The sequence below is a fragment of the Bos indicus x Bos taurus genome, chromosome 1 (assembly GCF_003369695.1).
Source record: "Bos indicus x Bos taurus breed Angus x Brahman F1 hybrid chromosome 1, Bos_hybrid_MaternalHap_v2.0, whole genome shotgun sequence".
Taxonomy (NCBI): Eukaryota; Metazoa; Chordata; class Mammalia; order Artiodactyla; family Bovidae; genus Bos; species Bos indicus x Bos taurus.
Genome location: NC_040076.1, coordinates 2,496,368 through 2,602,081, shown reverse-complemented (window position 1 = coordinate 2,602,081; position 105,714 = coordinate 2,496,368). Strand labels below are relative to the sequence as shown.

Below are 105,714 nucleotides of genomic sequence, written 5' to 3'. Positions count from 1 at the left end.
AGAGCTTACCGACCCTCCCCTGGGGTGCCGGGGAGGGACTCTGAGGAAAAACTTCGGGGGCTTGCCCCAATAGGGTGTCAGGACCACCCCCCGCCTCCCGCACCGGCCTAACGGGCTCGGGGTTAGGCCTGGGGACGGCAGCACGCCGGCCAAGCGGGCAGCGCCTGAAGAGCTGTCCATGGTGTCTCACGGCGTCTGGGTAGGTAGCAGGAGAAGAGCTGGTTGCCCGCTTTGGAACAGCTGTTTGCTGCAGTTTTCTTGTGTGTTCTGGAGCTCTCAGGAGCACCGTAAAAGAGTTGTCTGCTGTCTGAAATCACAAGCCAGGATCTCGAGACTTCCACACGGCCGTACTGAGGCCCAGGCAGTAGCTCTGGGTCGTCACCCGATGGCGAATAGCTCTCGCCAACCGTGTAATTTCACAGCTCAGGGCATCTTATCATTTCACCCTATCCTCATTTTTCAACAAAGCATGCTTCCTGGATAACATCAGTTTGCCCTATGGACTTCTCAGTCCATTTCCACTTAATAGACCTAAACTTGGGAATGAAGTCAAAACCCACAGGGTCAAAAGGAATTGGAATAAACTCAAAAGAACTCCGCACCTCGGGAAATCATTTCCTCTTGCTTTCCTCTTTCTTTGCCCCTTCCTCTTCTTGTTTTTATTAACAACAAAAGCAGAATTTAAATTTAGTGTATTGCACAAGATCACTTTCTCCTCCAGGCCCTGTCATGTGACTTAACATTTTTTCATCCATTTTAAAGAAGCTGAAACCATCCAGGTTTCAGGATACCAAAGTAGCTATAAATCATAAGCAAAGAAACCACTTCTTTTATGGAAGGAAATATGCAAAGACACTTGGGTTTAGTTTGAGGACCGGAGGGGATTTCTCTCATTTAGTACCATCTCCTTAGAAAAACTGTTTTTGCTCTTTGTAGTGCTTTCTAACTGGAGAAGGCAATGGCACCCCACTCCAGTACTCTTGCCTGGAAAATCCCATGGACGGAGGAGCCTGGTAGGCTGCAGTCCATGGGGTCACTAAGAGTCGGACACGACTGAGCGACTTCCCTTTCACTTTTCACTGTCATGCATTGGAGAAGGAAATGGCAACCCACTCCAGTGTTCTTGCCTGGAGAATCCCAGGGAAGAGGGAGCCTGGTGGGCTGCTGTCTATGGGGTCATACAGAGTCGGACACGACTGAAGCGACTTAGCAGCAGCAGCAGCAGCAGCAGCAGCAGTGCTTTCTAACAGTAGCCTCAGAACTAAACTCATTAAGACACTCTACTGGTCCATGGTTGCTTTTTTTTCCCTCTCCAGAAGAATCTATTTCTTTTATGGCCACACCCTGTGGCATGCAGGATCTTAGTTCCCTGAGATCAGGGAGTGAACTGAATGTGGCTGTTAAAACCGCAGCCAGTTTTAACCACTGAACCACCGGGGAAGTAACCAGAAGAATCCATTTCGATTGGAGGTTGCACTGGACAGAGAAAAATGAAATAGGAGTGAGTGAGAGTGGACTTTTTTCTTTTTTGCCTTTCTAGGTATATTACTCAGAGAAGGTAATGGCACCCCACTCCAGTACTCTTGCCTGGAAAATCCCTTGGATGGAGGAGCCTGGTAGGCTGCAATCCATGGGGCTGCTAAGAGTCAGACATGACTGAGTGACTTCACTTTCACTTTTCACTTTTATGCACTGGAGAAGGAAATGGCAACCCACTCCAGTGTTCTTGCCTGGAGAATCCCAGGGACGGGGGAGCCTGGTGGGCTGCTGTCTATGGGGTCGCACAGAGTCAGACATGACTGAAGCGACTTAGCAGCAGCAGCAGGTATATTACTTGTATAGCCCCAAAGGAATAGCAGATAGATAGGCACCAGAAAAACTTATGGAAGGTTATGCCTTCAGGAAATGTGTTGATGTAGTTGAGTATGATGCTGGCAAGTTGTTCTTTTTCTTTATGACAGCTGAGACCCAGAAAAGTTAACTTGTTAAAAATTACTCAGTGTGATGATAAAATTTTTTTAAAAAATTAAAAGAACAAACAAAAAAATTACTCACTTTGAAGTAGGGCTGGGACCACCAACCAAACTTGCCCACTCCATATCAGTGCTAGGTTCTTTTCAATGATCTGCCTATTCCTGATTCCTTTGGATTTCAACTAAGGACATTTAGGTCAACATTTCTTGGTTCTGGGTCTGATTTGCTGCTTTTTTCTTTAAATTAGACTGGACTCTTTTTCAAGAGTTGTCAGAAGGCCACAGCTTTACCAAATCCTTTCAAAACAGATCATTGTAGTCATGAAATAAGCACATGCTCAGGGTTTAAAAACATACTTATGTTAGTCGCTCAGTCATGTCTGACTCTGCTACTTCACGGTCTGTCCATAGAATTCTCCAGGCAAGAATACTGGAGTGGGTAGCCATTCTCCAGATCTTCCCAACCCAGGGATGGAACCCAGGTCTGCCTACATTGCAGGCAGATTCTTTAAAAACATAAGTGCCATTTTATCAGTGACTTTTTAAAACCGTCACTCCTTGTTTATCTTGTCTTTTATTTGTACTTCTATATTACAACACTTGAAAGTAGCTGGCCAAATTGTCACCAAATTTGAAGTTTGGAATGGGCTGACTTTAAAATACAGGTTAAATGGCATATACAAACTTCTCAGTGAAGTCCTAAGGGCCTAGGGAGATGGGCTGACAAAATCTTGACCCTTGAAAATGAACAGCGAGGCCTGTGGTTGAATGAAAAATACTACCTCCTAAAGATATCCACATCCCCCAGAACATATGAATATTAATTTATGGGGAAAACAAGTCTCTGTAGATATGTTTGTGTTAAGGATTTTGAAGTTACTTTGGATTATCTGGGTATTCCCTAAGTGCAATCACAAATGTCCTTATAAGACAGCAGAGGGAGACTTTACACACATACATGCACACACTTACACACACAGAGACAGTATGAAGACAGAGGTAGCAACTACAGCAATGTGGCCACTAGCCAAGGGATGTCAGCGGCCACCAGAAGGCAGGGAAGATTCTTCCCTGGAGTCTTAGAAGGGAGCACGGTTCTGCAAATATCTTCATTTCAAGCCTCTGGATGCCAGAACTGTGAGGAAATGAATTTCTGCTGTTTTAAACTACACTGTTTGTGGTAATTTGTTACAGCAGCCACAGACAGCTATATAAGACAATGTAACTTTCCATCAGGAGAGAAACTGAGATCAGTAAAACAACCCAATAGATGTTTAAGACAGCTCCCATAGCTTCGATGAATTGAAGGCAAACACTATGATTTTTAGGGATTTCCCTGGTGGTCCAGTGGTTAAGAATCTGCATTTCCAGTGCAGGGGGCATGGGTTCCATCCCTTGTCAGGGCACTAAGATCCCACATGCCAAAAAAAAAAAAAAAAACCCAACGTGATTTTTAAATGTTGGGTTTTGACCAAATTATTCTCCCATGGACAATTCCCTATATCAGGTTGAAATATACATTTGTTGTTTCTTTAGAAATGATTGATTACCCCAATAACATAAAAAATATACCATATGCTACAAGCTATTAATTTTGACATATCTACCACGTATATTAATAGTAGCCTACTTTTCCTGGATTTCCTTATCAAAAATGCTAGAAAGCATTTGGTAAATTTGCGGAATGTTAACAACCCGATTCTGTTATCTTTAATAGCTTCTTTCAGGTTACAGAGACAGATACAGATCTTCATATCAAGATCTGCAAAGATCCATTAGAAAGGCATGGATGACTCCTTGTAAAAGAGAAAACAACGGTCTTGAAGAGCAACACAATGGTAAGTTACAAATAGCATTAGCTATTTGCTTTGAACAAGTTCATAGTAATCAGTGAAGGATAAGATTTTAAATTGGAAAAACAGAAATTTTGTCAGTTAAAAATATATAAGTTTGAGAGCAGAATCATTGAGAATAAAATCAAAAACATCAAAGACTGAAAAACTGTTCACACATACCAGAGTTAAGGATATTGCAACTGGAGCATACAGGGAACTTGTATGTGACAAACAGGCAACTTGTGACACTTGTTTTCATTCGTAAAAAAGAGACCCACACAAGGGAGCTCAGTGGTTTGTGTTAATGATATACAAGGATTCTTGTGGAAATCAAAGGACCAGAGCCATAACAGGACTTGGCCTTCCCAAGATCAGAGTGGTAGGATGTTCATTGTTCAGTCTGGCTCTTGGTCCCTACACAGCAAGCACTGTGGAATTTCAACATCTAAAGGTACAGGTAAAAGGTAAGCTTTCATGGTCAAACTGCTTTTGTGAAGTAGCTTAAAATGGTTTCTACAGGATTTGTCAAATCTTTTATCCTTTATCATGTATTTTGAATTATCAAGCATGGGGAATAAGGTACATTTTCCTAAATATCTTTTTAAAATTTACTTTATTAAGTTGATCTACAATGTTGTATTAATTTCTGCTGTACAGCAAAGTGATTCAGTTATATGTACATTTTTTACATATTTTTTCCATTATGGTTTATCATATCATATTGAATATATTAATAGTTTCCTGTGCTATATAGTCGGAGAAGGCAATGGCACCCCACTCCAGTAGTCTTGCCTGGAAAATCCCATGGACAGAGGAGCCTGGTAGGCTGCAGTCCACGGGGTCGCTAAGAGTCGGACACGACTGAGCGACTTCACTTTCACTTTTCACTTTCATGCATTGGAGAAGGAAATGGCAACCCACTCTAGTGTTCTTGCCTGGAGAATCCCAGGGATGGGGGAGCCTGGTGGGCTGCCGTCTATGGGGTCGCACGGAGTCGGACACGACTAAAGCGACTTAGCAGCAGCAGTGCTATATAGTAGGACCTTTTCTTTATCCATTCTGTGTGTTAAGTTGCTTCAGTCATGTCCAACTCTTTGCAACCCCATGGACTATATGTAGCTCACCAGGCTGAGCGAGTCCATGGGATGGATTCTCCAGGCATGAGTACTGGAGTGGGTTGCCATGCCCTACTGCAGGGGAGCTTTCCTGACCCAGGAATTGAATCCACATCTCTCTAAGTCTCCTGCATTGGCAGGCAGGGTCTTTACCACTAGTGTCACCTGGGAAGCCAATATATATAGCAGGACCTTGTTCTTTATCCATTATAAAGAATGGATTTTTACAACTGCTAATCCTAAACTCTCAACCCAACCCCACCAAACCATGGGACCACAGGTCTGTTCTCTGTGACTCTGTTTCTGTTTCATAGCTAAGTTCATTTGTGCCATATTTCAGATTCCACGTATAAGTGATATCATTTGGTCAGTATTTGTCTTTCTTTCTGACTTTGTTGTTGTTCAGTCACTAAGTCATGTCTGACTCTATGAACTACAGCACACCAGGCTGTCCTTCACTATCTCCTAGAGTTTGCTCAAACTTAAGTCCACTGAGTCAGTAATGCCATGCAACCATCTCATCCTCTGTTGCCCTCTTCTCCATTTGCCTTCAATTTTTCCCAGCATCAAGGTCTTTTCCAAAGAGTCTGCTCTTCACATCAGGTGGCCAAAGTATTAGAACTTCAGCTTCAGCATCAGTTCTTCCAATGAATATTCAGGGTTGATTTCCTTTAGGATTGACTAGTTTGATCTCCTTGCAGTCCAAGGGACTTTCTGACTTCACTGCTATGAATATTGGGGTGCATATCTTTTTGAATTTCAGTTTTGTCCCTATGTGCCCAGGAATGGGATTGCTGGATCAAATGACAACTCTCTTTTTAGTTTTTTAAGGAAACTCCATACTGTTCTCCACAGTGCTGCACCAATTTGCATTCCCACCAACAGTGTAGAAGGGTTCCCTTTCTTCCACACTTTCTCCAGCATGTTACGTGTAGATTTTTAAAATGATGGCCATTCTGACCAGTGTGAATTGGTACCTCACTGTAGTTTTTATTTGCATTTCTCTAATAGTGACATTAAGCATCTATTCATGTGCCTGTTGGCCATCTGCATGTCTTCTTTGGAGGAATGTCTATTTAGGCCTTTTGCCCATTTTTTGATTGGGTTTTTGTTTACGTATTTTGGAAATTAAGCCCTTGTCAGTCATATCATTTGCAAATATCCCAATTTGTAGGTGTCTTTTTCTTTTATGGTTTCCTTTGCTGTATGAAAGTGAAAGTGAAGTCTCTCAGTTGTGTCCGGCTCTTAGCGACCCCATGGACCACAGCCTACCAGGCTCCTCCATCCATGGGATTTTCCAGGCAAGAGTACTGGAGTGGGGTGCCATTGCCTTCTCCCCCTTTGCTGTATAAAAACTTGTAAATTTGATTAGGTCCCATTTATTTTTGCTTTTATTTCTATTACCTTGGGAGACTGACCTAAGAAACCACTGGTATGAATTGTGGTAGAAGATGTTTTGCCTACATTCCCTTCTAGGAATTTTATGGTGTCATATCTTATATTTAGGTCTCATTTTCCTAAACATCGTTTAAAGTAACAGCCCCTGAACTGGTGAACCACAGTATACATTCTGAGAAACGCTTTGCTAGGCATTTTCCTCGTACTGGATGAGTCTAACCTCTGAGCCTCTGTGAGAGTTAGGGGTGATGGGGTTGGGAGGAAGCCAGTACAATAACTGGGGCTCAGAGGTCCAGAAGCAGGCCAGTGACCAGTCAACATTGTGTATCAATACTGATTCCACGTAACAATTTTTAGCCTGTCTGCCTTTGCTGAGCAATCTGCAGTCTCTTAGAAACTATGAACCCAATGCCCAGAGACAGTTCTTATTTTCATTTACTTGAAACAACAAAGTGTTCTTTGTCATAATCAAGGAATGGCAACACTCCCTTTACTACATGGATATTTTAGTGTTAGAAATGAGAAGAGTCATTGTAACCATAAAAAAACACAATGTAGCAACTGACATTTTCATATTGTATCTTGCAGCTCTAAAACATATGACTATTTTTAGGAGGATGTCATAATTTCAAGGGAAATTCTCATTTAAAACAAAATTAGGCATTTGTCCAAATGCCCTGAACTATATGTGTTTATAGAGGGTAAAACATTTATAATAAATCGTACCCCACAAACCTATCTTTAAAACAACCAGGGAACTCTGTATTTTAGTATATTCTCATGAGGAAGTCACTTAAGATTCCTGAAAATTCTGGGCCAGTTCTGGGTGATGAGGTCATCACTGCAGACAACTCTGGTTCAAGTCAACTGCAGCCTTGTGAGAGATGACACGGATCATACCTGTTTTCCTGAAACTAGGAAGCTGGTATGTTCAACGTGAAAGCATGCTCCTTTACATCTCCAAAGAGTGGCTGTGCTCCTCAAGAACTGTCCTCTACCCCTTACTGAGCTGGTAGAGACACAAAGGCAGGCCAGCTCCTGGAAACACAAAACTCCTCAGGACCATGACTTTGTACTGAGGAATCCGTCAGCCTTGCTCAAACTTCCTGAGGACTCCACTGATGTCTGACACCTTCCTTAATTCCTTCCCACTCACCCTCAGAGGTCACACTTGCTCACAATCTCTTGGCTCTAAAGCTCTCTCAGCCTCCTCCCGCTCCCTTCTCCTTCATTCCCATCATCATTTCCACCCCCCAAATCTCTTGTATATCCAATGCCATCTCAGGGACTGCTCCCCAGAGGACCTGAACTAACACACTGGGGGACTTACCCTCCCCCTCCTTTCTTTGGCCAAGGGTTGCTCCCAGAGGTGGTGGACCCTCTAGCCTGTAGCACAGGCTGAGAAAGGCCTCCGGCAGAGCTGCAGGTGTTTGCACCATGACATCAATAAGGATGTGGCTCACCAGCATCATCTGGTACACAACAGTAGTTATCGGTCTTTATGACTGTGGTTTATAGTATCTCAATAACTTTCCTTTTCGAAAACCCTCCTCATCTATTTTGCAAGTATTTTGGAAGACTGCGCCAAAAGAAAAAACTGAAAAGACAAAAACCTCAAGCTTTATTAAAATGTCACCCTCTTTTAAACATTTGACAATTTCCTTCCTAAGAAAGAATGTCCTTTACCTATTTCAGGAATAAAAAACTTCTGGTTGAGATATGAGAACTACTTGTTTAACGCACAGTTCTATGCTAAATTCACCTTATACCAAACTCATTCCTGAAAGTATAAGAGCCTGATGGATTTTATAGGATGAAGAATCTGAGTTTAACTTCGAGTCCTTAAAAGCAGATATAGGAAAAGTAATCAGTCCAATAGGTTTCGAAAAACAAATTTAAGGCACAAATGATGTGCATGTCATATACATATATACATGTTTATATATTTTAGTACACTGAAGTTGAGAATAAGCCTTCTATTTTAGTTCTATTTAGTAGGCCACTGAGTTGTAACAAAATTTATTGAGAATGAATCTGTAGGGATACGCAGTGTTCCTACAATAAAGATAAAATTGACAAGAGCAATAAAGAGTGCATGACACTGTTCTAAATAGTATTTGACTTGACCAAGGCTACTCATGCTAATGATCTCACTATATTAGTCATTTGAAATGCTCTAACTAAAATTAGTCACCAGCCAAATACAACAATGGTTCTATTTAAAAATTAATTTAATGCTTGGCTAAAGCCTAATTACATATGTAACTATCCAACAGTAGTTCTTAATTTCCAAAAAGTTCCTCTTTTGAAAATCACAGAATCATTTACAACATGGTATAAATATTATAGGGCTTCCCTGGTGGTTCAGTCAGTAAAGAATCTGCCTGCAATGTGGGAGACCTGGGTTTGATCCCTGGGTTGGGAAGATCCCCTGGAGGAGGGCATGGCAATTCACTCCAGTATTTTTGCCTAGAGAAGCCCCAAGGACAGAGGAGCCTGGTAGGCTACAGTCCATGGGGTCTCAAAGAGTCAGACACGACTGACCAACTAAGCACAGTACATAAATATTATAGAAGACCATGGATATTAAACTGCCTGGGTGTGGGGAATCAGCAAAATGTGTTCTTTATTGCATATATAACTCACATATGTGGGATTTTAAATATAATGCTAGACTACTAAAATACAAATGCATGTATTTAAGCTGGTCAGGGAGTAAAATCATGAATGAGACAGGACAGTCAGCCCAAAACCATGCAGTTAGGTTGTGGGTCTATTATTTCCAGAAATGAAATGTCTGTGTTCTCTTCAGAAACCTATGTTGCATATATTATTTAGAGCTCACATTAAACGAACAGTTGACTGTAATGCTAACTCAAGGAAGAAAAGTTCACCATTCACCAATGACTAAGTCCACACTCAACTCTCAATTTTAAGGCAGCACAGCTTCAGTGACAGCAACTGCTAACCAAAAGTGATGAATAGTCACTTGCCAGCCCTTTTGTTGCAACAGTGTAGTAATTTCCCTAAGACAATTTGCTACTGACTAATTTTTCTGCTGTTAAAAGGCTTGCTCTGTAGAAAAACACCACAAATTTCCAGTGTGAAAGTAACTCCATGGTGGTATAAATATACATATGCATAACTATACAATATACACTGCACCCATCCTTTACAGAGAACAATTAACTGAGAGGGTTAATTTAATTGACCATATAAAATACTTCTGTAAACAAAGTATGGCAGGCAGTAAGGAAACCATTCATAGACTTCCTAGAAATTGAATTCCTTTCATTGTGAAGAAACTGCATTTAAGGACACAGTATTGAATATTAATAACATTCTTTGTATTAAAATCAGTCAATATTTTACAGTTTAAGAAACTTTACATATATACAAATTTTTTACACTGGGAATGGTATTAGAGCAAATAGGCTTTTTTTTAGTCTCAAAGATCTATTTTCCTTCGATCAAAGACTTAAATTCTTTCACATTGTGGTCACTTGCAACAGACATAGCATGATCCAGAGCTCGAACACTTGCAAGGAGTTTTACTATCTGTTTTATGTTTTCTCTAAAAAAGAAAAAAGGAAACAGAGATAAGCAAGTTATAGCATGTGAAAAAAATTAACCATATTAAAAAAGAAAAAACTTTCCTGTTTAGATGAGTAGCCAGAAAAAGGACTCATTTAAAAAAAACAAAACACCCCACATCTTGTTCAGATCCATGATTTTCATTTATATCTAGAAAGGAACGAAAGCAATCTATTGCCTAACTACTTCAGAGGCCAGCCACCCATTCCTTCCAAACCCAAGTCCTAGCTCTTCCAGAATATACCAGGAACACAAATTGTATTTGTGAGTATTCATCACCAATCTATCAAGATCCAGCATAACTTCCATTTCTCTAAAATCCAATAATAAAGTATAATCTGGCTTCCTTTATCACCTAGCTACAAGTCATTCTCAGCAATTCTCAAATTTTAGCATACATCAGAATTAGCTAGAGGAGTGCTGAAACACAGACCACCAGGCCCCTCCCTCGGAATTCTGTTCAGCAGGTCTGGGGTGAGGCCTGAGAATCTGTGTCTCTAACAAAGCTCCCAGGTGATGCTGCTGCTGCTGGTCCAGGAAGTACGTTTAACATTAGTTTGAGTCAGTGTGACATTGTCAGTTGTCTCTTCTCTATAGAACTGTAGTAAGCACCTTTCTGGGAAGGATTATAATTTGTAAGATGTTGTGACCCACATGGAGCCTACTTTATGTGCACTGCACACAGCAGGTATTTAAATAGTTGCTAAATTCTTTTCTGTAGAAAAGTGAATACTGTTTGTTTATATTTAAACTCCCCAAAACACTGCAACCAACACCAAAATGATATAAAACTTAACATAGAACACAAACATCCCCAAATTGGGATATAACCTTCAATATACTTGGGGTTTCAGTGGCTATTTTTTCTTGGGTTTATATCTGTAAAATGAACCTCGAAAGACCAAGATGCATGACATTCTAAGAGTCTATAGTCTCCTCAATTTTTCATGGGGGAAGGCAGAGAAAATAATGATTCATTCATTCCCCTTACAGCTGGTGCTTACTAGAAGTAAGTCTTCCCTTAATATTTTCATGAATAAATAACACACTGAAAAAAGATTAAGTAAGAGTTGCAAAAGTGAAAAATACAATGCACATTTTTGGCAGGTTTATCAATATGAAGTCAATGTACAATTTAAAGTAAAATATAAACATGTCTCTACCAAAAGCATTTTAATAATACTAGACCAACAACTAAGACTCTAGATCACTGTTTCATTCAGTAATTATAAATAATTACCTTGCATTTCTTTTTTCCACATCAGAGCACCCAATACTGTTTCTGTAAATTGTATCTGCTAAGTGTACAAGGTATCGACAGAAGTTTTCTAACTGAGAAATAGTTCTTTCTCCTTTAAGATTCACGAACCACTGCTTGGGGAAACAATTAATTACCTATGGAAAAGAAAGATGTAGAACAGTTAAAACAAAAATAAAGTGTCTAAAAGCCAAGTCTAGACAACAGGTATAATGTATTTAACTGGAAGATATGCTATTGAGCTATGTATTAACTAATCACTTAGAAGGGATATTCTTTTAAACCAGATTTTCTACATAAGCTATACAAATATACTTGGATATACTCTAATTTTAAACTTTGACAGACACCCAAAGTAAAAGATAATTTCTCCAAAATTTAAGTACATTGGGGACATAAAATTGATAACTAACTGCCTCACTTTCCAGTCTTCCAAGCCCTACATGAATTGAGCTGACCTTTTGTCAGCAGTTTTTGATGTAATAATATGTATAGCATAAACACCAAATCGCAGCCCCTCCCCCGCAGAACCGTTCAGTCAGCAGGCATCCATGCCGACAGCGGGAGCCACACCAGCCCAGCACAGGGTGGAGAGAGCATCATGCCAGAGGGGCAGCCTAGGGCAGGCACCTAAGCAGGGCCAGCACGGCATGGCAGCAACTCGGCATGGGGAACCGAAACCTGAGCAAGGGGAAGCCTGTTCCCACTTGCGAGAAAGCGGCCAGTGGGCAGACAAGGCGCCCCACCGAAGAACCTGGGGATGCTTGCAGAAACAACGGATTCGAACTGGGCCAAGCAAGTACCAGGTGTGCCTGGAACATCGTGCCAGGAAACAAAGAAATGCTCCCCCAAATTAGAAACAAGGTCACAGAGGTCAACCTGAAGGAGCCCCTACTAATCAAGTCTAGTACAATTCTTGCCAAAGATGCAAAATGTGAATATAGCCATGAGAGAATATCAGAAAAACCCAAACTGAAGGACATTCTACAAAAAACTGGCCTATCATTTTCAGGGGTATCAACGTATGAAGGTCAAGGAAACCTTCAAATGACAACTGAATGGAAAGGATGATCTGGAAATTTCTTTTGCCAATTTCTTTGGATATTATTGAGACAGCTGATAAAACTTGAAAAGAGCCCTAAGAATTAGGTGACAATATATAAATGTAATTTCCTAATGTTGATGTTTATACTGTAATATACAACAAAATCTATGTTTACAGGAAACAAGACACAAAAATATTTGATGGTGAGGGAGTAAGTCAGAGAATTACTCTGACATGGTACAGGTCAAAAAGCTATACTGTACTTGCAGAATTTAATTGTATTATTGTTTAAAAATTAAAAAACTATCAAAATTGTGTATATAACACATGCATATAAAGTAAACTCATGTATAGTAAAACAAAATTAACTAAAATTACTTCTTAAATGAGAAAAGAAACCATTTCTTTAGTAACACTTAGAATAGTATTCATTCAACTGTTATAAAACTATCTCCAAGTTAAAACTTTTATTAGTACCTACAAAAATAAATATTGATATAGATAGATGGATAGAAGGATAAACATAGACATACAACAGCACAAATTTTTACATAAAAAATGCTAAGGGGATTTGGGACCACCTGGGCGGCAAGCTGACTGTCAACATTACAGCAAATTCAATAATCAAAGGGGTTTTCATAAATTCCTCAAATCTCTTCAAACAAAACAATTCATCTTAACGTATATGCTTTAAAAACTACAATATGTGTCATTTAACTCACATTTTGGGCTTTTTTGATGCTGTCATCTCCATATTCTGAATTCTGAAAAGCCATGAGAATGTATCTATTTAATAAACCGTCTATTGATAATTCCTGAAGAGTTTTGTTTGAGAAAATGCCATACCATTGAAGAAAATTCCCTAAGAGCTAGAAAGAAGAGAAAAATTATTTTTCCCAGTTCCAGTGAGATATAATTGACATGTAACATTGCACAAGTTTAACAATTTAAACATATAGTGATAGTTAAAATATATATTGTGAAATGATTACCACAAGTTTAGTTAACATCCCTCTCTTCACAGAGTTACACATCTTTTTTCTATTCTCTTAGCAATTTTCAAATACACAGTACACTATAGTTAATTACAGTCATCATGTTGAACTTTACATCCTGGATGTTTGTATCTTTTGATTACTTTACCCCATCTCCCCATTTAGACAGCATATTAAAAAGCAAAGACATTACTTTGCCAACAAAGGCCCATCTAGTCAAGGCTATGGTTTTTCCAGCAGTCATGTATGGATGTGAGAGTTGGACTAAAAAGAAAGCTGAGCACCAAAGAATTGATGCTTTTGAACTGTGGTGTTGAAGAAGACTCTTGAGAATCCCTTGGACTGCAAGGAGATCCAACCAGTCCATCCTAAAGGAAATCAGTCCTGAATATTCAGTGGAGGAACTGATGCTGAAGCTCCAATACTTTGGCCACCTGATGCAAACAGCTGACTCATTGGAAAAGACCCTGATGCTGGGAAAGATTGACGGCAGAAGAAGGGGACAACAGAGATAAGATGGTTGAATGGCATCACCGACTCAATGGACATGAGTTTGAGTTAAACTCCAGGAGTTGGTGATGGACAGGGAGGCCTGGTGTGCTGCAGTCCATGGGGTCGCAAAGAGTCGGACTCGACTAAATGAAATGAACTGAACCCCACCTGTTGCAACCACAAATCAGATCTCTGTTACTACAAGTTTGTTTTTTTGAGAAGGGAAGAAAAGTACTGAGAGGCAATGTAAAGCGATTAAATTAAGTACATACAAAGTAAATTACTTACACACTAAAACACCTTATGAAATACCATGGACCATGTCTTGCCCAAGCACTAAGAAGCAGTTTTGAAGGGCCTGAATATTTCCTAGAATGACTGAGATGTACTAAACTTTAAATAGCCACACAGAGTTAGTAGTTACTGTAGTGGACAATGCAGGTAAGAACAGTTTCCATCATAACAAGTACTGGCAGAGAAGTGATTATTCTTAGATAAATGTCCGCCCTTGAAAATCATGAAAAACGTCATAGTCCTATGACTATGCCAAAAGATGGAAATTTTCTTTCCGACTACCATATTGCATGCTTCCCTGGTGGCTCATTGGCAAAGAATCCACCTGTAATGCGGGAGACTTGGGTTCAATCCCTGGATTAGGAAAATCCCCTGGAGAAGGAAATGGAAACCCACTCCAGTATTCTTGCCTGGAAAATCCCATGGACAGAGGAGCCTGGCAGGGTACAGTCCATGGGGTCGCAGAATCAGACACCACTGAGAGACTAACCTGTAAGACTTGCATGTTTACCAGACCTCATGAACCAGGACACTGGAAGCTACTTAAGCTCAATACCCAAAAGTCCCCACGCATTCTACCATAAATACTTCTATGTTCTCAGTATCTCTCATCCTAGGAAATACAACATTATCCAACAAATCAAGCAGGCCACAGCCGACATGTCACTCCCAGCCTCTCCCTCAAGCTGTCTCACCCCGCCCCCACCCCTGCTGTCCCTTCTCTCGGTCCCCGCTGCCATGCCCCTAACGGAGGCTGCCGTCATCTCTTTATGGCTCAGGGACAGCTCTTCTCAAGCAGGGTCTGTGACAGAACTCAATCCTACAGAAAATGATCTGCGTAACTCTTTAGTTTTCCCAAGGATGGGACAAACTAATACCATTCCAGATACATACACGATAGAGGCCTGAGGGCACCAGGACCTAAGTGTTTGTTCCCAGAACCGCAGTTGAGAATAACTGCTGAAGAGTCAGACTGGCCTGAAGGAGACTCCCATCTCTACCAGTTAACAAAGGAGTAAGCCTGGGTAGGTGATTCCGCACCCCACTGTCCCATCAGTGGAGTTAAGCTCACAGGACTGTTGTGAGGATTCAAGAGAATATAATCTGAATAAAGAGTGTGGTACAGCGCTTGGAACACAGTAAATATGTGGTAAGTACTAATTCCCATTTTCATTATTACCATCTTTACCTACTTCAAACCATTATCTCCACACAGCAACTGCAATATCTAAAAAATGGCAATATTTTGCAAGTCACCTCCCTACTTAAAAACCCTTCCACGACCCATATAAGGGCAGATGATTTTCAAAAGCAAATGAATTTAATAAAAGATCATCTTTTCAACAAAGTGTGCTGGGGCAAATGAACCTGAACAACCAGGCCTCATGCCATATATAAAGATTAACTCAAAATGGATCACGGACTTAAATGTAGAGCTTAGCCATGAAATATCTAGAAGAAAGGCTAGAGAAAAACTTAGTGGCCTTGTGTTACACAAAGATTTTTCAGATGTGACATGTAAAGCACAATCCATAACAGGATAAAATAGTAACTGGACTTCATCAGAATGAAGAACTTCTGAGAGAATGAAGACAAGCTACAGACTCAGGGGAAAAAGTTTGCAAATCATGTATGTGAAGTATTTGTATCAAGAATACAAAACTCAAAGCTCAATAGTAAGAAAACCCAATTTTTTAAAATGGGCCAAAGATTTGCAAAGATACTTCACTAAAGAACATGAGTGTTAGTTGCTCAGTTGTGTCCAACTCTTTGCAACCCCATGGGTTGTCACCCACCAGGCTCCTCTGTCCTTGGAGTACTCCAGGCAAGAATACTGGAGTGGGTTGCTATGCCCTTCTCCAGAGGATCTTCCTGACCCAGGGATCAAACCTGGATCTCCTGCACTGCAGCCAGTTTCTTTACCATCTGAGCCACATACAGATGGTAAGTAAGCACATGAAAACATGCTCAGCATCATCAGTCATTAGGGAAACACAAACCTTAACAAGACCTGAACATACACTTGGAGAATGGCTTAAAAAATAAAAACCCTGAAAGATACTGAGGTGTGTGAGAAAGAAATAGAACACTAATACTGTTGGTTTAGAAAACAGCTTTCAGATATTTACCTAATAATCTAGATATTTATCAAACAGAAATAAAAACTTATATACCCAGAAAAACCTGTATGCTGACAGGTTTATTCATAATTACTCCAAACTGTAAACTATCTAATGGATAAAAAAATGCACCAAAAAATGGTATATCCAGAAGAATCTGAGAAAGGATATGATTCAGTATAACTGAATCACTCTACTATACAACACTGTCAAGTCAACTATATTTCAATAAAAAATTTTTAAATGCTATATTCACCATTTGAAGACAGGAATGAACATAAAATAACACTAAATCATGAATGCATTATGTTACATGAATGCACCCAGATTCAAAAGGCTAACTAGTATATAATTCCATTCCTAAGACATTCTTACAAAGAAAACTATAAGACAATAAAAAGGTCTTAGGAATTGGGGGATTTGGGTTATAATCTTGATTAGAGGAGTCTCCTATAATGTTTCCACGTAAATTATAGCTTCTGTATCATCTGGATTGCTTATCTCTTCCCTAACTCTAGCCACCCTGGACTTCTCTCAGTTCTAGTATATCTTTCTCTCCCTCACCTCAGGGCCAACTAACAACCTAAATATCACTTCTCAGGATGGATGGGAATCTTCTATGCCCCTTGTCATATGCTCCAATACAACTCTGAATTTCTTTTTTCAAAACTCCTCCTACCTGAGGTTACTTATTTGCTCTAGTCAATTGTGCTAGGTTATAAACACCATGATGGCTCTACTTCTATCTTATTCAGTGCTATATTCCCCCAACTTAGAAGAGTACCTGGTACTCTATTTGCTGAATAAATCAACTGTGGTTTAGTAAGGCATTTTGTTGGGTAGTCTGGACCTTATTGGGACTCAGAATTCATTTTCTCCTCTGGAAACATCAAACCTATGAAGTTACTTAACCAAATATTAAAATACTTTTTGGAAATATACTGTATGAAAGTCAAACAAAATCCAAAGCTTTCAGATAGCTTGTAGACACTTACCTTAACTGAAGACCAAAACTGTCGTTGAAAAAACAAGTAAGGCCCAGAATTTTTATTTTCCAAGACACTAAGGAAAAAAAGAGAAACACATCATGATCAAAAGTTGTGCGTTAAGTTCCATCTTATTTCTAGAAGATTTCTGTTAAGTAAGAGGTGAACAAAGGAAGCAATGAATTTTTCTGATTTTCAATTGTATTCCAGAAGACAGTAATTTTAAAAGGTAATGGCTATGTATTCTGAGATAACGGAGCGCTGTTTGTTTTATTCTGCTTAAGGGAAGCGGTTTCCACAATGAGCTCCTCAATCTGGGCTACACGTTTAGACTACTTAGGTGAAGTTTACATTACAAGCTACGCTTAGTTTTCCCAAAATTTAAGAAGCTTTCTCTGAAAAACAATAGAGAATATTATCATCTTTAACATTTTTAGGAATAACTTACTTTTTGGGATACAAGGGCATGAATACATCATCATCTAAAGTTCTCCTCATTCTCAATAGAAGTGCTTTTAGGTATACCTGAAGAGTTAAAAATAGATCATGCATTATAATAAGGGTTATGGTAAAAGTTTAGGAAATAAAACTAAGCCACATTCCAAAGCACCTAATTGAGTATTCAATTTTGAGTGAACAGCTCAAATTTACTTTCTCACCAAAGGTCTTTCTTCTTAGTTCACGCCTCATCAATTACCAAGTAATAAAGTCATTTAGAAATCTTCCAGCCCCTTAATCTACTATATAAAGGTTTAAAATCAGACCTGTAAGTCTGGTTCTTCTCAAAATGAGGTCAGAAAGTAAAACAATGATAAAGAGTACTTTCCTATGTCTATATTGCTTGTAAGAAAGTTCAGTGGGGGCAGCAGCAATTTAAAGTTTGGAAACTAATTATGCAATAACAACACCTGATTGTTTTACATGCTATTACATGTTTCGGGATTTAAATTATCAATTGGTACACATCCCAGTACTTTTCTGCTTTTCTTTCCCTCCCCCAAAATTAAGTTCTTTAAGGGATGTCTGATTGTGAAAGGGGATGGGGCGGTGAGAAGGATGAAAACAGTATAGATAAGAAGCTATCTAGACTCTTTTAAAATTAAAAACCACTATCTCAGATTTTCTATATAAAGGACCAGATACCTCAAGTGGGAGAATCAGATTTTCTGACTATAACCCACTCGTTTTCTCAACTTGCTCGTTTTCAAAGGGAGAGAAGATACATAAAAATTTTTAAACTTTTCATAAATAATAACTAAATTACCTGTGTATTTTTATTTTCTGCATTCACCACTGAAGGATATCCATTTATTAATTTTAGAGTAATTCCAACCATTCTTGAAGTCTGTGTTGTAGAAAAGGGGTCCCACATATTTTCAGCAATCACTATTAAGGAAAAAAAAAGGTAGAAGGTACTGAGATATAGACGTAAACTGCAGCTGATGTAACTCTGATGTCAAGCAGTTCTCCGTTTAGAAATGCCAATCGTGACTCTTCCTCTAGAGCATGAGCTTCAGTTGTCTTTGTCCAATTAACCACAGAAATGTTGACAATTAGGCAAAGGTGAAGAGGAGACACAGATTCCTATTATTTTCTGCTTCTTGGTGAAAATAAAGATTGGGGATTTTTATATCCCAGGAGATTCTGTCCCAGTGTCAAGAATCTCTAACTGAACCTAAACTTTTTTCATATTTTAAACAGCTCCCTAGGTCAATGATTTCTAAACTTTTGTGAGAAATTGATGAAAGAAATGAAACTGCTCCCTGGAAAAATGCATATTGTTCCCAAAACTATGTATTCAGTTTTGCTTCAGGCAGTCCTTAAGAGTCTAAAATCTCCCTACTGCCCCCAATTCCAGGCCCTCCCCAAGGTGGTCTTCAAAGTCCCAAGGTAAGAGACAGGTACCCTTTAGCCATCTCTGGGTCTGACTGTAACTTCATTATTAATAATGTAATTTCTATGAGAATATATGCTCTGATTAAAAACTCCTAACAATAGATATGAAAAACCCAATGCGTGTGAATGTTCAATTCCGTAATCTATACCTGTTAGTTTAGGAAGAATCACCTTTTCAACAATGGTAGGCAACAGTGCGACATCGACATCGTCCTTTTCTTGCTCTCGCTCTTCACAACCATAAAACAGCAAAGATTCAAACCACAGCATGTTCTCAAAGTCACGACATTTTGCCTAGAAAATATTTAAAAGGTTACCCAAACATTTAAAACAGTGGCTAGTTCTGCTTCTAGCCACAAAGAGAGTAACTGGAACTGGATTCAGCCTTCAGCCATAAACTAAATATGTGACAAAATATAGGAAACATCTATTCTTAGACAATGGACCAGCAGAGGCAGCATAGGGCTATGGGCCCTGAAAGAAGGCAGTCGAAGGACGTGACTCCTGGTCAGGAGAGCAGAGCAGGGTAGGGAACCCCCAAGCAGAGCAGTGCTGCTGAGTCAGGAGCCAGAAAGGCAGCTCAGGGAGGCTGAGACAGCTGGCGGCTGCGGGACAGAGGGAGGAGCTGTGAAGATGGAGAGCTTGCAGGGGCGCACCACTGCGCCGTGAGCCTCTGCTGTGCACTGGGACACACAGCATAGCGCGCAGCGCCACGGGGGCTGGGCAAGCAGGAGCCAGGAGCCCAAGAGTCCCCAGAGCTCATGTTTTTCTCCTGTTGTTTCCAGGGCTTCCACCTCAGCCTTCTTTTTGGTATAGTTTACATGCTCAACCCAGCCCATCTCATTCCTGCCCACGGCTCCACCCGTATGTTGGTAACTTACAAAACTGTTATCTAAAACATGACCACTAGATGTACATAGACAATTCAACAATTACCTAGACAATTACCTCCCTTAGGTAACAGGCAAACAGTTTCTACTGATTGCACCTCTTAAATCTCATCCTCCTGATTTCCATCACTACTGACTTAGTTTAGGGCCCCACTTCACATCTTCTTCACTGAGCTTTCCCATGACGTTCTACAGTTTTCTGGGATCAAAGGACCAAGTTCTTATTCATTCATGTTCCTATTTCCATGTCAACACTTGTAATTTTAGTTGAGAAAGATACTGTATACAAATTGAGAAGCAATAGATGGTGCTCTTAAAAAGGGACAGAACATAAAAGGAAAGATTGGTAAGATTACACCCAGTGATACTCTGTATCACTTATAGCCCTGAGCATGAGGTACCTCCTGGGAAAAATACTTTATTCAAGCTTCATCTCTTCCCCAAGCATCATGGTATCCTGCTTTCCAACAGTGAGAGAAGACACTCACCTCAAGCGGAGTCCAGGTGAGAAGCTGCAGCCTTATGAGGGGGTTGAGCAGCTTTGGCAAACAAAGGCCGATGTAGGCATGCTTATAGGATGTGTAGTATTTTGAACGCCAGGCTTCAAACTGGGATTTAATACAATCGATTGAATAGAAACTTTCAAGGACATCTTCAAAAACTTTGCTAGACTCTTTTGAAATGCGATCTAAAACCAACAAAAACAAAGAAACCCCACAGAGAAATGTTAACTTAGTATGCAGTAGAAAAAACGCAGTTCAATTATTTTCAGCATTTTCTCTGTAGCCTGAGTAAGTAATAAGATAGGCTCATTAACAAAGGAACGGTCCATGGGGTCACAAAAAGTTGGACAAGACTGAGCGACTGAAATGAATTATCAACTGAAACTTAAAGGAAAGGAAACAGAGATAAACTTAGCCTCCAAATGTCTATCACACAAACTACAGTGCAGGCAGGTGCCATTCTGCATAGTTCTAATATGTACCATTATCTGCTACCATAGTCTAAATAACACCCGTTCCCCAAAACTCAGTTCAAATTTCAGTTACCATGGAACAGTAAGTGTGAGTAATTGCATAAAATACAAACTCTGTATCCAGCTCTTCAGCCCACAGATCACCATTTAAATAACAGATGTGCGTGATCATCAATAACCAATCATATCTGTTCTTCCAAAGTTGCTTGGTGACTACAATAACTAACAGATAAGAATCTGCAATGGATGCTAGGATCTTTGAGTGAAGTTATTTGATGCTCTATATGACTCTGAACAGTGGACTCTTTATAATGAAGAGACCTAGTCATGACAATCTACTTCTTAAGATCCACCTAAACACTACTGATAGAAGGCAGCCTAACATTTGCCATCTACTATTATATATTAAGAAAGAGCATCTTGTATGAAGTATTCTCACCAAAAAGGTTTAACCTGAATCTAATTAAGACTCCAGACTTAAATTCCAGTTTACAAGAAATACAGTGACTGGAGGAACAAGTTAATACCACGGGGAAACAAATTTAGAATGTAGGACATTTTATAAGACAAATGGCCTTCAGAAAGCAAATGCCTTGAACAAATAGTAGGAGTGTGTGTATTATAAGGTACTCATGATATTCATTAATTCTAGATTAAAAAGGTGCAATGATCAAGTGCAATGCAGAAGCCTTGTGTGGATCCAGGTTTGGAAAACACAGAGCACCCCACAAAAACAGTCCTGAGAATTTGGGAAGTACTGAATACAGATATGATACTAAGAAGTTTCAGTTAATTTTTCTCAAGGGTGGTAATAGTGTTACAATAAGGTAGAAAAGCATCCTTTTTCAGGGGGGAGACATTAAATATGTTAAAGTTTTTAGAGGCAAGTGCCATGATGTCTGTAAGTTAATTTCAAATGGTTCAGCGAAACACACATATCCGAAACAAACTTGGCCAACTGATGGAAAGAACTGCTGGATTTGGGTGACAGGTAGACAGTGATCACTGTGCTATTCTTTCCAATTTCCTGTATGTTTAGAAATGTTCACTATAAAAAAGCGGGAGAAACAAAATAAGCTTCTCCAACTATGTTCCAAAGTTAATAAATGACAGATAACTGCAGCCAATGGTGGGAAATAAAGACTTTTACTTGGGGTTCCTTCTGGAAACGCCTTCATGTAACAGTGCGAACTATTCCCCGTGGTTGAATGATTCAGGACTCCCCAAATCAGGAACTCCCTTTGGGGCTGAGAAGGGCTCCCTACTGCCAACCTTTACCTTTCTAGACCAGACAGGCTGCATTAGGGTGGCCCTTGGGATCTGAAACATTCTCCTGTCACTTTTAGAATTCTACGATTCTGAAGAGTAATATTATTTATAATGCAAGTAACTAAGTAAACCCCACAACAAAGTGTTACCACTAATTGCGAGAATTCATCACGCTATTCAGTAATAAAAACAGGTAAAAACAGGTGCAAGCAAGCAACAAGTGCCAAGTTCTAAAGCAAAGGCCACAAAACCTCACATTATTTCAGGGTAACAACTACAGCCAAGCAGAAAGCACAATGACAATGAATTTCACTTCCAAATAAAAGTCTAACCTTTTTCCAGATTGAAATTTGTGATATCCGTAGAAGTTTCTTCATCATCACTGGAAAGGCCTTCAAGGTGATCTGCCATCTTACCAGTCTGCTCTCTGGCTTGTCTACGACGAGTCCTAAATAACAAGCAGTGAGTTTCCAAACCAGGTAAAGGAGACTCCTCCCTTCACAATCCGACCAACAGCAAGCATCTGGAGATTACCTCCTGGCCTCCCGTTCTGCAATCCGACGTTTGGCATGTTCTTGATACAGTGCCCGATCTCGTCCAAAGGAGTCAAGATTTGGTGCCATCAGAGCTTTATCTGGAAAACAACAATGGTTAAAATTAAAAGCCTTCCTCCAACAATCTTGAGGAAAGAGTTTGCACAGAATAAGCCATAATGACAGACTGCTTTCTAATCTCAACAGTGGGATTCTGCAATAACTGATAAACCAGATAGTTTGCTAATTTAGAGCAAATCTCAATATTAATCCATGTTTCCACAAAAAGGAGCAGAGAAATAGAGAGTCTGACAACACTACCCCAATGCAAACTGGCTGAATCCCTGTTCTTATGTCTAAGTAACAAAACCAGTTTATGCTATCATGATGACAAAGTAAGTTAAAAACCTAAGTTATTTGTGTAAAGGGAAAAATAATACATTACTTTTTTAGGAATGAACTTAAGCATCATATTGTTGAATGATATGAAATGACAGCAAAGAGTGATTGCTAAGTAGGAAGTATGAAAAAACATCTTTGTTGTAGTAATTTAATGATTTATTCTATTTTGTTCTAATTTTTCTTTGCAGAAATTTATTCTCTATTACTATTTTAAAAAACAAGGGCAGAATCAACAATATAGACTAAAAATCCTATCTGAATAGGACCAAGTTGTGCTTTCTCAACCGCTACTTTCAAAGCACAATTCCCTTATTTCTTTTTTTCCCTTTTTCCATCTCTCTCTCTTTTTAATTTCTAAGACAAATTTTCTAACTTAGCTTTCGACATTCCTATTTATATTTATATATCAGTTACCATTTTTTAGTTTCCAAGGTATGGCTATTCTTCTTAGAATATTTCTTTTTTATAGCGTCTTCTACTTGTGCTACATGTAGGGTCTCTTCTGCCATCTCCCAAGGACAGCAATTATGTTTTAAATTTTCTCCTGCCACCTGCATGTGTGTCCTCAGTCTCTTTGGTCCTACTGCTTGTGTTGGTCTCCGATGATCATTAACTACACAGGAATGAGACTGGAAATTTCGTGGATGCAGGTGGGAGCTGTCTAACAGAGGCGTCTCCATCAGATCACTGGGTAAAAGTCAACCTTTTCTTGGGGCCCCCAGATAATAGTGTCTCATGGTCTTTTCTCTGGACCCACTCTCTTTGTCCAGAGAAGAATCCTGGAGACTCTCTTGCCTAGGGTAGAAGCAGAAATGGGGGAAACATCTCTCTGTGATGCTCTATTTCTACATTCAAGTTCGACACTATGGAGACATCCTGTAATACGCAGGATAGTAATGGGAAGCAAAAACCCCAGAGGGTGTGTGGGGGGTAGGGGGGCGGAATGATGTGAAAAATGAAAGACATCAACTGAAGTTTTTTCCCGATACCAAAGACGTGGCACAGCAACAGGGAAAATAAAACCAAAAAAAGCGCTGGTGTCTACTTCAGTGTATCCTAACTACCCTAGATCCTACTTCTTCTGTGTACACCCGTGGCGGATTCATGCTGATGTATGGCAAAACCAATACAATATTGTAATTAGCCTCTAATTAAAATAAATAAATTAAAAAAAAAGTTGACTCTTTTACTGCTTAATAAACAAGATGCCCCGGCTTTACCTCAACTGGGACTCCACTACATATCACAGATAAATTAGCTAAAAAGTCTCAAACTACAGAAATGATTCCTGCCTCTTTAAGAGGCAGCCATCATTAAAGAAGTACTCTAAAGAAAATTATGTTAACTTAGTATAATACTTAAAATGTTTATATGTAGAGACTTTTTAAAATATATATTGAAAGAGACAGAGCAGACAACTCAACTGATAGCTTCCTTCTTTCTGTAAGAACTACATGCAGTAACTGTGGTAAAGCACTTGCAAATCTAAACAGAAGAATTTCAGGCTGTATTTTTGTTTCTTTAAAAAAAAGATATCAGAAAAAGAAATCGATAATTCAGTATCCCATGCAATCTTCCTCAAATCTTTGGCAATAATGAATACTCCCTTTAGGACAATACTTTTCACTTTCTCATTACCTTTCATTTCTTTCCAACTGTCAATCTATTGATAATTAACACCCATCATTCAACCCTTACTCTGAATCCCATGTAAGTAAATACCTCCAAATTATAAAGAACAGATTATAGCTAGGAAAAGGTATTTGATGAAATGCACAGCTCACACAACCATTTAACTTAAAAGGAAATTACTTCCCATCATAGATATAATGATTACCTGTAATCTGCCCCAGAAATCTGGTTCTGTCTGGATCAAAAGTGATTTGAGAGGCATGCATTAGTTATTTAGGTGCCCCAAATGGCACTAATCCAAATTTAAATGTGTATGGCAAAAACAGAAGGTCAAAGCCATTCACATGGCTTACACTGAGTCTGACTCATCTGAGGGCCATGTCACCGTCTCTTTATGATGCTCCAAAACCCACTCGGCACACAGGAGAATGCTTTCCAGGGATTCAATGTCTCTCTAATTTAGAGGACACACTATATGACAAAGCATTGTTTTCAGAAAGAATGAGAACAGGGCACTTTGCACTTGGAACACCTGGAGTGGCTGTTTAACATGCAGACTACTGGACACGATCCAAGACCTGGCAAGAATTTCTGGAGACAGGACCAAGAAATCTGCATTTTAAATTAATATCATGGGTAATTCTGATGTATACATCCATTTAAGAACTGCTGACACAGGGACCAAAGAGATGACAAAAAAAGCCAGGAGAAATCCAACATAGGAAAATTCCTATTACAGTACTCAAGAATATAGAGGGCAATGAAAAAGTGGAATTAAAATGTTTTTTAATATGTCTGGTTAAAGAGTTTCAGCTAAACTCTTATTAAGAGGTTTCTAATTCATTTTGGTTTTCCATAACCCACATCACAATGAAAGGAATATAAATTTAAAATTTCCAGATTTTTAGACTCTAATTTCAAGAAGTGTTGGCATCAACTGACTTACTAAAAAAAACCCCAAAAATAAAAAACCTAGTTATATAAGGCAAAACAGGAAAAAAAAAAAAAATTTCAATACAAAAAATTTTGCTTTATGCAAGGGGTGAAGCTCAAAACTCCCCTAATCTTGCAATTGTATCATTTGTTATGTAATAAAACCCTCTCTCCCATCCAAAATTTCCCAATCCCTAACTCAAAACCTTATGATCAACAACAGCATTTGTGTTAGCGTTTGTATTGATGTTAAAATGGGGGAAAAAATATCACTTAGGGACAAGTAGATACTGGTTTTAAGATAAAATACTGATGATGTCCTTACTATACTTTGAAGAATGAAAAAATATGCCCAAAGAAGAATAAGACAGAATATTAGTACATGATTTGCACTCCTTTGTGAAGCTATATTTTCTTAAACACAATCCAAGCACATGCCATTAATAATTTTAGATCTACCTGACATAAGAGCAAGGAAATTTGTTTCTTTAAAAAAAAAAAAAATGCCCTGAGATGTCTACGTTTCAATTAGGATGTACTAAGTAAACAAGGTTGTTTAATGAATAATAAAAACCTTCAAGATGGACTGACTTGAATGGCTTGAAAACTCCGAAGATTCATCTTTAATATCATCTTGTCGTCTTTGGACAAGGCGGGAAGCTCGCTGTTTGTACAGCTGATGTATTGCTGATTCAAGTTCATTAATCAGTGGCACCTGTAAAAATACAACACACTCCGTAACACCAAACTCCTCAGATGCTTATTTATTTGAGGGTTCCATATTATTTCCGGATTTCTGAAGGAGTACCCTCTGGACAGAATAATCATGAATTTCCAATGAAATACAAATAGTACTTCAGTTCTACGACGTCTGGGAAGTAACACTTCTTCTTTTATTCCGTATATGGAACTATAATGTCCAGTGCCTAGTTGTTGGAGCAAGAGTTTAGTTAGGAAACTTAAACACTTTAACAATAGTAAAGAGAGTGAGTAAAGAAATGTCAGAAATTTTAGTGCTTTTCTTTTAAAGTACGTGAATCCATTTTTAGTGTTCTAGCAGCATGATCTACCTTGCAATTTTTGTAGCTTAAAATAAACTAATATTGCTGTGTAAGACCAAAAAAACGGCTCTGAGTAGGTAAAGAGTTTGCTAACTGCCCAATTTTGGACATTTCAATTGCTCTATCGTTCACAAGGACCAAGTACTTTACAGTAATGTTATACTACTTTGTGGCTTTATTACACATTTAAAATGTGAACTGCATTCATTTATATTAATAAAGTGAATAAAATTTCTAGCTATCATTAACCTGTCTAAAAATCAATCTATTTGAAACTCAGAAAGTTCTTCTGTTCCCATCAAATATTTAATTTTTTCCATATTTTTAAATAAAATTGCTTGCATAAATTGTTGCTTTACAAAGTCAACAGATTTTTCCAGGTTAACAGCCACAGCTAAACATTCAATTGGTTCATACAGAATACAAAAAGCTTATGGAATGAGACCTAACTTAAAAGGAAAAACCAGAAAACATTCTCTTTTTATAAATACCTTATGCTATATAATCAAATGCTATGAAACTTTCACAAAACACTAACAACCACTAGACATACCTGAGGAAACCAGAAATTCTAGTTTCCTGATGGTTAGTGCGAATAAAAAAACACACTATTTAGAGTTGGGCAACACTGGCACCAAGTGTTATAGCAGCTTCCTGAACTGAACAGACTGCAAATGGAAAATAAAAAGAAGCAGGTGGAATAAAAGCAATTTCATACACTTGAATGATTCCATTGCAAAAGCAACAAATGTTCACAGAAAGGTCAAACTGATGCAGTTATTTCATTCTTTCATATGCTACACCATGGGCAGCAGCATCCCCAGACCTTGATGATATCAGCTGAGCCCACAGACTCTAACTTGAAGATTAAGCATAATCCATTTTCCAAGCAATTATTGCCATATTGTTGTGACTTACACTCACCCACCCCTCATTTTTTTGCAAACCATACAGGACTAAGGACGAATGAACCTATGTGCCTGCATGCACTCCTTTAGTCCTGGAGGCTATTAACACTCTTCTTACTGCCAAGAGCTAGATGCCTGAGGCTGCATCAGGCAGAGCCTTAATTATCCAATTTACAGTTAAAATTCTGATAATGTAATTTTTGTTTAGGTAATTAAAATGCCTTTTAACAAAGCCCTGAGAAAATTCTGAGAATAAAAGTCCTAAAGCACATTTTCACCTCTCTTTCATGTTTCTTAACAATATTGATTTATGATTTATTACAAGAGTGCACCGTGACAATTTCTTTACCCTCTCCAAACTCAAAACTGCTACTGACTACCATTATTTCAAGACCAAATTTAAGGCAAAGAACACAAGAAGGAAGACGACTCCAGGAAAACAAAACAATGGAAAGTTAAAATAATCTGCAAAAATAAAAATCTAAGCTTGAAATCACTTAAACCTTTATAATGAAAGAGAAAAAAACAAAAGAAAGCTTATCTTTTTATGGTCTTACCCTGACACAGTATTTCCAGAATGACAATTTATGACATTATTAACTCAGCAGCAGGCTCCGTAAAATCAAATGGATATGGAAATGTCAAAACGAAATAAAGTTATCTTCAAAAGGGAATTACCTACTTCTCTTTTAATTAAAATGTAGCCACTATATAACAGATATGGTTTAAGATCTGCTTCAAAAACATGTACCTAAGTGACTCTGTAAAAACCTCAGCATAGTCTGAGGTATACTTCCCTAGGAACAGAGTAACCAGGAGAGAGAAAGCATACTACTAAATGTTTTCAAGATAATAAGCAACTGAAAACAATATGAACTAGATATTCTACTAGTCTCTAACTCAAGAGTGGTACAATCTAGTTGATCGTATTACTGTCAATATTTTTTAAGAGCTCAGTTTGCAATCACAGTGTTTAAGTTTACTCAATTAAGTTGCAAAGCAAAGACCAAGATATTTCCAAGAAAAACTCCACAGGGACAAATTTTACTTACAAAGTATGGTTTAAGACAAAGATCCTTTCTCTAGTCACAAAAGCTTACTGGGCCAGCTCCCACCACCATGCCCCCTGGGTTCACAAGGGCTTTGTCAGTAGGACACACCGCCAGCTCTGACATTTCTGTCCACTTTCCCGCTTAACTCAGCTCCTCTGCACACAGTCGAACTTATGTTTCCTTCTCACCCTGGTACTTATCACCCTAAGCCACAGACCTGCCACACGGGCAATTACAGCCCAGAATGTAGCTGCTTCTCCAGAAATCAGATGATCAGGACAAGAACACAAATCATCCAGAGAAGACTTCATGGATCTGACCAGACTGGCTGGAATCACTAAGACTCATTAGGAAGACACAGTTTGGCACCGTTCTTTAGCCAGTCTTTGGCCTTAAGATACTGATCAAGAGATAATAAAAAGTTAAAATACTCATTTAAACATACTATATGCCTACAAATCCTATGCTAATTCATATGGCCAAGGATAAGAGAGAATGTGCCTTCTAATCCTGTATCCCATGAAAGTTTAGAGACAGGATACTCAAAAGTACTATGAGTTTAATTCTTTTTAAAGACAAGGCTGTGAAGTCCACGAATGCCTTTTTTAACCAGTGCATCAAACAATAGATCTGTCTTAAAGAAAAATCAATTAAAAGTTGCTTGAAAGAGAATTGTGTGTGCAGGTAACAAAAAATGCAAACAAATGGTACAACAGAACGCAAATAACTGCCAATTGACTATCATACCAAAAAGAAAAAAACTCGGAAATGAGACCTTAAAACAAATTATGGTCAATGAATGGTTTTTGAAATGGATAAAGCACAGGCTTATTCAGATGAAAACTAGTACTAGCAATGGCAATCAACTTTATCTAGGGTAAAAAATAAAAACTAATAAAATTTTACAACTTTATGCTATACATATTTGGAATTACCTATACAAACAGTTTAAAGATAAGTTTAGATCTGAACCATAAGAAAGAAAATTTCATCAGTGAGTCCCTTATATTCTAATAACCCAGGACAGGCTGGTAATCCATCATTAAGTTATGGCAGGATCTGCCAAAGTCTTTAAATGTGCTTTGATTTATCTTTTTAGTTTTCAACAAAGGCACTAACTAAATTGCCCCCAAGACAGAATGCTGCTAATGAAGTGGAGAAAATGAAGCATGACTTTTCATCACTTCTAAAGCTAAAGTCAGTGGATATTCTCTGAGAAATACAGAAATCTAGACCTCCCTAGGTTTTGCCTTATTCAAAGAGATTAATATTTTTGCATTCTTACCTTTTCACTGAAACACTCAAGCAAGTCTTGGACATACCCTCGCATTTCTTGCAAAAATTTATACCGTTCACCAATACCCCCAGAAGACCCTTCTAATCTCTCAATGGCCCTGGTGGAGTCCGCGCGGCTTTGCAGGTGTTTCTCGTGCTGCTGTCGGTTTGTTTTGTGCAGTTCTTTCATGGAGTCCAACCTTAAGAACAGAAAAGGATAAATATCACACATTTACATCTGGAAGTCTATGCTGTCAGGACACTTGCAATATTTATAATAATGCATTTCGTTCCGCTATTAGAATATAAAAATGCTTGGAGTAGATCTTTTCATCTGTACTCCTGTTTTGCTCAAGAAAATGGCAGTCTACAGACTTCTTATATAAAGTTATTTGGTGGGCTAACCAAAATCTCACTGTTTTGCCTTTCCCCCCATATCCTGACTACACTTTTTTCAGAGTCCAAGAGGAGAAAACTGAGAATTGTCTTCAACCAGATCATGGAGTGGTATTTAAAAAAAAAACTTCAAGGCTTCCACAGAAGGAATCCAAGTAGGTAGCAGAACAAAGTATGAAGTCATCTTCTGGTTAGATTTTGAAGATAGGCCAGTCAATCTTCTTTGCCGATATTCTGTATCTGCTACCCCAGACTACATGTTGCCTGAGGGAATGGAAAGCTAGAAGACAGGTCTTTAAGAAGTTGATCTGCCCTACCTGTCTTTAAGCTGTTTCTTTACCAAATCAATAGTAACGGGAGTCATCTCATTACTGGGAGTTTTGAAAGGGACTGTATTATCTGTTTTTTGAGATTTGGCATCGGATGATCCATAGGCTGAATAACTATACGGAATGCCATAGGATGAACCATAAGGCATTGTCTGGTAGGTGTTCTGGTAGTACATGTTCACTTCTGTGGGCTGACTTGCTTGAACCTAGATGAGAAATGGGATATATATTAAAACCAGTAGCTAAAACTACAAAAAGAACAAAAAACTAACAGAAAATAATAAACCCATTTTTTTTAAACAGTATGTAATTAAAGTAAGTAATTGCAGAGCTTCTCAAAATCAAAAGTAGGGCTGGATGAAATTTCTCTTATGGGATTACTGGATTCATTTCCAATAACTTTCAGGAAAACAATAATGAAGAGATTTTGAGTTAGTAGGGACGTTAAATTGTGTCAAAACACTAACAGAAACTTTGTATGACATTTCCATTGAACTACTTACTTCTATAGAACAAGTTGTTATAACTACTTTGGAAGATATTTTTCATCTACAGTTAAAGATTTTTGCACTACTAAGAAATCCATCTTCTACAAAATAATTTTTAAAGTCAGGAAAAAAACAGTTGTGCAAGAAAGAAACATTTAATCTATACAGTGGACAGCTTTTTTTTTTTGGCAATATGTTTTTTCATTTCAATAAAACAGGCTAGAAATCTTAATTCACTTTTTCAGGTTTGAAGCTTAGCTGTTTAGCTCTCACCTGCGGGATATTGATTCCTTTCCTTATCTGCTCCTGTTCCCATCGGCTGAGCTCTTCATCCTGCTCCCCAGTTACCAGAGCGTCATCATCACTCCCCTCGATACCTATGGCCATAAGCAGGGAGAAAATAAGTCCAAAAAGCAGCAAGGGAACAGATGCTACCCTGATATTTCACAAAATCAAGCAAGAATATTGGCATGAACTCAACTTTACTAAAATTAAAGTGTCTGTTATGATCTGTCTCATATCTGACTCTTTTGCTTTACTTGTCTTAATACACAGTTATTCCTTAAGCAAGAGGCAGTATCAATTTAACAGTTAAAACCTTAAACAGGCTTCCTAACCTCTGTTAGTTTGACATCAATTCAACAAAGAGAAGAATGAAACCTAATGCCTCCTCAGAATGAAGAGACAATTAAATCTATTTATAACATGTTGGGTGCTTAGCACAATACCCGTCACACAGTCCTCAGTAAACATTAGCTATCAAAATCATGCTACACTTCCCCCCAAATTCCAGTAAGACACTTAATATCCAAGCAAGAACAGTTCTCCAACATTGAAAGTGAAGTGAAAGTCGCTCAGTCATCTCCGACACTTTGCAACCCCATGAGCCATGGAATTCTCCAGGGTAGAATACTGGAGTGGGTGGCCTTTCCCTTCTCCAAGGTATCGTCGTCCCAACCCAGGGACTGAACTCAGGTCTCCTGCATTGCAGATGGATCCTTTACCAGCTGAGCCACCAGGGAAGCCCAAGAATACTGGAGTGGGTGGCCTATCCCTTCCCCAGGGGAATCTTCCTGACCCAGGAATCGAACCAGGCTCTCCTGCATTGCAGGCAAGTTCTTTGCCAACTGAGCTATGAGGGAATCTTCAACATTAAACATAGTTTAAATAAAGGTGATACATTTTACTTGATTGTAGTATCAAATAAAATTTAGTAACAACAGGCTTACTACTGCACTAAATAAAGTTACCTATTTCCTCTGCAATTTTCTGTCTCTGTGACTTTTCTTTCACAGAAAAAACTATGCGGCGTTTCTCATCATCATCTTCATCATCGCTGGCATCGTTCTCATCTTCTCTAACAAGGCGGCCTTTCCCAGGCTCACTATCATGAGGAGTGAAATCTCCCAATTCCCGGGCCATCTGACGCTTTTTCCTTGCCGCATGTATAAAAGCTGCATCTGGAATTTCTCCTGGAAACAAACAGTAAGGATTAGAACCCATGCCATATTAGGAAGAAAGGTTCTATTTTCTTGAAACTATGAAAGATAAAAGAATCTCTCCAAGACAGCCGTGCATAAATGATGTTCTAACATCCCTTGCTGGCATCCCCGCCCCTCTCCCCAAACTCTGCCTGCTGTACGACTGATTTATTTTTTTAACTTAGTTTAAACAGAAACTGAAAGAAGCTAAGGAAACAAAATATATACAATGGCAATATATACAGGAAGGCAGGGAGGGGAAAATTCATGAAAACAGTTTTATTTTAATGGTTTTTATTTTTCATTTTTAAGAACTAAACAAAAGTAATCAAGTCATATTGATTACTAAACTGGAGAACAAAAACAAAAAAGGGATCTGCACTCTTACAACCTAAAACACACTGTTCAATTTAGAGTGTATTTCACCTGCAAATAGTTTTCAGGTCACCAGAAAACACATTGAATATATAATCCTGTGTCTAATTTTTCTTCATATTAAAATATAAGCTTTTCCATGTTGCTTTGCATAAACAATTTTTAGTGGTTTACAACATTCAATAGATAAAGCATAATCTACTACATAATCAAATTAACACTTTTACCTACAGTAAAAATTAACGCCTTGCTACTTTTCTAATTTGTTATTTAAGTAGCTATGGGATATCTCATCATGTAAATGCACCGTAACTTAACTTACTAAACTATTCCTCTCTTACTAAACATTTTTTCTAAATGTTTCTCATTGCAGTTAATGCTACAATAAAAACATTATTTCCATCAGATACATTTATAGCTATGGAATTACAGGTCAAAAAGTAAGCACATCTGAAATCTCCTGATTCATAATGTCAAACAGCTTCCCATAAAGACTGTACCAATCAGAATGCTATTAGATCTATGTATGTAATTTTTCACAACTTTACAAACCCAGAGCAAACATTTTGACTTTTTAAAAAAATTATTATCAGTTTCTTGGCTGTGTTGCACGGCTTGTGGAAGTTTTCAGACCAGTGATCAAACCTTGGTCACAGCAGTGAAAGCTCTAAGGCGTTCCCACAGAGTAAGCATTTTTAAATTTTATAATGAGTTAAATGCTTACTCTTCATAATTTAAATCTGGTGACTAAGTATTTATTCAAAAGCTGATTAGCCAGTGAATAGATCTGCAAACTATTTCCATTAAAATGTAAAAAAAAACCCTGAATATAAAGCTAGCAGCAGTTTTGCTTTTGGTAGCAGTTCTTGAAAAAGTTAAAATCTTAATCTGAAATACATTTTTAAAAAAAGGACTTTTGTACTATTTATCCATTTACCTGAACCCCTCATTTGTTTTGATAATAAAACTACCTGTCTGAGAATGAACTTGAGAACTTTCTAGTTCTCCTTCTTTCTGTATTTGCAAAAGGAAACAGCCTGGCTCCAAACAGATGTCGGAAGAAACACCACTTAGCTAACTCCTTCCTTAACGACCATCATTACAGATGGCTCATTCCTGAGGGATCACTTCGGTTGTGAGGAACATCTGCAAGTACATACCTGGACGGAGAACATTTAAAGAAGATAAAGCATTTGAAAAGGCTCCACCAGCCTTTGGCTTTTCTTCTTCCTTCTCACTTTCCATATCCATTTCATCTTCCCCGTGTTCACTGATGATAACTCCATCTTCTAGACTGGTGTCCTTAACATGACCTGCTTTGTCCAAAGGTGGTTCGTCTACATTTTTGGAAAAAATAAATAAATAATACAACATATCTAAAACAAAATCCATAAATTAAGGAGGCACTTCTAATGCAATTATAGGCTCAATTCATTAAAGCATCAACTATTCTAATTGTTTATAAAAATCCTCAAACTTCTGACATGTGACATGATCACAGTAGCCAGCCAGGAGGCAGAAACAATACAGAGGGTAGAGGGACGCATGGCCCTGCCCAATCCCTGCCTTTAGTTAACGTTATTGAAAGTTTACCACTTTACCAAAACTAACTTCTTCCTCTCAACTCTCATAGGTAACTGTTCTCACCTCTTGGGAGCATTATTCACTTTATATGTCAGTATTTCATCAAACTCTAAATCCATCTGTGTTAGTCTCTCAGTCATGTCCAACTCTGTGAGACCCCCATGGACTACAGCCCCCGAGGCTCCTCTATCCATGAGATTCTCCAGGCAAGAATACTGGAGTGGGTTGCCATTTCCTTCTCCAGGGGATCTTCCGGATCCAGGGATCAAACCTGGGTCTCCTGCATTGCAGATTCTTTAACGTCTGAATCACCAGGGAAGCCCATTTGAGGCAGCTTTCTATCAAGAACAAGATAGAAACTTCTCTGTAATGAACACTTTATAGGATATTGTCTTAGGTTATAACCATCATCTGAAGAGTGGAGACCCAAAAGTCACAGTTACATTGTGTAAACCCCTGAGGCTGTTGCCACAACTGAATGTTTGGAACAGTGGATTTGTGACTAAACCTGATTTTTCTGGCAACCTGGAACTGGGACACAGAGACAAGTTAGAAACTAGTTAGCACTAAAAACCACCGCATGCAAACCAGGAAGGCAGCTGTGGAGTCGCTACACCCCATCACATGGACAGAGAAGAGAGCTCTCTCTTCCGCAGGCCATTCCGGAGGCCAGCTTCAGACTACTTTCCTGCCACAGGGTTCCAGGGGGCACCACTGTCACAGAGGTTTATACCAAATGGTTTACTTTACTTATAACTATATAGTCCTATTACACCTTCCACCCCAGGCAAAATGCAGAAAAACAGGCATTTTTCGCCCTCAATCACTGAACCTGGCAATGCACATACGAGGCACCAAGAATATAATGAAAGAGTGAAACAAAAAGTTCATTCTAAATATGAAAGATACACTTCTGTTGTTTCCCTAGCATGTGCCCCTCCCCAAAACTGCTTCGAACGTTCTCAAACCATCTCCTACATCTCCTACTCCTCTAAAGAAGAATCCTGGAGATAAGATCCTACCCCCCCTCACCCCCTGCCCCACAACTTTACTTAGAAGATTTAGGTCACTCTGCTTCAGATCTCTTAAATTTTTTTAATTCACCACTCTACCTCATTGCCACAGATTCCCTCTGAAGTGCATTCTGAGGCTGATTTTAAAACTCACTTTATCAGATGCATAAAGATACCGGGAGTCAAGAACTACCCATTTGCTTTTGCTCTCAATTAACACTAAATCAATGGCTTTTAACAGACAAACAGAATTGCGAAAAGGTTTACTTGATCCAGTATGCCCAGATGATTCCTGCAGACTCAGTGTTGTAGTAAGTTCATAAGTTATTTGCTTGTGACAGAGCAAATACAAAGTCCAGAACATGGTGACAGGTGAATTTTTGTTAGTCCTGTATTATCCTTCCAGACAGCTTTATAAAAAGAGAGGCTGAATAACCTTTTCTGAGGCTCCTCTTGGGCCTCAATGTCTTCGCTACTTTAGGAAACCTGAGGCCACAAATATCCTCCTCTGACTGTGGGCACGTTCTCCATCTCCTCTATTCTGTCTACAAAGCGACACAGGCTTCTCTTTAGCAAAAGAACTTCAACATGATCCCAACTATTTCTCTAGCTATTGCCATCTACTCTCTGCCAAATGTTCCAAAGCAGCCATGTGGACCTGCAACCTCCCACTTCCTCACCAGTTTGCCAGTCTCGACCTTGGCAAACAGTCTTTGATATCTCCCATTCCAAGCTCACCAACTAAAGCAGAGGCTGCAGCCACAGCTAACTGATACAGTATCACTGAGCAATTTAGCAAACCATGTTCCTTCCCCTAAACAGGCAGAGCTTGGCAAGTAAATTAGTCTCTTTTGCCAGATGCCTCCCCCGCTCCCCACAAAACCCAGCCACCACACCAACAGCCCTTCCTTTTCCTGACCTTCCTGATACTATTTCATACAACTGACACTCATCAACACTCATCATCTTGAAACTTCCCTATCTGTTCTCCTTTGGACTTTATGACTCTTTGTATCTCTTGAGTAAACCATCCTCTCTATGTGTACACTTATTACAGGTGAAGTCTTTGGTCCTCAGGAATATTTCCTTTATGCTGCAGCCTCGATTCCATTTATCCCTGGCTTCAATCATCACCTCAATGAACACCAAAACAAAATCTACATCTCCAACTATTCACTGGCTATTTCTACCCAAATTCAAGTTCAAAGGTGAACTCATCAATTTGGAATATCCCGAAGGTAGGTTTTCTAAGTTGATACTACCCTTGTTTTCCAGTTAATGCACCTCTGCCTATCTAAGGAGGGTTGGGGGTAGGAAAAGTTTGGGATTGTGAGCTGATTAATGAAACAGCAACAGCGACCTCTACCTTTGGGGAGGATATTAATTGAGTTATCTGCTAAGTAGGAAATCAGTTAATATGAAAACAAGGTGGCCACATAAACTTTGCACATGCTTCAATTTTTAAACCCAACAGTAAATGGTCTTTTCTCAGTTCTCACTTTTCCTGAGCTTTCTTCTTCAATTTCATCATACACAGTTGGTTCTTAAGAGATCTGGAAAAAATGAAGCAGCTTCCTAGACTCCAAAATAATCAGTTCCCCTAAAAATACTCCTCCTCCCACCTGCATTCCCTATTTCTGTATATCATACATAATTATCCTCTCAGTCACCTGGCACAAAAGCTCAAATCTATTTCTTTTAGATCCAATAGCTGAAGCATACATTACGTCTACCAATTCTTCCTTTGGAATACTTCTTAAATAATCTTTTTCTATTCCTTTCCCCACACCCACAGCAAACATTTTAAATTCACCTACAATTTCCCACTGAGTCAGGAAAAGCCTCAGTCTTGCTCAACTGAGACCTTTTTAAACCCACTCTTACTGGATCAAAGCTGGCCCTTGCATTTAAACTGCTTTAGGCCTCTAATGTTTCCTGTGCCAATCCATGCTGCATGCTAACACCTGGTTAAGATTTCAAAAGGCATTTATCATGTCACCATCCTGGCAGGCCCCTGAAATGGCAACTCTAAACCTCATACTAGATACTAAACACCCTTCACAATCTGTCAACAACGTACCTTTCACCTAAACCTCTGCATCCCCCACACATCATCTATTCAGCCTGTCACATGTACTTGCTCTTTTCCAAAACAGCAAGTCTCTGAATAATAGCCCCACACCTCCCCTATTTTCTTTGCAATTTAAAAGATCAAAAATCCAGCTTCAAATTCCACTTTATCTATGAAGCATTCCTTCACCCATCTCTAAAAAGAAAAGTGCAGTTAAGCTTTAAGTCACTCACTAGACATTTTGCCAAATTCGGGATACAGTTATACACTGAAGTGATGTTGTCTCCAAAATTAGATTGCAAACTTGAGATATAATGACATACGTTCCCACATCAAGCCTATAGTGGAGAACTGGGCAATAATAATTTCTATCTTTAATTCCACAAAATAAAAAGATCTCCCTAAAGCATTTGCGTGAGAATAACTAGACCACAGCATATTATCATGAAACCACTTTCCTAAGGACAAATAAATGCTTAAAAGTTTAACTTAGTCTGTGAGAAGACATAAGAGATGGTTTGTACAATGTAGGCAGGTGCCACACACCCAGGAGTGAGCATTCATGTATCTGATAAGGCTGCTAAATGGGAACATTATCAACATTAGACTTAGGGGGTTCCTAAACATTCTCGAAGAATTAAAATGACTGTGTAAATAAAACCAAAGGAACCCAAAACTTGTCTCTACAAAATATAAGTACAGAATACAAGTACAGGAATTTGCACAGTACTCCTTCAAACAAAAACAAACTGTGTCTCAGGTTTAAGTGGGAAACCTCTCTCTGTTCAACAGCACTTGGAACACTAGTCAGAAAACTGGAAGAATTTAGTCACTGCAGCAGAAACATTCCAGTGGCAATGGTTCTGTCTTTCTAAATAATGCATTCACAATGCAGTCATGTTGGAATTAAATAAAACTGCATCATTACTCAACTTGAGCCCTTGACAATGACAGAATCAAGCGAACAAGTTCACTGTATATACACCAAATCTATTCAATCCCTGTGAGAGTTTCATTTTGTCACTTCAAAAGAATCAAATTAGTACTTACTGTCGGCAGATGAGTTGAGTTCTGTCTTAATCTTAGATTTTTCAAGATCTTCTTTATATTCTTTCTTAAGCAATTTTACTATCTTTTTGCTGTAACTTGATTTCTTCACTTTGAAAACTTCTTCATTTTCTTTAAAAAATAAACAAAATCTGTAGCAACTATTTTCATTCAATATTTTCCATTCTAACTTTTGAATTCTTCTAAATATACTCAAACATTCCAAATCATTACACAAGTTGAAATTACTTAAAATCCGTAATCGGCTTCTAAAAACTGAATCAACTTCATAATCTGGAATAAAATGCCAATCTGAGACTTTTTAAAGGCATAACACATGTAACTGCACAAAGTTCTGTGTTCTACTGTCTTTCTTAAATCATTTATTTCAGGAGAGGAAAAGAGATCTTCAAAAAAGCACCTAATTATCAAATTCTTAAGGTATCTTAAATAAAATATCCAAAATCAAAAGGTGCTAGTTTACAGACCTGTCAAGACTGAGTAACTCTATAACCCATCACACACGGACACAGTTATTTCAAGACCAAGCTGAGAGCTAATCAACTTTTCAAAAATAAATTTCGATGGTGTATCCATCATCTTTGATTTGAAAACTTTAAACGTCAATGCAAACACTTTACCAAGCTGTCCCTACATCAGCGAAAACGAAAATGTGACTGTACTCCTGGCAAACTTCAGAAACTGCCTATTACTGGAAACAAGAAAACATCGCGCATCAAGATGCAAGTCAGATTTCCAAAAGTCTTAAATTCTTTTTTCATAACATAGACTTAACTGGATTATACAAACATACACTCAACAATTGGGGAAGTAAAATGATAGAAGGCTCATCTACGATCAGAAATCTAAATCCACTGTAGCCTGGCCCCTCACACCAGATTGGATAAACCGCCTTGAATTACCATTACACCGTCTCTTTTCACCATCCAAATGTTAATGCGAGTTAAGGTCGCACATTTGTACCCCTATTTGCTTTTACAGGGAAACTGAGGATCGGAAACAGGATCGGCGATCGCCAAGGGCTGGCCCAAAGTGACTCGGAACCAGAGCTTCAACTATAGGCTTCTCTTTCCAGACCTAGCACTCCTCTTGACACACTAAGCCTTTCTGGTCAAGGATGTCTGGCCCCTTCCTACTCAAGGATGTCTGACCAGGGCGAGCATACCAAGAGGCGTGGGCACGGGGACCTACGGAAGGCCCGGAGAACGTGCCCAGGGCAGTCCAGGGAGCCATCTAATAGAGCAGTCTGGTTCTCCCTAAAACACAGCGGCTAGGAACGAGGCAGGACAAGGAGACACTGAATTTCCAGGTGAAAAAAAACTCAGAATGACTGATCTTAGGTCCCCATCCCCTCGGGACAGGAGATGCTCGGGAGGCCGGCGAGGAGGAGGCGGTAGTTAAGAGAAGGCCGGCGGCGGCGCGGGAACACATCCCCCCCACCGCCCCCCTCCACCACCCTGCCTGCGCAGAAGGCCGGAGGCGGGGGAAGACGTGCAGCGGGTCGGGGCGGGAAGAAGCGACTGGGTTCCCGGGGCGGGGGGCGGGGATGCTGAGGCTGGGAGCGTCCTGGGAACGCAGGGACCCGCGGTGGAGGCCTAGCTAGGATAGAGATCCCGGGGTCCGGGGGGCCCCCCGAGGCGCGGCGGTTTACCTTCGTCCTCGTCCTGGAAGCTGAGCAGGCTGGCCCGGGGCACCTCTTTGTTCTCGCGCGGCCTCTTGCGCGGCTTCAGCCCGTTGCCGGGCTCCAAGCCGCCGGGGAGGCAGCCCCCGGCCTCTGTCCCCGAGGTCAGCGCGGCCGGCGGCGGCGGCGGCGGCCCCGGGCCCAGCAGGGACTCGCCCGCGGGGGCCCTGTCGCCTCCGCCGCCGCCGGGGCCCGGGCCGGGGCCAGGCTCCTCGCCGGTGCCAGGCGGCGGCGGCAGCAACGGTGGGGGCTCCTGCTCCTCATCGCGCTCTCGCTCCTCCTCCTCCGAGTCATTCCGCTTGCGCACGTTCACCCGCCGGGCCTTTCGGAACATTGCCCCGCGTCCCGCACGGCGCTCTCACACACACACCAGCCGGCTCCCAACTCAGCCGCCCCGGCAGCGCCGAGCTCGCGACAGCGCACGCGCGATCTCCCCGGGAGTCCAGCCGGGCTCCTCGTTTCCCTTTCCCAGCTACCGCGCACCGCGGGGAGCGCGCAGGCGCTCACGCGCTCAAAGATTGGAGAGAACTCCTCCCCTCTCGCGAGAACGTCAGTTTTGTTTTGTTCCCCACCCCCCCCCCCCCATCCCGACCCCACCCGCGGCGTCCCCCTGTCGGCCCGGAGGACTATTGGAACGGAACTCTGGGAGTCCGGAGCCGTCCGGCCGGTCACAAAGAGAATCATAGAGACGAGAGGAAAGAGTCAGCCCCGGGTGCTGCAGTGCGTCTCCCTCACTGACGTAGTCACGCGAGGAAACCTCCCGACAAGCGCTGGGAGGAGCAGATAGTGAAGGAGGAGACGGGGGAAAGGCGGAGAAGTAGTGGGGAGGGAAGGAGGAGATCCAAGGTGGAAGTTCGGGAGGAGGTAGGGAGGAGCTGGAAGTGGAATCCCAAGGGTGCGATATTTTTTCTTGAGACTGAATTGAGTGAAGTGAAATGAAGGTCGCTCAGTCGTGTCCGACTCTCTGCGACCCCTTGGACTATACAGTCCATGGAATTCTCTAGGCCAGATTACTGAGCCGTGATGTATTAATATGCCTAACCTTATTAGTACGTCATATTTCTACACCTTCATGATTTAAGAGCACTTTCAAAAAGACGGAGTGTCATATAGGATAAAATGTTATTTGGCCTTTTTTTTTTTTTTTTTTTTTTAGCACCTTTCCCTCTATTACAATGAAAGCAAAAGTGTCCTTGATTTTTTCAAAAGAAGGCCAGGTTTGCTAGCCGTTCCTCAACTTGGCTGATTTCAGAAACAAGTGTAGGAAAAAATCGACGTAGCGAGACACATTTCAGACATGTCACAGAGGTAACCCTTTAAACTGGCAAGGGCACATTGACTCTGAAGTTGAGTTCACCTACTTTCTCACTGTGTCACCGAATGTAGGGCCTTCTCCTTCGCCTATGTGCCTATATGTGAATTTTCTTGTTTCAAAATTGAAAAGGTTACAAGAGGTATTCACATCCATTTCTAGGCACTTTCCAGTTCACTGGCAATGTTGAACGTTTTGTGATCCTCCAGAAGACTTCTCAATTAAATGCACCCATTCCCGTCCATTTTAGTTCATTGATTCCTAAAATGTTGGTGTTGACTCTTACCGTCTCCTGCTTGACTAAACCTAATTTACCTTGATTCATGGACCTAACATTATAGCTTCCTCTGCAATATTGTTCTTTACAGTATCAGACTTCACTTTCACCACCAGACACATCCACAACTTAGCTACGTTTCCACTTTGGCCCGGCCTCTTCATTCTTTTTGGAGTTATTTCTCTGCTCTTCCACAGTAGCCTATTGGACACCTACTGACCTGGGGAGCTTATCCTTCAGTGTCATATTTTTTTTTGTTTTTTCATACTGTTCATGGGGTTTTCGAGGCAGGAATACTGAAGTGGTTTGCCATCCCCTTCTCCAGTGGACTGTTTTCTCAGAACTCTCCACCATGAGCTGTCAAGTCTTGGGTGGCCCTCAGGTGGCTGATAGCATCCTTGAGAACAAGACTGTTATCTGTGTGATGATTTTGGTTAGCTTTGTGTGATCCTGGTTTTCTGGAGGGTGTGGGATTATAGTTCTTGCTTCCTGGTGGGAGAGACTGGTTGTGGGAAAATCTGGGTATTGCTCTGGTGGTTAGGGCCATGCTCAGTAAAGCTTTAATCCAATTGTCTGCTGATATTTGGATCTATGCTATGTTAGTTATGCCCTGATGCAACTCAATACTAGAGTCTACAGGCTCTATGGTAGAACTACTGGCAACCTTCAAAAAGGACTTATGCCAATACATGCCTCCCAGGATTGCTGCTGCCGGTGACCCTGTCCCCCAGGCAGGCTACTGCCAACCCATACCGCTGCAGGAGCTCTTCAACGCTGACAGGCGGATCTATCTCAGTCTTTAGTGGGATCACAGGAATTTAATTCACACCATTATATTTATTACTGTGGGCAAAAATCCCTTAGAAGAAATGGAGTAGCCCTCATGGTCAGTAGAAGAGTCTGAAATGTAGTACTTGGATGCAATTTCAGAAACAACAAAATGATCTCAGTTCGTTTCCAAGGCAAACCATTCAGTATCACAGTAATCCAAGTCTGCACCCCAACCATTGAGGCTGAAGAAGCTGAAGTTGATTCTTTCTATGAAGACCTACAAGACCTTCTAGAACTAACACCAAAAAGAGATCCTTTTCATCATAGGGGGTTGGAATGCAAAAGTAGGAAGTCAAGAGATACCTGGAGCAACAGGCAAGTTTGGCCTTGGAGTACAAAATGGAGCAGGGCAAAGGCCAAGAGAACACACTGATCATAGCAAACACGCTTTTCCAACACAAGCGACAACTCTGCACATGGACATCATCAGATGCTCAATAGAAAGTGAAAGTGAAGTCGCTCAGTCCTGTCCGACTCTTCGAGACCCCATGGACTGCAGCCTACCAGGCTCCTCCATCCACGGGATTTTCCAGGCAAGAGTACTGGAGTGGGTTGCCATTTCCTTCTCCAGGGGATCTTCCTGACCCAGGGGTCGAACCCGGGTCCCCTGCATTATAGGCAGACGCTTTTACCGTCTGAGTACCAAAACCAGATTAATTATATTCTTTGTAGCCAAAGATGGAGAAGCTCTATACAATCTGCAAAACCAAGACTGGGAGCTTACTATGGCTCAGATCATGAGCTCCTTATTGCAAATTCAGACTTAAACTGAAGAAAGTAGGGAAAGCCACTAGACCATTCAGTTCAGTTCAGTCACTCAGTCGTGTCCGACTCTTTGTGACCCCATGAATCGCAGCACGCCAGGCCTCCCTGTCCATCACCAACTCCCGGAGTTCACTCAGACTCATGTCCATCGAGTCAGTGATGTCATCCATCCATCTCATCCTCTGTCATCCCCTTCTCCTCCTGCCCCCAATCTCTCCCAGCATCAGAGTCTTTTCCAATGAGTCAACTCTTTGCATGAGGTGGCCAAAGTACTGGAGTTTCAGCTTTAGCATCATTCCTTCCAAAAAAATCCCAGGGCTGATCTCCTTCAGAATGGACTGGTTGGGTCTCCTTGCAGTCCAAGGAACTCTCAAGACCAACACCACAGTTCAAAAGCATCAATTCTTTGGTGCTCAGCTTTCTTCACAGTCCAACTCTCACATCCATACATGACCACTGGAACAACCATAGCCTTGACTAGATGACCTTTGTTGGCAAAGTAATGTCTCTGATTTTCAATATGCTATCTAGGTTGGTCATAACTTTTCTTCCAAGGAGTAAGCGTCTTTTAATTTCATGGCTGCAGTTACCACCTGCAGTGATTTTGGAGCCCAAAAAAATAAAGTCTGACACTGTTTCCACTGTTTCCCCATCTATTTCCCATGAAGTGATGGGACCAGATGCCATGATCTTAGTTTTCTGAATGTTGAGTTTTAAGCCAACTTTTTCACTCTCCTCTTTCACCTTCATCAAGAGGCTTTTTAATTCCTCTTCACTTTCTGCCATAAGGGTGGTGTCATCTACATATCTGAGGTTATTGATATTTCTCCCGGCAATCTTGATTCCAGCTTGTGCTTCTTCCAGCCCAGCGTTTCTCATGATGTACTCTGCATATAAGTTAAATAAGCAGGGTGACAATATACAGCCTTGATGAACTCCTTTTCCTATTTGGAACCAGTCTGTTGTTCCATGTCCAGTTCTAACTGTTGCTTCCTGATCTGCATACAAATTTCTCAAGAGGCAGGTCAGGTGGTCTGGTACTCCCATCTCTTTCAGAATTTTCCACAGTTTATTGTAATCCATACAGTCAAAGGCTTTGGCATAGTCAATAAAGCAGAAATAGATGTTTTTTCTGGAACTCTCTTGCTTTTTTGATGATCCAGCGGATGTTGGCAGTTTGGTCTCCGGTTCCTCTGCCTTTTCTTAAACCAGCTTGAACATCTGGAAGTTCACGGTTCACATATTGCTGAAGCCTGGCTTGGAGAATTTTGAGCATTACTTTACTAGCATGTGCTGCTACTGCTGCTGCTAAGTCACCTCAGTCGTGTCTGACTCTGTGCGACCCCATAGAGGGCAGCCCACTAGGCTCCCCTGTCCCTGGGATTCTCCAGGCAAGAACACTGGAGTGGGTTGCCATTTCCTTCTCCAATGCATGAAAGTGAAAAGTGAAAGTGAAGTCGCTCAGTCATGCCCGACTCTTAGCCACCCCATGGGCTGGAGCCTACCAGGCTCCTCCATCCATGGGATTTTCCAGGCAAGAGTACTAGAATGGGGTGCCATTGCCTTCTCCAACTAGTATGTGAGGTGAGTGCAATTGTGCAGTAGTTTGAGCATTCTTTGGCATTGCCTTTCTTTGGGATTGGAATGAAAAGTGACCTTTTCCAGTCCTGTGGCCACTGCTGAGTTTTCCAAATTTGCTGGCATATTGAGTGCAGCACTTTTGCAGCATCATCTTTCAGGATTTGAAATAGCTCAACTGGAATTCCATCATCTCCACTAGCTTTGTTCGTAGTGATGCTTTCTAAGGCCCACTTGACTTCACATTCCAGGATATCTGGCTCTAGGTGAGATCACACCATCATGATTATCTGGGTCTGACCTAAATCAAATCCCTTATGATTATACAGTAAAGGTAATGAATAGATTCAGAGGATTAAATCTCATAGAACGCCTAAAGAATTATGGATGTAGGTTTGTAACATTATACAGGAGGTGGTGACCAAAACCATCCCAAAGAAAAATGCCAAAAGGCAAGTGGTTGTCTAAAGAAGCCTTACAAATAGCAGGAGAAAAGAAGTGAAAGGCAAAGGAGAAAGGAAAAGTATACCCAACTAAATGCAGAGTTCCAGAGAATAGCAAGGAGAGATAAGATAGCCTTAAGTGAACAATGCAAAGAAATAGAGGAAAATAATAGAATGGGAAAGACTAGAGATCTCTTCAAGAAAACTGGAGATTCCAATGGAACATTTCCTACAAAAATGGGCTCAATAAATGACAGAAACGGCAAGGACCTAACAGAAACAGAAGAGATTAAGAAGAGGTGGAGAGAATACACAGAACTGTACAAAAATGTCTTAATGACCCAGATAAACACGATGGTGTGGTCACACGCCTAGAGCCAGACATCCTGGAGTGTGAAGTCAAGGGGGCCTTAGGAAGCATCACTATGAACAAAGGTAGTGGAGGTTATGGAATTCCAGCTGAGCTATTTCAAATCCTAAAAGATGATGCTGTGAAAGTGCTGCACTCAGTACACCAGGAAATGTGGAAAACTCAGCAGTGGCCACAGGACTGGAAAAGTCAGCTTTTATTCCAATCCCAAAGAAAGGCAATGCCAAAGAATGTTCAGATTACCGTGTGGTTGCACTCATTTCACATTCTAGCAAAGTAATGCTCAAAATCCATCAAGCTGGGCTTCAGCAGTATGTGAACCAAGAACTTGCGGATGTAAAAGCTGAATTTAGACAAGGCAGAGATCAAATTGCCGACATCTGTTGGGTCATAGAAAAAGTAAGAGAGTTCCAAAAAAGAAAAAACATCTACTTCCATTTCATTGACTACGCTAAAACCTTTGACTATGTGTATCACAACAAACTGTGGAAAATTCTTAAAGAGATGGGAATATCAGACGACTTCATCTGTCTCCTGAGAAACCTATATGTAGGACAAAAAGCAACAGTTGGAACCAGACATAGAACAATGAACTGGTTCAAAATTGGGAAAGGAGTACAAAAAGGCTGTAAATTGTCATCCTACTTATTTAACTTATATGCAGAGTACATCATACAAAATTCTGGGCTGGATGACTCACAAGTTGGAATCAAGATTGCCAGGAGATATATCAATAACCTCAGATACGCAGATGACACCACCCTTATGGCAGAAAGCAAAGAGGATCTACAGAGCCTCTTGATGAAGGTGAAAGAGGAGAGTGAAAAAGCTGGCTTAAAACTGAATATTCAAAAAACGAAGACCATGGCATCTAGTCCCACACTTCATGGCAAATAGATGGGGGAAAAGTGAAAACAGTGACAGATTTTATTTTCTTGGGCTCTAAAATCACTGCAGATGTTGATGGCAGCCATGAAGTTAAGACACTTGCTCCTTGGAAGAAAAGCTATGACAAACCTAGACAGCATATTACAAACAGAGACATCACTTTGTCAACAAAGGTCTGGATAGTCAAACCTATGGTTTTTCCAACAGTTGTGTACAGATGTGAGAGTTGGACCATAAAGAAGGTTGAGTGTTGAAGAATTGATGCTTTTGAATTGTAGTGCTGGAGAAGACTCATCTTCTTGAGAGTCCCTTGGTCTGCAAGGAGACCAAACCAGTCACTCCTAAAGGAAACCAACCCTGAATATTCACTGGAAGGACTGATGCTGAAGATGAAGTTCCAGTACTTTGTCCACCTGATTTGAAGAGCCAACTCATTGGAAAAAACCCTGATGCTGGGAAAGATTGAGGACGGGAGAAGGGGGCAGCAGAGGATGAGGTGGTTGGATGGCATTACTGACTCAATGGCCATGAGTTTGAGCAAACTATCGGAGATAGTGAAGGACAGGGAAGCTTGACATGCTTCAGTTCATGGAGTCACAAACAGTCGGACACATCTTAGTGATGGAACAACAAGAGATATTCTTTGAACATAAAAATGAAGATGTGTATTTTATGAATTACCTTTTTTTAATACAATGTGTAACTTACTTTTTTAGTCTAACATACATTGGACATCAGTTCATATCTGTTCATAAAGTGTTGTCCCTTCTACCAACCTGCATAGTGATCCATTGTTCAAATGTACCATAATTTATTAATATTTAAGTAGTTTCGTAAGAATTGGTATTAATGTTTTTTCCAATCTTGCTATGATAATCAATACTGTGATGAAAAGCTTTGAAAAATGGTCATGAGTAGGATGAATTGGTATTGAAATTACTAGATCCACAGGTGTGCATTTGTAATTTTGCCAATTCTAAGCCGCTCTCTATAGCAGCATGCAATTTAAAAAAAAAAAATTTTTTTTTTTATGTAATTGTTGTTCAGTTGCTAAGTCACGTCCAACTCTTTTGCAACCCCATGGGCTATAGCCTGCCAAACTCCTCTGTCCATGGGATTTCAGGCAAGAATACTGGAATGGGTTGCCATTTCCTTCTCCAGGGGACCTTCCTGATCCAAAGATCAAACCCACATCTCCTAATTACAGGCAGATTCTTTACCACTAAGCCACCAGGGAAATACAAATGAAGTCACCTGACATATAATATTATATTGGTTTCACATGTACAACAGAATGATATAATATTTACATATATTGAAAAATGATCACAAGAGTTTAGTTAACTTTCATCACGTGTAGCTACAGAGTTTTTGTCTTGCCATGAGCACTTTTAAGATCCATTCTCTTAGCAACTTTCAAATATGTAATATAGTATTTTTCTGTAATATAGTATTTTTTACCAAATCAAGTTATATTTTATCACTACATTCCCATGACTTATATACGTTTTAACCCCATTCATTCATTTCGCCCACTCCCAACCATGCCAGTTTGTACTCCTACCACAGTGTCTGTTTGCCTACACCATTCTGTCAAAATTTCACTTGAGATTTAAGTTGCAGGCTGAAGCAAAATATTTCAAGCTCAAGATTTCATACACAACTGGCTCTTTTCACTGGTTTTCTTTGATTGCATTTGAAATCTGCCCACCCGTGACTCACTTTTGAAAGCTAGAAAGATGATCTAGGCTGAGAGTGTCCTCTGTAACATTTTATTCCAGTTAGTAGAGAAAGTTAATAACATCTGGCTTCCATTCTACTCGCATTACTCTAAGTTCTTATATTCTGGCTGTTCAGCATTAAGTTCTGATTCCAGCAGAGTGTTTCGTTGGTGAAATTGAACTCCAGTTCTCATCACAAAAGCTTCAAATTGTGCCTGGTCAGCCTGTAGACACCAGTGCCAGTGCCAAAAGACAAACTTGCAGTAACATGATTAGGACAGAGGTAAGAAAGATAAGGTTCAGAGCAGACTGTGTTAATATCTTGGCCTGAAACTTCAAAACGGTCTTCCAGTATGAAAGTGATGATTAAATATGGATAGAGAGGAGAATGTTGGTTGTTTTAAATCAAGCTAACAAATAAAAAGCCACGATGTATTTATAACTTTTATAATCTACCTATTCAGATAATTGAAGGGCAAAGTTAAAGATTCAGAAGTTATCTTGCTGCTAACACAAGTCAAAGGCCCTTCTAGAGATTACAGACCTTGTAGAAATTAAATTCCTGAAACAGAAGAGCTGCTTTCATCGCCTGTCGGCCAGTATATGATCTGAAACTAATTATTTTATAAACTGCTCTGTGCACTGAGTATTAAACTGACTGTTTACAGCATAGCATCACTATTTAATGTTGGAGTGTTTTTAGACAAACACCGCTTTCGTAGAATGCTTGCGTCCATCATTGTTTGAATCAGTTCAGTGCTTTTTTAAGAAAATAAATTTTGTTGTATTTTTTGATCACGTGGACCATTTTGAGAGTCTTTCTTGAATTTTTTGTTTATATTGCTTCTGTTTTACGCTTCATTTTTTAGCTGTGAGCCCTGTGGGATCTTAGCTCCTCGACCAGGGATCGAACCCACACCCCCTCATCAGAAGGCAAAGTCTTAGTTGGACTGCCAGGGAGGTCCCCAGTGATTTTTTTTTTCTTAATTAGAGTGTAATTACAGTACTGTGACAGTTTTTGCCATTCATCAACATGAGTCAACATTAGATATACCTATGTCCCCTCCCTCTTGAAACCCCCCCTTCCCATCCCTCTCCTCTAGGTTGTCACACAGCACCAGCTTTGGGTTCCCTGTGTCACACCTCGAATGCCCACTGGCTATCTTTTTTACATATGGTAATGTATGTTTCCATGCTATTTTCTCATATCATCCAACCCTCTCCTTCCCCCACTGTGTCACAAAATATCGGTGTCTCCTTTGGTACCCTGCCAGTAGGATCGTCAGTACTATCTTTCTAGATTCCATGTATATGCATTAATACATGATATTTGTCTTTCTCTTTCTGACTTACTTCCCTCTGTGTAATAGGCTCTAGGTTCATCCACCTCGTTTGGACTCAAACGTATTCCTTTTTATAGCTGAGTAATATTCCACTGTGCATATGTGTCATACCCAGTGCTTTTTAAAGTTACCTTTCCAAGCAATAATCCCAATTAGTTTTTTTTTCTACTAAATTGTGACTCTGCATGGAATAACTGACCCATGATTTCAGACAAAATAGGCAAACCACTTTTGTTTGTTTTGTTTGCCAACTCAGTATTAGACTCTGTAACCTGAGACGATGATTACCAAATGTAGCTCTGTGAGCCCGTGAAGTTTTCCCTAGTCAGTTGCCAAATGAGAAGCACACGAACAGTCTGCTCATGTATAGTAGCCAGATGTCTCTTATCAGGGGGGAGAAAATGGTGCTTTGTTCTGAGGTCATCTTCCTCCTTCCATACTAAGATACTAAAATCTCTTTCCTTAAATGAAATAATGATGATGGTATATTTTGTTTGTTTTCATACCCTTATTTGACCAACTGAAAAGTAGTGAAAGCTATAAGTCCCCCCAAATTGTTTGTTATATCTAAAAATTTTATGTGGCATGCAAAATCTAATAGTCTAGGAATTCCTGGTCTACAAATTTTTCCTTTCTTCCTAAATAACTCAAGAATTCTATTCTGGGGGGCAAAAAGCTGGAGAAAACATTTAATTATTTCATTAAATTTCTTGTCCTTGATTTAGCGAAGACAGTTTTGCATTAACTTAATGTAAAATGTAAGGTTCCTGGGGGAGGAGATTTTTTTTGTTTGTTTGTTTGTTTTTTTCACTGCTAGCTTCACAGTCCTTCCCAGGTGGCTCAGTGGTGAAGAATCCGCTGGCAATGCAGGAGAGGCAGGTTCCATCTCTGGGTTGGGAAGATCCTCTGGAGAAGGAAATGGCAACCCACTCCAGTGTTATTCATGCCTTTTCATACTGTTCATGGGGTTCTCAAGGCAAGAATACTGAAGTAGTTTGCCATTCCCTTCTCCAATACTTTGGCCACCTGATGCAAGAAGCTGACTTATTGGAAAAGAACCTGGTGCTGGGAAAATTTGAGGGCAAAAAGAGAAGGGAGAACAGAGGATGAGGTGGTTGGATCGCATCATCGACACAATGGACATGAGTTTGAACAAACTCCGGGAGATAGTGAAGGACAGGGAACCCTGGCGTGCTGAGTCCACGGGCTCACAGAGAGTCAGCCACAACTTAGTGACTGAATAATAACAAATCATTTTGTCTGATTTAGTGTTTTATATCTTCCGGTGTTAGTATGTCAACAAGTACAATTCATAATCATAGTACCATGTGATATTTATATTACATTCACAATAAACTCTTTATAAATACATCTAAGGACTATACAACCAATACAGAAGCAAAAATAGCTATGCATCCTTTCTAAGAGAATTCACCTCTATTAGCTCAAAATCGTTCAGACATTGTTGTCTTTCCTTCTTGGGGAAAAAGTCAAAAGCAGATACCTTATCAAAGACAACAGAGTTACATGTATCTCTTTTGGGAGGAAAGATGAAGGAATGTGTCTTTTTTCTGTGCTATTTAATTTTACTCCAGGGCAGCAAAATTGCGCAAGAAATACAGAGTAACAGTATGGTATGATTACAGAGTGAGGCATCAAATCAAGCTTTGAATTTTTCAGATCTTTTAAAATATCCTGTTTGCTTGTTTATTTTTGGTTGCACTAGTCTTCACTGCTGCTTGTGGACTTTCTCTACTGCAGTGAGAGGGGGCTACACTCTAGCTGCGGTTCATGAGCGTCTCATCCTGGTGGCTTCTCGTATTGTGGATCACGGGCTCTAGAGTGTTCTGGCAAGCAGAATCTTCCTAGACCAGGGATCAGACCTGTCTCTCCTGCACTGGCAGGCAGATTCTCAATCACTGGACCACCAGATAAGTCCCCAAGCTCCAAATTTTTGAAAAAATGAAGTGGACTTTTAAAAATAACCTTTGAAAGTATTAGTTGCTTAGTCCTGTCCGATGCTTTGCTTCCCCGTGGACTGTAGCCCACCAGGCTCATCTGTCCATGGGATTCTCCAGGCAAGAATACTGGAGTGGGTAGCCATTCCCTTCTCCAGGGGATCTTCCCAACCCAAGGAATGAACCCAGGTATCCTGCATTGCAGGCGAATTGTTTACCATCTGAGCCACTAGGGAAGTCCCTTATCTAATTATAAAAGTGCTACCTGCATTACTACATTTTAGAAATTTTGAAAATGCAGAACAATACAAAGAAGGAAATAATTGTTATTAATCTTAACACTTAATTTTTGGAGCATTTCTTTCCAGAATTATTTTATGAACATTCACTCTCTCATTCTTCATGTTTTCAACATTCCAGTGCAACTTCTACTTGGAGTTAGTTCTCTAACCTCCTCACTCTAATCTTATCATAAGGACTGCATCTTGGAGTTTGCAACTTGCATCTTCTCCAAGTTACTAGGGAGTTACTTGGCATCTTCCTTGGTAAAACTTCCAACTCACTCCAACTTCTCAATGAAGAAGGAAATGGCAACCCACTCCAGTACTCTTGCCTGGAGAATCCCATGGAGGGAGGAGCCTGGTAGACTACAGTCCATGGGGTCGCAAAGAGTCGGACACGACTGAGCGACTTCTCTTTCACTTTGGTAAAACTTCACTTCCATCTTCTAGTTTGTCTATTCCACCTCCAGTCCAGAACCCATCACCTTTCACTGCCCATTCTCTTCCTCCTGCCTTTGTTTCCTGCCTCATCCAGATTGGATTTCATGGGGACAAGATTATAGTCACTCCCTTCCGACAAGCTCAGCTTCCTTCCCCTCTCCTGCTTTGTTGTTGTTGTTTAGTCCTGTCCAACTCTTTGCCACCGCATGGACTGCAGCAGGCCAGGATTCCTTGTCCTTTATCATCTCCTGGAGTTTGCTCAAACTCATTGAGCTGGTGATTCAGTCCAACCATCTCATCCTCTGATCTCATCCTCTCATCCCTTCTCTTCCTGCCTTCAATCTTTCCCAGCATCAGGGTCTTTTCCAATGAGTTGACTCTTTCCATCGGGTAGCCAAAGTATTGGAGTTTTAGCTTCAGCATCAGTACTCCCAATGAATATTCAGAGTTGATTTCCTTTAGGATTGAATGGTTCGTTGTACTCATTCAGAAAAACCCTAGCCATAGCTGAGCCAGACTGTGACCTTCTCTGTATCTGTCCCTGGTTAGTTAACTTTCCAGATTTCCTCTTAAATTAACTGAAGACATCAAATGGACACTAAATACATTATTTTTTATTATTATTTGTATGTGGGTCTCTGTCTGAATCAGGCAGATGAAGTAGTCAAATAATGCATAAGTTTATATAGGATTTTAATAATATAATCAGTGAGCTCAAATATATAGATTAATAAAATTATGTTCTCTCCAAACAGAGACTATTTAATTACCCATGGCATCTGTGAAACATTTATAAATATCAATCATTAACCTGGGTAAACAAATAACTGAACAAATTCTTCAAAACAGAGATTTTTACAGGGAACGTTCTCCAACCAGAGAAAAAAGTTAAATGATGAGCCAAATCCAGGAAGCTGAATGACCCCTCCAATACAAAAAAAAAAGTCTTAGCTATTTGGGAATTAATGAACAGTCATCTAAATCTCTAAATCAAAGGGGAAATAAGACATACATTATCTAAGATCTCTAGAAATTAATAAAAGTGTCATTTTTATGACACTTATAATGACATATAAAAGTGTCATTTCCCTATATGGTACATACCTAAAGGGGGACTCACAGAATAATGTATAACTTTAGCCCAGAGATAAATCCACGCACCTATGGACACCTTATCTTTGACAAAGGAGGCAAGAATATACAGTGGAGAAAAGACAATCTCTTTAACACGTGGTGCTGGAAAAACTGGTCAACCACTTGTAAAAGAATGAAACTAGAACACTTTCTAACACCATACACAAAAATAAACTAAAAATGGATTAAGATCTAAACGTAAGACCAGAAACTATAAAACTCCTAGAGGAAAACATAGGCAAAACATTCTCCGACATAAATCACAGCAGGATCCTCTATGACCCACCGCCCAGAGTATTGGAAATAAAAGCAAAAATAAACAAATGGGACCTAATTAAACGTAAAAGCTTTTGAACAACAAAGGAAACTATAAGCAAGGTGAAAAGACAGCCTTCAGAATGGGAGAAAATAATAGCAAACGAAGCAACTGACAAAGAATTAATCTCAAAAATATACAAGCAAATCCCGCAGCTCAATTCCAGAAAAATAAACAACCCAATCAAAAAAATGGGCCAAAGAACTAACCAGACATTTCTCCAAAGAAGACATACAGATGGCTAACAAACACATGAAAAGATGCTCAACCTCACTCATTATCAGAGAAATGCAAATCAAAACCACAGTGAGGTACCATTTCACGCCAGTCAGAATGGCTGCTATCCAAAAGTCTACAAGCAATAAATGCTGGAGAGGGTGTGGAGAAAAGGGAACCCTTTTACACTGTTGGTGGGAATGCAAACTAGTACAGCCACTATGGAGAACAGTGTGGAGATTCCTTAAAAAACTGGAAATAGAACTGCCATATGACCCAGCAATCCAACTGCTGGACATATACACCAAGGAAACCAGAATTGAAAGAGACACGTGTACCCCAATGTTCATCACAGCACTGTTTATAATAGCCAGGACATGGAAGCAACCTAGATGTCCATCGGCAGATGAATGGATAAGAAAGCTGTGGTACATATACACAATGGAGTATTACTCAGCCATTAAAAAGAATACATTTGAATCAGTTCTAATGAGGTGGATGAAACTGGAGCCTATTATACAAAGTGAAGTAAGCCAGAAAGAAAAACACCAATACAGTATACTAACACATATATATGGAATTTAGAAAGATGGTAACGATAACCCTATATGTGAGATAGCAAAAGAGACACAGATGTATAGAACAGTCTTTTGGACTCTGTGGGAGAGGGCAAGGATGGGATGATTTGGGAGAATAGCACTGAAACATGTATATTATCATATGTGAAATGGATTGCCAGTCCAGGTTCGATGCATGAGACAGGGCGCTCAGGGCTGGTGCACCGGGATGACCCAGAGGGATGGGTTGGGGAGGGAGGTGGGAGGGGAGTTCAGGATGGGGAACATATGTACACTGATGGCTGATTCATGTCAATGTATGGCAAAACCACTACAATATTGTAAAGTAATTACCCTCCAATTAAAATAAATAAATTCATATTTTAAAAAAGGAAAAAAATAAACTAAGTTTATAATTACACAAGTGAAAAGAGAAATATTCAGCCTCAGAAAAACAAAGAAAAAAAAACAGCAAAACAATTCAAAGAATGTGTATAGTAGAAATAGTCAAAGATAAAATGATTACTAATAAAAAATAAATAGAAAATAAAATAAAACCCCAAACATAGGGATTACCAAGAAAAACTCAAACTTAATTAAGGAACATACATATCCCCCAAAACTTTAACTATAAGTAGACATGACGAAGAGCCAAATTAATTGTGAGAAAATGTTGTATGGTACTCAGTGACAATACATTGGAAATTCTACAGAAAATGTATATTTTGGCAAAATACAAATTTCACAACTGATTTAAGAAGAATATAATGCTTTCAAATTGTGGTAATGGAGAAAACTCCTGAGGGTCCCTTGGACAGCAAGGAGATCAAACCAGTCAATCCCAAAAGAAATCAACCCTGAATATCCACTGGAATATTGGACAGTAAAGCTCTAATATTTTGGCCACCTGATGCGAAGAGCTGACTCATTGGAAAAGACCCTGATGCTGGGAAAGATTGAAAGCAGGAGGAGAAGGGGACGACGAAGGATGAGATGGCTGGATGGCATCACCGACTCAATGGACACAAGTTTGAGCAGGCTCCAGGTGATGGTGAAGGACAGGAAAGCCTGGAGTGCTGCAATCCATGGGGTCACAAAGAGTCAGACACGACGTAGCGACAGAACAACAACAACGGCTCTTAACAAACCAATAAGCAAAGAAGTGGGAAAGTTTTGGAAGAGGTAAATAGATTTTGAGTTAATGACATGGGAATAATCATGTGTTTTTATCGTTTCCTGTTCCCATCACTCCAGAGAAATAATGGCAAAGTTTTAAAACATGTGAACATATGGCAATGAAGAGATCATGAGAGAGCCATCTGTACCTTTGGGATTTCAACAAATTTATCTGTCCCGTATTTTTAATGTTCCCTTGTTAAGTTTACTTTCCCATAGAAAGAAAAGAAAGTGGAGTTGCTCAGTCGTCCAACTCTTTGCGACCCCATGGACTGTAGCCTACCAGGTTCCTCCGTCCACGGGATTTTCCAGGCAAGAATACTGGAGTGGGTTGCCATTTCCTTCTCCAGGAGATCTTCCCGACCCAGGGATTGAACCCGGGTCTCCTGCGTTGCAGGCAGACGCTTTAACCTCTGAGCTACCAGCTTTGCCAAACCATGAGATTATGATACACCTCTTCTCAAATCCTTCCTTCTATCCCCAGCTAATAACTAGCTAATCCTTTACTAACAATAGAGAAGCATTGGAGGGAACCACATCTACACACCCACTTTCATCTGTACTTCTCTTGGCTTCACTCAGGAAACTGAAAAAAGTGACCTTCTTCCTATCAAAGATGAATTTATCATTGTGTTCAGAATTTTTTTTTTTGTATTTGGAACATGAGTTGTTTTTTTTTAATTATGAAAACATAATAACACATTTATAGGAGACTCAGAAAATGCAGAGCAAGGTTACATATAGTTCCACTGTATACTAGTTACGTTTTTCTTGTTCGCTTGTTAAAGCATTGTTTTGGGTTGCATCGGGTCTTTGTTGCTTTGTGCAGTTGTGGTGGGCGGGGGCTGTCTCGCATGCGGTGCTCGGGCTTCTCGTTGCGGTGGCTTCTCCAGTTGGGGAGCAGAGGCTTCAGTAATTGCAGTGCGTTGTTGCAACTGCTTTGTTGTTGCAACAGTTGTTGCAACAGCCCCAACTGTTGCAGGGCTCAGCAGTTGCGACTCCTGGGCTCTAGAGCTCCGGTTCAGTAGCTGTGCACGCAGGCTTAGTTGCTCTGCAGCATGTGGGGTCTTCCAGGATCAGGGATCAAACCTGTGTCCCCTACATTGACAGGCAGATTCTTTACCACTGAGCCACCAGAGGGGACCCAAGAAGTATTTCTTGTAAGAATTACTTAAAACATATGTGAAAGAGCTCTGAAGCTATTAAAAGTCACCAAATGGAAGATATACACATTAAGATACTCATAATTTGTAGTATCAGTAAATTTTATACTTTATAAATAAAAATTATTAAAATTCCATTTGTTACATTTTCAGTAACTAATGACAGTAAATACATTTAATATTAATCTTTTCATCTATATCCTTCTTGCCATTCTTTCTCTCTCTTTTGTTTCCTTATTTATCTTTTTCTACCACTTTAATCTTACCTCTCACATACAATGTCAGTAATAAGGTCATCACATCTTTCTATTAAAATTGGTATCTTGGTCTTAGTTCTGGCCTAATTCAAGCACTGATATTATAGATGCATGCTAATTAGTCTGAATGGCCAAATCTCTCACCAGTTAAGCAAATGGAAACATTTCAGGTTATTTCAGCTATCTGGTGTTAAGGCTAAGAGAAAAATACGTGTTATTTCATGGTAGAACTATTTCTTATCATTACGGTATCATGCATTCAATACGTTCCAACTTTCTGCCTTCTGGGTTTAGGTGTTTGTACCATAATTGCCACAAATTCTTTATATCCCATTTTAGTGTGGAGTTGGGTTTCTGTGAAGGAAGATTTTCTTTGTCCAATGATGAGTCAGTTTAATTTTTAAAAATGGATACTATCTATAGAATAGATAACTGATGAAAACCCACTGTCCAGCACTGCGAACTCTCCTCTGTGCTTGCTGGTGACTTAAACGGGAGGAAATCCAAAAAAGGGAGGATACGTGTATCCGTTTGGTGATTCACTTTGCTGAGAGCAGAAGCTGACACAACTTTGTAAAGCAGCTATTCTCCAGGGAAAATTAATGAAAAATATTGCCTTGGTTCTTTGTATGAACACACATAAAAGCATTTTATGTTAACCCCATCATACAGAGTGTCTTCACTTTCCAGTCTTAAACTTCCAAATGGACTGAGCCCTAAAAATTCTTCTGTTAATTATCTATAAGTAATCTGGATGTATTTACCCATGCGAGTAGTGTTATAAAGGGGTTATTACATTCCCAGGCTAGCCCCTAATGTAGTCAAACACAGTTCCAGTGGTATTAATCTAAGCTCTGATTTCTGGAGCAGGAGGAGGAGGAGGGGAGGAACAGTGGGGAAGCTGTGTAGCTGGGCCAAAGGTAGGAGGTGGCAAGGCAAGAGAGGGAGAGAAGGGCTAGAGGGAGAGAGCATTCCCCGGATTTAGGCCTCTTTCTAAGCAACAAAAATCCCAAATGCACTTGGCTTTTGTGACTTCCCTCTCGGACCCTGATGTTCTTATTCAGCCCTAAGTTTCCACCATATCCGCCAGGCTTCAACCCTCCCCACCGGCACCACCCGCCACTCCCCGTCACTGAACACACTCACAAGACTTCCCTTTCTCAGTGTGAATGTGCTTTACAAGATGTTTGGAAAATACCAGTCTAAGAGGATCTAATCATTTTGAGGGGCTCCTTGTCGCAAAACCACTGAAGTCTGTCATTCTCTATGTAGGGGAATTCCAGCCTATGTAAGAACATGAAGGAGGGGACAAAAAAGGCAATGTTTTGAAGGAAGATGCTTTTCTTTTTTTTAAGGGCTTCCTTGGTGGCTCAGATGGCAGATTGTAAAGAATCTGCCAGGAGACCCAAGTTTGATCCCTGGGTCGAGAAGATCCCCTGGAGAAAGAAATGGCTACATATTCCAGTGTTCTTGCCTAGAGAAGTCCATGGCTAGAGGAGCCTAGTGGGCTACAGTCCACTGGTTGCAGAGAGTGAGACAAGAATGGGCGACTAACACTTTCAGTTCCCTTTCAGTTTTTGAAAGTCTTTATTGAATTTGTTACACATTGCTTCTGTTTTATATTTTAGTTTTTTGGCCACGAGGCATGTGGGATCTTAGTTCCCTGACCAAGGATCAAATCGGCACCCCCTGCATTGAAAGGCAAGTGTCAATCGCTGCATCACCAGCGAAATCTGGAAGACTCCTTTCTTTAGGGTTTATCCCCTCTGCTGAGCTGCACTAAGCAGTCCTTGGGGTGCACTGATCTGACATTTCCCTACCCTCCCTTAGTAGCAAAAACCTAGCCTCTAGCTGGCCCCCAACATATGTTTATAGACTGAATCAAGTAGGTTTTTTTATTATTTTTATTTTGTTTTCCCAGGGCCAGGTGTGGGTGGAGCAGAGGGCTGGCTCTGTGTGAAAGGAGGCTGGAGGAGAAGTGAAGTTGAGGCTAGGAATACCCATGACCTTGTTCACAGATCCCTTGTTGAGATGATCCAGCAGATGCCAAAGTCCCCGGAGGATGGGCACAGCTACGATATTAGTAAATGAAGGTGACCACATAGCTTTTGTTGTTTAGAACTGGGAAGGTTTTAAGGTAGGAAAAGTAGGGGAAGTTGTTGGCCACGCTGGCAGAGTTTGCAACACTGTATGATTTTAAGGCGGACTCCCTGTTGAAGAGTGCCATGTCTAAGAAGGAGAGATACATACAGGTTTGCCAGCCTCGCTGTAACGTGGGCTTCTCTCTGGGTTCACTCTCCCCACCGTCGTGGATGAGCAAACTCTGTTCAGGGGAGGGATGCTTGGCCTCCGTGCTGACCCGAAGCCTCTTCAGACCGCAAATAGCCAGGTACTCAGTGGGGAGAGTGTTGGTACTGCACAGGGAAAGCTTCAGGTCCCGGACCAGCGTGAAGTTCAGCAGGAGCCCCAGCGCAGACGTGTCTGTGAACCAGATGGTCAGACGGTCACTGTAGCTCGTTTGCTCAACGGCAAGAGGCAGCATGGTTTTACAGCTGCACATCAGGTTGGCCAAACTGTAGTCACAGTCGCGGATGTCTGCTGAGCAGCTGCACTTCCGAATGGTGTTTTCCTTGGTGAAAATGAGCGTGCCGTTCCTCTGAGCTCTGGTGAAGCAGTTGAGTGCAAAGACGCCCAGCGCACCGATCAGAAAGAAGCTGTGCCCAGAAGGAGGTGCCATTCTCGTCTCAGCGCGGGCCAGCCAGGTTCCCCTTCATGAGCCGATTCATTGAAACTCACCTGAAAGAAAATAAGCAGTTTTGTTATCACAGCCTCTCCTTAGAAATGAGCAGCTTCTGGGAAAAAAAGGAACCCCCGAAATAACATGTCGTAAACTTTCTCACTTGCAGTTTCAGCAAAGGCAGGCGATGCTAGGAGCCCAAGTCCAGGGCATGCTGTTTTCTAAGAGCCTGGGGTGAGGGTGGGGGGAGGCCAGCAACCAGGCCCCTGAAATCTGAAAAAGTGAGCTAGAAAACTCCCGGTAGTGTCTGTTGGTGGTGAGATGAACACGCCAATAAGCAAGCAAAGAGTAGATGCGGGGGGAGGAGACCCAGTGCATCCTGTCTGTGGATGGAGAATTGGAGTGATTGGAGGGTACTGTCTGTCTTATCCACTTAAGCACGCACATTCCCTCCTCCCCCTCAATATCTGACTTCCTGGAATTCAGGAGACAAGCGGTTTCTTGTTGGAATCAGCTACCCACGTGCTGTCTGTTAACGCAGCATGCATACCGATGATGAAACAGTTAATGGTAAACCTCAATGTCTAACTAGACAAACACGCTCCCCTCCCTCTTATCGCTCTGTTTATACGACTGTTCATATTTTCCTGGTCTCCGAGACCAGGACTGTAGTCCACATTAACTGTGTCACTAGACAAGGAAAAGACCCACTGCACAGCAATTCATCACAGAGATCTTGATTTACCAACTCCTTTCCCCCAAACAAACCTTATCAATTGATTTAAATTTTTTTTATTTTTCAGTTGGTTGCACTGGGTCTTTGCTGCCGCATGGGCTCTCTCTCGTCGTGGCTAGCAGCGGATACTGCTCCTTCCAGCGCTCAGGCTTCTCGTAGCCGTGGCTTCACTTGTTACCAAGCACAGGCTCGAGTTCGCAGGCTCAGTAGCTGTGGCACGTGGGTTTGGTTGCTCGGCGGCATGTGGGATCTTCCCAGATCAGGGATCGAACCCCTGCCCCCTGCATTCGCAGGTGATTCCTATCCACTGTACCCCTAGGGAAGTCCTATGAACTGATTTCTCCAAAATGTGAAACAGTATGTAAACACTGTTAAATGATCAAATTAGGTAGGAACACATGCTGAATTGAAAGAGCAACCCTGATGTCCAACTTGGGTGAAAATGCCCTATGGGTGTCTGGCGTTTAATTGATGTGTGTGTGGTCTTCTTTTATTGCGGGGAGCCGGTGAGGCATTCCACTCGTGACAAAGGTCATGAGGAAGGAGGCTCGGCATACGCAAAGGCGGGATCGAGCCTCAGGAGTCCCCCCGGATATTCTCGAGCATTTTCCCCCAAAAAACCAGAGTCTGCCTACTTTATTGCTTTGTGCTCTCACCTCTGACTTTACTGGGGGCTGTCCCCTACCACCATCTCTCTCTCTCTCTGTGTCAAAGAGTTAACTTACAGCTCCAATTAATAAAGTTCCTGGGCAATTAGGAGTGTTTAAATCCAAACCCCTCTGATGGCTCTCTAACTCGCCTGACAAGTTTACCCGGACTCCTGCAGCTATGCATACGATTGTTTACAGTCTCCCAGGAGAGGCATGGGAAGCTTAAGATATTCAAATAGCTTAGAGCCTCTCAGAGAGTTAAAAACTGTCAGAATAAACTAGTAAAGGATTTCATTGATGAGTCAATGCTTGTTGCCAAGTTTTCACATCCCCTGAATTGTATCCTTGAATATGTATCAATTAATAGTGGGTATGTAGAAAAAATAAGTAGTGGCCTTGGTGTTAGTAACTTTAGACCCTTAAGGTAATAAATTCTTTCTTTGTTGTAAACCCATTACACATCCGCCCTATAGGAATGCAATTTTATCTTTGGAAGATGGTGCCAAACCTTGAAATAATTACTCTTAGAGAAAGTAAGTCTTTGTTGATAAGTCCTTGTCAAGAGTCATAAAATGTTAGTAGGCCTTCTGGCCAGAAGATGATGTAAATCACCTAAACCATTTGTATACGATACATTTGCAGGAAAGAAACCTTGGTTTTTGATAAGAACCAAAGACTGCTGACTTTGCATCCCCTATTATCCTCTATGTGTAACTTAGGGTATAAAGCCCCTGTTAAAAATAAAGCTACGGGCCTTGCTCACCAACGCTTGGTCTCCCCATGTCATTCTTTCTTTTAACTTCCAGCTGAGTCTCCATCTGGAGCGCGGAACCCACCACGCTGACTAATCCTGCCTGGGCTTCTAAGACCCACTCGAGAAGGTGTCTAGGGTGAGACACCTTCCGCTATTCGAGAGGGCGCCTGCGGCCTACGTCAGTGGTGCAAACTTCTTGTCTTGAAGTTTTATTGGTCTCCCGCGTAAACCAAGCTACTCAGCTTCTTTTCTCCACTGAAATTTCCTACTGAGCTATCCTCATTCTATTGTTCTCTATATCTCTAATTAGCATATAAATAGTCGCCTAGGCCGTCTCTCCTTCGAATACCCTGGATCAGCTGGGGCAGGTCCCCAGCAGGTGGCGCCCGATACAGGATTTTCGAAGGTAAGCTCCCAGCAATTGGGGCTACCAGCCCTATTGCCCCCCGTTCTCGGAACAACTGGGTCACCAGCCCTCTTGTTCCCCCACGGAGCAGTTTGGGTGACCAGCCCTACTGCTCCTCCCTTGGAACAGTTTGAGCCATCAGCCTACTGTTCCTCCCCCCGGGACAATCTGGGTCACCAGCCCTATTGTTCTTCCAGTGTTCGGGACGGCTAGGACCCCACTCAAGGGTGCCGCGGACCCCCCTGTAGGATAGACAGGGCGAGAGGAGTGGGAAGTGTTGAAAGTGTTAAAGAGTTAGACTTAGAGAGAGAAAACAGTTTCTGAAGTTAAAAGGCCAAAGAAAAGCCTGATCTTTTGATAGCTTAAAGCAAAATCTTTTACTATACTTAATTTTCTGACATGGGTAATACTGAATCAAATGAAAGACAGCTCTTTATAGGAGTAATTTTACAGTTATTAGGTAAAAGAGGAATCAAAGTTAAAAAATCTGCCATTCAATCATTTTTTTCATTTGTACAAGAGCACTGTCCCTGGTTTCCAGACGAAGGCTCTGTTAACTTAGATGTCTGGGAAAAAGTAGGAAAACAGCTAAAAACTTACCATGCCGAACATGGCTCAGAAAAGGTGCCTAATGACGCCTTTTCCTTATGGAATATCATTAGAGATGTCTTAGACCCTGCCCCTGATTCAGAAAAAGTACATCTTAAAAGTGATAGTGAAGAAAATGCTGTAGCTAAACCTGCCCCTGAATCTAAAAGAGTAACTTTTAAAGAGGAAAATGAGGTCGAAACTGTAGTTAAACCTGAGGAAAATGAGAAAAACGAAGACCCGCCTGACTATCGGCAACTAAGAAAAATGTTAGCAGCCGTGACTACTCAAGAACAACCTAAAGATAGGGATGAGGAACAAGATCAACCTTCCCCAAAACAAAAAGACAATTTAGGCGAGATAACAGCTAAATATCACTCTGATGGAGATCGGCATCTCTTAAACAAAGATGCCCCAAAAGGCCTAAGAGAAACTTCCCCTGTCAGACCATCCGCTCCTAGGAGCTTGAGGGAAACATCCCCGATCAGACAGTTTGTAAGATTTAGTCACCAAACAGTTAAAGGATCTCCGGAGCAGGAGAAGAGAAATACGGATGCTCCCATCCCTCCATGCCTCCTCCTCCGTGTGGGGGTAAAGGGCCTCCTCTAGGAGTTTCCCGGAAAAGGGTTTTCTCTAGTCCCAAGGATAAATTTGATCCTCACCTTGAGGCTTCTTTTCTAGTCCCCTCTGCAGTTTAGATAGGGTAAAGAAGGTACAAAATAAATAATAATATTCTCAAAAAAAAAAAAAAATTAAAAAAAAATGGGTTTCTCTACATCTAAAAATAGACAAATGTTTATTGGCTCTGTGAAATATGATTAGAAATGTCCTGGACCCCTGTCATGAGGCTGTTAAATAGCCTTTGAGGGAGGCTATAGCGGTAGATAGTGGTGAGTCTCCACTTTCTGCATAGATCATAATTTCTGCTATTGGAAAAAAAAAAAAAAAAAAAAAAAAAAAAAGGAGGGAGAAAGTGCTTTACCTCCCGAGGAAGGAGAGGGCTTACAGGACGCTGCGGCCGAGCGCCCTGGCGAGCTCCCTCCCCCTCTGCGCAAACCTTTAAAAAACTTATCCACCACTTTCTGATTTAAGGTGATCGCCACCGCCTCCGTTTGTGCCTCCCAGAACCCAGGAGTTCCCCACTTTGCCCCCAAAGCCTCTCAAAGCGTTGCCTAAGCCTGAGGAAGATAAAAAGTTTTTTGAACAGTGGAGCTTTTAAAACAGACTGCGTGCACAATATGCAGAGCATGCTTTTTAGAGAAAACCCCCTCGGGGGGTCTCACCCAGGCTAGGAGAAAAGCGAAAGGGCAAGGGGATTTAGCAACAATATTAACCCCTGATGTGCCGCTTACTCCAATTCCAACGGGAGTGGCTGGCCCCCTACCTTTGGACATTGTAAGATCTGTCCTGGGGCATAGCTCGCTTTCTTTTCAAAAAAAAAAAAAAAATTCGGTGGTGCATGGTGTAGTAGATTCTGATTATATTGAGAAATTAAAGTCTTGATATCACCGCCTACCAAAACTGTACAAATTAATAAAGGTCAAAGAGTAACACAGCCTTTGCTTTTACCTTATTATCAGACAAGAAAAAACTTGACTTCTCAAGTTAAGAGCCACAAAACATTTGGATCTAGTGATCTAGCCTTTTGGGTGCAGGAAATTACAGCTCCAAGGCCTTTAAAAGATCTTTTAATTCCAGAGAATAAAATGCCAGGGCTATTGGACACAGGAACAGACGTCTCTTAGCATTGCTGGGAAAGACTGGCCCAGCTCCTGGCCAACACATACTACTGAAAATGAGTTGGTGGGATTAGAGAAAGTGGTATGTGAGGTGGGGATGCTATACAGGTGGTACATTTAACAATATTTTATATATTGTTATAAATACATAATATAAATATATTTGCCTAATTACAATTTGCCTAATTAGGTATGGGTATAAATAAAATATAATAAAGGTATACCTAATTCTACTTATAGATCTATACTTAATTTGTATATAAATTAATATGTATACTATATATACATATATATATACTGTATAATTAAATGTATATTGCAGTAATATAATGTGTGTGGCTGATATTAATTGGTATGGATTGGTGTGCTGTGATGATATATGTTCTATATACTGTATAATTGTGTGTGTGTGACATGTATTATTACAGTACATTGGTTTGTGTTGGTTGGTATTAGCTGTGTACGTGTTGTATTGCTGTAATATATATTAATTAATATATTAATTATAAAGATTAATTCAAGTATATTGATTTATATATATTATATGTCAATAAGTTTATACTTGTTGCCATATATAAATACATATATAAATACATTTTACATTTAGGTATGTCTGTATACCAAAATGAGATAAGGAGGTTATACATTTATTATTTAAATTTATACAGAGACCTAAACTAAACATTAGACCTAAATTAACATATCCCTAGGAAAACAGCTGGACAAATAGTAAAGTTATGTCCAAATTGTAATTAATCACTTAAAGGTAAACACACAGGAGCAGACTACAATGATGAGACACTAGATGCCTGAATTACAGGCTACGACTCGGCCCCTGGTCAAGTAAAAAGACCTCCTTACTGGAGAGTGTAAAAGGCCAGATGTGTTGCTAACTTGTGGGAGAGGGTATGCTTATATATTTCTACAGAATGCAGATTCTCCGATTTGGATCTCAGAAAAATTCGTCATGTCACATTCCCCAAAGACCAGGTTCGCGGCGCGCGCACTCGCTCGCTCCCCCTCCCCCAGCCAGCTCTCTCCTCCGCGCCGCCATCGGCGCCCCGCACCCTCCTTGCTGCACCCCGCGACCTAGAGCAAGGAAGTCTGTGCGCGAGTGAGGGCCAGAGAGGAAAGCGCGCCCGCGGAATGCAGTCCAGACCAGCGCGCTCCCGCCGGCGACAGGAAAACGCCCGGAGCCCAAGCGGCGGCGGCTAGCCCGAGTCCGCGAACCCCGCCCCTCCGCCCGCCGTAGACGCTGCGGCCCACAACCTGCCCTTCGCGTTCTGCCTCCTGATGCTGCGGACACTGCTCCGCCGAGCCGATGCCTACAGCTGCTCCTTGTTTCATCTTGTTTAAATCCTCAATATAATGTTTGCTCCTTTGTGGTGGTGGTGTGAACAAATGTATGCTCTCATCTTGTTTAAATCCTCAATATAATGTTTGCTCCTTTGTAATGTTACAACGTCCACCTTATCTTATGATGTAACCACTTATTGAATTATGCTCTTGCTGTATTACAACAACTGCAGGATTTAATGCGAACACGACGGTTTGTGGGCTTACTTATCTTGGGAATAGCAGCATTGATAAGTGCAATTACTTCTGTTACTGTGGCAGCAATATCATTGACTCAACAAGTACATACTGCTCAATATGTTGATTCTATGTCCAAAAATGTTTCTTTAGCATTGGCAACACAGGAAGCTATAGACAGGAAATTAGAAATGAGGGTAGATGCCCTAGAGGAAGCAGTAATACATATTGGGACTGAATTGCAGGCTTTAAAGGTGAAAATGGCATTGTCCTGTCATGCTGACTACCGGTGGATATGTGTAACACCCCTGAAAGTAAATGAGACAGATTTTGAATGGGAAAAGATTAAAAACCATATTTCAGGTATTTGGAACAGCTCTGACATTAGCTTAGACTTAGGGAAACTTCACAATCAAATAGCAACCCTGGAACACTCCCGATTAGATTTTACTGCCGCTGGAACAGCAAATGATTTCTTCCATACTTTCTCTAACTACATTTCAGGAAAAAATATTCTGTCTACCTTCCTCGGCTACGCTACCTTGGCTGTTTTAATTTTATTTCTAATAATCATTCTTCCTTGTATTGTCAGGATTCTTCGGCAGAGCATTCAGAGGCTCGCGACTGAGCTACATCTGGCTGTTTTAAGAAATAAAAAAGGGGGAGATGCGGGGAGCCGGTGAGGCATTCCACTCGTGACAAAGGTCATGAGGAAGGAGGCTCGGCATACGCAAAGGCGGGATCGAGCCTCAGGAGTCCCCCCGGATATTCTCGAGCATTTTCCCCCAAAAAACCAGAGTCTGCCTACTTTATTGCTTTGTGCTCTCACCTCTGACTTTACTGGGGGCTGTCCCCTACCACCATCTCTCTCTCTCTCTGTGTCAAAGAGTTAACTTACAGCTCCAATTAATAAAGTTCCTGGGCAATTAGGAGTGTTTAAATCCAAACCCCTCTGATGGCTCTCTAACTCGCCTGACAAGTTTACCCGGACTCCTGCAGCTATGCATACGATTGTTTACAGTCTCCCAGGAGAGGCATGGGAAGCTTAAGATATTCAAATAGCTTAGAGCCTCTCAGAGAGTTAAAAACTGTCAGAATAAACTAGTAAAGGATTTCATTGATGAGTCAATGCTTGTTGCCAAGTTTTCACATCCCCTGAATTGTATCCTTGAATATGTATCAATTAATAGTGGGTATGTAGAAAAAATAAGTAGTGGCCTTGGTGTTAGTAACTTTAGACCCTTAAGGTAATAAATTCTTTCTTTGTTGTAAACCCATTACACATCCGCCCTATAGGAATGCAATTTTATCTTTGGAAGATGGTGCCAAACCTTGAAATAATTACTCTTAGAGAAAGTAAGTCTTTGTTGATAAGTCCTTGTCAAGAGTCATAAAATGTTAGTAGGCCTTCTGGCCAGAAGATGATGTAAATCACCTAAACCATTTGTATACGATACATTTGCAGGAAAGAAACCTTGGTTTTTGATAAGAACCAAAGACTGCTGACTTTGCATCCCCTATTATCCTCTATGTGTAACTTAGGGTATAAAGCCCCTGTTAAAAATAAAGCTACGGGCCTTGCTCACCAACGCTTGGTCTCCCCATGTCATTCTTTCTTTTAACTTCCAGCTGAGTCTCCATCTGGAGCGCGGAACCCACCACGCTGACTAATCCTGCCTGGGCTTCTAAGACCCACTCGAGAAGGTGTCTAGGGTGAGACACCTTCCGCTATTCGAGAGGGCGCCTGCGGCCTACGTCAGTGGTGCAAACTTCTTGTCTTGAAGTTTTATTGGTCTCCCGCGTAAACCAAGCTACTCAGCTTCTTTTCTCCACTGAATTTTCCTACTGAGCTATCCTCATTCTATTGTTCTCTATATCTCTAATTAGCATATAAATAGTCGCCTAGGCCGTCTCTCCTTCGAATACCCTGGATCAGCTGGGGCTGGTCCCCAGCATTTTATGGTGTGATTGAAATGACACACGTTGTGAAAAAGGACACCAGATTCCAGTTTTTCAAAAATAAGTAAATTTCCCCTGACTTAGCTGATGACCAAAGAGAGAAAACAATTTAATCCAGGGTATCTATCCATATGGCGGTGGGCACGGCAAGATGCTGGGAATGAGACCTCTGAACAGGATCTGGGGACAGCTCCCGCAGGAGGAGTGCTAAGGAGACACTGATGGAAAGTCAGTGCCCAAGGGGTTAAACATGTGTCCAGAGAAGATGGTGACAGTGGGAAAGAAGCTAGGCTGACCCGCACCGCTACAAGAGGGCAGCGCAGGTCAATGCAAAACCCAAGGGGGACAGAGCTAAGAGTGCTGGGGCGGGTACACAGGCAGCACAAGGCCATCAGCAGGAGCTGGAGGGAGTCGTCTCAGCCCAGTAAACCTGAACAGGAGGTGAGACGGCGGTTCACAGCCGTCATGACGTCATCCATCCATTCATCCAACAAATGCTCATGGGGAGCTTCCTAGGTGCAGGCACTTTGCTAGCCCTGGGGATACAGAGCAGAATGAGAAAACGAACAAAGAGCTCGATGGGACTTGATTCTGCTTCCAGTGCCCAAGGTGGGCCAGGCCTGCGCGTGAGGACCGGAGGCTGGGAGAATGAAGGGGGCAAAGGCAGGAGTCAGGTAAGGCCAAGCAGAAGATACAAAAGGAAACAGAACCTGGATCCTGCCCTGAGGGCACCTATGCACAAGAGGAAGATAAAGAAGGCTGAACTGAGGAAGTCAGTCCTTGGAAGGAAAGTTATGACCAACCTAGTCAGTCAGTCAGTGAATCTGCTCAGTCATGTCCAACTCTGCAGTCCTGTGGACTGTAGCCTACCAGGCTCCTCCATCCATGGAATTTTCCAGGCAAGAGTACTGGAGTGGGTTGCCATTTCCTTCTTCACGGGATCTTCCCTACCCAGGGATCGACTGAGCTACCAGGGAAACTAGTAGACAGCATATTAAAAAGCAGAGACATTACTTTGTCAACAAAGGTCCGTCTAGTCAAGGCTATGGTTTTTCCGGGGGTCATGTATGGATGTGAGAGTTGGACTATAAAGAAAGCTTAGTGCAGAAGAATTGATGCTTTTGAACTGTGGTGTTGGAGAAGACTCTTGAGAGTCCCTTGGACTGCAAGGAGATCCAACCAGTCGATCCTAATGGAGATCAGTCCTGGGTGTTCATTGGAAGGACTGATGTTGAAGCTGAAACTCCAATACTTTGGCCACTTGATGCGAAGAACTGACTCATTTGAAAAGACCCTGATGCTGGGAAAGATTGAAGGCAGAAGGAGAGGGGGACGACAGAGGATGAGATGTTTGGATGGCATCACCGACTCAATGGACATGAGTTTGAGTGAACTCCGGGAGTTGGTGATGGACAGGGCGGCCTGGCGTGCTGCGGTTCATGGGGTTGCAAAGAGTCGGACGTGACTGAGCGACTGAGCTGAACTGCACTCCTGAAGACACACACAGATGTAGGATCATAGCAGAGAGGCAAGCTAAGAGTCCATTCAGGAAACTGGGTAAGATGTTTGATAGTGCTTTGTGTTTACTTTGAAGTTGGCACAGAGTTTGAGTTTTACTTTTTAAAAAAGTATAAGTAGTGTTTTTCTCCTTTCTAAAGGTGGATTTTTCAAACAATTTTTTAAAATTATTTTTTACTGGAGTTTAGTTGATTTACAATGTTGGTTTAGTTTCTGCTGTGCAGAAAAGTGATTCGGTTATGCACATACGTATATCCACTCCTTTTTAAGATTCTCTTCCCATATAGGTCATTACAGAGTATTGAGAAGAGTTCCCTGTACTATACAGTAGGTCCTTATTAACAGTATGTTTCATATATAATACTGTATAAATGTCCATCCCAATATCCCAAATTATCCCACCCTCCCTTACCCCTTAGGAATCATAAGTTTGTTTTGTACATCTGTGACTCTATTTCTGCTTTGTAAATGGGTTCATTTATACCATTTTTTTTTAGGTTCCACATATAAGCAATATCATATATTTGTCTTTCTCTAACTGACTTCACTCAGTACACCAGTCTCTGAAAGTGAAAGTCACTCAGTCGTGTCCTACTCTTTTCTACCCCATGGACTATATAGTCCATGGAATTCTCCAGGCCAGAATACTGGAATTGGTAGCCTTTCCCTTCTCCAGGGAATCTTCCCAACCCAGGGATCGAACCGAGGTCTCCTGCATTGCAGGTGGATTCTTTACCGCTTAGCCACCAGGGAAGCCCAAGAGTACTGGAGTGGGTAGCCTATCCCTTCTCCTGCAGATCTTCCTGACCCAGGAATCAAACCAGGGTCTCCTGAATTGCAGGAGGATTCTTTACCAGCTGAGCTACAAGGGAAGCCCCACACCAGTCTCTAGGTCCATCCATGTTGCTGCAAATGGCATTATTTCATTCTTTTTTATGGCTGAGTAATATCTTTAATACACAGATTCAACATATTCTTGTTAACTGTGTCCCTTCTGCCATTTTAACTTAGTGGATATTCAGAGTGTTCGTGTTTGCATCCACCTCACCCATGCATCCACATCGGAGTATGTTCTACTTGTTTTACTGCAAGTTCGTAGACCTGTTTTCTGCCTGTTTACATCGTTTAGTAGTGTCTATATTTCACAGGGTTTTCTTAAAGGATTTATTCATTAGTTCATTTTGTAGCAAAAGAAAGAATTTGAGAAATATGTAGAGCCATAATTCTCCCTGAACCAGAGGCTTAACGGTTTTACATTGTGTTGCAATGTGATGGTAAGTACTCCACTTAGTAAGGAACAGTGCATAACTTATTAATTACAAGACAATTTTAGATGATTATCTGTCCTAGATTCCACTGAAGGTTTCTAGGACTTCATGACCCAGAAACCTCGTCATCCCTGGACTAGGAATGCTGATGCCAGTACCACTGGCCTGCTTTGCTCCCAGACTTGGAGGGAAAGGAAGGGAGGGGCATCTACCCATCAGCTGAAACCTGGCAACAAAGTATTGATATCATTCTCTTAAGTGTTGATACTGATCAGAGGCACAGGTGGAAAAAGACAGGGGTAAGACACTTTGGCCACCTGATGGAAATAACTGACTCATTTGAAAAGTCCCTGATGCTGGGAGGGATTGGCAGCAGGAGGAGAAGGGGACGACATAGGATGAGATGGCTGGATGGCGTTACCGACTCAGTGGACATGGGTTTGGGTGAACTCCGGGAGTTGGTGATGGACAGGGAGGCCTGGTGTGCTGCAGTCCATGGGGTCGCAGAGTCAGACACAACTGAGTGACTGAACTGAACTGAAGACAGGAAAAGAACATGAATTTCCCGGAACGAGTTGGGCTGGAGATCCCCAAAGGGATTTGTGAGCAACTTACCAGCAGTCAAAGACCTGGCCAGACCTCAGCAGGAGCCCCGCCTTCTGGATGTCAGGGAGATTGAAGGCCAGACCAAGGAGGCCAGATGGAGCCTCATGAAGGGGCACAGAGTGGGCCAAGTGTCCCTGCTAACGGGTTTACGTGGTTTCCTCAAAGATGCCATGTGGACATTGTTCTCCTTCACTCTTACCGTGGATTTCTTTCTTCAGGTTTCTTGACTGTGGATTGTGAGCACCCGACTTTCACTATGTATTAATATCTATTCATGTGTGCTCAGTCGCTCAGTCATGTCCGACTCTTTGTAACCCCATGGACTGTAGCCTGCCAGGCTCCTCTGTCCTTGGGATTCTCCAGGCAAGAATACTGGGGTGGGTTGCCTTGCCTTCCTCCAGGGGATCTTCCCCACCCAGGGATCAAACCCTCGCCTCCGGCATTGCAGGCAGACTCTTTTCCACTATTCATCTGGAGGTAAATTCCAGACTGGTGTAAGCAGAATGGGTGCAAGCGTGTCACATTGCCCCACCCTCCGCACCCCCCTTTAATATTTATTTACTTGGCTGTGCCAGGTCTTAGCTGCCGCCTGTGGGATCTAGTTCCCTGGCCAGGGATTGAACCTGGTCCCCCTGCATCAGAAGTGCAGAGTCCCAGCCACTGGACCTGCAGACAGGTCCCTACCCCCTCCGCTTGCTCTGCCTCTTCCCATAGTTGGGGTGGCACTGTGGGAAGGATGGTTTTCTCTGGAGGCTGCTGAACTTGTAGAAGGGAACCATGGATCTGTTGGCAACTGCCAAGTGTCCAGAAGGGGTGAGCTTGTGAGTGAAGCCAACGCAGTGAAAAACAGAGATAAGAAGTAGAAAGATATTCCTAACAATCTTTTTTTTTTTTTTTTCAGCACCCAGATCAAGCCATGCCCGACATTCTTTCTTTAAAAAAAAAAAAAGATTTATTTTGTTTTTGGTTGCGCTAGGTCTTCATTGCTGCACAGTGGCTTTCTCTGTTTGCAGAGGGCGGGGGCTACTCTCTAGCTGTGGCACACAGGCTTCTCGTTTCAAAGTCTTCTCTCATTGAGGAGCACAGGCTCTAGGTGCGGGGACTCAGTAGCTGCAGCTCAAGGGCTCCAGAGCACTGACGCAGTAGTTGTGGCCATGGGGTAGTGACATTCTTTCTTGATTTTTAAAAAAAGATGTGAGCCACACTTTTTCCCTATTCAAGCCAGTCTGAATTGGGATTTCTATACTAAGCAGCTGAAGGAGTCTTGGTGCACTGACGTTTGATACACTATGCTTTTTTCATTCACTCAGTAAACATTTGTTGCGCACTTGCTTTGTGCCTGGACTGTGCTAGAAGTGGAGGAAAGAAAGCCATTAGGAGCTCTGTCAAGGAGTTACACTCTAGTCAAGGACACACTGAACCAATAGTCACAGTGTCATATGATAATAATCATAACCACAGTTTGTATGGGATATTCAGTCTGCACTAGGACCCCACTCCAGTACTCTTTCCCATGGATGGAGGAGCCTGGTGGGCTGCAGTCCATGGGGTCGCTAAGAGTCAGACATGACTGAGCGACTTCACTTTCACTTTTCACTTTCATGCATTGGGGAAGGAAATGGCAACCCACTACAGTGTTCTTGCCTGGAGAATCCCAGGGACGGGGGAGCCTGGTGGGCTGCCGTCTATGGGGTCACACAGAGTCGGACACGACTGAAGTGACTTAGCAGTAGCAGTAGGACTCCCTGGGAGTGGCTAAGTTCACAGGGGAGGTAATATCTGATTAGAGGAATATTTTTTGAATGGGAAAGATAAAAGGAAAATTATCTATGTAATTAGCAGAGGGTGATCAGAATTTTTACAATCAAAAAGTAGGATAAAGAGATGGACAGTTTATGAAGATGGCAGGAGTAGCAGTCAGTTCAGTTCAGTTCAGTCAGTCAGTCATGTCCAACTCTTTGTGACCCCATGGACTGCAGCACACCAGGCTTCCCTGTCCTTCACCATCTCCCAGAGCTTGCTCAAACCCATGTCCATCTAGTCAGTGATGCCATCCAACCATCTCATCCTCTGTCGTCCCCTTCTCCTCCTGCCTTCAGTCTTTCCCAGCATCAGGGTCTTTCCAATGAGTCAGTTCTTTGCATCAGGTGGCCAGAGTATTGGAGTTTCAGCATCAGTCCTTCTAATGAACACTCAGGACTGATTTCCTTTAGGATGGACTGGTTGGATCTCCTTGCAGTCCAAGGGACTCTCAAGAGTCATCTCCAACACCACAGTTCAAAAGCATCAATTCTTTGGTGTTCAGCTTTCTTTATGGTCCACCCTCACATCCATATATGACCACTGGGGAAAACCATAGTTTTGACTACACGGCAGAAGGAAACCAGAGCAGCAGTAGGCAAGGGCTGTGGGAGGTCCTGTGGGGCTAGAATCCTCTGACTTGCTCTGACACATCGTTTTCTCAGTGTCCCAGCCTTTCCTGTGCTCACTCCATCACTGAGATTTGCCTGCTGTGTCCTGATATGAACCCCTTCCACAACCCTAGGGGCAGGAACATAGGGAGGGGCAGGGGGCATGGGATCTATCTGTGCCCATCTTTCTATGCCATGCTAGAATCTGCCCACAAATGAACAAATGCATAGTGAAACCAGGATAAAGGTTAATTGCTACCTTACATTCCAGTCTAATGCCATTAAAGGCATAAGGAGGATTTACTCGGCTCCACACAGTCATTCAGGGACTCAGGCTTTATTTTTTTTTAATGCTAACTTCTAGGGCCTTCAGGTCCTCCACAGCATTTTCTGCCCACATTTCATGGGCCAGAACTGAGCCACCTGACTGCAAGCAGCTTGGAAATGATGCCCTGCAGTGTGCCAGGAAGGAAGAGGAGAGCATGGGTATTGGTGGGCACTAAAAGTTACTGACCACACCAAGGTTATAAGACACAAAGAATGACTTTATGCAACCACGGCAAAAGCTCAGATGGTGTCAGTCCTCCTAAACCTTTCAGGCAAGAGGCTGAAAACCATGTATGATCATTAACTCTTTGATCATGGAGTCACTGAACATGTCCAGAAACCAGAGCTCCTATTCAGGCTTAGTGCAAATATCATTTTTATATTGCAGTTGGAGAAATCCTGAGTGCAATTAATGTGAACAGCACAAAAGCAAAGACTCCTGAATTGAGCAGATACAGACATCAGTAACTTCAAAACAAATTCCACACAGATTCCTTCCCAATCTAGGATTACACCCAAAATTTAGATAATGTTTATACTTGGCTCCAAAAGGAACGTTTCAAACTGGACTAGTTTTGTTTATAAGAAGATATTACTAGTAAGGAGATAGTGTGTCAGTGGGAGGATAGCATTTGGACCATTTTCCTGAAAACAGATTTGAAATGTCACGAATAACGATGTTTTGAATTCTATAGTCTTAACACAAAAGACAAGAAAGATGACTGTGGGAATATAGAGTAACGTTCTCCAAATCCTTGCAGCAATTAAAACTGAAGACTGATCTCAAATTTTAATTCAGAAGTAAATTTAATTTGAAATTAGGAGTGATTTTTTTTTAAACGGAAAGGCAATTTAAGGAAAAGGCTCAATTTAAGAACTAGAGAAGTAAGAGACCCAGACACTGATGAGATGCTCCAGTAAGAAGCAGATAGTCTGAAATATAAATCTAAACGGCAACACGGGGTAGAAAGGCAGAAGAAATCCAGTGTCTGGATGTCCAAAAAAAACACACTTGGATGCAGGACTTGAGGAGTTAGGCAAGGATGTCTCCCCCAAATGCCATCCCTGGAGGGTGTCCCTGCAAAAATCCTCTAATACTTGGAGGTGGTGAGAATCAGAAAAATTCCAGAAAAGGAGACAATTTGGAATCTTGGGTGTGTCCCATAAAGGGAGACATGTACCCACACTCTGGAGTGTATCAAAAGGGTGCCCACTGCTTGCTGACACAGACAGTGGCAAGACGGCCTCACTTACCACAGTGGCCTAATGGGTCACCCAAGGAACACTGCGTGTACTGTGGGAGCAAATGGCTGGGAAGCTAACTGTAAAGTGAGGTGACTGGTGGGTGCTAATTAAAGACACAGCTCGAGCGTTGTGCAGGAATGTGAAAGACTCCCAAAGAAGGTGCTGTCTGGACTGAGAAGAGAGAGGCTGGGATAAAGAAAGCTGAGATGCTGAAGACAGAAAAGCAATTTCAGCAAAATCTCAGTCTAGAGTACTTGGTGTGTCTTTGGGTCATGAGGCTAGGAAAGAGGCTGGGACTGTGCCAACCAAGCTAAGGGGTCTGGTCTCCAAACTCTTCTGATCTTCACTCCTTTAATAAGAACCCTTCCCAACAGATATAGTTTTTAATTTATAAGGGTTTTAGAAATACCACACTTACATTATTTACATTGTAAACAATATACAAAAAGAATGGACTTTTAAATGTTTGAGATGAATAATGAAAATGGCTTCCCTGGTGGCCCAGCCAGTAAAGAATCTGCCTGCAATGCAGGAGACCTGAGTTTGATCCCTGAGTCAGGAAGATCCCCTGGAGAACATCATTACTACCCACTCCAGGATTCTTGCCTGGAGAATTCCACAGATGGAGAAACCTAGTGGGCTACAGTCCACGGGGTCACAAAGAGTCGGATATGATTGAGTGATTAACACTTTCACTTCACTGGCTTGTGTATATACACACCCTCTTTGGAGGTCCCTGCAAGCAACAAAAGTGAGGAGCTGAGGGTTTGTAATCAGGGGCGACCTGGGTAGATCTGTGTTCATGGAGGTGCCAGGTGGAGACTGAATTATGAGAGCAGAGACCAGACGACAAAGAGTTCTAAGTAAAAAAACACATTTCACCTGCATTTTCTTTGATGGTTTATCTCTCTCCATTTGCTGACTCCTTCTAACTCCAGGCTTTCCAGATAAATTTATTTCAATATCTGGAGTCCTTGAGGGAGTAGAGAGAACCAAGAGGGTGGGATTGAGGAGGTGGGGAGGAGGTCGAGGCTCCTGCCCTGCTGTCCCCTGCTGTACCTTCATCTTAATTCCTCTCCATCCACTCTTTCCAGGTTCAGTTCAGTCGCTCAGTCGTATCCAACTCTTTGCGATCCCATGGACTGCAGTACGCCAGGCCTCCCTATCCACCACCAACTCCCGGAGTTTACTCAAACTCAGGTGCCCGGTGCTAAAAACCGACTCTCAGATAAGGGTCGAAAATCATTTTTGTTGTTGTTTGGCCCCTAAGCTGTGTCCGACTCTTTGCAACCCCATGGACTGCAGCACTCCAGGTAAGCCTTAATATAGATTTAAATAAACACATTCTTGCCCAAGGGGATCGCTCTTTAAGCCTTATACCTACCTTGCTCCTTGTTAGAGGGAGAGCAAGGGATAAATAGAAGCATGGGAGAAGTGTGGGGTGAGACTCTTGTCTAGAACCCAGTGGCCATCTGATCTCAGGCCCACTTCCCACTTGTTCGTGGCTGTGATATCACTCTGCCCATGGAGGCCAGAGGGGAAATATTGGCTACTCTGTGTTATATGGATGAGATTCTCACAGAGGTGCTGGATGAAGGCTTTAGGTGAAGAACCTTGAGAAGGACTCTTTGAAAAAAAAAAAAAGGATTTTCAGCATTTTCCTTTTCTTTGGCTCTGGTCCATAAGGGCACTGCAGGAAGCAGGTTAGAGATAAACACTACGTAACGCTACGTAAGATGATATCGGAAAGAGGAATGACGTGCTTAGTGTTTAATACCTCAACGCTTACGATGTTGAAGGTAATCTGGGTTTCTCCCCAATATTTTCTTACTGGGATAAGTGTTGCCTTTTCTATCTTTCTGCCTTGTCCGTGGGACGAGCCGCTCAGTTTTCACACGCCCTCCCAGGTAATTCTGAAGTCACCACCTTGTGCAGTCTCTGTTGACGAAAATCACTTCCCTTCCACAGAGGTTTACATAGCTCATCATGAGGGCCAGGAAACTGGGCTCACTGTGACTCTGAGGGGACTGGTTTCTCCTTAGAATTATACAGTAGGACCTCAACTATTTGCTGTCATCTGATGGCTTTCCTCATCCAGAGAAAGTACAAGTTTGTCTCCCCAAGTTGGAATTCAGGCAGAATCAACACCAAGCATTCAGGTCTTCGGGAGATGCAATTTAAAGTATTTTCATGATTATTAAACTCACTGGATATTTTGGATCCAAAGAGTCTTTTCTTAATAATTTCTGTTAAAATAGCATGGGGATGAAACCACACAGGGTTTAACCACACAAGGTTAAAATAAGCATAAAGCAAGATGCACGTTGTAATATTAATATATATCTATTAGTGCTATTCACTTTTACAACTACTCATAAGAACTGTAATATTAATACACAGAGTACTTTAGTAGTATTCCTAAACTATGACTTTTGTAATGTCAGAATTATATTAATAGTAATAATAGGAATATATATATTTGGGATATTAGAGCATTCCAAAAGCCACCTCCGCAAACCTCTAAAGTAATGGTTCATTTAACACACTGCTTGCGTTGAAAATCTGAATGGAGAACGGGCTCAGAATAATGACGATGTGTGGGGGTCTGGAGGAGGGGCCGGTGGAGGGAAGGGTCAGCACTCGTCTCCCCTTTTTCCTTGTGCTGCTGTTCAGTGGCCAAGCTGTGTCTGACTCTTTGAGACCCCATGGACTGCAGCACGCCAGGTTCCTCTGTCCTTCACTGTATCCCTGAATTTGCTCAAATTTATGTCCATTGAGTCAGTGATACTATCTAACCATCTCATCTTCTACTACCCTCTTCTCCTTTTGCCTTTAATATTTTCCAGCATCAAGATCGTTTTGAATAAGTCGGCTCTTCGCATCGGGTGGCCAAAGTATTGGAGCTTCAGCTTCAGTATCAGTCCTTCCAATGTATATTCAAGGTTGATTTCCTTTAGGATAGACTGGTTCGATCTTCTTTCAGTCCAAGGGACTTTCAAGTCTTCTCCAGCACTGCAGTTTGAAAGCATTAGTTCTTCAGCACTCAGTCTTCTTAACCCAGACTAGTTGAAGCTGTGGCCTCAGTCCAGAGGAGCTGTAGGCAGATTTTGCCTAGACAGCTCTCAAAAGCTCTGAGATGTGGGGCTTAGAGGTGGGGGACAGAGGCATTCTCCCCACTTCGGCACTGAGGGCAGCCCAGGTCTGGCACAGTGAGGGGTGAGGGGCAGGCAGCATCATTCGGCCCCGCCTGGAGGACACACTGGGACGCTCCTGAACTCTGCTCTCCGGGAAGTGAATTGACAGGAAGTCCCTTGGCAGCAGCACGGGACAGTTAACATCCAGCGGTGCCAGAGGCACATGAAAGGGCCATTTGGGAGAGCAGGTGAGGCAATCCTGGGGACCCCAAGAAATGATTAGAGGAGACTTTATTGTGTAGACATGTGGTATGGAAGGAGGCAAGGACCTGTATCAGGAAGGTGGGGACACAAACCAGTCAATTATAAGCAGTTAGTGTTAATTTAGCCTTATATGTGCCCACTGGTTGGTGAAGCCAGGATCTCTTCAAGCATCACTTGGATTGCTGCTTTCAGATAAATGTGTTTAATGATAGAAATGAACCAATGTTCTCAAAAGCTTCTAGTCTGAGATAATTAAGAGCTAAGTGAAAACAGGCATTTTATGTTTTGAAAGCACTGAGCTTAACTGAATGTTGATATCACCCACAGTTTGCCCATTGGAGGCTGGACGCATTGCTGTTGGTATGTTGTGTAAGTCAGATCTCTGATGTGACAAAGCCCTGGTCTTCTGGTTGACCTTGGTTTCCCAGTCCCTGGTGCCTGACACGTGGAGGCCCTCCATAAACACTTGTATTATTCAAGTGCATCCCTACGTTAGCTAAGTCAGAGTGCATGTATTCCTCCTTTGCTTCCTCTTTTACTTTTGCCTCCTAGAATTGTGGAGTGTAGCATATGATCAAATCAGCAAGCAAAATCCATTTCAGCATGAATTTCAGTGCATGGCCCAGCCATGACAGAGGAAGCATGATGAATTTTTGTGTCTTAGTCAAAGAGTGGGTGTATTTGAGCTCAATAGCCTCTGAATCTCCTTGAAGGCCATCGAATGACATCTGGCATAAGTCCCAACAGGCAAACCCAACCTCTTGCGACTTTACCAGTGAGCATCCTCTAAGTTTGCAGTTGCCTTGGACCATTTCTGTGAATCTGATGGAGACACAGGACAAAATACAGTCACGCAAGATGGGGACCATGAGCCCCAAATCAGGGCCCCAGATTGCTATCTTTCCACCTTACTCCACAGACTAAAGGGAAACATGAGTAGAATCAGCGTTGAGTACATATTGATCGCATAGATATTTGTGGGCATCAGAAACTATTGTCTGAATTGCTTTTGTTGAAGGATTATAAGAACCCTGCTGCAAACTTCCCAACAATCTAACATTTAAGCATCCAGTCTTATAAAACTAACACGGGAAGAGCTTTGCTCAAATTACTGGGTCTGTATTATATGAGCGGGAGGTTGCCAAGGAAAATAAGTCAGAGTAATCCCTTTGCTAGGAGATGAGAAACAAAAAATTCTGGTAGACCTTTAATATTTTAATTACCTGCTTCCAGAACAATAAAAAGGGATTCAGGTCTTCCAGTTAACAGTTGTACATTATTACAGCCCCATAAAGTATCTTAAACTATTTCCTTAAAATGTAAGCCTTAAGCTTTTTCCTTTCATCTGCATTCAATGATTAGATTTCAGAAAAGTTAAGGGTTAAATTTTTCCTTTAGTGGTTTTAGTTACAAATATTGGAACAAAAGGCAATTTGAAATTTGTTGCTTTCTTGGAAGATTTTTAAGAGTTTTTACATGTCTACAACTAAAGGTAATGTGAGATCCTGGAAAAGAAAAAGGACATTGGGTATCTAAAAAATATCTGAATAAAATATGGATATTAGTTAATAATAATAATGCATCAGTATTGGTTCATCAATGGTGACAAATGTATACTATAGCAATGTAAGATGCTAATAAAAGGGGAGACTGTTTGTTGGGTACATGGGAACTCTCTGTGCTAGCATCACAATTTCCCTGTACGTCTAAAACAATTCTAAAATGAGACTTTTATGTGAAAAGAATGCCTTCTGATCTCATTGATGACTCACAGAAGGTTATTTTTGTGACAAGAACAGGGCTCCAGTGGATAAACTTGGCTACACAATTTGGGTCAAATAGAACATCCATAAAGTGGTGACTAGGCATCACTCCAAGGACTCCTATAGAGCTCCTGGCCTTGGAGAAGATCCTGGCTTCCTTACTGACCTGGGAGACCAGGCATTTCAGAGATGCAAATGAGAAGTGGTCCTTTAATGGGAAATAGGTCACAACTGGAAAGAAGAGGCATCGGGGAAAACTGTTAGAACAAGTCCTGACGTGTGTGCGTATGTGTGTGTGTGTGTGACACTACCTCATACTGCTTATGTTGCCCCGTGTCAGAAGTGTTTTCTATTTCTCATCTGCTAAGAAATCATCAGGATTCCCAGGTGGTCCAGTGGTAAAGTATCTGCCTGCCAATGTGGGAGATGCAGGAGATACGGGTTCTGTCCCTGGGTTGGAAAGATCCCCTGGAGAAGGAAATGGCTGCCCACTCCAGGATTCTTGTCTGGGAAATCCCATGGACAGAAGAGCCTGACGGGCTACAGTACACGGGGTGGCAAAAAGTTGGACACAACTGAGTTCAGGTGCGTGCACACACACACACACACACACACACACACACACGAAACCACCCTCATCTCTTAAACTGTCTTCACATCTTTCACGAATCTTTGGTAGACTAGATTCACGGATGACAGTTCTTGCCTGCCTCCAGCCTCTTCTAGGTCTACCTCAGTTAACCATAAAGGAAAAACCAAGCTTGTATAAGCAAATCTATAGTCACATAGAAAGTCAGTGCTTGTTTATGTCAGATTTTTAAGCCACTCTAATCAGGCTGTCCTTAGGGTGACCCCACTGGAACGATTGTCATCAGGTTCCCAATGACTCCCATCCCCCAATGTGTCAAAAGCCAATGGTTAATTTCCTTGTCTCATTTTGCCTGACCACTCACTATCATTTGATATGGTTGCCCACTCCCTCCTTCCTGAGCAAAGACCCTTCTGTTCTTCCTTTCCATTGCATGCCCCTGTTTTCTAGCCACCTCAGCGGTCACTCCTTCTCAGTATCTGGCTAGCATCTTCTCTCCTTCCATGATGTTGTTGCATACCTCTTGCTCAGCAACTGGCTCTCTTCCCCATGTATATCCACTCCCTTGGATATTGCATGCTGACCCCTGCATTTCAGTATTATCTATATGCTGATCATAATCCAGCTCCCAAATCCTCCCTTGAACTTCACGCTCATGTATCCAGCATCTTACTTGATAGCTCTACCTGAATATATAACAGACACCTCAAATTTAATTCGTCAAATGTACACTACTTGACTCCTAAGAAAGTTCAGACTGCTAGATGAGGAAGAGATGTTATTGCATTAACGTTTTACTACACAAAACTTTGGGCTTCCTGGGTGGTGCAGTGGTAAAGAATCTGCCTGCCAGTGCAGGGGACGCAGGAGATGCAGGTTTGATCCCTGGGTTGGGAAGATCCCCTGGAGAAGGAAATGGCAACCCACCCCAGTATCTTGCTTGGAGAATCCCATGGACAGAGGAGCCTGGTGGGCTACAGTCCATGCGGTCACAAGGAGTTGGACACGACTGAGTGACTGACATGCACACACACAAACCTTTACTGCCCCTCAGCCCTGTATTCCCAGGGTTAAACTAGCTAAATATAGAAAATGGTCATTGATAAGAGGCAATGTACTTTCAAATAAGAAATGTGGGAGTTACATGTGTGTTGAAAAATGACTAAAATTAGGAACTACACGTTTCCTTAGTATTAATAATAATATTTAATGAGTGCTTCTTTTGGTGCCAGGTACTGTTTGAAGTATTATTGCATGTCTTATATCATTTAATCCTTGCAATAATCTTAAAAGTAGATATTATGACCCTAATTTCACTATCAGAAACACAGACATAGCATGGTCACAGTCACAGAGCCGTAAGGAAACAGCTAAGATTTGAACCCAGACAGCCACATACACTCTAGGGAGTCATGATGGAAATGACAGTCGTATTTCCCATCCTAGGGTTGAGTTCCTACTCACATGACATCCTGTACCTTGGATTCCATTACTAGATTCTGTGGCCTTTAACCCCAAGTGTGTATAAAACCTCAAGCTAAGTGAATGGGAAACAAAAGGAGAGAAGAGAGTTCCATTTTGCACAAGCATCAGAACACTTTTTTTTAAGAAGACACTTGTAAATTAGATCTTTAAGGACAACATTGGTTGAATGCTACTTCTTTTGACATGGTCAGGGAACATGGGACAAAGACTTCTGGAGAGTGAGCCAATAGGCAGTCTTAACTAAAATATGCAGCTTTCTAATTGACACAGGTTCTTGTGAGAGTTAATTAATCAATGGTTGCAAACCCTTCAAGCCTTTCCTGTAAATGGCTTGGTATGCTTGTATGTGTGGTAAGTTGCTTCTGTCGTGTCTGACTCTCTGTGATGCTATGGGCCATGGCCCACCAGGGTCCTCTGTCCATGGGATTCTCCAGGCAAGAATACTGGAGTGGGTGGCCGTGTCCTTCTCCAGGAGATCTTCCCTGACCCAGGGATCGAACCCATGTCTCTTACATCTCCTGCATTGACAGGTGGGTTCTTTACCAATAGTGACGCCTGGGAAGCCCAAATGACTTGGTATACACTTAGCTAATCTGATCACTGGTGCTCCAGCTCAGCGCATCTGGCCCCTGATCACACAGCCATGGGAAACTGGGTGATTGTCTCTTCTGACCACGGACACAGAGACATGATCCACTGCGCCTGATTTGTTTTTTCCGTCCACACCACGTGGCTTGTGGGATCTTAGTTCCCCAACCAGGGGTTGAAGCCAGGCCCCTGGCAGTGAGAGTGCCACTGAACCACCAGGAAATTCGGCGGACCCTGAATTTTAAAGGTAGATAGTATACTAGGTTTAAGTAATTAAAATACCGAGGTGAAAAAGAAAATTGAGAGATCCAAACCAGCTGTTGAGAAGTATTCATGTCCATAGATGCTTTGTCGGACCTGTTCTTTTCAGAAAATGCCCAATTTCTGTCAAAAATATGATGTGAAGTCTTTTATCCCTTTCAAACATTTTAAAATAATGCATTACATTGAATTATTTGGTATAAAAATAAAAGTAAAAAAACTTCCCAAAGATCACTCTTTTCATCAAAAAAATTTTCAAGCAAAAGAAGTCTGATATTTCTGGCAGTTTTTAAGAACAAGTTTTTATGAATATTATGCCCAGTTCTTTTGAAACATTTCCTTTCCTCAATACGCACCAAGACACGTATTGCTAAGAAACTCCCCCAAAACATATTTATGAAACAATGGAATATACGTAGAACTGTGTAAGGATTACTGGTTTTGACTAAGACATCCCTATAAGCCTGTTGCTTTTGCTATAGTATTTATCGTGTTTGTTTCACTTTTGAATACAGGGACCAATTTTTTAAAAAAGTTAACCAGTCTAAATGTTGATGCTCATTTAAATTTGATTTCTTCTTGTCTTCCTATGTTTTCTAATGAAGAGTGTGTAAATAAACAGTAAATATAACACCATTATATAAATATAACATCATTAGATAAAAACAAAGAGACGATAAAAACCAATGTTTTGAGAGTTCCCAGTTTTGCTTGTGATCCCAATAAGGAAAAGAGATATAACACATACTTCTTTCACTGAGTTCTTATTTAGTGTTAATGACCAACAGGAAATATAGCTGGATTTTTTTGTTGTTCTTTTTTTTTTTTTTTTAATTTTTGCCAGATCTTAAAAATAGAAACAAGAAGCCCAGATTCCACGGAGATATCTGTTACATAATATTAACCTAAGTGAGTCTATCTATTTAGGGAATAATGAGAAGACCATTTCATTCTTTGCTTGATGTTCTGAAAACATTTCCTTTGAAAGGAAAGAGAATCTCAGTACAAAGCGATTCACATGCCCGGAAGCTTAAAGGAGAGTTTCACGGTGAAAGTGACTCATAAGTGTGCGTTATACTCATGAAACACAAACACTGCAGAAGAAGGTGGTGCTGATGGTGGCTCTTCAAACATTACAGAACTTTCCTGCCATGCAGCAGAAATCTGAAGCTGTAAAAAACTGTTAAGCTAGATAGGCTTTTCAAAAAAGAACAGAGAAATGACTTACATCTCAGAGCTCCACTAAGAGGTTGTCTCCTGCACTCCCGGGCTGATCCTTCACTCAGGCTTGACAGCTGGTGTGATCTGCCGGCAGGAAGGACGGAATGCCTGTTCTTGCACTTGCTGTTCTTTTCCGTTTCCAGAAGGCCAGTGGCCCTGGTCATTTCCATGGCAACCAGAAGCACGCTGCCAGCCCTCCAGTTTCATGAACCACACAGCAGAAGAGAACCCGTCTTGGTCACTGCTGGCCACTCTTTGGGAGTTCCAAAGTGGAAAGCTTCCAGAAGAGTCAAAGGAGACTGCTGCTCTACGCTGACCTGAAGGGCTGACGGTGATGCGAGGAATTCCACTTTAGCAGGAAATTGAATGGATTAAACATGGAGCGTGGAAGACTCCTCGATGCTTTTACTATCATGCTCATGCTTTGTTCCACTCTTTTTGGCCCAGTGAATTGTTACTTATGGCAAACACCCGAACTAGTATAAAAATTGTCCCAGTGTAGTTGTTCCAAAGAGAAAATGAACTCATTTTAGCTCCAAAGACATAGTCCTGCCGAGAGATTATTACACTGTGTGAAGTAAGTCAGACAGAGAAAGACAAAGATCATATGATATCACTTATCTGTGGAATCTAAAATATGATGCAATTTTAGTATATGTGCTGCCAAAGCTAGCGCTAAAATATGATACAAATGAACTTATTTACAAAACAGAAACAGACTCACACACATAGAAAACAAACTTATGGTTACCAGGGACTTCCCTGGCGGTCCAGTGGTTAGGACTCTGAGCGTCCCATGAACGGGGCTGTGGGTTCGATCCCTGGTGGGGGAGCTAAGATTCCACACTCCGTGCTGCATGCCCCCTCCCCAAAATAGCATCGTAAAAACTTATGGTTACTACAAGGGAAAGGGGAGGGGGAGGAATACATTAGAAGTTTGTAACTAGCAGGTATAAGCTATTGTATGTAAAACAGATGAACAACAAGGTCCTGCTCTGTAACACAGGGAGCTATACTCTATATCTTACAATAACCTATAATGGAAAAGAATATGAGAAAGAATATATACACACATATCTGTGTATATCACTTTGCTACACACCAGAAACTAACACAACATTGTAAATCAACCAAACTTCAGCAGAAAAAAAACAAAACAAAGATACAGTCCTGCTCTCTCTTCAGTTCGGTCGTTCAGTCATGTCCGACTCTTTGCGACCCCATGGACTGTAGCACGCCAGCCTCCCTGTCCATCACCAACTCCTGGAGCTTACTCAAACTCATGTCCATTGAGTCAGTGATGCCATCCAGCCATCTTACCCTTTGTCGTCCCCTTCTTCTCCCACCTTCAATCTTTCCCAGCATCAGGGTCTTTGCTAATGAGTCAGCTCTTTGCATCAGAGGGCCAAAGTATTGGAGCTTCAGCTTCAGCATCAGTCCTTCCAGTGAACATTCAGGACTGATTTCCTTTAGGATGGACTGGTTGGATCTCCTTGCGGTCCGAGGGACTCTCAAGAGTCTTCTCCAACTCCACAGTTCAAAAGCATCCAGCTTTTTGATTCGGCGCTCAGCTTTCACATCTATACATGACTATTCTCACATCTATACATGACTACTGGAAAAACCATAGCTTTGACTACACAGACCTTTGTTGGCAAAGTAACGTCTCTGCTTTTTAATAAGCTGTCTAGGTTGGTCATAACTTTTCTTCCAAGGAGCAAGCTCTGTCTTAAGTTTATTTAAAAAATGTTAAAAACAAATAAACATGTAAAATATTCTGTTACATTAACTGATGAGGGCTCATTATGGGAGGAACCAGATGGATGGTGGTGACGAAGAAAAGTTTTGCTACTTAAAAACATTAGACAACAAGAGCAATTGAATTTATCATCCCCCAGATACAGATTAGCCAATACGCTAAAGAGAGAGCACCTCCCTAGGGAAGTTTATTCATTTCTTTATCATTTATCCAGTGAGCTCTTTCCACACTCCTGCACTGTGCCAGAAGCTTAAAAGAACAATAGAGATGAATGTCTTCATTCTTGTCTTCAAAGAAGTTGCAATACGAAAAGGGTAGTTATATATGTTGATTGTGGGAAATGTTTGAGGAGTGGGCACAAAGAAAATATGTGGGAGAGTTGGAAAAAATAAGACCACATTTTGACGGGAAGACTGGAGAAGTGTCTGTGGAGAAGTGCTTGATGTGGGGCTGAAAGGGTGGCTGGATATGAGTAGAACAATGTTCTGGAAAGGACAGTGTCCCATGGGACAATTCTCGGATTCCGATGGATAATGTTTCCTCCTTTCTCACCTCATACAGTCCGGATACACATGCCATCGAGCTTCTCAGGTGGTCCACAGGATCAAGATACTCAAAGAATTAAGAGAACTGCTGGATGCCATGACGGTTCTGAGGCCAAGTATCGGAAGACCAAAAAGTGGGCTGTGACCCAGTTCCGGGAAATCCCCGCCCCTTCTTTGAAATAGCTGGAACAGTCCTCAATGAAATTAAGTAGCAATGCTATCTTTTGAGGCTACTCTCTCCTGAGATGGCCCACACTCTGTGGCGTGTGTTTCTCTCTAAGTAAATCCACTTCTTACCTGTTAAAAAAACATAACAAAACCAAAGAAGAAAATTGCTGAAGCAAGGTTTGGGGGCCAGAGAGCAACTGGCCTCTACAGCTCTTTGAAAGCCAGGGATTCATAATCAGAACAAAGGAATTAAGAATAACGAGAATCCATTATGGTTGGCGTTTAGTTTCAATAAAGCAGGCATGTGAATTCTACCACATGAGGAGAGTGGAATGTGAACTTTAGTTCAAAATCTCGATTCTGCTACCTTCTGGAACTGTGGTGTTGGAGAAGACTCTTGAGAGTCCCTTGGACTGCAAGGAGATCCAACCAGTCCATTCTGAAGGAGATCAGCCCTGGGTGTTCTTTGGAAGGAATGATGCTAAAGCTGAAACTCCAGTACTTTGGCCACCTCATGCGAAGAGTTGACTCATTGGAAAAGACTCTGATGCTGGGAGGGATTGGGGGCAGGAGGAGAAGGGGACGACAGAGGATGAGATGGCTGGATGGCATCACTGACTCGATGGACGTGAGTCTGAGTGAACTCCGGGAGTTGGTGATGGACAGGGAGGCCTGGCGTGCTGCGATTATTCACGGGATTATTCACGACTGAGCGACTGAACTGAACTGAACTGGAACATTATTACTTTAAATGTTTTTAGTTATTGCAGTACACTGATTTGCAACACTGAGTTAGTTTCAGGTGTATAACAGTGATTTAGTTATTGTTTGCAGATTATATTCCATTATAGGTTATGAAAGATATTGAACATTGTTATTTAAACTTTATGAGCCTCAGCTTCCTTGCCTATAAAGTGAAAGCTAGAGATAGGATTAAATGAGATGATATATGTGGCAAGGATGCCTCGAATGGAATAAGGGAAGGACGACTATCCCTATACCAGCTTTCCCAACTTTCAGAACAATTGTGGCTAATATTGGGTTGGCCAAAAAGTCCATTTGAGTTTTTCTGTAACTGCTTACAATACAATGGCCTGTCACAGTCAGCCTCCGTTCTTACACTTTTCTCTCTTGCTTGCCTCAGCTACAGAGATTAGAAAACCAAAACACTCAACTTGCAGAGTCCTCAACTACCATAGCAGCTGGAACTCCATGCATGAATTTGGTTTTATTGATTATTTTTTCTTGATTCAGAACTGAGTCACATGGAGAGAGGACCACGAGCACTTGTTTGGAATTTGAATTCAGCGGGGAGCAAGAGAAGAGTTCTGAGCATCTCTGGTGCTGGCCTGGGTCTCGGCACAACTGGCCCAGTCTGGGAGCGAGTGCTGGGGGGAGTGTTTTCTGATCGACTTGCTTCCTGGTTGTCGTGGATGCCTTGAACTCGTGACTGGCACTGGCTTCCTGTCGGAGGAGGAGGCCTCTTAATTCAGCCGCTGTCTGGTTACGGAAGAGGCAGCAGCTCCCTCGATGGCCCAGCTCTGTGGTGGCTTCCTGAGTCCGGCTAAAGTCTTTCCAGCCCTCCCCAGTGGTTTAAGACTTTCTGTATAACTTAAGGAACTCCTTGCTGTTTAAACCAGCTGAAGTGTTGTCTGTGATCGACATGATCCCTGGAATGGTACACTAGTTCTGGGCAATACAAAATGAATGGAAGTTTGCTGTTCCTGCCTCTTCTGCTGCTTCTTCCTGCTTGAGCACAGACACAGACTGGGGGGCAGGGTGTGTGTGTGTGTGTGTGTGTGTGTGTAAATCCTATCACTATAGAGGGCAGAGCAGACGCATGAAGGAGCCTCGTGTCCCAAGGACACTGCTGAATCCCTCAGCAGCCCTGTACCTCCCAGTCTTCAAATCAGAGTTAATATCACCCACTCACAGTTATTTTAATGACTAACTAGGATAAACTACATAGAGTATTGGGCCTAAACCATGCACAAAGGAGGCATTCAGTCGTGGTGCTATTATGATCATTACTTGTTGGCACCTTCTCTGTGCAGGACATGGATGCCTTCCGGGACCTCTTGTCAAGTGGGATGAAGGCACAGACGGGGTGGGGTATACTCCTCCCTGGAAACCTGAAGGGCAAAAAAAAAAACCCAACTGCCAATAACATGTGGCTGGATCTCTGTATGTGGCATGTTAAACATTTACACTAGGTTGTATCTCTCTCCATCTCTCTGAAATCCTTCCCTTTGCTCTTTGTGTTAATGGGGTCACATGGTTTAAGTTGGTTTCACGAAGATGAATGTTGGGAAGCATAATGAAACCATTCCCCTGCCTGTTCTGTTCAGCTGTGGAGTCAAGGGTGGTGGACAAGTGTTTGTTTTCTGTGGGCTTGAATTCTATTTTTGGCCTTGACTAATTTTGTCCCTTTCATTCTTTTTCATCACAAGAGCTGTGCAGGCTTCTGCTGGCACATTCAAATAATACCCAGTGTGTTAAGTAAAAGTGGAAATCTCCACAGATCTCTCCAGCACATCCTGAAGAAACAGAGCTCATGTTAAGTCTGCAGTGAAACAAATCTTGCTTTGCTTTCAAACTTCAGCAACTGCCTTGATTGCTCATTAATACGCTGGCTCCTTAAACTCTTATGATGAAATCTCAAACCCACTGTCTCCAACAGGCTTTCTCTGTGCGCTCTCATCTGAAGTCTCTAGGGCCACTGTCTTGCTGCCGTTGTTCAGTCGCCCAGTCGTGTCCGACTTTCTGCGACCCCACGGACTGCAGCACGCCAGGCCTCCCTGTCCCTTACCATCTCTCAGAGTTCGCCCAAGTTCACGTCTATTGACTCTGTGATGCCATCCAACCATCTCATCCTCTGTTGCTCTTTTCTTCTGCCTTCAATCTTCCCCAGCATCAGGTCTTTTCCAACGAGTCGACGGTTCACATCAGGCAGCCAAAGGATTGGAGCTCCAGCTTCAGTATCCACCGTCTTAACCACTTCCAAATCATTATCAGTATCATCTAATCCCGTTTATTCTGTCCCAGGCAACTTCAGGAACCATGTCAGTCTCCTCCTTTCCTTCTCAACTCCGTCTATGGCAACGTCAGCAACCATATTACTCAATTTCCTGCAGGACACAGACCCTTATGTCCTCACCTCGTAGCACTGAGTGTCCTTTAGACTTTGTCATCAGTACAGGGCTCTGTTCCACCTTCAAGATGCTTCCTTTCATTGGTGCTGTCACACAGCTTGTGGGATCATAGTTCCCAGACCAGGAATTGAATCAGGGCCCTCAGCCCTGAGAGTGCAGTCTTAACCTCTGGACCACCAGGGAAGTCCCAAGATGCTTCCCCTTTATTCTTTCCTCCCTTGCTCCCGCTCTGCTCATACCCTCACAGACACCCCTCTACGTGGGGTACCTTGGTTTTACTTTATCATATCAACCCTTCGTTCTCTGATCAGCTGCTTCTGTGCTGCCTTCCCCACCACTCTGATGACTCTCCCACCTAAACTCTGCAGGACGCCCCATACCAGCCCACCCCTGGATTACCAGCAGATCCTGCTTTTAGGGTGACGGCACTCTTGAGAAAATGCAAAGAATTACAAGTCCATAATGCTTGGCATCAGAGGAACCTACTACCCCACCATTCTTTTAGTCTGCTCTTCCCAGTAATTTTGACAGGTCCTCTCTGCTTATATAGAACACTCATTCCTTACACAGCATCCTCATTCCTATAAGAGCACCTGGTGTCTTTTTTCCTTGAGAGGAGCCAGGACCTGGCTTTTCTTATCATTCTGCTCATACCGGCACACATCTTCTTACACCATGAACATCTTGGATCAGGCACCTCCCATGCACCACTTCAGACTTTTCTTCCAGCCTCCACTTGCCTTTTGTTCCAGCCACCACTGTGGTGACCAGTTCTCCCAGGGGTCCAGCCGGTAGCACACGGAGACAATCTGTCAGCCCCTCCTGCCTCCCATCCTAGAACTTATCTCTTTTCACTATGGCTTGGGACCCTGCAGGCACCCCTCAGAATCCTCACAAGTACACCCCAGAGTGCTGGGGTGTTCCGGCCTCCTGGAGTGTTTTTTGATTAGTGGCGGCTGCCAGCTGATGAATAAATGCTTCTTCCCTTCTCACCCTAGGCTGGCCATCCCAAGATGCACATTATACAGATTCTCAAGAGGTCCATGGGGTCAAGCAACCCAATAAGGCACCGTGTGCAGCTTCTCACTGCTTCATGCCTTTACCCCTCCTTCTTCAGATTATAGTCTCCAGTAAAGTACATGGAGACACTATTTTCCTGATGTCTGCTCTCTGGGGAAATCAGTCGGAGACACATCCTTTATTCTTCTTTCCAAATTCTTCTTTCTCTAAGCTCAAATTCTTGTTTCTTTAGGCTAAAAACCAGCCGTCTCATTTCTTGAGAGAACTTTCTTCTATAATGATGTCTCCCCTCTTCCAATAATCAGAATCTTAATAATTTTAAGAAATGCGCCCTGAGAGCTTCAAAAATAACACTGTTGTATCACTCACTTATGATTACCTTCAAAAAATGGAAAGAATATCCAAAACCTTACAGTGATGTTTTTAGACACTTTGGTTTCGCAAAGTACAGTTGACCCTTAAACAACATGGTTTGAACAGCATGGGTCCACTTACACATGGATTTTTTTTTACATTAGTAAATAATATAGCCCTACATGATCCATGGTTGACGGAATCTATGAATGTGGAATTACAGATGTGGAGGAACTGCAGATACCAAGGGTCCCCTTAAATTATATTAAGATTTTCTACTTCAAGGAGCGTTGGTGCCTCTAAACCCCATTGTTCTAGGGTCCACTGGACTAAAGTAATTTGTCATCGTACGTCAGCTTAATAGCAACATTATCCATGAAGCGTGCCTGGAGCTACGAAGAAGGAGAGTTCCTACCACTTGATGACAGTCACACTGTTCAGAGATTAGTAGAGAATAACAAAGCCACGATGTGATACAGATGTCGGACAGCTGGCCAGGCTTGCTCTCCAAATAAGAGACTCAAGCCTGCCCAGAAGTTTCACAGCAGATGTGATTCCAGTGCGTGCCCTGGCGACACTGAAAAATCACTCCCTGCCTTCCCTCATGGGGTCGTTGACAAATGGTAGGAACCACGACTACCAAAACTACAGATGCCAGGATCGACTATACTTTCTATCTCTAAATCCCTACTGTCTGGACTCTGAAATATGAAAGTGCACAATGTCTTCAACTTGAAATGAATAAACCTTCACCCGACTCACTCACTCCTGGTGTCACTCAACCATGACTCCACCGTCAAATACATGTCCTGGACTTTCACTCTCCAGGTCCTGCTGGGACTTTGTTTTCGCATCTAGTGACTCTTTCTAAGCTTCACTCTTACTTACCCTCCCTGCTGCACCTGTCCACTAACCAACCTGTCTTTGGGCCTCCATGATTGTCATGGGTCTGTGATTTTTCTCTGGGGTTTTGTTCATCATTTGAATTATATCTTTCTCTTCTTTCAACTTCTCTTTCTCCTTCCTTTGAGTACAACCCAAAGTCCATCCTTGATCTTCTTTTACATTTCTTCTTCATGAATCCCAGGCCCTTGTTTCAATTATACTAAGGTCATTTGGAGAACAAATCATCAGCATAGACTATTAGAAATAGGAGGGCTGTCATCTTGATAATCCACCCTCACTTGAATGCCTCCAGAAATGAAGGGTTTACCTCCTTACACAGCAGTTTTGTTTTGTTTTTTTTTTTTTTCATTTCTGAGAGCTCTACTATGTAAAATAGTTTAGTATGAATGGCTGAATCTATCTCCTCATAATTTTGAGACATTGACTGTTTTTCTGTCCTCCAAAATAACATTGAAAAAAATTCCCCCTTCTTTTTGATAGCCCTTAGCAATACTCTGTCAGCTTATATTAAGCTCCTTTTAGTCACCAGACCAAAGCAATGGCACCCCACTCCAGTACTCCTGCCTGGAAAATCCCATGGACGGAGGAGCCTGGTGGGCTGCAGTCCATGGGGTCGCTGAGGGTCGGACACGACTGAGCAACTTCACTTTCACTTTTCACTTTCACGCATTGGAGAAGGAAATGGCAACCCACTCCAGTACTCTTGCCTGGAAAATCCCATGGACGGGAGGAGCCTGGTAGGCTGCAGTCCATGGGGTCGCTAAGAGTCAGACATGACTGAAAGACTTCACTTTCACGCTTTGGAGAAGGAAATGGCAACCCACTCCAGTGTTCTTGCCTGGGGAATCCCAGGGACAGGGGAGCCTGGTGGGCTGCTATCTATGGGGTCGCACAGAGACGGACACGACTGAAGAGACTTAGCAGCAGCAGCAGCAGCAGTCACCAGACCCAGAATCTCAGAAACACTTTTGATTCTTCCTTCTCCTTTAATTCATGGAAGAAACAGTTACTGATTACTCAAGTCTTGTTTTGAAGTTTCTGCAGCAGAAATTCCATGTTTCAAGGTAGAAGAATTAAGTATTGTAAAAATGGTAATTTCAGTTAACTTACAGAGCTAATGCAATTGTGATAAAACACCACTGGGCTTTTTTTCAAATACAAGTTTTCTGAAGTTAACTGAGATAATAAAGAATATTTCAAAAATGAAGAATGATAAGGAGAGATTAGTTATATGAACCATTAAAACAAAGTTTACAGTCTTTAAGGTTATGCTCAAAATCCTTCAAGCTAGGCTTCAGCAGTATTTGAACTAAGAACTTCCAGATGTACAAGCTGGGTTTAGAAAAGGCAGAGGAGCCAGAGATCAAATTGCCAACATCTGCTGGGTCATAGAGAAAACAAAGGCTTTCCAGAAAAACATCTACTTCTGCTTCATTGACTACACTAAAGCGTTTGACTGTGTGGATCACAACAAACTGCGGAAAGTTCCTAAAGACATTGGAAGCCCTTCTCTTGAAGAGCAGAGAATGCCACCTTGCCTGTCTCCTGAGAAACGCGTGTGCCGTCTTCTCCTCCTGCCCTCTTTTCCATCTCCCCGGCATCAGGGACTTTTCCAATGAGTCAGCTGTTCGCATCAGATGACCAAAATACTGGAGTTTCAGCTTCAGCATGAGTCCTTTGATTTCTCTTAATATTGATGGTTGGATCTCCTTGCTATCCAAGGGACTCTCAAGAGTCTTCCCAGCACCACAGTTTGAAGACATCAGTTCTTCGGCGATCAGCCTTCTTGAAGGTCCAACTCTCAACCGTACGTGACCGCTGGGAAGACCACAGCCTTGACTAGACAGACCTTTGTCGGCAGAGTAATGTCTCTGCTTTTCAACACACTGCCTAGGTCTGTCATAGCTTTCCTGCCAAGAAGCAAACATCTTCTGATTTCATGGCTGCAGTCTCCACCCGCAGTGATTTCAGAGCCCAACAAGAGGAAATCAGTCACTACTTCCACTCTTCCCCCCTCTATTTTCCATGAAGTAATGGGGGCTGGATGTCACAATCTTAGTTTTTTTTTTAATATTTAATTTTAATCTGGCTCTTTCACTCTCCTCCTTCACACTCATGAAGAAGCCCTTTAGTTCCTCTTCACTTTCTGCCTTTAGAATGGTATCATCCTCCTATCTGAGGTTGTTGATGTTTCCCCGCCTATCTTGATTTCAGCTTATGTCATCCAGCCCGGCATTTCTCATGATGTGCTCAGCATACAAATCAAACAGGGTGCCAGCAGACAGCCCTGTCGTACTCCTTTCTCGATCTTGAATCCATCAGTTGTTCCGTACAGGGTTCTAACTGTTGCTTCTTGATCTGGATACAGGTTTCTCAGGAGACAGGTAAAATGGTCTGATGTTCCAACCTCTTTAAGAGCTTTCCACAGTTTATTATGATCCACACAGTCAAAGGCTTTGGCATAGTCAATAAGACAGAGGTAGATGTTTGTCTAGAATTCCCTAGTTTTCTCTATGATCCTGCAAATGTTAGCAATTTCATCTATGGTTCCTCTGCTTTTTTCTAAACCTAGCTGGGACATCTGGAATTTCTTGGTTCATATAATGCTGAAGCCTAGAAGGAAATGGCAACCCAGTCCAGTGTTCTTGCCTGGAGAATCCCAGGGACAGGGGAGCCTGGTGGGCTGCTGTCTCTGGGGTCGTACAGAGTCGGACACGACTGAAGTGACTTAGCAGCAGAAGCCTTAGTTATATGGAATTTTCCAGGCAAGAATACTGGAGCGGGTAGCCATTTCTTTCTCCAGGGGATCTTGCTGACCCAGGGATTGAACCTGGATCTCTTGTGTCTCCTCCACTGGCAGGCAGATTCTTTATCACTAGTACCACCTGGGAAGCCCCTAGCATGGGTTCCAGTGGAGAGTTCTGGCAAAACACGATCCACTGGGGGAGGGAATGGCAAAGCACCCCAGTGCCCTTGCCGTGAGAACCTCATGAACCGCATAAGAGGATAAACAAGTCAGAATGATTGCTTATTAAATACAAAAATATGATATATAAAAGATGGGAATACATATCAATGAGGATATTAAAGATTACTCAGCAACGTTTCTGGAATCACTGGCAAGGAATCTGGAGGAAAATTTCAAATGTGTTGAATGAAGCTCATACGAGATTAGTGAAAGTGAAATGTAAAATCATAGAAAAATAGGAATAGAAGTAATTGAAGTTTGATTAACTCTCTGGGACACTGAGAAACTTTTCAGATGTGAGGTCATTGATGGTGCAGCCACGTTGGAAAACGGTCTGAAAATTCCCTGAAGGATTAAATACAGAGTTGCCATATGACCCAACAATCTCAGTGTTAGGTATATATCCAAGAAAATGAAAACATACATTCACACAAAATCCTATACACAAAGATTCGTCACAGCATTATGCATAATACCCTAAAACTGAAGACAATCTACATTTTCTTTACACATCAACTAACAAATATTAACTGATAAATAAAATGTGGTATGTTTATACTGGAATATTATTTGGCAATAAAAAAGGAATGAAGTACTGATACATGCTGCAACATGGATAAACCTTAAAAACATTACCTAAGTGAAATAAGCTAGTCTGAAAGAACTATATACACTATAATTCTATTTATATAAAATGTCTAGAGTAAACAAATCTTTGGAGACAGAAGGATTTGTCATTGCCTACGCCTAGGGGGTGGTGGTTTAGTCTCTAAGTCATGCCCAATACTTGTGACCCCATGGACTGTAGCCTGCCAGGTTCCTCTGTCCATGGGATTCTTCAGGCAAGAGTACTGGAGTGGGCTGCCATTTCCTTCTCCAGGGAATCTTCCCAAGCCAGGAATCGAACCCAGGTCTCCTGCATTGCAGGCAAGATTTTTTACTGACTGAGCAGAGGCTTGGGGTTAAGTAGCGAGTGATTGCTAACGGATGTGGGTTTCTTTATGAGGTGATGAAAAGTTTCTAAAGTTGACAATGGTGATGGAATCACAATTCTGTGAATATATTAATACTAAAACCATCAAACTTTGCCCTTTAAATTAGTGTATTTCCACCTGCCAGTGCAGGAGCCATAGGATACATAAGTTTGATCCCTGGGTCGGGAAGATCTGCTGGAGTAGGAAATGGCAACACACTCCAGTATTCTTTCCTGGAAAATTCCATGGACAGAGGAGGCTGGCGGGCTATAGTTCATGAAATCTCAAGGAGTTGGACACAAGGGAACAGAGGGCAGATTGTATAATATATGAACCATATCTCAATAAAACTGCTTGAAAAAGCCATTGAAAAAGTCAGAAAATACTAATATCAACTTACTACCCTCCAAAACATGTAGCCATAGGATACATAAGTTTGATCCCTGGGTCGGGAAGATCTGCTGGAGTAGGAAATGGCAACACACTCCAGTATTCTTTCCTGGAAAATTCCATGGACAGAGGAGGCTGGCGGGCTATAGTTCATGAAATCTCAAGGAGTTGGACACAAGGGAACAGAGGGCAGATTGTATAATATATGAACCATATCTCAATAAAACTGCTTGAAAAAGCCATTGAAAAAGTCAGAAAATACTAATATCAACTTACTACCCTCCAAAACATGTAATCTTATCCTAAGTCCTTTCTTTTTAAAAAAATTCTGTGGGGAGGGAGGAAGGAGGAGGGTTCAGGATGGGGAACACGTGTATGCCTGTGGCGGATTCATTTCTATATATGGCAGAACCAATCAATATTGTAAAGTTTAAAAAAAAAATTCTGTTGATTTATTTTTGGCTGTGCTGTATCTTCACTGCTGAGTGTGCTTTTCTCTGACTGCAGTGAGCAGGGGCCACTTCTCAGTGCAGTGCACGCGCTTCTCATTGCGGTGGCTTCTCTCGTTGCAGAGCACAGGTTCTAGAGTGCGAGGGCTTCAGTAATTGGGGCATGTGAGCTCAATAGTCACGGCTCCCGGGCTCCTGGGTGTTGGCTCAATACTTGCGGTGCACGGGCCTATTAAATAGTTGCTCCGCAGCCTGTGGGGTCTGCCCAGATCAGGGATCAAAGCCGTGTCTCCTGCACTGGCGGGTGAATTCTTTACCGCTGAGTCTCCAGAGAAGCCCCTCAGTCCTTTCTTAAATGAGATAGGGGTATTATATGGTGTTCAAAAGGGCAGAGAGATCAAATGAAGTCAAAACTGAATTTTTTTGATTGGATTTCTTTTTTTTCATTCATTAATTGCAGTGAAAGTCATTAAAATGTTCTGTAGCCAGATTTCACAATAGCTTACCTCAATTCAGTCTTCACATTTCTCCATGAAGTCTCCACCTCATTAAACACCCTCCCCAGAAATCACCCTCTACTAGGAACCCAATGGAGATCTCCCAAGATCAACCTCTTCATTTCTGAGTGAACCCACTAGATGCTAATACTGTGCTATAAGGAAAAATGGTCCCAACTCAAACTAATTAGAAAAGAAATAACACTTCCACAAAGGACATTCTAAGAGGTGCTTTCTGCTTATGGAGAGAAACCAGTGAGTCCTCTAAGAATAAGAAAGGAGAGTATTTTACAGTTAAGCACATGATTTGGAAAGAAGAATTCAGATGTTGCTGTTCTGCTGATCCAGGCTGTTAATACTCTGCCGGTCTTTCTTGTGGGGCCCCCTTCCTTCACTAGGAATCATAAAGCTTTATCCTTGGCACAAAGATGCTACACTCCTAATACTCTTTGTACTCCTGGCAAATCAATTCAATATTCCTTAGCTTTCCAAAGCAGAAATCCTTTGCTTCTCCAATTTGTTTGCTATTGTGGGGCACTGACCTGCTGTGTTAATTTCACCGCTTTACAATACCCATTGCCTAAACCAGGATGCTTTTCTCCCACACAGAACCCTATGAGTAATTGTGTCTACATGGGTCTCTAAGGAGCTGCTGCTGCTGTGTAGTCACTAAGTCGTGTCTGACTCTTTGTGACCCTATGGACTGTAGCCTGCCAAGCTCCTCTGTCCATGAGTTTTCCCAGGTAAGAATACTGGAGTATTACCATTAATACTGGTTACCATTTCCAGTAACCAGTATATATATTACCATTAATATAGTTTACCATTTCCTCCTCCAGGGAATCTTCCCTACGGAGAGATTGAACCTGAGTGTCCTGTGTCCCCTGCATTTGGAGGTGGATTCTGTACCACTGTGCCACCTGGGAAGCCCCCAAGCAACTGCACTGATGTTTATTCAAACTGTAACAGCAAGGGAACATGCTCTTGATATATCTTGACCTTGTCTAGCAGCTACAGTAAGGTTATAGTCTTTCCCATCATACTTGCATAAAATTTTTCTTGAACTACTGAACAAATTTTGAAAAGACTTGGAACTGTCTTTCAATGAATTGTCCACAAGAATTATTTTGTCAACATCCATTCTCTTAAGACCTGCTTATATTGTAATATTTTAAATTCTGGTTATACTCATGATTTGGCTTAGTTTGGAATTTCCCTTTCTTCAATATAACCAGGGAACAGCATTCCATTCATTAACAGTCAGCAGCCTCCGTGCACAATGGTTCCATCTTTGTTGGGACCAATAACAGAGACTCATTCGTTCAAGCCAGAATCACCTCTTACTGGAAGCAGATTCAAAATTGGAATATGATAATGGAAGGACACCCTTTATGGTGTCTTTATGCTGTGAATATAATGATGCTTTAGAGATGCCACAGAAGTGGATGGCTGGGCATTTAGATGGTCATCAGGGTTCAGGATCTAGTCTAATTTTGAGGCACCAGAAATTCCATTTTGGGGGGACTGGTTATGTTACTACAGCCTCAGAAGACTGAAGTATGAACCTGGTGGGCATTTGATTGCCTGGAGTAGGGTACAGCTAATAAGGGGCAGGGTAAAAAAGGAGAAAGGGCTAGACAGCATTAGTCTGTTTATTAATGTACAGGAGCCCAGGGAGTGAAATCTATGTCTATGAGGGAGGGGACTCTTAGGAAACCTAGAAGACCAACTGGCCCAGGTGTTTACTCTGACCAGTGTGATGTAATGGGGAGGTTCAGATGTCTCAGATGAGGGAACTTGCTGGGCCTACTTCCTGAATCCACACTAGGCCTGTGCCTTCAATTATGCTGGGGATTAGCTGGCTGCCTGCTGAAAGGCAAGTGGCTGGAATCCATGAACAGCTAGATGGACTAGAGACTGGGCTCCTTTTTCTTAGAAGAAAAACTATGACAAACCTAGGCAGCGTATTCAAAAGCAGAGACAATACTTTGCTAACAAAGATCCGTCTAGTCAAAGCTATGGTTTTTCCAGAAGTCATGTATGGAAATGAGAGTTGGACTATAAAAAAGCCAAGCACTGAAGAATTGATGCTTTTGAACCGTGGTGTTGATGAAGATTCTTGAGAATCCCTTGGATTGCAAGGAGATCCAACCAGTCCATCCTAAAGGAGATCAGTCCTGAATATTCATTGGAAGGACTGATGCTGAAGCTGAAACTCAAATACTTTGGCCACCTGATGCAAAGAACTGACTTATTTGAAAAGATCCTGATGCCGGGAAAGATTGAAGGCAGGAGGAGAAGGGGATGGCAGAGGATGAGATGGTTGGATGGCATCAGGGACTCAATAGACATGAGTTTGAACGAGCTCCAGAAGATGGTGAAGGGTAGGGAAGGCTGGTGTGCTGCAGTCCATGGCGTCGCAAAGAGTCGGGCACGGCTGAGCGACTGAACAGCAACCCAAGAGAGAGTGCTTGTGCACTCAAAGTGGAGGGCTATACCAGCTTAGCGGTGCCATCTTCACTTACAGCCCACATATTCAGCTAGTCTGGTGCCTCAGTCATTAACTACCCACTTCCTGCTGTTTTTTGAACCGTTGGGACCACGAGCATCACCTCTGTTTCTGCTTCCAACGTTTGTAGCTCAGTCTGTAAACCTTCTCCATACAGCCCCTCAACCTATGGATTTCCGACCAAGTACGCCACCTAGTGGTGACACTGGACTCTGGCGGAATCAGACCTTAAACCCTGCAGTTTATCAGCAACACCTTAACGAACTCTGTTTTACAGGATATACTCACACTCATTTGACCTCATGTCTTCTAGAAGTTTCAAACTATGGGCAAAAAGTTAATGTCTGTTAGAGATGCTATTGGCCTCCCAGGTGGCGCTAGGAGTAAAGAACCCGCATGTCAAAGCAGGAGACATAAGAGATGTGGGTTAGATCCTTGGGTCAGGAAGATCCCTGGGAGGAGTGCATGGCAACCCACTCCAGTATTCTTGCCTGGAGAATCCCACGGACAGAGGAGCCTGGCGGGCTACAGTCCTTGGGGTCGCAAAGAGTCAGACACGACTGAAGTGATTTAGCACACGGTACAGATGTTATTAAGCAATAAGAGATTAATTTTGTTAGAAACCAGACACTGATATGAAACGGGACAGAAAAATGAGTTTCTTGTCTTTTTCTGTCACACCACACGACTTGAGGGATCTTAGCTTCCCAATCAGAGATCAAACCTGTGCCTGCTACAGCGGAAAAGTGGAGTCCTAAGCATGGGATCACCAGGGAAGTCTCCAGCCTCTTGCGTTGATGGGAGGGGAAAGGATGCCAGCTACTCAAGACGATGGATCGAAAGGCCTACTGCAGTATCCAACTCTGTGCTAATTCTCATGTCTCTCCTAACCTGTAGCCCTCAGATGGTGATCTGGGTGTCTATCATAAACCCTTAAAGTGTACTGGGGAGGAAATAGCAAACCCTGGATATTTCAGATCATAGAACTATTATCTATGTGACTTGCCCCAAATAATGTTTTTTTTATAAACTCATTGAAGTCTCTGGATTTAGGTGGCAAATCATTGCTGCTATTTGGTCAGTTAGAAATGCAATTTAGGGTTATGGTTCACAGAATTTTTCTAAAAATCAATTTTTCAGTATTTTAAATACCACTTGCAAAAGCGAGAAATAGTACAAATGTGTTCAACTGGCTGACAAAATTAGGATGACTATAATCTTCTAATAAAAATGCATGGTATAGTAGTAAAATTACTGCTGAAAAAACACATGCTTATCGTGGCAAAACCACAAAGCATTATATCTACATAATGACATTTGTTTGGGCAGGTGAGGCATTATTCTGTACACGGCAGTTTTTCTACATTTTATGAGCGTGTAGTAAAATTACTGGGCTTTTCTGGTGGCTCAATGGTAAAGAATCCACCTGCAATGCAGGAGATGTGGGTTCGAAACTTGGGTTGGGGAAATCCCCTGGAGGAGGCAGTGGCAACCCACTTCAGTGTTCTTGCCTGGGAAATCCCATGGCCAGAAGGGCCTGGTGGGCTACAGTCCATGGGGTTGCAAAGAGTTGGACATGACTGAGCGCACACACATCGCTTACCTTAACAAACTGCATGTTAAAGGGGGTGCTCACATTCACTTGGTCTTTGTGATGCACCTCACATTTTGGAATGTATAAGTAGACAGAGAGAAGTAAAAAATATACCCCCTGGAGCTTATTCTTGGTGGGGGCTGTTTGAGGGTCAGTTGCTGGGGTACACACAGACAAAATGATGACATAAAATGGTCAGTAGAGTAGTTCAACTCATTTATATATGCTTGTGTTGGCTTTTGACAGGAGTGGATCACGAACTCTTAAGTTGTCCTCCTCCATTTTTTTATTGCTTTTTCTTCTTCTTTGCTACCCTTCACTATTGACTATCAAGTAAGTGCGCGCGCACACACACACACATTTTCCCTTAGTTACTAAAATTGCTGAACTTTGTTAGGTCAATCTGAGCACGCATTGTCCCTTGTAACTACGTGTAGCTACTTCTACAACAACAATGAACAGTAAGAACAAAAATGTATATAGCACTTCATAAGTGTCAAGCAGTTTTCAACGCTTGTAAGCATTACTCATGGAATCCTCTCAACATATATATATATATGGTGGAGGCTACTAGTATCCTTATTTTTCAGATGTGGAAACTAAAGAACAGAGAGGAACTTGCCCAGGCTCTCACTGCGAGTGCTCCTAAAGCTGAGACTGGAAGTGAGGGGGCAGGCCCCAGTGGTAGCAGATCACTCAGTCGTGTCTGACTCTTACGACCCCACGGGCTGTAGCCCTCCAGGCTCCTCTGTCCATGGGATTCTCCAGGCAAGAATACTGGAGTGGGTTGCCACGCCCTCCTCCAGGGGATCTTCCCGACCCAGGAAGCAAGCAGATGGGTTCTTTATCGACTGAGCCATCAGGGAGCTCTTCCCTAATCTGAAGTTAGATTTTTTTTGGTCTAGCATATCTTTATCCCTCATTCCTTTATTCATCATCACTGTTCTCGTGTTTATACATTTTGGATTTATCTTTTGTTAATAGAATATAGCTAAAATTTTAACCTAAACTGTGTGTGATGATTTGAACCATTAATATTATTATTGGTATATTTAAATTTGTTGTTATCATTTTTCTCCATTATGGATTTCTTTATTTTTATCCCAATCATATTGTCTATTTTTACTATACGTATTCTAGAGTTTGCTTTGCTGAGGTCTACAGGGCACACCTGATAATGCTCATCATCCCCAACTTGGATGACATAAATTTTAAGCTTTTACTCTGAGTTTTAGATCATCAGTTTTGTGGAGCCCTATACCAAGGGCTTCCCTGGTGGCACTAATTGTGAAGAACCCACTTGTCAATGCAGGTAAATGTAAGAGATGCATGTTTGAGGTGTGGGTTTGATTCCTGGGTTGGGAAGATCCCCTGGACGAGGGCATGGCAACCCACTCCAGTATTCTTACTTGGAGAATCCCATGGACAGGGGAGCCTGGCGGGCCAGTCCATGGGGTCACAAAGAGTTGGACATGACTGAAGTGACTCGCATGCACACATACCAAGGTCACAGGTGTAAAGCCTTGTCCACAGGCCATGGAGCCCTGTCCCAATGTCATCTCTGGAATAGACTGAGTCCCTAGCAACCGTTTCCATGAGCCCCCTGACCTAAACCAGCTAGCTCTCTGACCTCATATTAGGTAAAAATTACCCACCCTATAGCATACTAACCAATCAGCTGATGCCACTCTTCCAGCAGGGATTTTTACTGTCTTGAGGCTATAAAAATTGACCACTAGCCCACAAAGGCATCGGCTCTGCCTTGAGTTGGCTGCCTGTTCTAGCAGTGTCTCCTGCTCTAATAAACTATTCTCTCATTCTGCCTTGTGTCTGGAAATTCTTTTCCAACCTGTGCACAGACCAAAACAAGTTTGTCTCTCTTTTTTTTTTTGGCCCAGCCATGTCACATGTGGGACCTTAGTTCCGTCCCCAGGGATGGAACCCATGCCCCCTGTAGTGCAAGCGTGGAGTCCTAAGCACTGGACTGACCGTGAATTCTGGTTTGTCTCTATTTTGAAAGATCTTAACGGCATCAGGAAGTGTAAAGCACCAGCAATGAAGAGGAAGACAGCACACTGGTCATGAACTGAAGTTGCTTTATTCTCTTCTCATCCCTTTTCCTGTCTAGCTTAGGCTTCTGGTGATTTGCATAGGAAAGAAGTGCCCAATTATGTGTTTTTTTCAATTCACTGAAGTACACGTTTTAGGGTAGAAAGACGATCAAATGTTTTCCTGAAAAAATTTAAATGTGATTCAGCGTAAAAGTGAAATGGTGCTATCAATATTTTATCCCCTGTGAGCTCAAGAAAATGAATGGAACATTGCTTTTTCTGGCGCTAGATGGCAGTCTTTCTCTGCAAACCAAACCGGATAGACAGGCTCTCTGACAAGCTGGCTGACTTCCCCAGGAGGTGCCTAAGCTCTCTTAGCAGCTTTCCTGACTGAAGAAGCCAAATTAGAAGTGGTTCGGTTCAGTTCAGTTCAGTCACTCAGTCGTGTCTGACTCTTTGCAACTCCATGGACTGCAGCACTCCAGGCCTCCATGTCCATCACCAACTCCTGGAGTTCACCCAAACCCATGTCCACTGAGTCCGTGATGCCATCCAACCATCTCATCCTCTGCCGTCCCCTTCTCCTCCTGCCTTCAATCTTTCCCAGCATCAGGGTCTTTTCAAATGAGTCAGCTCTTCGAATCAGGTGGCCAAAGTATTGGAGTTTCAGCTTTAACATCAGTCCTTCCAATGAACACCCATGACTGATCTCCTTTAGGATGGACTGGTTGGATCTCCTTGCAGTCCAAGGGACTCTCAAGAGTCTTCTCCAACACCACAGTTCAAAAGCATCTTCCATTTAATGCGGAAGGAACGATACTGATGGTCCCCTGAGACTTGTGGCTGAGTTAGAATTAGGGGAGGGAAGAGAGTGGGTGAAAGAGAAGATGGGGTATAGTTAGTTATAGCAAACACTTCAGTGAAGGCAGCAGAAAGCAAATGCCTTTCTGAGGAAGTATCTTTGGACCTAACTTTGGATTTGAGAATGAATCTTGCTCGCCTTCTTTCTGATATTCTATATTCACAGGCTTTCTTCCTCTGGTTGTCTTGGAAAGAACCTGAATAATAGACAGTGCAGCTTTAGGTTTTAATAGGACTCAGATAGGAATCAATTCACCTTACAAGATGCTTACTGTATGTCCTTGTGCCTC

The 105,714-nt window shown here is 41.8% G+C and overlaps 2 protein-coding genes across 3 annotated transcripts; both read right to left on the bottom strand.

Moving 5' to 3' along the window:
* Positions 1-7,919: 7,919 nt before the first annotated feature.
* PAXBP1 (PAX3 and PAX7 binding protein 1) lies at positions 7,920-40,911 on the bottom strand. Its single transcript, XM_027533715.1, has 18 exons — positions 40,389-40,911; positions 38,720-38,848; positions 34,162-34,338; positions 32,396-32,617; positions 31,419-31,522; positions 30,646-30,863; positions 29,943-30,132; positions 26,228-26,351; positions 22,671-22,770; positions 22,469-22,584; positions 20,380-20,579; positions 19,151-19,295; positions 18,370-18,491; positions 17,554-17,630; positions 17,115-17,181; positions 12,941-13,087; positions 11,156-11,310; positions 7,920-9,895 (listed from the first exon to the last, which is right to left on the bottom strand). The coding sequence occupies exons 1-18, from the start codon at positions 40,750-40,752 to the stop codon at positions 9,778-9,780; spliced, it is 2,775 nt and encodes a 924-aa protein (XP_027389516.1). The 5' UTR covers positions 40,753-40,911; the 3' UTR covers positions 7,920-9,777.
* Positions 40,912-59,331: 18,420 nt separating this feature from the next.
* C1H21orf62 (chromosome 1 C21orf62 homolog) lies at positions 59,332-85,768 on the bottom strand. 2 transcript variants are annotated; one of them, XM_027531767.1, is made up of 2 exons: positions 85,235-85,768; positions 59,332-60,241 (listed from the first exon to the last, which is right to left on the bottom strand). In XM_027531767.1, the coding sequence occupies exon 2, from the start codon at positions 60,180-60,182 to the stop codon at positions 59,526-59,528; it is 657 nt and encodes a 218-aa protein (XP_027387568.1). In that variant the 5' UTR covers positions 60,183-60,241; positions 85,235-85,768; the 3' UTR covers positions 59,332-59,525. The 2 variants fall into 2 exon arrangements, with proteins under 2 accessions (XP_027387568.1, XP_027388345.1); XM_027532544.1 differs by lacking the exon at positions 85,235-85,768 and adding an exon at positions 60,346-60,593.
* Positions 85,769-105,714: the final 19,946 nt, after the last annotated feature.

Excerpts from the sequence above, each read along its gene's own strand:
- C1H21orf62 (XM_027531767.1), bottom strand. The coding sequence starts at position 60,182 with ATGGCACCTCCTTCTGGGCACAGCTTCTTTCTGATCGGTGCGCTGGGC.
- PAXBP1 (XM_027533715.1), bottom strand. The coding sequence starts at position 40,752 with ATGTTCCGAAAGGCCCGGCGGGTGAACGTGCGCAAGCGGAATGACTCG. Across the intron at positions 34,339-38,719 it reads ACTCAACTCATCTGCCGACA|ACGAACCACCTTTGGACAAA; the intron begins GTAAGTACTAAT and ends CCAAAAATGTAG. Across the intron at positions 22,585-22,670 it reads GCAGAACGGGAGGCCAGGAG|GACTCGTCGTAGACAAGCCA; the intron begins GTAATCTCCAGA and ends CTTGTTATTTAG.